The 139,798-nt window shown below is 45.8% G+C and overlaps 3 protein-coding genes and 1 pseudogene across 3 annotated transcripts; all 4 read right to left on the bottom strand.

Moving 5' to 3' along the window:
• Positions 1-1,151: 1,151 nt before the first annotated feature.
• On the bottom strand, positions 1,152-25,289 carry CPT1C (carnitine palmitoyltransferase 1C). Its single transcript, XM_066627739.1, has 18 exons — positions 25,149-25,289; positions 23,866-24,005; positions 22,205-22,376; positions 20,816-20,917; positions 18,706-18,843; positions 16,727-16,804; positions 16,516-16,623; positions 13,155-13,239; positions 11,690-11,885; positions 10,505-10,693; positions 9,165-9,270; positions 8,106-8,222; positions 6,506-6,670; positions 5,313-5,447; positions 3,214-3,366; positions 2,415-2,528; positions 2,142-2,234; positions 1,152-1,250 (listed from the first exon to the last, which is right to left on the bottom strand). The coding sequence occupies exons 1-18, from the start codon at positions 25,287-25,289 to the stop codon at positions 1,152-1,154; spliced, it is 2,331 nt and encodes a 776-aa protein (XP_066483836.1).
• A 28,119-nt stretch (positions 25,290-53,408) lies between these two features.
• LOC136652340 (uncharacterized) lies at positions 53,409-93,412 on the bottom strand. The gene is made up of 5 exons (XM_066629276.1): positions 93,323-93,412; positions 92,477-92,617; positions 55,699-55,784; positions 55,392-55,553; positions 53,409-54,331 (listed from the first exon to the last, which is right to left on the bottom strand). Exons 1-5 carry the CDS (start codon positions 93,410-93,412, stop codon positions 54,103-54,105), a joined length of 708 nt encoding a protein of 235 aa, XP_066485373.1. The 3' UTR covers positions 53,409-54,102.
• On the bottom strand, positions 58,635-58,750 carry LOC136654643 (5S ribosomal RNA; annotated as a pseudogene).
• A 5,430-nt stretch (positions 93,413-98,842) lies between the features above and the next one.
• Positions 98,843-113,762, bottom strand: LOC136651505 (paired box protein Pax-6-like). The gene is made up of 7 exons (XM_066627970.1): positions 113,648-113,762; positions 106,402-106,560; positions 104,480-104,562; positions 104,195-104,349; positions 102,257-102,401; positions 101,986-102,124; positions 98,843-98,928 (listed from the first exon to the last, which is right to left on the bottom strand). Exons 1-7 carry the CDS (start codon positions 113,760-113,762, stop codon positions 98,843-98,845), a joined length of 882 nt encoding a protein of 293 aa, XP_066484067.1.
• Between the last annotated feature and the right edge of the window lie 26,036 nt (positions 113,763-139,798).

Genomic DNA, 139,798 nt, shown 5'->3' with positions numbered 1-139,798 from the left:
CATGCATTTCATTCATAACGTGTTATACATTCCAGGGCCAAATCCTTGCATAGAGAAATGGGCTTTTTAATTTAAATTAAGGCCTACTTCTAACAGCAGAATTGGGGTAGAGAAGCGGTCATCAGAATTTTTGCATTCAAGTATAGAAATGGGTAGTATAGGGGAGGCTAAAGAGGAGGCTATAGGGGAGGGTAAGCTGGCACATTCTGCCATATACATGAATGTACAAACATGGATATTACAGTGCATTCCCAAGGCCGAGGCAACCCTGGTTCACAAACACACAAGAGGTTTTCTCACAAAATTCACCACCCTAGCTGACAAAGGCCACGGATGCTTTGCTTCTGTATGATCGCCCACCCTGTGGTTTTATTTGCATCTGCAAAGCAAAACAGAGAAAGACCAACCTGTTCTCCTGCTTCCCCTAACATCAAACCCCCCCCCAAGGCATTTCGTGTTCTACAAAGCCCTGCAGTGAAGATTACTTTTTTTCTGCATGAAAATTGTTGAGATTATAATTCTGTTATTCCAAAAAATAGAGCAAGGGAAGCATAAAGTTCCTCCCTCAAAACATCACCCACCTCCCCATCTGCAAGGCAACATGAGAAGGGGAATGGCAACCACATAGACAGAAGCCTTCACAGGTGAAGAGCAAGGGAAGAGATGCAGGCCAGCTGCAGTGGGTTGAAGTGGCTGGGTTGTGGCCCAGAAGACTTTCCTAGCAACTAGAGACAGAAGGCTGTGGAAGCACACCTTCAAAATACCCTAGACAGCCCACTACACAAGCCTAGGAGAATTCAAGTTCCAAAATTCTTCTAATCCAGGCTCAAGGCTTGTAATCCAGGCCTTGCATCCACAAGTGTGCCCCAAAAGGAATCCAGGAGATCTGGCCATTATCCGTTCCATTCATAAGACCTACCCGCCATAGTGGAAATATTTGGGAGAGGTGCCATTTGCTTATGGGATTGCGGTGTCCAAACTCCCAAATCCAAGAGTGGGACAGTCATCTTGCCCCTCCATTGTGCTTGTAGAAATCCTCAGGTCCTGCACTACCCTCCCCTCCATATGTCTCTGCAGATCAGAGAACAGAAAAACACACTCAGCGTGTGTCTCAATGGCTGGCTGAACATCCTGCTGGTGCATTTATTCAGTCACTTGCCACCAGTGGGAGAGGAGCTTTTGTCCAGCTGGAACAAGGCCAAGACGTCCAGCATAGCTTTCCGGATGTTTGATCCAAACCGGTGTGCATCCTGTCAAAGAAAGTAGATAGATAAAGATCTAGAAACTTGGCACATTTATAAGTGTACTTCTCTGAGTGGAATAGTTGGAAGCCCCGTAGCCTGATTTAGATCGTATTTTACAAAATAAATTCCAAAAGGTTCTTGTTCTGAGAATCCAAACAAAATCTTGAAATATCCAGGCAGAATTTGTCAGCTCAGTTTCCAGAATCCAGTTTTATGTATGCCTCATAAGTCATCTTTAGATGTTCTAAATCTGGGGATTTAGAACTGCTTGGCGGGCCCCCAGGATCACACCATACTAGTCCGGCCCCATCAATGATGTGCACATGCAGCCACCCTGCACTCAATATTAGTCGCTACAAACAAATGCTGGACTGGGGGAGGGCAGAGCTAAGTGCATTCATCATTGATGGGGTGGGGCTAGTGCAGAAGTCCCTGGGATCTCCATTTGTTCTTCACAGATTTAGCATGCCGGAAGAGGGCTAGAGAGAGTCAGGCTTAGAAAGCAGCTAAAGACCATTACTACACACACATACACTCTACCCCAGCTTCCACCAGGCAGTATCATCTGGACAATGGGCCTCTACACAATCCCAGGCCTCAACAGTGTACAACAAGTAGAGAGCAGGAGCAGCAAAGGTGTACCACCAGCCCCTACAGATGACTCAAGGGAGAAACCAAAGCCACACAAGGCAACAAAAGGTAAAAAGTTAGACAAGAATCATGAACCAGTCCAAACTGGGGGAGAAAGCTTTGCCTTTGCCCAGGACCTGCCCCAGCCTATAATAATGACATGTAGATGTCTAGGTGTGTACCAGACCTCACCTCCTGCCAATTGTCAAGGACTCCTAGCACACTCCCTTGTTCTCCCTCAAGAAATTCAAGAGTTCTGGAACTCACCGTCTCAGGACTGGAGATTTTGCAAGACACGTGAAAGTTGATAATATCTTCACCAAGGATTATGTATGACACTCCATAACCATTATCATCAACCTGTCCAGGGGTGGAGAGAAGGGAAAGAACAGCTGTAGTCAGAACTCCTGACAGCAGAAAAGTGCTCCTAAAGAACCCAGGAGATTTAGCTGTCAGACGCCCACCCCACCCCACAAGCTCTAGGTCATGAAGCCGCCACTCTTCTTTGCCTCAGAAAACCCGAGTCCTGCTCCTACTCACTGGTCCAAATCCACCCCCACAAGAAACATAGTCAGGGTGGTTCTTGAGGTCAAATAACTCAATCTGCTGGATGGGGGTCTGGCTGGTGGAGAGGCGCCATGGCTCAGACAGCACCTGATCAAGAGAAAAAAGCAGACCACAGATGAGACAGAACTCTGCCACCATTGGTGCTCATTCTCCAGTGCTCTTCCCCACAAAAATAGGCCTCTCATGACATATGGAGTGACTTAAAAGTGGGCCAGTGACTCCTCAACATAAATCAATAATTGGTTCAATGTCCACAAACTGTGATCCTAGTTTGTATTAATTACTGTGCATTTAGAGTGAATGGATGACTATCCAAATTAAGTAACACAGCATAAAATATACAATGCTCTCTTTACGGAATCAATGCAGAGTCCCAGCATTCAGTGGTGGGGGGGAGAAGAGATAAGGCATATGGGTGGGATAGAGGTAATGTGGCAGGGTGCTCTCCTTATACAGGCAGGCAGATTCAGGTTCAAATGCCCATTCAGTCCTGAAGCTCAGTGGGTGAAGCTCCAGAAGCTCACTGGGTGATCTCCTTTACTAAAAAGAAAATCCCACGGTGTTCAATAGGGTTTACTCCCAGGAAAGTCTGTATAGGATTACAGCCTTAATCCTCTCATCCTACTCTAACATGACATGGTGTGTCATGTCACTTGTAAAAAAACTGATGGTGTACCCTGAAAATTTTACTGCCTTGTCAGTATATAGTAAGATGAAAAAAAGCTGAACATCACTGAATTTGGACATGCACATATATACACACAGCACATACCTCATGTAGAAAGGGGGAGTCCACGCCAAGATATTTGGAGACCACATAGAGGCAAAAGAGATGCCTGTCAATGCCAGCACCAGTCATGGCTTGCCGATAAAGGTTCTGATGTTTCTCGGCAGCCACACGGAACAGACGTAGCCTTGTGTTATCCTGCGATGAGAAGGATTGGGATGAATAGAAAAGATGTTGCTGGGTCCTCTGCATTCTCTGGACTCACCCTCCAACCCTCCAACCCAGGTTTTCTCCTTCCAAATGAACCCCATCCTCTTTTATCCTCTTTTATCAGTTTCAGTTTCAGCACCTTTATTCATCAGCACCTTTATTGGCATACAATTACAACACATTGAGAACATTCATACATAAAAAGCTAGGGGAAGCCAAAAAGAAAAAAAAAATACATATGCTATCAACATAGCAGACTACAAATGACACCTATAACCCAAGCACTTCAGAGAATCGGGGCACGCTTCAAATTGGTCGCCACAATTTGTGAGATAAATTTAGCTATCTGAGAAACAATGTCAGAATCAGTGGTGGTTAATCCTCTTTTATCAATATCACATACATCTAATCTATTGGAAGGAAGCTGGGCAGCTGAACAGCCGAAATTATGTCACACCATTTAGTATGAATTCTAATCTAAATCTTGAGTTGTTTTCTTTGGTGGCTGTTGATACAAGTTCATAAAAAAAAACAATCTGGTGGTAATGGTACAATGATGAAAATATCAACTTTCATTTCAACAACAGTATTAACTTCAAAACAGCAAGATTCTAGTCCTCGTGGACATAAATAAAACACGTTAGCAGTTAGAAGGCATTGTAAGTGGCAAAGTGTTGCAAACTTAGGTGGGTTTGGGGTGCTCAGAGTTCTTGGTTCTCGAACCCTAAAGCCCTCAAGGCCCTCCTGTTCAGTAGTACTGCCACAACCCTGTATGTGCCAGCGTCTCAGTTCAGGGCTTAATTCTGACCCTCTAAGGCTTAATTCTATCCCTTGCAGGCACTGAGCTCTTTCTCCAATTAAAGCTTCAGTCCTCAAGTTTCTAGACCTCAATGAGTACTTGGTACCTTGCTGAACGGCTAGGCAGGATTCTGAACCTTTGTCCCCAACGGACAATGAAACAACTTAGTAAAACAGATTTTAGTTTATTAAATGCATAAGGTTACATAAGTCAGCAAATGCTAGAGGCATAAACATCTAGGAAACATATCAGCAATAAAATAACAAAGCTAGCTGGCTATCTCTATTAATCCCTATCTCTCACCTGGGTCAGCTTCTTGTAGATCTTTTAGCTCCAGGCTACCTGTGAGGCCACATGCCCATGTTGGACAATGGAGCTCACAGCGTGCAGGATGTTGCACCCAAAACCTATTCCCAAGAAGGACCAGGACACACCCCTTGGGCCTCATTATTATACTTCTTATGCTAATAGTACTGAGGTGACTTCATACTTATTTAGACTGTCCAATCAGAAACTTTTGAGGACAGAACCTTCTTGAAGTGGGCCTGGTTGCTAGCCCTCTTAGTTCTTACCCCTCCCAACTGGAGATCCATAGCTGCATTTCACCAGCTTGATAAGGCGCCATTCTGTCTGCAAAGGTGCTACATTCCAATGGGTTGTAATTGTTATTGTCTGTCCTTTCTGGCCAGCAGAGGAGAGACAACAATCTTTGTGTTTGATTACTCACATTCTTGCTGCTAGGAACTGCTAGCAACTTCTCCGTTACTGACTTAGTTTGGTTCAGGCTCCACATGCTAACCAAGGCCTAACATGTACATATTCACGACACAAAGTGTAAAGAAAGAGGACTTCCAGCACAGTATCTCTTCCCCATGCAATGGCCTCCAAGGTCAACAAATCCACATCATTTAGGCTCTGTCAATTCCTTATCCAAAAGTAGCAAAAATGAAAATTCTGCGAGAAGAAAAGGCAATGGAAGGAGAGGGTGTCCTGGTTTAAGAAAGTATTTAAAAAACAGTTTATGCTAATCTGACCACTTTGCTTAATCCATCCCAGAATTTGGGGCTGAGCCACCACGAGGCTTTCAACCCAGCCGTTTTTCAAAGACCAACCCACACTTGCATCTAGGACTTACGGTCTGCAAAGGATCCATCATGGCCCTGACAAAGTTGCAAGACTCGATGGTGCAAGAACGGACTGTTTCCGTGCGGCCTTCACGAAAGAGGCGTGTCATGGATGCCTCATAGGTGAGGCAGAACTTGCTCTTGTCCTGAAACAGCAGGAGGAAGAAATCCCAGTTAGACAGAAAGGGATCTATAGCGGAGAATGACCAGAGGTTGCCTTTCTACCTAGGGTGGACTGACAATTTTTAACAGAGTGCGTCCATCCCTCACTTTTCTGAAATGCAACTTGACATTGATTAAGAGCCAACTCAGGGCCAGTTTCAGGTTTAAACAGGATCCTCAGAAAGATTACCTCTGGTGGACCCTCTTACAAGGGCAGGCCCCTCTTCCTACAGCATTCTAGTTGGCAGCTGCTGTTATGGATAAATCCCCCCATTTTATTTTTATTCCTGCTTATGCTACTCTGATCTCAAGAGATATTATTTCATACACCAGCATACAAGATAAACGGTACTCCCAGAATCTCTCACTGCACAAGATGTACCAAAGACATTATGAACTCTGACATACAGGCCATGTTTCTAAAGACAAGCCTCAGACTCTTGTTTGTTTGTTTATATTCACTCCCTCCTCTCCTCCATAGTCACACATCCTGGAAGGAAATGATCATCTCTGTGTCTCTAGGATAATGCAGCTTGATAATCCCGTCATGCATCTTTTCATTACATCTATAGTTTGCTCTTCTGAATGCCATCCCAGTAACTTCTGTATATTGTACCGAAACATTGGATTATACCTGTATTTTACATTAATGTATATTTCCCTCATTTTAAGTTGCTAGACATCTTCTGGCACTGGGGTGCTAATCTATAGTTTTAGCTGACATTGGTAGCCCTGTTTATCTGCATCCTGCTTGATTAAGAGAAATTCCCTTCATTCATGCCAAAGTTACCCATTTACACATTAAAAACAAGCACTTCAAGTTACACATTTATCTCCAACTTGGATCTGCCCCTGCCACAAAACCCCTACTGGAGTTATGAGCCAATCTGGCCTCAAAGAGGAACCTCTCTCATCTGGTCATCAGTTGTCACACTGCTAGGGCCACCCAAATCATGAATGCCCTGTGGCTTTAACAGCCTTCCATCTAACTGTGCTCATGGGGCCCTGTCTGTCAATTCCATCCACATGCCAAGTGTCATACCCGAAAATGTGCCAACTGAATAGCGAGTTGGATGAAGCCATCTGGACTGGCACGACATTTCTTGATGAGACCCTTGCCAAACTCCTTGAAGGGGAAGATGTTGAAGTCAATGTCGTTGGCCAGAGCATGGGCCACCCTAAGGGACTGTAGGATCACCTTCTGGCACTGAGAGTAAGAAGGAAGAGCAAGCCATGAGGGCATGGAGAGCACAGCATAGGACACCTAACCATTGACTTAGCGCATTTATTTAGCCGAGTATAACTGCTTCACCTAATTTATTTGAAATTCTTACCTCAACCTAATAAAGTTGATATTGTTGTCCTCACATTATCATCAATGGTTCTTTGCATTTGTACAGTGCATTTTTAACATACTAAGGGCTACACATGTTTTATCTCAATGTTATCCCTACAAAAACCTGGCAAAATGAATCACAGTCCAATCCCAAACAACCTTCCACGGCCAATGCAAATGCAATGCAGCCCCGAGGTCAGGGAACAAACATTCCCTTTCCTTGAGGAGGCCTCCGAGAGTTCAGCCCTTCTCATCTGTAACAATCCATCTCTTCGACACCAGACATTCGGCTTCCAGACCAGCCATTGCCGCCACACCCTACTCCATTGCCTATTTTCACCACCCCACTGCGATTCAATGCACTGGCCTTGAATGGTGAACACATGGTGCTGCTGGCAGAGGACTACAATTCGGCACACAAGCAGTCAGAAGCAGCAGCAGAGGGTGCTCACATAAATTCACCCTCCTGCTCTTCCATGTGCTGTCTGTTGCCATTGATGCTCATCTATCCCTCTCTCTTACTCTGGTAGGCAGAGCAAGTTGAGCATTCCCTTTCTCACTCCCAATCAACCCCTGCTCTTGTTGCTCTGATCTTCTGCCATGTCCAGCTTAGTTGGACAGCCAGCCTGTCTCTCCAAGTGAAACAGAAGCACCTTCTGGAGCCCACCTAGCTGTCCCGATAGTCCTGCCCTCTTCCTCCAGTCTGCAGCAAAGCAAGTGAGGAACTGGGATGCCCTATCACCCCTTCCCCTTGGGGAATGTGTCAATTCTTCCTTGAGAAAGGTGGGGGGGGGAGGTAGTTTGTTGCAAAATTCTTGGATAGGGAATAAAATCTGGAAGTACTGATAACTTTGGGGTGTGTTTGGTTTCATGCCATGATCATCTTGGCAAAAGCTACAAGAAGCAAGCAGTAAGGCCCTCTATACGATTTTCAGACCTCAATAATAGTAATAATAATAATAATAATAATAATAATAATAATAATAATAATAACAACTTTATTTTTACCCCGCCTTTCTCCCCGAAGGGACTCAAGGCGGCTTATAACATATTAAAAACAATTTAAAAACAAATAAAAACATATTAACACATCATAAAAAACAGCAGTCAGAGTAAAAAGAAATAGGTAAAAAGAGCATAGAGCAGCAGCAAGTCATAAAAGAATCAAGAAGTTTGTCCCCCCATCCAGCTCCTCCCACACTTGGCCTACCAACGTAAGTCCATTCTGTCCAATTCCAAAATATCCCAGCTTCTCTTGCACAGATCTCTCTCCCCCTCTCTCTGCCCACATTAACTCTAAACTCACCTCTGCTGGGATTTCCCACTGCAGTTTTTTGGGTGGAGGGATGTTGGTGTCCAGGGTGCCTTTGCAATTCCCATCACTGTCATACCCAAGCTGGAATGCATCTGTGGCGAGGGTGTACTGTGAAGTAAACACATCTAGGTGAAAACTCCATTATCCTGCACCTCTTGGTCTAAATCAGGGGTCAGTAACCATGTTCCACATAGGGTCAGACACTGGGTACATCAATAGTAAGAACGCATGTGTATTCGATATGCATACACAAACCTCTCAATTAGGACATAGAGCTAAGAAAAAGATGGGCACAGTGTGGAGGAACACATGCCAGAAAGGGGACAAAGCTCAAAGGAAGCTTCTGCCCTTGGTCTGCTTACAGTGTAAGCCTTTCAGAAATAGAATTACAAACTTGAATTCTTTTTTAGGACCACCTCAAAAAGATATATCTGGATATATCTTTTTGGGTTTACTGGTCAGATGATTTCAGGGGGCGAACCACAGCCTGCCCATGAGCTGTAGGGTTGTGTACCCTTGGTTTAAGCCAGCACCTTCTATTCTGCTCCCAGAGCATCTAGAAGTCTGCTTTTCTTTAATGCAGCAGGCACAGCCTGCATCACAAGTGACTCAAGTTGAATACAAGCACAGCAACCCACACCCAGCCACGAACATCCAGGGACCCACTTTCCTGGAACCTGATTTCACGGCAGTGGTCGCATTGGCAGTGATCAGCAAACAAGACTTGCACCATCACTGTTTTGCCAAAGTCAGAACATTCCCTCAGAAGCCACTATCTCATCACAAGGTGCCTATGAGATGTTCCCACTGGCCAATACAGAGAACAGGAGAAGGAGCTGTCATGCAAGTAGAGACTTGCACAGCAGCTCTTTCTCCTCCCACCCTCCCCACAAGCCTCTGAGCTTTCTTTGAGGCCACGCATGTCATTGCAGAGGCCTGGGAGAAAGGCAAGGCCCATGGCCCAGCTTGCCTCAAGGTCCAGCACAACCTGGTGCCAGTACTCTTAGTAGACCCCAATCTAGACCCATTCTAGAAGAACTGGACCCTCACCTCCCAGAGATGTCCAACGATGGGTGCATCAGCCCATGAGTGTTCTGCATTGACTCCTGCTTTTCCATTGCGGTAAATGATCAGCGTGAAAGACTTATCATACCATCTGTTACAAACAAGGTATTGTGAAAGACTTCTTATACCTCCACTATGGTACCACACAGATCCCATTCATCACCAAATCTCAAAAGATTCCCAAGTCTTGGTTGGGGGAAGGAAACTAGGGAGATTCATTCATTCAATGTGACCAGGCTAGGGGGCCTGATTGATCCACATAAATTAGGGAGCCAGGCAGAGAATGAAAGTACAGTACTCTAGTAGTGCTCTCAAGTGAAAGAAAGGAGCAGTGGTGGGGTGAAGGCTATGGGGAAAATGAGCTGAGTCACAACACATAGAACCTATTCAATTTCTGTTTTTCTCTTTGGTAAAACAGAGCTAAAGAGAAAGGAATTGGCAAAACTGAAGGGGATGGGGGTGGGAGGTCAGGAAGAGGGTGACTTAAAGAGCTTCTCAGCAAAGTGGAGTCAATTTGGAATGGAACAATCATCACCACCACCAGCACTGCTGCAAAGAAAGGTTGCTGATGAGAGTGAAGATGGGGTTAGATTGAAGCCTGCTGGATGGGGAAAGAGAATCATCAAATGATGCCTGGAAACTCTCCCCGGAGAGATGCTTGGGTGGAAACTGGGGAGCACTCTCTCTTGGACTCAAAGTTTGGGAAGACATCTTAGGGGTGCAAAAGGGAGGGATGGTCCCATGTTTAAAGTACATGAATGTATCAGTGGAGAATGTATAGCCTTTGGTATCAGTGGAGGAACTGTTCCAGGCCCCCTCACTAATGCCGAATTCTGTGGATAACGAAATCCATGGGGTGGCCACTGGCAAACCAGAAGAATCTTCTAGAAGAGTCCGAGAGGCCTTCTGAAAGGCACTTTCTGCTTTTCTGACAAACCGGAAGTGAGTTTCAGAAGCTTCCAGGAGGCCCTCCAGCCATGCGGTTGGCATCTGTGTATAATCAAATCCATGGATGCCAATAAGGAGGGCCCACTGTATACAATGGTACAGAAAAGGCTAAGTTAAACTTGGGAATAAATTCTACACCAAGAAGGAACAAACCCAGGGATAACCCCAGGGAAGATGTGAGGTTCTCTGGTGACCTGGAGACTGTGTGTAGTGGGGAGAGGCATTTTCTTGTGTATCTGAAGACTTGAGCTACCCAGAGCTTGCACGCCCTCTGTGGTGCAGTGGATGGGTTCCCAGAGGTGGGAAGGGTTGGATGTGGTGGGTTTCTCTACCAAAAGACCACAGAGCATTCAGGGCAGACCAAGAGGACAACCCACCTGTCACAGCAACGCCCATGCAACAGAGACTTGCCATAGGCGTCCAGCGCCAGACCTGGATCAGGCCCCTGCAGCCCTTGCTCACTGGTGTCCAGAGTGACAAAGAAGGCTGCTTTCTCCACTATACTCAGTGACTGCAGGTTCTTCCCCGACTGGAAGTAGGTTTGGCGGGCCTGGGCCCAGGGGTCTCTGCAAAGACAGTTAGGTAACAGGAGTTAGGGAGATTTGGCTGCTACGGGGCTGTTGGACTGGACTTGGCTGGGCTAGCAGCAGTGGATTAAAAATTATCTGACTCCAGGGGTAGTTTCTCCTCAGATTAAGAGAGGTGCCCTCCTGATTTCTGCCCTTGGGGCCAGCATTCACAGTTCACACAGGTCTCTTAACAAGAGCAGTAGGGAGAGATGCAGTAGGGGCAATTGGAGCTGCTCAGTGGGCTTCACCAGACCTGTACTTTCAAGCAACAGAGCTACAATCAGCCCACACCAACCAGTCTTTTTTTTAAACACCCATTTTTAAATCCCAATTCAACAGAAAGGAGTCCTTGATTCTTTTTCAAGTTGATTTCTTGGCATAGAACTTTATTTCCTGAGATGCTCCTCTGGGAGAGCACCAAGCTTTGTTCTCCCTCTTAACAGTAAGGGTGATGGGGAGAGATATCAAAAGAGGAGCGAGTATATTTCATGCTCTTCAGTACTGGCAGGTGAAAATGTGGGTTGTGTGAACAAAACAGGTTCTGGGGATTGTTACTGATGCAAGGCCAACCCATTCATGAGGCTGACCAAGACAGTCGCCTGACCAAGACAGGAGACACTGACCTGACTGCCGTTTACCCACTCGCTTTCATAGTTCTCCCTCCTACTCCCTGCACACTGTAGCCGGAACTATCCTGCTTCCTGTTCATCACCCTCTAGCACACATGATGGTTGCCAGTATGTCACATTGCTTTGTTTAAACAAGTTTTAATGCTTCCAGTGCAACTACGCAAAAAATAATGCAATGGGCGCACCAGAAGGGTGGTGCTACTTACATAGCATTCCTCTGTACCATGGTTTCCTTATCCATCCGGGGGCCCGCTTGTGTTTGGCATATATGGGGGCCCACCTGTATTTGGTATTTGGGATCTTGGGTCTGCCCTCTATTAATGGTAGACTGAAGGCTTGGATCAGGACGGGGGCAGTCTCTCACCTTTCACCAGCAGTCATGGCAGGAAGTTTCTCCTCACCAGGCAGAGGCGGCGTGAGGTCATTCAAGATGGACTGGAACTGAGCCTGGAGCTCGCGTGGCTGCAACAGCCTTCCTTTGTGGTACAGCCAGACACGAAACATGCGCCCGGCGTGGTACACAGCAATATGCTTGCTGTCCCGAAGGTGCTGTATTCTATCTGTAGGGTAAGAGAGGAGGGAATAAAAGGCGAAAGGTCTGCGAGGCAGACACAGTGCAGTGGCACTAATCTAGGCCAATCCTGAACATTTCTGGTTTAAAAGATGGTGGGCAGCAGGGGAGGCCTTTTCTGAAGACCATAAAGAGTCATTGCCAGACTCAGTATAGAGTAGAAAGAACAGTCTTCCTCCTCCAAAAAGGGCAGTCCCTTATATCCAGGGCAGCAATGCCACCATTCCAGGGCCAGCACTTTACAAACATATGAAGATGCCTCAGAGTGCAGACAAATCCTGCAAATCCTGGGTTCAAATCCCTCCTCTGTCATGAAGTTCGCAATGTGATCTTAGGCCAGTCACACTGTCCTAGTCTTATTGACTTCTCAGAGGCTATATTCTTATTCACTTGCCTGGAAGTAAGCCCTATTGACTATAATGGGATTTACTTCTGAGTAGGCATGCATAGGATTGGGTTGAGAGTCATTGTGAGGACAAAATGCAAGGGAGAACCTAATGCATTGCCCCGAGCTCCTTGGAGGAAGGGTGGGACAGAAATTTAACTAGACGTTTAGTATTGTCTACAGATTGGTAGAGGTTCCTCAGGGCTTCAGTCAGTTCTACCTGGAGATGCCACTGAACCTGGGACAGATTGTGTGCAAAACACATGATCTAAAACTGAGCTACATCCTCGCCCCGTCCTCCTGCATCACTCTCATCCGGAGTCAAACATGGAACTTTTCTAAGCCTATGAATAGAGATCTCATAAAGAAATATTCCATACAATTAAGGAAGGGCTGAAGTTGGTTCTCAACTGCATATTGGGGAGGGCACCGGGCCGTGGGTTGTGCCTTGTCGTCTTGGGCCACTGTGAGATACAGGAAGCTGGACTAGGTGGGCCTTTGGCCTGATCCAGCAGGGCTCTTCTGGTGCAGATGAAATCAGAGCCTGGCACATATCCAGCACATAAACATATGTGCACTCTGATAGAGACTTTGAACCACTCCAAAGGGTATGTCCATGTCACCAAGGTCTGCTGTACCCCTCCAGAAGCTCCAATTTCTTTTCCCCGCCTTGAACAGATGATTTCCCCCAATTCCTCTGGGCAATAACTAAGTTCCCTTCTCCTTCCTTTAACAGCTGAGATTATGGGGAAAGATATAGAAGAGGGATAATCATCCCCCAAGCGCCTCCGGCACCTCAGATGAAGAGGAATGCAAGTACTTTGGCAATGCTGATGCTGGGAGAGGGAAATAAAGTGTGCAACAACATCCTACCTCCCTTCAGGCCCGGGATACGGGTTGTATTAAATATGCGTTCATACTGAGCCGAGCACATGGGAAGGCAACCTTGGATCATCAACTGAGGATCAGCGAAAGGGGAGAAAGAAAGAGAAAGACAGAAAGAGAAGCAGTCAGAAAGATGCAGTTGCAAAGCTGATATTGGGGGGGGGGGAGATTCCTTAGCGACATCGAGAGCCCCATGCAATTCAGACCCCACATCACTTCGCTCAAAAAGCTGGTGAAGTCTGGGTCAGCTCACAGACAGCAGACAAAGTTCAGAGTGCAAAGTCCAAGACTGCAGGATGCCCCTTATATGCCCCTTTTACTGATCCTTGTCCCTGAAAACTCCCTCTCCGTCTTTGCCTTTGGGAAATGCCTTGTTTCCCAAATGTTCAGAAATGCCCCCACCTCCCACCCTCCAATGCAGGAAATCCTACAAAACTCTTGCTAGAGAGAGGTACTTATGTTATTACTTTTCAGGGTTTCACTCTCGTTTCAGGAACTCAAAAAGTTAAATACCTATGTAAGGAATAGATGGGTCTTGCCTCTACTGCATATGTCGGTAGATGCATGTGTGTGAACACTAAAAGACTATGCAGAACACAACCTGCCACTTCACAGTTGCAGCAAAATTGTGTTTTTTGCAGCATATCTTTAACAAAAACAAAACCCAAACAGATGGCTATGCTACCAGCTGATATACAAAAGGGGATCAGACAAATTCAGGGTGTGAGTAGTGGGGGCAAGTCTGCTACTCACGATGACCATATGATACCTCCTGCTTTGTAGGCAGTGTGCCTTCAAATACCAGGTGTGGGGAAAAGAGGAATATGGCTTCATCTTCTGCTTGGGAGCTTCCCAGCGGCAACTGGTGAGCCACTGTGGGAAACAGGATCCTGGATTAGATGGGCCTCTGGCCCGATCCAGCAGAACTTTTCTCATGTTCACCCCTCCTCCTCCCCTCTCATGTTCACCCATTTTAGAAATGGGCTATGTCAGAAGGCCAGATGCAAGGAAGGGCACCAGGATGAGGTCTCTTGTTATCTGGTGTGCTCCCTGGGGCATTTGTTGGGGCCACTGTGCGATACAGGAAGCTGGACTAGATGGGCCTATGGCCTGATCCAGTGGGGCTGTTCTTATGTTCTTAAGCGGTATAAGCAGTTGGTTGTTAGATGAACAATGCACACCTGTGAAGTCATGACTTTGCACACATGCCCATAACCCACAGCCTGTAGGCAGGAGCAGGAAAATGTGCAAGAGATTCAGAAAGGCTACCAGCCCAGAGAGAGAAAGATTTGTAGAATGTAGCTTACATCTTGGACAGTGGAGTCTTGAGGGTATACCCATGATTCCAGAGCGCAGAATTCAGAAAAACCAGTGGGATCAGTCCCAGGCCACAAAGCCCATCAAGAGACACCATAAAGCAGACTGGTCCTGCAAAAGTTCCCATAAACAGTGGCGGGTGGGGAATTCTTTACAGTGTCCCCATTTCACTTACCCAGGCCCACTCCAGGCAGCCGGGTGGTGTTGAAGAGACGTTCCCACTGACTTGTACATAGTGGGATGCAGGAATAAGGGACCATGCTCTGTTTTGCGGGGGTGGGGTGGACACCCAGGATTTGGTGGGGGGAAAAATACCAAAACAGGGAAGAGTTGTTTTTTTCAAAACACAGTTAACAAACCTAGGTCAGTTAAGGAACATTTTAATTCAATACATAGACAAATGTGTTAAATAATGAAGGAGCTAAATCAGTGGTTCCCAAACTATGCACAGCAGCACCTCAGGGTACCAGAGAACTCACAGGAAGTCCCCTCTTTTCCCAGGTGCCACCATCTTAGATCACATGAGAAGAGGCCGCAGCAAAAAGAAGGGTGCCCATGACCACAATAGGTTTGGGAACCACTGAGCTAAATAATCCAAACTGAGAAAATTCTAGGTCAAAGAGCTTGAAGAAATGAACCACACTGCCTAGTGCCCACAAACGTCCTAGGCTTCAGTAGTGCGCAGAATGACTTGTGCATTGTCTGTACAGCAAGCAAGTGACAGCTGTCCCATTATAACTGCTGAGAGGTGTTTTTTTTAGAGTGTTGGACTTAAGACTGCAGAGGCTGGGCTCAAATCCATGCTCTGACACAAAGGTGGCCTCCAAGTGATCTTGCTCCAGTCACTACCTTCCCAACTAGATCTACATCTAGCTCCAGATCAGAGGCAGTCCTTGGCAAGTTGTCCTCCATGAGCTCCCTTGTATCTCAGTGGTTGGTAGATAATTTGGCTACTGGTTGGTAGACATGAGTGCAGGGGGTGGGGGGCGTTCTCACTGCTACCTCTGGCAACAGCAGCATCCAATCCTCCACAGGTGGCCTGGACAAGCATCAGCTGCTACAGAATGCCTGGACTCTGGCAACTGTTCTGCCCTGCCTACCTTATTAGGTTGTTGTGGAGGAGAAAAGTGGGAACACACACACACACACACACACACACACACCATGAATCAGTACTTTTATTTGTTTTTTCCACATTTTTATACTGTACTGCCTTTCCTCCAAGATGCTCAGGGTGGTGTACATATTTCTCTACCTCCTTTTGTCCTCGCAACAACCCTATGAGGTAGGTGAGGCTAAGAGTTATCCCAAGGTCCCCTAGGAAGTTTCATGGCTGAGTGGGGATTTGAACCTGAATCTTCCAAGTCTAAGTCTAACACCAGAACCACTACACTATCCTGGCTTTCTAGAACTTCATTAGTAGAAGTTTTAATGAAATTTGTACAGTGTTTGGAGCCTAGATCGTGATGACACTTCAGATCCATGCACAAATCGGTTACTGGCCTCTCCATCTGCCAATGTGGTGACGGGGGGGGGGGGTGAACAGACTCAGGAGACCAGGAGTCAAATTCCTGGATGGCCTACAATGCAACCAGCATTTGATCCTGCTCATTTTTTGCTAGCACAGAATTTGTAGAAAATACAATCCTATACTCACTTCCCTGGAAGTAAGCCCCATTGAGTATAATGGGACTTCTGAGCAGACATGAACAGAATTGTGCTGTAAGAGAAAGTAGGAACTTTCTAATATTTAAAAGAGTACAATATATTTAGAGGCCTGTGTGTGGGCAGAGGGGACAAAATAACAGAGGAAAAATTGCAAGCTTCAACTGGAGTGATTTTTAAAAAACTTTCCTTTTTTGCTGGACCTCCATGCTTTACACACACACACACACACACACACACACACACCAAGCTGACAACAACTCCAGACTCCACCTTCTTCTCAACCTGACCATCACTTCCCCATTCAGAGAGCTTTCGCTATCCCAGCTGCTGTACCCTTCCCATCCCAGACTTTGTTCCCACTCACTGGCTTGAGCTCCTCCCGAGTAAGTTTCCTTCGGTACATCAACATGGCATAGACAATATTCCCAGCACGAGCAGCTTGGATGGGAGTGGGGGTGACATATAGGAAATCCTACAAAATGGATGGACAGAAAAAGGAAACAGAGAGATCAGAGGAGCCTGAAAAGAAGCAACCCCCCCCCCAAAGCTATCTTGCCTGACTTTTTGAAACTCACCATTGCATAATAGTTGCTATTTACCATCAGGGGGCCTCGTCCACGGAGATAAACATACTCTTCCCACCAGTCACTCACCTGGAGAGAGAGAGAGAGAATTGAGAAAGGAGGGTCAGCAAGAAATAAATAGCCTACACGCAAAAACCCTACATGCAGCACTGCTTACCAGCATCAGTGGCAGGTTTCTCAGCAAGCTGGGACAAATCCATGCACTGCACCCCTCATGGCAACCCTTGCCAACACTCTAATCATGCACTGAATGCTACCACTGCCACTGTACCAAGAATTTAGGGGTCAGACTGGCCATGTGAGTGATGGGCATGAACCATTGGCCAGTGTCCAAGTTGACCTACCATTGATAACACTCTCCAGCTGTTTGGGGGTCCCAAAGAACCCCCTTTTAGGTTATTAAATCATCAACACAAAAAAATAGTGAAACTCACATTATTAAAAGCCATCATAAACAAAGTCCAAATACCTCATCAGGCCTAATCACATTCAAATGTGACAAACTTACAAAAAAGACTGTGCTCCTCCTGGTTTCCTACTATTAAATCTACATAAGTAACAAATACAGTCTAGCATCAGCTCTACATTTGCTGATCCACAACATAACCCACTTCAACTCCTGTTGGACATAACCCACTTCAGTACAATCTGATTACTAAATCCACAGCTCTCCACAACCCTGTACATAACTAATCAAGCTTACCGTGTTTCCCCAAAAATAAGACCTAGTGTGTTTTTGAGAATTGCTGAAATATAAGACCTACCCCAAAAACAACCCCTAGTTGTGATCAGGGCCCTGATCAGTTGTGATGGGGGGGGGGGGCCTCAGGCCGGGCAGGCGGACAACGTGACCGGAACGCTGCACTCCCGCGCGCCAACTAAAAAGCTCCTGCTGTACTGCCTTGGGCAGAGGACGCTGAGGAGGAGCTGAGGTGGGAAGCAGCAAGCGAGGCAACCCTGCCTACCGGGCTCTAAGGCTCTCCACACCTTCCAGGAAGTAAGTCCCATTAACTATAAAGGGACTGACTTCTGAGTAGGCAGGCAGGCAGGGATCCTCCTGATCGATTAGGGAACACCCTCTCCACACCTTCCAGGGAGTAAGTACCATTAATTATAAAGGGACTGACTTCTGAGTAGACAGGCAGGCACAGATCCTCCTGGGCATTTAAGGGATACCCTCTCCACACCTTCCAGGGAGTAAGTCCCATTAACTATAAAGGGACTGACTTCTGAGTAGACAGGCAGGCACAGATCCTCCTGGGCATTTAAGGGATACCCTCTCCACACCTTCCAGGGAGTAAGTCCCATTAACTATAAAGGGACTGACTTCTGAGTAGACAGGCAGGCACAGATCCTCCTGGGCATTTAAGGGATACCCTCTCCACACCTTCCAGGGAGTAAGTCCCATTAATTATAAAGGGACTGAATTCTGAGTAGACAGGCAGGCACAGATTCTCCTGGGCATTTAAGGGATACCCTCTCCACACCTTCCAGGGAGTAAGTCCCATTAACTATAAAGGGACTGACTTCTGAGTAGGCAGGCAGGCATCTCCCACGCGCACCACCTAGAAAGCGCCTGCAGTGTTGCCTTGGGCAGAGGACGCTGAGGAGAAACTGAGGCAGGAAGCAGCGAGCGAGGCAACCCCGGGCTCTGAGGCTCTCTACACCTTCTAGGGAGGTTAACTATAACTATATAATGGTTATAACCATTAACTATAAAGGGACTGACTTCTGAGTAGACAGGCATCCTCCTGGGTGCTGAGGAGATATTTTTGTGAGGTATATTTTTGTACATGAATGACTGTGGATTGTTGTACATAAAAAAAAAAAGACCTACCCCGAAAATAAGACCTAGTGTGTTTTTTTGAGCAAATTATATCTTTTATTTATATGTGTGTGTGTGTGTGTGTGTGTGTGTGTGTGTGTGCGCGCGTGTGTGTTACCTTTGACCCTTTTTAGAGATGACTTACATAGTTGGTAGCCCACCAAGATTTAATCTTGAGGTACCACTGCAAGCGTGGTCCTAGGGTCCGTTCAAAGTCCCGAGCAAGGGCTGTCATACGCTGGAACTCCACATCTGTCATCAAGGGTCGTACGGACTCGAGATACTAGAAAAGAAAGATGTGTGAGGTCAGGAGACCATGATAGGAGAGACATCTCATTGTTTCAGTTTACTGCCCGGTTTGTCAACATACAGAGAACAGAGGACATCAGTTCCCTCATAGTACCCTGAAAAAAGCACTTGGAGTAAGGGGGTCCTTATAAGGGCAAGCCAGTTTGTGAAAATCTGGAGGAGGAAGTAAAAAAAGAGGCATATTATGTGCCTCCACCCCAGATAGAAATAATGCAGCTTCCAAAGTGTCAGTTAAGAAACTTTTTTTTTTAAATTTGGAGGAAGTGAAAGATTGGAAGGCAGAATTACAAGAATCTGCATACAAAGTTGCCCTTTTCTAGCTTTCTAGTCCCCTGGTGCATCTGTCACCCTAAATATAGGAACTGGTCATGAATTCTTCCAGCTGGTCAAAGTAATCTAACGTTGTTCTTATCTGAATAAATTTCCCTGATATACAAAGATGTCTTCTTCCAAGTCAGACCACTAGCATAGTATTTTCTGCACTTTGGCAGGAACTCTCCAGATTTCAGATAGGGGTCTTACCCAATCCTACCTGGAGACGCCATTGATTGAACTTGGAACCTTCTGCAAGTACAGCTCTATTGCTACAGCTCTATTGCTATAGAGAGTACTCAAACCACAGTTTCTTGGTTCACAGCAAACTGCTGTTTAACAAATTAGGAAGCCTTCTATGTAGCTGGATGTGCAAGGAGAGGAGGGAAGGGAAGCAGGAAGGAGGACATCTTGTTGCCTGCTTCTGATCCACCAAACCACAGATCGCTGGACTGATAATGTAATATCTCATCCAGATTAGCAAAGAACCAAAGTATACCATGTTGTTGTAATGAGGGAAGTCATAAGGAAACTCCAGAAAAGCAAAAAATTATGGCGTGCAAGAATGGCAGAGAGTTAAACGTTGTTCTTTGGTTTCAACCTACCATTTCTATGTCAATAATTGTATGAAGTTTGCAGCAACAAAGTTTATAAAAGAGGAGCACAACAAAAGCTGAGAATAATAATGTGTAAATACAGGTGTGTGCCACTTTGCGATGTACCAGTTTATGCTGGGATCGCATAACCGATGACAACATGTGGTCACATGGTCGTACAGGCCCCACTCCTGAAGCCTCTGAAAGCAATGGGAGCTCTGCTCCCCTCACCTCTGGAGGGTTATCTGAGCCTCCCAGAGGTAGTGCATGTCCATGTGCTGCCTCTGCAAGGCTCAGACTGAGGGAAATTGTGTCTTTTGCGTGATTTCCGGTTTCCTCTGTGAAACTGGAAGTCGAGCAAGAGACACAATTTCCTCAGTCTGAGCTCTGCAGAGGCAGTGAGCAGCCATGTGCTGCCTCTGGGAAGCTCAGACAACCCTCTGGAGGGGAGCAGGGTGGAGCAGCCCCCTCCCTGCGGAGGGACTGGATTGCGTCAAGCACCGCTTGACGACGGGGATCGTGGTTCTGATCCCTGTCATTAAGTGGCGCGCAACTGTATATAATAATGAGGAAACATCTCCTTCACATAGCCCAGGATTCGGATTGCACGAGTATGTATTTGTCTAAGTCTAAAAGAGTATCTAAAAAAAGGCTTTTTAAAAAGCTCTGTTAGCCATTTCAAACAGGCTGAAAGAGGCGATGGTACAAACCTTCCTGGACTATACCACTTCTGTCTCCAATTAGGGAACCATAAATGCTATGGCATGTAAACACACACACACAGAGAGACACACCCATTAACCACCTCCTAGCCCAATGGAAAACTATTATGTCAGAAACAGGACTTGTGCTTCCTCTTCTCCATGGCATGCTAACATTTGTTTTATTTACAGGCAGCAAAGCATAAACATATGCAGTCCTTCCACTTCAGATCCATAGCAGTATACTCCAAGAAGAGGAGCACTACGTATTTTTGTTGCATCCGCCCTCTAGTGGCAATCTAGAGGTATGAAAGATAGGGAACAAAACCGGGCTCACTCTCTGCATGGTATCCTTAATGGCTGGAACAGGCAAGCGAGGCAGTGAAGCTTGGTAGCTGTACAGCATGGGCTTCCTCCCAGCAAAGATTTTCACCAGGGCCTGTGATAGGAGAAAAATGCAGATAGGCATCAAAACAGAACAGTGCTCCTTTCTCCCTTCCATCATTCTTCTTCCCTGGTCTAATTTTCACAGGGGTGGTAAACCTGTGTCTGGGCTGTACCACTTCAGACACCAAGCATGGGGTCACTTGACTCAATGCTGCTTCGTACAAAACATGATCACACACATCAATATATAGAAAACAACATATCAGAGAGAAAGGGTCTAGTCTGGTCTTCTCCCTAACATGCTATTTTTCTACATGCAGGGCTTTATTTGTAATTTTGGGGGAGGGGGAAGCATCTGCATTCTGAAGGATGCAGTTCAGGCACAGGTTTACCACCTCAGCACAAACTAGTCCCCTATGGATAAAGTGTGTGTTTCACTTCTCCATAGCACAATCGGACTTTGATGGGGTTCGGTTCCTCAGTATATATCTGGTTTCCCCACAGCATGCTTTAAGTCACCCCTTCATATGGCCCCATATAGGCATAGCAGATCCACCTCATCTCAATATCTCTATATCTGCTCGATGCCCAAATGACCCTTCCAAGGTTTCAAAAGGGCATTTTAAAACTCAGTTGCATTCCTCCGTGGCATTTAGTCACCACTCACCACTATATGGCTTCTTGACAACCTAACAGCTATTCTTGCAGATCCAGTGCCACAAAGCTATTGTGTAGCACAAGACAGTCCCAACCATCCGTGGTCTTGCTTACCCCATATTACACAACCCATATTTTCAAGCACATTCTGGAACACCTAGCAGGATCGGTAAGTACAGTACAGCCATCATCTGTGGCTCAGATTCACCTCAGTGTAGTTATTCCTTTATTTCTGTATTTATTTAAGAAAATTTATACCCCACCTTTCCAACCACATGAAAATTCAAGGGAATTCTCTGTTCCAAAACATTAGTTTCCCTTTGGCCTAAGCCAGTGTGTGTTGTGATGCCTTAGGGTGTCAGGACACACTCACAGGAGTGCTGCAGATGCCCCCAGTGCCCCCTCCACCTTGGATCTCACAAAATCTCACAAGATTCCCTGAGATCTAAGATGGTGGTACAAGGCTGAGCCTGGAAGAAGAGGCTGTGAGGGCATCACGATCCACGTAAGTTTGGGAACCACTGCCTAAGACTGATTCAGCTCCACGCAGACTCCTGATGGTGAAACCCAAGCCAGCCTCTGTGTGGCCCATCCAGCCCCACCTGCCGCCATCGAGTTCATTCCATGACATGCTCCATTTACCTGCTGTCTTCCCAACAGCACCCTATCCTGCAACACGTACCAGCCAGACCTTGGTGGTGTTGGACATCTTGCCATGCTCCTCATACATCCAGCCATGGTAGCACAGCAACATCTTGAGGATGGTACGCATAGTCAGGATAAGGGCCAACCACAGGCCTGTGGAAAAGGCCAAGGCACTGAGGACATTCTGACCCTGATCAGACAAGTAGTCACTGGGGTCAACATGGTGCAAGGGAGAAGAGTGGAGGAAAACACACAGAGAGACACACACAAAAGAATCCATCTTATTAAGAGAAAAAAATACAGTTTGAAATTTTTCTGAGTCTGATAATCCAGACCTCTAAGAATTTAAAACAAAAACATCCATCCTGCTGTTTCAAGGCAAATACCTCTTATGAGAAGCTCATAAACATGGCAAACTGCACAGCGGTATCCTTCACTAATCATAATTTGGGAATCAGATTAAACTGTCTCTGAACACAGAAAGATCCATGATATTCACAGGGGACAAACCTATGCTCCATAAATTCTTCTAAAGCCATTGCACTAGTATCCAGTGGCAATGTAAGTATATAGGCTCATTAATGAGCCTAACACTGAACAATACAGATGAGGTAAACGAGATGCACGGGGGATCCAGGAAATTACAGGCCAGTCAGTTTAATGTCTGTTCTAGACAAACTAGCAGAAAGCATAATTAACTATAAAATAACTCAAGTTTTGAAGTTTTGAGACAGAATGTCTATTTACTGTCTCCACATTGATAAAACTGCTAGCTCAATCTGCATCACTTACAGTGCAATTCTACACATAGAAGTAAGCCCTTCTGCAGAGGTTCTCAAACTTTGAGGGAGCTTTACTCCCTCAGTAAGTTCTTGCAGGGCTAGGGCAGTGACACGATCCCCAGGATCGCATCACTAAGGGGGGCGAGGGGAGGTGCTTGTACTCACGTTTTGTAGGCAGAGCTGTAGCAGGCTGCAGGAGGTGCGGGAAGCCCTGCGCAGTCCTGCACAGCGCTCCCCGAGGCTTGGAACGTTCGCTAAAAGCAGGCACAAAGCACATCTGGCAAAACGGAAGTGCTCTGCGCCCACTTTTAGCGAACGTTCCAAGTCTCGCGGAGCGCTGTGCAGGGCTCCCCACATCTCCTGCAGCCTGCTGCAGCCCTGCCTTCTTGAAGTAAGTGCAAAGCCCCCCCCCTTCGACCCCCTTAGCGACACGATCCTGGGGATCGCACCCCTGCCCCTGAAAGGGACAGGGGAAGTGTTACACAAACTGGTGGGTTGTGACCCATCAGTTTGAGAACCACTGCCCTACTGTCTTCAATAGAGCTCTCTCTCTGTTAAGTGCAGTAAGGCACGCACCTTTACTGAGCTTTCCATGCTATGCTCCTTATTCTCCTGCAGGGGGTGCAGAGGGATGGTTGTTAACAGTTCAGATTCATTTTTAAGGGAAATGTTCACAGACATGCAATCAAGAAGAGACAGGGCAAATTGTCTCTGTTCTGGATTTAGGTATCATTTTTAAGTCACCTTCTCTAAAAGGGTTCTTAGAGCCCAAACCTAGCCATATCTACTCAGAAGTAAATACCATTTTAGTCAATGGGACTTACTCCCAGTTAAGTGTGGATAGGATTGCAGTCTCAAGTGTCTCCCCACTGATCCATCAGCATCCACCACCCTTTTCCCCTCCCCTTCTTCATACCTGACTGGCAGGTGTTCTTTGATCTTTCCAATCATGCCCATGGAGGGGTCAAGACGAGAGTACTGGGTCACCAGGATGGCAGTAACCATGAACAACCAACTGGAGGGGCTGGCAGGGTACACACCTGTCACAAAACCGTTCTGTGGGAGGGGGTGACAGAAACTGGTGAATGTGAGGGCTGAGAAAATTAAACAGGTTATTTGCTGGGTTGATACATCTGTAGTTTCTAAAGGCATGCTATCCTTTCCAGGGGAAAAAGAAAAACAGCTCATAGAATGAACTTTTGTCCTATTCATATGCAGCGCAATCCTTTGCATGTTTACTTTGAAGAAATTCCCACTGAGTTCAATGGGGCTTACTTCCAGGTTAAGTGTGCTTAGGATTGCAGCCTAACAGCCCAATCCTAACCAGAGACTTGCTGCCAGAGACACATTCTGCCAAAATGCAGCTGCGGTGCAGCATGTGACAAGGCCAATGCATAAGGCCAATGCATATGGCTTGGTTATATAATGTCATCCGGTGAACTCACTGATCACTAGATAAAGAATAAGATTATAGTAGTACCTGAAGCATAATTATGCAAGAACAAAAATACCTTATAAAGCATTACAAGTGTCACTTCCAGTTTCTCCCTGAAACCGGAAGTCACGTGTTTTGAGCCTCAGAGCTTAGTGTGAGCTTGGCAGAGGCTGGAGATGGACGTCCTCTGAGCTCAGCAGCCCCTCTGGAGGCAAGTGGAGCAAAGTTCCCCTCAGCACCAGAGGGGGCGCTTGCGGGGGGTGTGCACTGGGAGGACCCAGACCCAATCTATAGATTAGGCAATCTGTTGGCCTAGGATTCACAGATATGAGAGATCCCTGTAATAAAGTGTCAGAGAGCCCTGACTCCCAGAATCCCCATCTCTGACTTGGCCAAACTATGGTCTTTGCAAAAACCCAAGAATTTCAGCTTTCATTCCTACCACATTCTCAACCAAGAGCCAAGGATTCCTAACGTAGCCAAGGATTCCTTAATTCTTCTTCAACCCATTAGACCAGGGGTCTCCAAACCCCGGTCTGAGGGCCACATCTGGCTCTCGACACCATGATAAGATATATGACGTGGCCCGGGGGCTGAAAAGTTTGGAGATTCCTGCATTAGAGTCTCCTAGTTTATAATTTTAATTCACTGGCAGATTTGTTTTCTCAAGAGTCAGCAGAGGTCTTACCACAGGCTCTTAAGACTTCAGCAAATGTTACCTTTATTTTCAGTTTTTGAGCTGGCATTCACTGCTCCAACCTTACCCGCAACTGATTGAGCCTCTTCTTCCAGGACCGCAGGCCCGAGAGGTACACCTCCTTCAAAGCTGCATGGCTCAGCTGAAGGTCAATGCCTTCTGGAGAGACAGTGAATTGGAACGCCACAGCTTGGTGAGCCTCCGCCATCTTAGGAGGATGCTATCTTGTTAGCTAAGGGAAGACAGACAGAAACATGTTCCATAAGTTCACATATAACTCCCTTTCACTTAGAGTGGAGTTGGGGCTAGAGAGCCAGTACAGGTGGGGTGAGTTAGAACACCAGGAAATAGAAAAGGCAGAAAGGAAAACATTCAAAAAATTAAAGCAGCTAAACCACAAGCTTCCTTCTTTGACTATTAGATCAAAATCTTTCTCTGTCTGGCCAAATTCTACCACACACACTGGAGCCCTCCACAGTTCACTTTTTCTAACCTTGTGTGCAAAATTCATTCCTGTTTCCAGTCACTTCCATTTCCACTTCCAGTTTTAGTAACCTTACTTTTCTAGCCTGACTTATTTAGTTACAATATTTTGTCTCATCTTTCAAGTTGAAACATTTCTCCCTTGGAGAATGGAGTAGAATGGAGTAATGGAGTAGAATAAAACCACAATAACAACCATTTTAAACAACAATTAAAACAGTAAGCAGCCCAAACTCATCAGCAACAAAATCAGTCAAAGGCTGGAATCCTAACCACACTTACCCAAGAGTAACTACCATTAAGTGTTATGGTGTTTACTTCTAAGCAGACATACATATGATGCATAAGAGGTCTGCTAGAATAAAGGAGTACTTACTGCCAGTTTAAAAACTGCTGGGAAGCGTATCCAACAGCTCTCCTTGGGGACGGAATTCCAGTGGTGTGGCACCAGGAAGGGCCCCATCCCTAAAATGTGCAACCCAAGGGTAGCAACGGTAAGCAGTGATGTTGAGCTGAAGGCTCATCATCTAGTTTAGGATTCATGGACTCCCAGGCGCATAAATGGCTGGTCCCTAAGCCCTCCAGGCAGCTGACAGAGGAATGCTGAGAAGAGGCACCCTTCAATTATTCATCTTCCTTTCTCTGACCCATTCTGGCCAGACAAAGAAAGAGGAAGAGTCTTGGAGGATGTCTCCCTCTTGACACTCCCAGAGCATTGAGAGGTGCCCACTGAGATCACTCCACCAGTGAGGCAGAACAGGACTTGGCCAAAAGCCTTCCAAACACTGGCACTGCTGACACAGAACTTGTATCCTTGGCACGTCAGAGAGTAAAACTTGTGAAGCCGATCACAAAACTGAGGCAGGCTGATGTGAGTGAAGGAGGATCTTGAGGTAATCTAGGCCAAGATGGGTGTAGTGTTTTAAAGGTAACTACAGTACCAGCACCTTGAATGGGGTTAGAAACAAAGTGGTAAGCAATGTAAATTGTATAAGGCATTATGCTTTCACTTGGGGGGCACAGTTTTAAACCAGTTGACGTTTCTGAACCATCTTCAAGGGTAGCCCCATGTAATGCATATCACAGTATGCATTAGTCTGAATGCAACTAATAATGCATGCATGACCAAGGTCAGGTCCACCTTTTCTTGGTAGGGTCAGGGATGGAATATTTACAGAATGCTTACCTGGGTCTTTCATCACAAGCAGCTTCAAGACAACTTATAATACACAAATCAATAAGCTTTTAATTAAAACGTACAGTATCACACACAAGAAGAAGAAAACCTACAGTCACCATGTGACTCCAGGTTTTCCAAGTGGACCATAGGCTACCATGACTGGTGGAGGTCCCCAGGAGCTACTGACCCTCAGAACATGCCTAGGTAGGCCTGGCTTCCATGCTGGGGAGCATGGAGCTCATCTTGAGACAAGACTTTTACCTCAGGGAGCCCAGCAGAATGTAATGTAAGGCCTACTACGCAAGCCTCTCATTTGCTGTTTCGGATTCCTCAGCAAGAGGAACTGTTGCTGCCCACAGCTGCAGCAAACCACCTATAGATAATACTTTGCCATCTGGGACTAGAGCAGGGGTGCCCAAACCCCAGCCCGGGGGCCACTTGCGGCCCTCAGGGACTCCCAATGCGGCCCGCGGGGAGCCCCCAGTCTCCAATGAGACTTTGGCCCTCTGGAGACTTGCTTGAGCCCATGCTTGCCCGACGCAAGTGCTCTCAGCATGAGGGTGACTGTTCAACCTTTCACATGAGCTGTGGGATGAGGGCTCCCTCCACTGCTTGTTTTTTCACGACTGGGATGCAGCAAAGGAAAGACTGACCTTGCTTTGTGCAAGGCCTTTTGTAGACCTTGAGCTATTGCAAGACCTTCATTCAGTCATAGAAGTTCCATCTCTAATATATTAATGTATGTAAATTTATTCAAATTTAAAATGTAAATTAATTCTTCCCCCCCCCCTCCCCAGCCCTCAACACAGTGTCGGAGAGATGATGTGGCCCTCCTGCCAAAAAGTTTGGACACCCCTGGACTAGAGGGAAAAAGAAGAACTATACATCATTCTGCATTGGGATTCAGCACTGTATTTAAGTTAAGTAATTTAGGAAGGAGAGACAACCTAAATGTCTCTCGCGGGTGTACATTTGAATGGAAGTATCTCATTCAGATTGTTGTTTCATCCCTGCTAAAGAAACAACAATCTGAATGAGATAATTCAAGTCTCCCACCCACTCACCCCTTGTGGCTGTGGTGGGGCAAGTTCTTGTGTGACTGACAGTTTAATAATCAGTTTAAGGAAGGATTACATTTGACTGTTCTGTTCCATTATTAGCCCAAGGTCAGCAGAGGAACAAAGGGCTTTCCTTTTGTGTTCTGCTCCACTTTACTGGTGCTGTTGCAGCCTCCACCAATGCCTGATTCACTGATGTGGTTTTATTAGCCCCTCGCTCACTTACCATCACCATTCATCGCCTATGCCGGGCTGGTTATAGTCTGCAATTATTATTATGATTGTTAAGAATATTTATAACTGGCTTTTCAACTAAAAAGTTCACAAAGCAGTTTGTAGAAAGAATCAAATAACTAAATGGTTCCCTGTCTCCAAAGGACTCACAATCTCAAAAATGCAGAAGATACACCAGCCAACAGCCACTAAGAGCAGCACCAATTGAAAAAGTGCAGCTTTGCCCAATTAGCTGGATAACTCATGATCAGTTGTAATCCCCCTCTCCCCCCACCTTAAGCTAAGCATCCCTCTGTCCAAAAACCTCTGGAATTCCCCAACAAATATTGGCTTTCGCTAAGAGAATAAAAGGGGGGAAATCAATGCCAAAGGATGGACATTGGCCTTCTGCCCAAAATTTACCACATACCTCCTGCACATTTCTGAAGCCAGATGCATTTGACTGCTATGGTAACAGAGTGTTGCCAAGCAAGAAAGGGGAGCAGAAGGGAGAGCAGGAGATCTGGCAAAGAACACCTGACATAGCAACCAAGACTGTGTAACATTTGAGCAGTCTTAACCCACTCCTCACCTGTAGTTCTCCCACTAGCCTCCCAATAATCATTAGTCATTCTCTTATCACAGGACCCAAAAACCATGGCTGTTAACAATGATTCCAACCACTGGGACCTCACCATCTCCTTCAGAACACCAAGGAATCCTAGATCCCCACTCCTCCTTGCTCTCCATACTAACCTCGAAAGGGCTAACCTGGGTGTGTATGTGTGCGAGTGGGAAATGTCTCACAGATTACCTGTTTACATATCCCAGCTGTAAGCAGACAGTTCCCCATTCCCCAGTCACAGCTACAGTTTTACACAGCACAAAGGTTAGCCTGTGCTGACTTCACTGGCGATGCCAATATGAGGTCACAATATTATGTCTGGAAGGGCAAGTGATTGTAGTATCAAAAGTGTTAAGTAAAGCTTGCAGTCATACAATCCAAGCAATAGGAAGAGGCCTCAAGCTGTCTCCAAGGAGCATGTCCTTTCTCAAGAGATTCCTGCTTCAATGTGGGAGCGTCATTTGACTCAAGGAGGTTCCACCTAGCACATCAGATTTTAATCCACAGCTGTGAGTACGGGCTAGGGACCAGGGGGTTTGCCTCCCTGAAGCTCCCCCCTCCACCACTTTCCATCAGTTTGCTAATATTACTCTCAGGCTCCACTGTTTGGTTCCCAAGACTCTTCACATGGGTGCTGCAAAGAAAAGCTGAAGGCCCCCTAACTGGGTTACACTGACTTGCCCAGATGCCAAAATAGGAGACAACATCTCTAGAAAAGCCTCCCACACAATAAAGAGAATCCAGCTGCTGGGAAAGAAGGCATGTGGCTTCACGACCCCCTTTGCAGCATTGGTAGATTCTCATAAGAATCTTGAGTTCCAGTTCCTTCTTATCATTTTGGACACTCCCGTGTTCTATACGTTATCTTCGTAATCTTTACAACCACCCTGTAAAGTAATAAAGATTTTTATCTCCCATATTTGGGGGGGTATGTGCATGTTGAGGCTGGAGAAATGGTGGGTTGTCCAAAGTTCCCTAATGGAGGGCACAGTGGAGGCAAGATTTGAATGAGTGCCTCTTTTTGGCAAAGAGGAAATTTGAATTGGGGACTTCCAGTAAGATTCGAACAAGGGACTTTCTAGTGTGCGCTCAGTTATGACACCAGTGTCTCTCAACTTTCCAAGAGCCAATAGAATTAGTTTATGGATTGAAGATCTTTCGACCTTAACAACTTTTGAGTGAATGGCTTACAGACAACAATTGCGAACAGATATAGCTGTGGATATTTGGAAGCCTTTCTTAGATGTATACTCATAGAATGAGAAATATGCAATAGTATTGATTGCTTAAATATCTTTATATCCCCCCCACCCCACTATTTTTTTTTGAAACAGATACATTTTAGTTTCTATTTGTATTGATCTCTTGACAACAGATATATCTCAGTGTCTGCAGTTGTGCGTTTTGTTTGAATACATATCGTGTTCTTAAATGTTTTTTTTCTTTCACACCAAATTAATTTTTTTTTAAATTTAAATTTTACAATAGCAATACAACATCTTCCCCCAAGAGTTAAATCTGAAAGCATGCTTCAGGGGGAGGGAGTTAACACTCAGTGAAGTAGCAGGGAACCTTGGAGGGCTCCGAGGGGAACTGCTAAATAGATGTGTTTTCCAAGGACCTCAACAATGAGGTACTCTTCATTGCCAAGAAGAAGGAATGAAGGCTGAGAGCTTGAACGGCAGTTTCAGAGATATTTCCCCGATTGCTCTGTGCTGAATCACATCGTATCCCGGATGCCATCTTCGGAGACGATTCGGACAGCTAAGTACTCTCCCCCCCCCACGGCCTAGATAAAACATGAAAGCGAACAAAGCCTTTAACTGTGAGTAACCAGTTCATTAAAAGGCAATAAAAAGAATTGCAATCAAGAGGTTGGAAGGAGGAAAAGACAACTTTAAGATTATTTACGTTGGCTTGCAGCCACCCAGAGGGGAAAAAGAGCAAATGTGGATTTAAAAAGCCCCTGCTGGAGAAGTTTGTTTTTTTTCTTCTTATTTGTAACAAGGATGATTGGAAGACAAGAGAAAAGGGATCACCCTGTTGGAATGGTATGCATGGAAAAGAAATTAACAATTAATCTTTAAAGTATAGAACAATTTTCACTTTTGTTTTTGCCGCAAAAGGCTTGACTCAGGCCTGAACAATTAAAGGTATACTAACTTAATTTGATAATGTTATTAACTTCAATTGGATTACTGACCCACCCCTTTTGGATATAAAAACTTAAAGACTATCTTTGACAAGAAGGGATGCAAGACAATAAGAATTGGATGACTCTAACTGTGGGAATCGGCTTGATTTGATACTGATAAGAATGATATCAAAAAATTTAAAGGATGTTAGCAAAACCCAGACCTCATTAATGGAGATGTTGTGAGAATTCAGAAATGAACTGAAGCAAAAGGTTGGAAAACTATCTGAACAAATGAGGCAAATAAACTCCTCCCTGACAAACAGACAAACAAAGAAAAGTATGGAGGGGATGGAAAAAAGAATGGACCAAATGTCAGATGAAACTAAAGAATTGGAGATTTTTGTAATGAGACAGGAGATGGAAAAAGCAGCATTTATTATTAGAACTCAGAATTTTCAGGAAGAAAAAAGAGGGAACTCTCAGAGAAAGAGAGCGTGTCCTTTCAAGAAGAATCTTTGGATTAAATTCAAAAAGAATAAAATGGAGAAAACGGAAGAAGAAAAGAGAGGGATCAAGAAATATAAGGGAGTTAAAAGGAAGAAGAAGGAGTGGAAGGAGCAATGGGAGGAGCAAGAAGGAAAATATCAGCAAGACAGAGAACAAAGAAAATACTAAGACAGGAAGGGGAAATGGCTGAATAACAAGTGGAAACTTTTTTTGTAGATATTAATGGATTGAATTCTCCTCAGAAGTGAGGAGTATTCCATTAATTATGTCAAATCAAGTAGATGTAAATGAAAACAAAGTTAGAACACAAATATTAAGATAATTAAAGTGGTATTAAGATAATTAAAGCGGTATCTTCTTTTTTTAAATATTTGATTTGATTTAAGGCATGGGTACAGGGAAAATCACAGATACATATATTCAGGGTAATACAGAGGGAAAAACACTAGGGAATTACAGAACTGCAGCCAATACTGTCTTATTTCTATAATTATCATCTCTTCAATCAATATTTCATAATCGTTTATCTAACCATTCATATAATGGGTTCCACAATCTCTGTATTCTCTCCATCTCGCAGGTATCTTCTAAAGAGAATTTATATAAATTGTTTTATAGATGATATTTAATGCCAGAGGAAGTAGCAAAAGTGTACCCTGGATCATCAAATAATTGTTAGATATGCAAAGAGAATGAGGGAATTCTTTATTGTATGTGGTGGTTATGTGGAAAGTAAAGAAATATTGGAAAATGATATATATTGTTACAAGAGATATTGAATTGTGTAGTACCATTCAAACCAGAAATATTTCTTTTAAATGTGATATCAGAAATTGAAGACCAATATAAGAAACATTTTATTGTACATATCAGTATAGCAGCAAGAATATTTTATGTGCAAAATTTAAAGCCTTTTTATGATTGGATAAATAATTTTAGTTAAACAATAGTGATTGTTTAGTTAAATCATTAATTAGTAAAATGACAAATAGGATAATTTTTGTATCCATGATTTTTTTCCAGTCGTTGTTGATTTCTTCTTTGGATTAAAACATGTTGTAATCTATGGCCAATATCCTCATGTGTAACCTATGTAGTCCCAGCCCTAAGTTTAACCCATTTTCCTTACCTGTATCTGTAATAAATAAATAAACTTTGCACAAAACAAAAAAAATTAAAATGAAAGCACACTTCAATCTTGTACTCAAAAATACTTACAGGTTCACCATCTATCCATCCATCTGCATGGGACACAATCTGGGGTGTGCCTTGAATGAATGATGCCAAGAAGGCAATAAGCTGCAGAAACATTTGAAGGCAGCAGGGATGTTTGCCCTCTTGGGGTATTGTTTATAGTTTGAACATCTTCTTGTTCCCCAACAGACTGGTAAATTCACCTGACTGTAAAGCCAATTTGATTGCCAGAAGCAGGAAATTCAGGGGCTGAGGTGGCTCCTCCCTCTGTAACCCACAGATGAAACCTGATCAACACCCACAGGGTAATAAGAAGTAGGGTCACACACACCCTTTTGCAATTGTGCTCAGGTTCAACATAAGGAGCATATGAAGTTTCACAGATATCTCACCCGCCCACCTTGCTAAACATGGGTATTAAGGACCACGAATCTGGACTGGCCTGAGTAGGTTGCGTAGGGAAAACACCCAGAGAAGTCACATTATGCCTCGTTGCATTTAATGGTTCCACTTTAACACTGTGGCCAACATTGCCGCCACCTACACCCCCTCTTCATTTACTGGAATCATCGCACCTTACCTCTTTAACGTTGCATTTTTCCCTCTGCCGCTATGATATTTTTTATGTCTTTTAATAAACTTCTTGTATTATTACTGTGTCGCCTATCTGGTCTCAGTTTGCTTGGAAGGGAGTGGGTTGCCACAACTTCTGGACCACAGATTCCATTCCGCTAGTGTTTGCTTGTAAGGGACCCCTGGACTTTACGGGTCCCAGTTAATCTGCAACAGACATTGTCCCCCAAGACAACCTCTTTTTGTCTGAACTCCCTTGCTTTGGCTAGTAACAACAAGAACTACCTTTTCCCCAGTTCATTTCCAATTTAAAGGGTGAAACGAAGAGCAGGAACCTGAGTGCCAACCGCTAACTGCTGGGGGCTCTGCCTATCTGGCCCTTCATCATCATCCACCTTTACAAGTGCACAGAAGGGGTTAACTTTTCCCCAATGCTGACCTCCTGCCAAAAATAACTTCCTCCAGTTGCTATTTGCCCCCAAACAGATTGCTCATAGTTAGGAGCCACTTCTAGGAGCAAATAGCAGCACTGGGCCCACCATAGCTCACCATGGCTTCCCCCACCTGCCCCAATGGCACATAGGGTGCCACTGCTACCACTAGAACTGAGGATTCAGGAGTTTGTCTGGTCAGGTGATCCCTCTGATCAGCATGGGTCCTGTTCTTGTGCCCTGACTGGCCGATCCATGACTAGGGTTCAAATTCCCATTCAGCCATGGGTGACCATGGTAGTCTCTGCCTAATTTACTTCAAAGGGTGGGTAGTAGCCTGTGGTTTTTTAGGAGCCACATGGCTCACTGGTTCTGAAGTAGACTATAGGGGAGCCCTCTTTACCCAAGGGTTCGAAACCTGTGGATTTGGCTCACCACAGGTTCCAAACCCACAGCGGAGGGCCTCACCTGATCTCCAAGATGCGACTGGAGCTGGGTCTCCCCAGGCCTCTTAATGCCTTATAAGGCATTAAAAACATAACTTCCAGTTTATCGGAAAAACCAAAAGTCACGTTTTAGACTGTAAGAGTCGGTCTGAGCCCAGCAGAGGCTGCAAGAGGATGTGCGTGGACTCTGCCAGGCTCAGATAATCCTCCAGAGGTGAGGGGAGCAGAGATTCCCAGATGGAGTACACATGGGGGGGTCCCCGCAGACCCGATCCATGGATAAGTGAATTCGTGGATATCGGTTCCCCCCTGTAATTCTAAAAGTGTACTTCTACAAGCAAATATTAGCTGGATTATTTTAATTTTGCTTGGCTAGGCTCCAGACTGAGCAGTGGACCATAATATGCACCAAGTAAAGAAACAAACAAGTATAGAAGCCAGTCCAAGATGGATTCTGACCTGGATCTCTGAGTAGAAGGCAATCCAATAGGGCAGTAGTTCTCAAACTTTTTAACATAGGGACCCACCTAAAAACAAAGTTTCATTTTACCAGCAGCTCAAGCCTCTGTGACTATAATGGTGATTGGGCAGCAATGCTCCCCCCCCCAAGTAACAGATTGTTTAACCCTTGATGTGCATAGCCTAATCTGCTTTGTCAGTTTCGCAATCCACCAAAAATTGGGTCATGATCCACTGGGCAACAGACCCATCGTTTGGGAACCACTGCAATAGGGAGGTCAAATGCCAGTCTCTTAGTGACACCTGCAATCCTCTGCCCCAAAAAACATACACTCTCTCTCTCAATCTCACTCACACACACTAGGTACTCTAGCTCAGTGTTTCTCAAACTGTGGGTCGGGACCCACCAGATGAGTCGTGAACCAATTTCAGATGGGTCCCCATTCATTTCAATATTTTATTTTTAATATATTAGCCTTGATTCTACCATGGTATGTAACTGTATTTGGGGAACTGTACTTTTAACAGACTACTATGTATATGCTTTTAACAACAACAGTCAATGGGGCTTACTTCTGGATACATGTAACCCTAGGACTGTTAAAAATATTCCTGCTTGATGATGTCACTTCTGGTCATGACATCACTTCTGGTGGGTCCCAACACATTCTCATTCTAAAAAGTGGGGCTCTGTGCTAAAAATTTGAGAACCACTGCTCTAGTTCCATTACCACAAAATTTTTGCTAACAAAATTTCTGCTAATTATACCTCCTTGCCTTTTCAAACCTATAGTAGTAACAGATAGTTACATTAATAAAATTGTAAACTAAACCAGCCTTGCTATAAATGTCACTATGTATTCTCACTCCTGAGAGCAATTACAATACATTTGCCCTAGACAGGATGCCAACTCAGCTGTTGCATCTGCTCTCCCAAGATCTCAGCATTTTGGTGAGAAATCACACAAGGAAGGAACTGCTACAGGGAGGCCATTTGGACATTTCTGTGAGTTTTATTTTTTTAATTATTATTATTATTTTATTAATTTATACCCCGCCTTTTTGCCCAACGGGCACACAAGGCGGCTTACAATTTAAAAGTGCAACATGAAAAACAATTTAAAACAATTTACAATAATTAAAGAATCTAAAAACAAACAAACCCCGTGGATTTTCATATAAAAAGCAAGAACGCCAGCCAGCCTGTCAACAATTAAAAGCTTTTTGAAATAAAAAGGTCTTTTCTGTTTTGATTTTGTTTTAATGATTTTCTCTTTTATTTACCCAAAAAGAGGACATGAAAATTGTAAAAATTACCATGAAGATAGAGAAAAAAAAATCACACCAATATGTTGCAGGGCTTTTCTTGCCAGGGTAGCTAACATCACAGATGTCAGCAGACAGAAACACAGAGAGAGTGAATGGAGACAGAAGATCTAAAATGTGCAAAGAAAGGGGCACACAGAGGTTATCATATCTTGCCACCTTGATGAAACACTTAATCAAAGCCAGCTTGTGTAATAGATTCATAGATCTCACGAAGGCTTTCAACCTGGTCAGCAGGGACTGCCTCTTCAAGATTCTCCCCAAGATCGGATGTCCACCCAGGCTCCTCAGCATCATCAGATCTTTCCACAAGGACATGAAGGGCACTATTGTCTTTGATGGCTCCACATCAGACCCCTTTGACATCCGAAGCAGAGTGAAGCAGGGCTGTGTTCTTGCGCCAACCTTGTTTGGGATTTTCTTCGCTGTCCTGCTGAAGCATGCCTTTGGAACTGCATCTATCTCCGGACCAGATCAGACGGAAAGCTCTTCAACCTCTCCAGACTGAGAGCAAAGTCCAAAGTCCAGCTGAAATGTCTACATGACTTCTTCCTTGCTGATGATGCAGCTGTCACCACCCACTCTGCCAAAGATCTTCAGCAGCTCATGGATCATTTTAGCAATACCTGCGAAGACTTTGGACTTACAATCAGCCTGAAGAAAACACAGGTCGTGGTTCAGGGTGTGGACTCACCTCCCTGCGTTACAATCTCTGCACATGAACTGGAGGTTGTCCATGACTTTGTGTACCTTGGCTCAACTATCTCTGACACTCTTTCTCTTGATACCGAGCTAAACAAACGCATCAGTAAGGCAGCTACCACGTTTTCCAGTCTCACAAAGAGTATGGTCCAACAAGAAGCTGATGGAACATACCAAGGTCCAGGCCTACATAGCTTGCGTCTTGAGTACACTTCTGTACTGCAGTAAGTCCTGGACTCTTCGCTCACAACAGGAGAGGAAACTAAATGCTTTCCACATGCACTGCCTCCTCGGTATCCTCAGTATCACCTGGCAGGACAAAGTTCCAAACACCACAGTCCTGGAATGAGCTGGAATCCCTAGCATGTATGCACTGCTGAAACAGAGACGCCTGCATTGGCTTGGTCATGTTGTGAGAAAGGGCAATGGCCAGATCCCAAAGGATCTCCTCTATGGAGAACTCATGAAGGGAAAGCGCCCTACAGGTAGACCACAGCTGCGATACAAGGACATCTGCAAGAGGGATCTGAAGGCCTTAGGAATGGACCTCAACAGGTGGGAAACCCTGGCCTCTGAGCGTCCCACTTGGAGGCAGGCTGTGCAGTATGGCCTCCCCCAGTTTGAAGAGACACTTGCCCAACAGACTGAGGCAAAGAGGCAAAGAAGGAAGGCTTGTAGCCAGGGAGACACCAGGGACAGACTACATTTGCTCCCTGTGTGGAAGGGATTGTCACTCCCAAATTGGCCTTTTCAGCCACATTAGACGCTGTTCCAGAACCACTTTTCAGAGCGCGATACCATCGTCTTCCGAGACTGAAGGATGCCAATGAATGTGTAATAGTTGTTTACATTTTAGCCCCACCTTTCTTTCATCATAAAGCTCAGTTTGGCCCACCTGGGGTTTCTAGGCAGTCTCCCATTCAGGCACTGGCTGGAGCTAGCCCAGTTGAACTTCAGCAAGGTGACTTCATCAAGGGGCTGGTTAAAGTAAATAATTGGACTGGAGAGAAATGGATAAAAATCTCATCTCAGTCACATAGCTCACCAGATGCCTTTGGGCCAGCCACTGTCTCTCAGCCTAACCTACATCACAGGGTTATAATGTGGATAAAATGGGAAGCGGGAACTCATGTATACTGTCCCAAGGTCCTAGGACAAAGGGAGGGATATAAATGCAATAGATGCAATGTCTCTGTAAAATCCCAGTATTTAGGGTATGGAATAGAATGCCAGGAGCCTCAGCACCCAGCTCCACCCCACCAGCACCATTCCACCTCTCCCTGCTATAAGCTATGAGATTCATTCCAGAAAACGCTGGAGTTTAGGCAGCCAATCCAACAGCTTTAATTCTCCAGATCCCACTGAAAAAATGGAAACTATTCAAAGCATGGGCTGAGTTGTGTTATATTCTAGAATCTAGAAGATGATGGATGGTCACAGCACAGGATGTTTGCAGACCCCCAAAGTAGGCACAATAGAGCACAGCTATGAATTCCTAAAGCACAGTGATCATGGGAATGTTGTGAGTCTCAGCAAAGACCAAGAATAGCTTCAAAGCCCTACAAAGCATTAGAAAAGTCTGATCAAGCTGGTTTCAGGAGGATGCACCTCAGCAAATGCACAGCCATGAAATCACCGTGATTATACAGTGTCTGCTACCTGAACAACAGGGTGTGAACTCAGGTTTCTTGGCCAGATCCCAATTAGGCAAAAGTTGACACTCTCTGACCTGGTTCCCTTCCAACTCTGGTTACACAACCTTATTGTTGTCAGATGTTGAGCTACAGCGTCACAAGATGGAAACTGCCACATAACCTAAATCTAGAAGACACGCATCTCAGGTCTCAGAAGCTTCCCCAAAAGAACGGAAATGCAGAGCTGCTACAGCCCAATCCTACTACCCACCACCAGAGCCAATGCAGTGGTGCCAAAATGATATGCACTGCATCCTACGGTTGGCATGTAATCAAGTAGCTTGGAGGAGGTAAATGAAAACATTTTGCAGTTATCTTCTGATAGGCTGCCTGATTATCAATGGGTCTCCTCAGACATATACCACCTATTTTGGAGTAGCTGAATAAAGCTGAAAATCTATAAGGGGAGGTTAAAGGGGCGGGGAGATTTTAAAAAGAGGGGATAAGATCTAGAGTGCACCATTGCCTCCAGACCCACCCCCTCCCACCCCAGAAATGCCCCTGGTCCTCTGATTTACTCCCCACCCATGGTTCACTCCTGCCTTAGCAGTGCCAGGGACTCCAAGGAAGCCACTGTCACCTGGCCACTGCCATCCACTGTTTGTGTCAGTGGCCCAGCTGTGTAGAATGGCAGGTCATGTTTTGTGACTGCCATAAACCACAACACACTGTCAGTCCATGTGTTCCAGCGGCACAGTGGCTCAATGGGAGTAGGCTGTGAAACTACTCACCTGGTATAAGATTCTGCAGGCAAGTACTGCCAAAGGTGGAAGGGGAAAGCTTTCGCATTTTCTGCCCACTGAATCAGGCCCAAGGAGTCTGACTTGATCTGGAGAGTGAGCATAAGGGGTAGCAAGAGCCACAAAAAGAATAAGCAACAATCCTGCACAGCTGGGAGCTGTGACATGAACACAGCTTTGAGGAGGAAAGAACTCTTGGTTTTCTCAGTGGCAAGTAAAAGCAGAAAAAAGAAATTAAACACTTTTGAAAGGGTCAAGCAGTTAATGGGCATCAGTTACCGAGGTTATGATTCCCAAGGCATCATGGGGGGACAAACCTTATTGGAAGCTTGTTGTAGCACAGTCTGTCTCTTGATGGGAATCTTTCAGAAAGCACATTCGTCCCTCAGTCCTGCAATCAATTGCTTCATACTGAAGAAGTGTATATGTTCTATACTCATGACACTACTGCGGCCAGGTGATGCCAACTTTGTAATAAAGCCTGACTATCTAGAGGGGATCAGAATATTGTGGTCCCAGCACTAGAATCTAAAATTGGCTATCTGTGGTTTCGATGGCATACTAGCCAGGCCAGCTTTTGTCACACAAACGGTAGGAGAGGGTGTCATCTCGGTCAATGAGCGACACACACATTCCCAGTCTCTCCACAGCAATGAGGAACCAAGCTATGTAGGTGAAATGTCAAACCAAGATTTCACAAGCACAGCAGATTCAAAAAAACACCCGTAGAAGTGATGACTGGTAGGGGATGCAGGTAATGTATCTCCTTACAGCAGTGATGTACCATGGAGGGGACAGATAATTAAGCAGAATGAACATCAGTGATCATTGCCATTTTGGGGAGAGTGTGGTACATTTTTTTTTTCAAATGAGAAGTATAACTGAGCAGTTTTTTTTCCCCCCACACAAGCACATTTTGCTTGCAACCATATATAGGAAATGTGAAATATTTATTTAGAACTATTTAAAGTACATTGTTATGGCTGCAGACAAAATCTCTAAGAAAACCAAATTAAATCCGTGTGCTTTCCTTTCCTTTGCAAGCCATTTGGTTTCCTGTGTCTCCAGCCAGGACTTGCTTTTAGCTTTGCCTTATCTGCCTAAATGGACTGGTTTGGCCTGTTAGCAGAAAGCAGCCAGAGCATATTCTACAGGGGCTGCTGTCCATAAACAACTGGTGCTGATTCATCCTAGACATCAAGGGCCAATACCATTGCTGAAGATGATATAGGTACTTGCAGTACAGTGAGAAGACCTCAAACTGAGCTGCTGCCTTTAAATTGATTCTGAGTTGTTGTATTGCACTATATTATTGCCTTGAGCACAATTTGGCAAGTGGAAAGGAAAAAAAAAACACGTATGAGCAAAATTAATTTCGCTTACAGTTTTCTATTTTGTCCTGTTACTCCATATGAGAAGAGAAGCACGTCTGGTGCTCCTTCCCCCAGGGTAGGCAAAAGCCACTCTCAGCAGTCTGGGAGTGCCTCTCCCTCTCCACATGCTGCAGAAGCAGGAGGAAGTGATAATTTACAACAAAGGAACATTATTGAGGGTGTCAACCCCTTTGTTAACAGTAGATCAAGGCACTTGGTTGGCTACAGAATTCATGCCAAGTTACAGGTACCTCATTCTCCTAATTCCAGCAGCTCATTTCTATTTAACACATAGCCATCCTGTGCCTTTTTTCTCCTATAAGTACCTCTATACCACTTGTGCAATTCCAAATTAGTATAGTTATCATGCTAAACTAGGCATGCCCAAACCCCAGCCTGGGAGCCACGTGCGGCCCTCGGGGACTCCCAATCTGGCCTGTAGGGAGCCCCTAGTCTCCAGTGAGCCTCTGGCCCTCCAGGGACTTGCTGCAGCCCACAATGCCAACTGCTCTCTGCGTGAGGGCAACTGTTCGACATCTCGCATGAGCTGGGGTACGAGGGCTCCCTCCACTACTTGCTGTTTCATGTCTGTGATGCAGCATGGCAGTGAAGAAAAGGCTGGCCTTGCTTTGTGCAAGGCCTTGAGCTACTGCAATCATTCACTGGAACTTCATTCATATAAGTGCCATCTCTAATATATTCATTTATGTAAATTTATTCAAATTTTAAATGTAAATTGATTTTTTTTTCCCAGCCCCCGACACAGTATCAGAGAGATGATATGGCCCTCCTGCCAAAATGTTTGGACACCCCTGTGCTAAACCAAAAGGAGCAGGACATGAAACAGCTTATTGTAGCACAGTCTGTCTCTTGAGGGGAATCTTTCAGAAAGCACATTCATCCCTCAGTCCTGCAATCAATTGCTTCATACTGCACAGTGCATATGTTCTATATTCATGAAGCTACTGTGACCAGGTGATGCCAACTTTATTATAGAGCCTGACTATGCAGAGGCGATCGGAATGTTGCAGTTCCAGCACAAGAATCTGGAGTTGGCTATCTGAGGTTTCGATGGCACACTAGCCAGGCCAGCTTTTGTCACACAAACGGTAGGAAGGGTCATCTTGTCCAATGAGTGACACACAACCTATTTTCTCTGACGTTTTCAATCTCTCCATAGAAATGAGAAGCCAAGCTATGTAAGTGAAATGTCAAACCACAGCAGCAAGATTTCACAAGCTCTTCCTGCCCTGCCCCAGGGCTCAAGTTATTATCACAAAGAAGAAGAGCGACACTGAGCGAGAGGAATAACCTTGATAGAAAATAGGTATGATACAGAGAACTGAGAAGCCCACCTGCTCCAACTACAAGATGACGTTATAGCCACTAAGAGAATCCAAGAATTCCGATACCATATCCTGGTTCTCTCAACACTGCTAACCACCCAATAATCATTCCTACAGCTCAAAGAAGCCCAATAACCCTGGCTGCCAGACTCACTTAATCCATGCTAGGAAACCTCTTCCCACAAGGTCTGTATCTATTATCCATCTCATTAGAACAATCCTAAATCACTAATTTAGAGCCCAATCCTATTTCCACCATGCTTTAGCACACCCCTATTTTGGTGGAGTAAGGAGGGAAAAGGGGTGGGGAGGTTTCAAAAAGGGGATAAAATTCCGTGTGTGTGACTTCCAACAGATCTAACCCCCCCCTCCCCTGGTTCCTCCCCCATAAAATGTCCAATGTTTGCTTGTTCCATTAAAACTGCCCTGTACCACCCCAGATGGTGTCCTAGGTCTGATTTCAGTCAACACTAACCAATTTTTCTTTTTCTGAGCAACCATGAGGACTAGAAACTTTTCTGAAGTGAGATTCTTATTATCATGTCCAGTGACTGATTCTATCATAGACGGTACCTTCCTGACGCCTTCCCTCTTTTTTGAGTATTCAACGTGAGAGAGCAAATGCCTTTGCAAGAGTACAGAAGATTGAAAAAGGGGATGTGGAATATTACTTTGGCTCTAGGGGTGACCTTTTACCAACAGTGAAATCCACTAGAGCCATAGCATGCTGCTATGTGCATTTTCCCCTCTCATTTCTGAAACAGTCAAAAGACAAGCATTTCTCCTTCACCATACCGTATCTAAAATGAAAGGAAAAACTGAAAGTTGACTAGAAAACTGAGCAAGGAGAAATGCTTCATGATTAGAACAAAAAATTGGCTTGGAACAGATGCCTTCCCAAGTTCACTTTCCTTCCCAGCAAGCCAACTTTATCTGTTGTTTTGGTGGAGTCAGAGCTAGCTGGTGCTAGAACTTTGAGACTCACCTAGTGAGATGGACATTCTGATATGAAGTAGATAGGTTCTGTGAACTGAAAACCTTCTCCCTTAATTTCATTGTAAAAATCAAGAAGCATACTGTACTTCCTTTGAATAATCTGCATATAAGCCTCCCAGTCTTGATTTCCATCTTCCCAGCCAAGGAATTGAAAAAAAAAATGAACGGAAGGACACAGGCACGTTTCCAAAGAGAAAGCACAAAGGAAACCAAGATAGTGGCAGGGATTAAAGATACTGAACTGTGGAAAGCAGCAGTCCAGGCAATGCTGCCAGACTCCATCTCCTACCTAGAGAACTCGTGAGTCTGCAAAAAGCTACCTCTGTCTATTCCCAGAAAACCCCAACCCTGTTTCCACCAACAACATAGATCCATCATACTGCAGTAACTTTCCACAAAATTCAGAAGCCCTAAATTTTGCCTCTTTTTACAAAACCCAGCCCAGAACTACAGCTGGTGAAATTGATCCCAACTTATTCCTTCTATACCTTGACTCATTATGGAACTCAGGCCCCATTCCTCCTGTGCCTCTTCCAGAGAGTTCCTGATTGCAGCCCTACTTGATCTTAACCCCCACAGCCTACACTCATCTTTGACCCTTTGACTAAGAAGCTAATTCCCAGGTGATTCTCCAAGGAAACACATAGCCTCACCTCAGATTCCACAGAATTCTCCACAGCTACAGGCAGTACCATCAACGCTTCCCGAACCTCCTTCAGCCCAAGCCTATCTCCTATCTATGAAGGAGGTTGAATCTCTTCACAGCTGATGGAAGCCCTCACCTGTTTCTGAAAGCCTCCTGGAGGGAATGTGCTCTCAAACTCCTTTCACCCATCAAAACAAGTTGGACTGGTTTCCCTTTGGCAGGGCTCATACTCCTGGATGATACCTACTCAAAACACACCCTGGATATGCAAAGAGTGAGGAAGCCCTCTGGATACTCAAGACAGAAACATATGGATCAGAAAAACAGAGGGGGGGGGAGAACCACTTCTTAGGGCAACAGAAAGGAGTCCCACACACTTCCTGGCCATCACAAACTTCAAAGCTATGTTTGTTTTTATCTTGGAACAAATGACCTCAATTCCAATCCCTTGCCTCACATCCACAAAACAATTTTCTGCTTTGTGCTGAACAAGTCTATAATAATCGCCTCTTCCAGATCCACAATCAAAACCATTAATAACACCCATTGATCAGACTATCTGAGTTACAATGTCTGTGTTCTCTGTTAAGAGCATCTCTCTCTCTCTCTCTCTCTCTCTCTCTCACACACACACACACACACACACACACACGCTATATAGCAGTGGTTCCCAAACTTATTGCTGCCATGATGCCCTTCACGCTCACTGAAATCCCGTGTGCAATTCTTGCACATTTGCACAAGTTTTTGACCTGATCAGGCAGGAAGAAGAGGCCATGCGACATCTCGGTGAGCCGCAATGCATGGGGAGTCGCAATGCACTTTTGGGGGACCTCTGCTATATCGTATTTAATGTTCTGTTCTGAATTTGAGTCTCATTCTGGACAGGGAGGGGCTGTAGCTCAATGGAGGAGCACCTGACGCACATGCAAAGGTCCCAGGTTCAAGCCCTGACATTGCCAAGTAGGGCAGAGGACAAATTCCTATCTGAAACCCTGAAATGTTACTATCAACCAGCACTGAAAATACTGAGCTAGACTAACCAATGATCTGACTCAATATAAGACAACTTCCTATGTTTCTAACTCAGCGTAAGAGCCAGTTATGCTTACTCATGGGGCTCACAAGTCTCAGCTTGCAAGTCATTAGTTCCTACTTTGCTTGGCAAAGCATAACATTAAGTGCTGAATGCTTTGAGAATGAGAAGTTCAGCAATAGTGATGTACAAGCGTATAACTTCCAGCTGTGATGACCTGCTAGCTAGGCTACCCAGAAGTGTATGTTTTAAAGTTAATTTTTCAAAACGTCTTTGGTGCAGCATGCCGCTAGAGCTCATGGAAATACCTTCACTCGTGAAGCTGGTTCACTACCATACCATGAACCTCTTGTTTGTTTATCAAAAGCTGATAAATACCCCTCTGGCTGAGGAAAGCAGATGCTACAATGGATCTGTTGCCCAACTTTTTAAAAAAAAAATGAAAAGCAATCACAGAAGGCTGCAAAGTGACAGGACAAGATGGGGCATTTCACTCTTTCCCTTGGTGGCTGTTTTACTGCTCGACATTGCCTGTTCCCACACACCCATGTCATGAATATGTACAGTTTAGGCCTAGGTTAGCATGTGAAGCCTGAACCAAACTAAGTCAGTAACGGAGAAGTGGCTAGCAGTTCCACTAGCACTAGTGGAACCAGTAGAACTAGTGGTTCTAGTTCCACTAGAACTGAATCCATTAGAACTGCAAGAATGTAAGTAAACAAACGAAAAGATTGTTGTCTCTCCTTTGCTGGCCAGAAAGGACAGACAACAAGAACCCTTGTTACAACCCATTGGAATGTTTAACACCTCAGTAGACTGAGGAGCGCCTGACCAAGCGGAATGGAATGCAGCTATGGATCTCTAGTTGGGAGGGGTAAGAACTAGAAGGGCTAGCAAGGAGGCCAACTTTAAGAAGGTTCTATCCTCAAAAGTTTCTGATTGGATAGTCTAAATAAGTATGAAGTCACCTCAGTACTATTAGCATAAGAAGTATAATAATGAGTGCCCCAAGGGGTGTGGCTGGTTCTTCTTGGGCAGAGGTTTGGGGTGCACATCCTGTACGGTGGGAGCCCCATTGTCCAACATGGGCATCTGGCCTCACAGGTAGCCTGGAGCTAAAAGATCCACAAGAGAAGCTGACCCAGGTGAGAGGGATTAATAGAGATAGCCAGCTAACTTTATTATTTTATTGCTGATATGTTTCCTAGATGTTTATGCCTCTAGCATTTGCTGCCTTATGTAACTTTATGTAACCTTATGTACTTAATAAACTAAAATCTCTTTTACTAAGTTGTTTCATTGTCTGTTGGGGACAAAGGTTCAGAATCCTGCCTAGCCGTTCAGCAAGCTACCAAGTGCTCATTGAGGTCTAGTAACTTGAGAACTGAAGCTTTAATTGGAGAAAGAGCTCAGTGCCTGCAAGGGATAGAGTTAAGCCTAGAGGGTCTCAGTGTCCCTGGACTGAGGCACTGGCACATACAGGGTGGTGGCAGTACTACTGGACAGGGGGGCCTTGAGGGCTTTAGGGTTTGAGAACCAAGAACTCCAAGCACCCCAAACCCTCCTAAGTTTGCAACAACCCACTCACATTCTTTTACATTTCTGATGAAAATTGTTTAAGGGTATAATTCTAACCAACTTTCCAGTAGTGAGATAAGGGTAATGCAGCTCCAAGGTAATGCAGCTCCAGCACTACCTTCAGGTGGCCTCCATGACTGACACCCAACTGAATGATACAGCACAAGCCCCATGGGCTATGTCAGTGCTGGAAAGCTGGTTAGGATGCGGGCCTAATATTTATGTCCTTTAGAACTGTCTATTTCACACAAGTTAAGAGCGTAACAGCAGAAGTGGACTCTTTGTATCCTTACTATATCTAAAAGACTTATACAGGTTGGGCATCCCTTATCCAAAGTGCTTGGGACCAGAAGTGTTTGGGATATCAGATTTTTCCATATTTCAGAATTCTTGCATATACATAATGAAATATTGGGGATGAGGCCCAAGTCTAAACACAAAATTCATTTAGGTTTCATATACCCCTTACACACAGAGCCTGAAGGTAATTTTATACAATATTTTTTAATAATTTTGTGCGTAAAACAAGGTTTATGCATGAAACACAGTCTGTGATTTTATTTCTTTAGGCAAAAAAGTAAAAAAAAAAAAAAAGCCATTTTTTGGGTGCTCAAAATAGTTCTGTATTTTGGAATTCCAGATAAGGGATACTCAACATGTACTACAATATAGTAGTAAGTGCCCCCCTACCATTACTCGATGGACTGAACACCCTTTGACCTTATCAACATTTGAACATATGGCATGAAGACGGCAACTATGGATAGATATACTTTTGGACATTTGGAAGCCCTTCTTAGACATTTATGTAAAGATTGCTTAATGGTTATGCATTCCAATTATATAATATTATGTATTTTTTTTCCTTTTTTCCCCTTGTTTTGTCTCTTTTTCTGGATTTTATGTTACAAATTAGAGGTGTATGTTTTTGTTACAAACACAAGGTGTATGTTTTTACATACCATAAGACAGAGGTATGTAGAGGTGTATGCTTTTGTTAAAAACATTTTGGTGTTTGATATCCAAATAAAAACACGGAACACAGAATTTTGGTGTTTAAGATATTTCCAGAAATAGATTACTTTCCTAGTTAGAAATAATACTGTAGCGTTATCTGCTGACACTATATCACCTACCTAGTACCATTTTAAATCATTTCAAATTCATAAAAATGAGAACTTGGAATAAAAACACATAACACCACTATCAGCCTTTTCATTTTTTTCAAATCACAAAATCTGCAAAAAAACCCCAACAACTTTCAAACACCTCTACTTATGACTGTTAAAATCAAAGAAACAATTAAGGCTGCTCCCTTATATACACTTTCCTGGGATTAAGCCCCATAAAAAATTAAAAATGGGATTTTCTTCTGAGTAGACATGCCTAGAATTGCCCCATAGGGATCTGATCTTGTGAACACTTCAACATTCTTGTGCCTTTTTGGTTGTATTTTCTAAAATCAAAATTGCAGCAATGTGAGGAGAAAGGAATAAAGATATGAAGACACACATACACATACCTTCTCCCTATGCGTCCTGTTTTTTTATGGGGCCCTGACATTATACAATAGCAGCCTGAAAGGGCAGATATCCAAGCCATACTACAGAAGTCCCTACTTTCTTTCAGTCCCAGAGGCTGCACTTGCAAGACACAGCTCCCCACGCTTGGGAACAGTTTGGGGGAAGGTTGTGGGTGGTGTAAGAAAGGGGTTGTCTGCTTTCCTTCCAGGCACTGGATCCACCACAAGACAGGTAAAACTACAGTATTAGAGGTGCCTACTGAACAAAGTCATTTGCCTACCCTATCACAACCTTTCCTCCTAACTCTACCCAGTCTGACAGTCACCCTTGTGCCAAGAGAACATTGATTCCCCCTACCGCTTGTCGTCTATAAATAAATGCAGCAGTGCCCGTAGGGAGTAGTGGCTGACCACACAGAGGCCAACCCTCTCTCCCTCCTGCTGCCCAAACACTTCACGCCCCCAGCCATGCCTTCAGCGGCCACGTACCTGTTCTACCCACGTACCTGTTCTACCGGCAAATCCTGGAAGAGAGCTCATTGGAACCCTCTGTATGGGTCAGGCAGCCAACTCTGCAGGGTGAAAGAAAAACACCCCATCAGCAAACCAAGAAGCAGCCCTGCCTTGAGCTCACACTCAGGGGGCACTCCTGCCCTGAAGAGCTTAGCTCTCAGCAACTCCCCTTACACTCCCCACTCACGGAATCTGAAATCCTGACCCCTCACCTGAGCACCACCACTGATCCCAAGAGGTGGCCCCCGACATCCAGACAAGCAGCTTCTTAATTACAAAAGGGTCACCTTGTTTCTCCTTCCCTAGAGCCCCCCAGTCTTGGCTCCCAGCCCCCCTTTCTCTCAGCCTCCCTCTCACCCAGCAGGCCCCACTGCACAGCCTGCAGTCTTGGCTCCCAGGCTACCGCCCCCCCATAGACCAGCCCATGCACACACACCCTCCCAGGCATCCTCCCAGCTCAGGAAGGCACTCACCTTGCTGCTTTGGGGGTGACCCCCCACCAAGAGCATCCTGATCCACAGGGAAAGCCAGGCCATGCTGCACCACTCCAGGGCTGGAAAGCAGGCCTTCCCACACTTGGGGGGTCACCAGCAGCATCCCTTCTCCCTCCTCCTCTCCCAGTTCTTTCCCCGCAGTTCCTCTTTCTCTCTCGGTGCCCTCCCCTTTTCTGTCGCCGGGGTGGGTCTTCCCCCTCCCCCTCGCCCCTGTTCACCCGCAGTAAGCCCTCCTTTCCTCGCCTCCCCCTCGCTCAGCATCTCTCCCCATCCCCCTCGCCATGCCGGCTCCAGCTGCACAAGGAGTTTCCCATCAGCCCTTGCGCCGCTTGGTACCTTCCTTACCGTTGCTGGCGCCGCCTGGGCATCTCCCAGCCAGGTGGGCGCCCTTTCCGCGGTCCAGCCCCGCTTGGATGCCACGCCAGAGTCCTCCCGCCCAACCAGAGGACAGGATCCACCACGCAAAAGGCAGAGTAGGGGAGTGTTTGGGAAGAGTTTGGGGTTCTTCCGTCTAGAATTAAAGTTGCCTGGGGGCGAACATGATCGAGTCAGCATTCCTAACCTCATTTTCCTGGGAGTAAGTTCCATTGAACACGCAATAGGACTTACTTCTGAGTAGACCTGGTTCGGATTGTGCCCTGAGACATTCATTATGCAGGGGGTGGATAGAAGGACGTGCTCTTTTCCTTTCCACACAATACCAGACACTGACCCCCACCCCTGGGGACACCCCCCCACCAGACCCCCTACTGAAATGGAGTGCCTGGAGAGTTCGAACTTGCAAAAGGAGATGTTAACCGGTGGAACTCCTTGCTACTTAGTATGGGGGAAGACATTATGAAGGAGATGAGTAGAGGGATGTTCTTTTCCCTCTCACACAGCACCAGAATCAGGGGACAGCCACTGAAATGGAGTGTCTGGAGAGTTAGGACCAGCAAAAGGAAATGTCAGTCCTCAGTGGAACTTCTTGCCACATGGTATGGGGGAAGACATTAGGCAGGGGATGAGTAGAGGGATGTTCTTTTCCATCTCACATGACACAAGAACCAGGGGACAGCTGCTGAAATGGAGTGTTGGGAGAGTTAGGACAGACAAAAGGAAATGTTAATCGGTGGAACTCATTGCCACATGGTATGGGGGAAGACACTGTGCAGGGGATGGATAGAGGGATGTTCTTGTCCCTCTTACAGGACATCAGAACCAAAGCACAGCCACTGAAATGGAGTGTTAGGACAGACAAAAGAAAATATTTATCGACCCAGCTTGTGATTACATAGTTGGTGGAATGACTTGCCGCAAGATGTGGTGATGGCATCTGGCCTGGATGCCTTTAAAAGGGGATTGGACAAATTTCTTGAGGAAAAGTCCATGACGGGCTGCAAGCCGTGATGGGTATGTGCAACCTCCTGGTTTTGGAAGTAGAATGCCAGGTGCAAGGGAAAGGCAACAGGATGCAGGTCTCTTATTGTCTTGTGTGCTCCCTGAGGCATCTGGTGGGCCACTGTGAGATCCAGGAAGCTGGATTAAATGGGCCTTTGGCCTGATTTAGCAGGGCTGTTCTTATGCTATTATGAATACAATGTAGATTAGGACTAGTTACATAAAGTATGTTTCCCAGTTTTCCAGAACTCCTTTTCAAACTGGGTATTAAACTGAGAAAAAAGGCAGGAACAGAGATAAATGTGTTTTAACATGCCATTTGAAGAATTCTGTGGAACTCCAAAGCTTGCTGACTACCAGATGCTATCAGAGTTAGCCCCTAAGGATGGTATCATCCTCCTTTGGCTGTGGGTGTCTTCCTGGATCAATGTGACTGTCTGTGATTTCTGTGTCTTTATCAGAGACAGTCACTGTTTTCTGTTACTTGTCCTTAGTAAAACATTGACCTTGTTTTTGGTTTATGGGGGTGCCTTGTTACAATTTTGGTTCTGAAATGCTGGAGTTGGTTCACGATCTCTAGCAGACAAATCCCTGCAGCAGAATAATGCATCTTGTCTTTATTTTTCATGTTTTTATACCACCCTTCCTCCAATGAGCTCAGGGTGGTATATATGGTTCCTCCCTGCTTATGTCCTCACAACAACCCTGTGAGGTGGGTGAGGCTGAGAGATAATGACTGGCCCAAGGTCACCCAGGAAGCTTCATGGCTGAGTGGGGATTTGGATCTGGATCAGTAGCGTATCTGGAGAAGGGCAAAATGGTAAATACTGCAGGCACCGCAACAAACTGTGTTTGTGGCCTGTCCCACTAGCCGCCAGAGCCATTCCAAGCAGTGACAACCACACAGGAGACACCATTTGGTTTGGTGAGTGCCTGCACATTGCCGTCACTGCCCAGAGCAGCTCTGATGGCTAGTGGAGGGGCCACTTGCACCATTTGTTGCAGCACCTGGAGTACTTACCATTTTGTCCCCCCCTCTAGCTACACTACTAACCTGAATCAGGTCTATCACCAGACCCACTACACCATGCTGGCTCTCTTTACTGCATAAGTATGGGTTTGTTATACACAGAAAGACACTCTGTGTATACTCAGAGACACTTTTTGTGTGCATTACTACATGTCAGGGCTTAGTCTGGCTCAGATGAACCCCTGGGTCTCACTTCTAGAAGTTCTGACATCCTAACTTCTCTATCCCAATAAACTTGTCCTCAATCCCAGAAAACAGGAGCCGTTCTGAGGGGCCTCCCACACTATTGAACCCCAGCTTACTAGAACATATCTACATTCCTATGAACCCAGGAGACCTGCCTCACAGTTCTACTGCTGTGTGTGTCTCTCTTTGAAGAGAATGGGGCATCATAACCTTCTCTAACCTATTAAAAGCCATGAAATTTTAAGTGCATGCCAAATATACTTTATATTTGGCATGCACTTAAAATGTGCTTAACCAAACAAGATGGGAAGAAGATCCCTGAGGGAGGAAGTTCCGTCAGGAATGGAAGTGGGTATGACACCAGTGCCCAGAACACCCTGGGTAGGTCTGAGTTCCTTATGTCTACTACGAAGTGTCCTCCAAACATCATGATTACAATGGCAAGAGACTACAAGCTCAATCCTATGCATGTCTACTCAGAAGTAAATCCCATTCTAGTCAATGGGGTTTACTCTCAGGAAAGTGTAGATAGGATTGTAGATAACCTTGTAGATTGTAGATAGAAGTGTAGATAGCCTACACCATTTAATGCATCTGCTGAAGTTCCACAATCTTGCCTTTTTGCTTCTGCATGTCGCATTTGGATGGGAAATTAAGTGATGAGGAAAGTCTGAAGACAGTAGTCATTTGGGCTAGACATGAAAAGAGTTTGGCTTTCTGGATCATTTTCAACTTAAGAGGGTATTGGACAAAAGCATAGGAAGAGGGCGTTACTGAGTCCAGTATTTGGCTTATCTAGATCAGTGACATTAACCCTGGTAACAACTTTTAGATTGGTTTCAGAAAGGGTTTGTCCTCATCCTTAGCTAGCATTGAACCTGAGACCTTCTGCATACAAAGCAAATACTGTTCCTCTGAGCTACAGCCTCTCTCAAAGAAATACCTTTCTTATACTGAGACTGAAACCTGGTCCACTTGGCTGATAGCCAGGAATTCTAATCACTGACCCATACGGGAAGGAACTGGAAACAATGGTTCACACTCTTTCCACTGAGGTCAGCAATGGGCTTAAATGAGAGGAAGGTTGACATAGGCTGCAATTCTAGGTATACTTACTAGGAAGCCTCATGGAAATACAGTATATGGGACTGAGAAGTAAACATGCTTAGAATTGGACTGTTCACTAGGAAAAACAACAATTGTTGACTCTGCGCTTGCAGGTTTTCATATCACTGCCAGGTGCTTTAAGTGTAAAAAAAAAATCTTATTTCGGTGCTGGAGATGGGATTAGATCTCTCCCGGAAGTGTGATTCAAAGGAACAATCATGCAGAGTCTCATCCTGAACAAGCACCCTTTCCCACCACTTTTCCATATTGGCAATTTTGAAGTTGAAAGCATCTCTTAATCCCTGTTGGTTCCTCTCCTCCATCAGGTTCACTCAGCAAATATGGCTCTATGAGCAGGAGCTGCAATTCCTGTCATAGTGGCTGTGCAACTGAGCTATGAATAAGGAGTCCTCTGGTTCAAATGTTGCCTCTGCCCCCCCCCCCAACCTACCAGTTGGTCTTTGGCAAGCCTCAGCCTCCGTATTCTCCATCTGCAATATGGGGATAATAATACTTACCCGTACAGGACTGTTGTAAAGGTTACAGCAAGATAATGCACATGAAGTGCATTGCACATTCAGAGAGAACTTTATTGTTGTTGTTGTTGTTGTTGTTGTTGTGATTCTATTAAATTTTATTAATTTATTAATATTAGTGAACAGGTGATGCTGCCTGAACTCTAAAACAGATGAGGTAAAAGGGGAAGAGGGAAATTGGTGATGTGCTAATGATGATCTAGGAATGTGAAAATAATGAATGGAGCTCAAGCTGCTTGTAACTGTGTTGATCCACAAAAATGATGCATAAAGAACATTTCCATGGTTGTCCAATACTCGGCCAACTAGTGGTTTACTGCAAGCACTGATAACAATAGCCCTGCACTACGGCAAGCTTTTGAATTGAATTGTATCGATCTGTCTTCATGGACAGCTGTTTTGTATTAATAGTAGTGGAATTAGCAGTGCAGGTTCAGAATATGTCTTTTGCGCTCAAAGCTTGCTGGTGTTCAGCAGGCAAACCGAGGTATACAAGAACTCAATCCATAATTATGTCTTTGAACAGAACACCCAAGGCTTGAGAAGGCACCTTATTAGCAACTCACCCAGCCAGTCAGATATACAAATTCATCTCTTGCAAGCCCCGGCTCATGCCTTTTTACCATGACAGCAACATTGATCAGTGGTGAGTCAGAGGTGCAACAAGTAGCCTGGCTTCTCTAGGAGAGGTGTGACTTTGAAAGAAAGTTGGGGCTGGGCCAAAATACATCCATTCCCAGCTCCTTCTTTTCCTACGCGTGCAACTACTTCATCAGAGACATCAAATTAGACACACTCCAGATTCATTGATGTCTTTACTTACAATTCTTACAACCTTCTCACGAACACATCCATGTGAACAAATGAAGGAAAGAATTCCACAAGCCATGGAATGCCCTGAAAGTCTCTTGGATTCTACCCCAGAGACTCGCCTACCCTGTCTGCCCTGTCTCAAGTTTGCAAGGTCCATTTATCCTTTGCGGAGGAGCTCTTTCCATAATGCTGAGATGTTCCAGGTTCTTTCTGGAGATTCTTTAATCCCTTTTCAATTGACTTCCCAAACTCCTAGTGTCCGCATTCTACATTCCAGCAATGTGCTGCTGGCCCAGTACACTATCAGTTCAACCACTATCAACACAATTCCACTGTATAAGAATAGCTGGGGGCAGTGCAGAGCAGTGGGTGATCAATCCCATCCTAATGACTGTTGACAGATGTCCACTCTTGACATCTACATCCTTAACAACTTTGTGCAAATACCAATTGCCCAGGTATGAATCAGGATGGGAGACATTAAATGCTGTAACTGGAAGAAACCCCACTTCCCCACTTCTACCCCCCCACTGTCCATTCTTGCCAAGGAAGTCTCTGTAAGTTCTCATTGCTGTTTTTGAAGCAGAGCCTCCAAGCACTAGGGGGAGGGTGAGTCACAAGTCTGTCTTCCAGGTCCTTGTGGATGCCTGGAGCCTGGTTCTTATCGCCCATTGATCTCTCAACACCACAGCGTCTCTTAGGTGGGAGTGGACACACCATGCCCAACTGCCCGACGTCTTCGGCGACCATAGCCCATGGGATCTGTTGTGCCCTTGTTGTTCTTGTGGGATTCATCCTTCTGGTTGTTGCTCCCATAACGGTATAGGAGACTGGCAAGGTTCTGGATCTGGCAGGTGCCAAGGTGACATCCACGCATGGGGGGCGAGGCCAGGAGGTACCGGGGAAGACGACGCACTGGAACAAAGCTGTGGGTAGAAAATAGACTGTGAAGGATTCTGAAGTCTCAGAGAGGACTGCTGAGATTAGAGCACAAGGGACAGAGAAACAACTCCAGATTGTGTCTGGAAGAAAATGAAGGCCAATCCCTGGAGTTGAGGATGGTAGTGGTATTGTCCCAGAACCAGAGGCTGTGTTCATTGAGTTCTCTTTTGAACAAACTAAGTTGCATTATCTCAAAGTTGCATTGCCCTTATGTCAGTGCTGGAAGGTTAGTTAGGATTGCAACCTTAGATTAATCCACTAAACCCCTTTTTAACTGACCAACAAGCACCTCCAATTAACTGGGAAATACGCTTTTTAATATTAATTAAGAAGGCAATGCCTTTTCAAAGATTACATGTGCTACAACACAAGCACCATAAAAAAAAGCTTTTTATCCAAAATGGTTGTTTTTGCCATCGGTCAATGACTATACATACTACTGTATTCGTATTCATAGATTAATCAATTGATGTAGAATGACAGATGTGATTACAGTACAATCCTAAGCATGCATATTCAGAAGTGAATTCCATTGTTTTCAATGGGGCTTGTGCCAAGCAAAGAGTGTATAGATTGCAGTCTTGGTCAATGGTTAACTAAGATGTCTTTAATCAGGTGACAGCCCTAGTCCAGTAATTCTGTACCAGTCCAGGTAAGCTTCCTACTCCAGAGATTCTATGCCAGTCCAATGGGGGCCTCAGACACGCAGTAGTCCCAGTTCTGGCCCGGCACCCACAGCTGCTATTTCATTGAGAAAAACAAGCAGGCAAGGGCCACATGACATACTTAGCAGGAGTACGCTGGCACTTATTAGGAACAAATCATTTCATCGCCACATCCAAAAAAGCTCCACTTGCAAAGTTTGTGTCTAAAAGCAATTAGAAGTCACCAAAGCTCTACAAGAGGATAGATGATTATTAGATCTAGTGGGGCCGGACTGGCCTGAGCTGAGTAAAGACATCAAAGAGATCCAAGGGAGACACCAGATTCTGACACCATCACTCCACTCCCAGACCACCATCTCTCTCCCACAATGCCACTCACCTCTCAATCAAGTTGAGCTGGTTTCTTGATCCTTCCAACTGTGCCCATCTGGCAGGTCTGTCCCCTGCTTCTGGTCCAGACTCCTGAGGAGCTCTGTCATTAGTGCCTCCATGGAGTTTCTGCAGCTGTTTGAAGAAGGAAACCACAGGAGGAGGCTGCCGCCTGCAGGAGAATGGGAAAAAGGGAGAAAGCAGTTAAAACCTCGAGGAGAATGCCATACAGTTGCATCATTTTTTCTTTGAACTACTGGCCTTCATCACTGTTCCACCCTGAATCTTCCCCAGCCCTTCTGCATCCATGTACTCACCTGTCTGGCATGCCCCAGGGCTGACATGAGGATGTCATCAGCAAACAGAGCATCACAAGGAGACCTCTTGAATCCATGGTTGTGACCTGAGAAGGAAGAGACAAAGGTTTGTCTCAGACAGAGCCCATCCCAGCTTAATTCTGGAAATTTCAAGGTCAAGGCTCAGCACATGTCATAAATAGAGTGCCTGAGAACATGTGCAGAGTGTCTTTTCCTTGCTATTGATAACCACAACCCTCTTTGCACGACTTGGATTAGAAGATTCTGGTGTGTCTGTGTGATTTCAGCTCCAGCAAGTGACACCTTTCCCTTTCGTCCTCTTAAGTTCAGTCCCAGTCTTACTCTGCCATAAGCATTTAGGTGTCATGGACTTTTGACGCTGGAGTTAGAACTGGCCATTTGCTACTCAAAGACAATTTATGCTCCTTCTCTGCCCAAAGACCCCAATGGAATAGTATCTTGCCATAGCAGTTTATGGCCCGCTCCATCCTGCCACATCACAATTTTTACCCATAAAGTCCAGCTCACAAAAGTCTGTAGTGACAGCCATCTGACAAACCACTAAGCCCTCTCCCAGAGAACCCAGGTGTCCTGGAGAGATGGAGACACTAACCTGATACTTCAAGGAGTCTCTTCCAGGTCTGATCTGGCCCCTTCTTCTTCTTCGCAAGTGACTCTATCCAGCAAGACCTGAGTGTTTGTGTGAAACTGGCATGAGAGTGTGGCTTATATCTCACTAGGCAGGAGGCGGAGCCCTGGAGGGAAGTTGGAAAGTCTTCACCACCAGACAGGATGGGGGTGCGTCCTCCTCCCTGCTTGTTTGACCGTATCCTTTCCCAACCCCCACCCCACTCTTGGCGGCCTTTCATGCTTGCTGTTATGCACACGTATCCACCCTGACTCATAATGAACCCAGGCATCCTGTCTGATGCAACCGGGAGCCTTTTCCTTGCATTCCTCTCTTTGGCATGCACCTGCCTCCCATACAGCTCCCTGACACCCGTGCCTCAAGTCCAGCCTCCCTGACATTCCCACTTCTCCCCCACTTTGACATAGGAGCATCCTGCTGTCTCTCATCTCTCCCCCCCCCCCCATTTCCAGTCCAGCCTTTTCTGCAAGTTCATAGGAGTCCTAAAAGATGCTTTTGCCTCAGGATGGGGAGGTACCAACTAACGGGGAGGGGGAACCTGACTGGGTGGTTGGATTTGTTTTGCTTTCATGTCACATGCCAGAACAAAGCTTGGGTGGGGGAGAGCAGTACACCTTAGCTGAATAGAACGCTTTGGCATTGGTCTATCCCTGGGCCCACCCAAAAACCACTGGGCTCCACCACAAGGCCTGCTTTGATCTCTGGGGCTCTGTCCCAGGTCCTGCTCAGGTACTAACATTTTTAAAAGCACATTTTTGTTCCACCCTTCCACCAGTGAGCTCAGCACGGCATACAAAGGTTTATCCCTTTTCATCCTCACAGCAGCCCCAAGACTGGTACACAGCCATCATATGAACTTCATGACTGAGCAGGGTTGATTCTCCTCTATGAGAATAATATTTAGTATTTGCAGTGCTTTTAAGCATTACAAGGAGTTCAAGGAGCTTCACAGGAATTATCTTGCTGCTGTACGGACAGTCACCCTACCCCCACATTGCAACTAAGGCAGAGTGACTTGCCAAAGGACACCTTGTGAGTTAGTGGTGGAGACATGATTTGAGCCTTGATTCAAATCAAGATTTGAGAGTGAGGATAATGTTGCGGTTTGGGAGCTGGACTTAGACCTAGAAGATCCAGGTTCAAATCCCTGCTGAGCCACGAAGCTTCCTGGGTGACTTTGGACCAGTCGCTATCTCTTAGCCTCACCTAACTCACAGGGTTGTTGTGAGAACAAAAGGAGGGGAAGAACTATGTATACCACCCTGAGCTCCTTGGAGGAAGGGTGGTACAAAAATGTGACAAATAAAAAAATAAAATAAACCTGGGAAGTTCTGATCAATAGCTCAGTTCTGAAGTTGTGGTATGCTATACCAGCTCTCTTTAGTTAAGCCAAACACTTCGTCTGCCACATGACACTGGTTCTATCCATTATACCACCAGTGCTGTTTAACCAGTGGTGCTATATGATTCACAGTATGATTGGTGGTACTTGGTACCAGTTCCATGGGGACCGCATGATACTGCTCTGCCTGACCTGACACTGCTTGAAGTGGGGTGACAGTGCACTGGTAGCAAGATACGGCTGTACGGTGGCCTGACCCTTCAAAAGAGGTGCAAGTCGTACAAGAAAAGTGTAGAGCACAGGAGAGATCAGGGGGTATCAGCAACTGGGGAAGTCTCTTCCTTGCTGCAGGAACAACTATGGGGAAAACTGCCCATGCCAGAGAAAAAGTGGGACTTTTGGGGGGGGGGGGTCACAAAATCTTGCATAACACCAGAGTATATTTCAGGAGTTGGCATTCTTAGATACTCCCCTCTATCCCACTTTGCTTATTTTTATATGACCATCAGAGCAGGTCTTAGTGCACAAGGATCCCAACAGAGTTAGGGTAACCAGTAAAGTAAGTCTGAGGCTTATTGGAGTAAGCCCCATTTTACACAATGGGACTTACTTCTGAGTAGAGAAGAATAGGATTGTGATGTGGGAAGGGGCAGGTCAGACAGGACTACAGTATTAGAAACACTCAAGGCAGGGTATCCCTAGTTTCATTTTTGAAACTTTTGCTTCCAGTATGCTCTACAGCTTTTTTAATAAAAAGATAGAAAAGGAGCAAGAGAGAAGAAGCTGGAACTATAGACTGTCTGGAAGCTACAGCGTCCCACTGGGATGCCCTGTACTTAATCTCAGATGTGCTGGGGTGGACTGGGATTATTCCATAGGGAAATGCACTCAGCACATGCTCACTAGCATGGTTGGCAACCTTCAGTCTCGAAAGACTATGGTATAAGCCTACAGCACCCAGTATTCCCAGGCAGTCTCCCATCCAAGTACTAACCAGGCCTGACCCTGCTTAGCTTCCAAGATCAGACGAGATCGGGCACGTGCAGGGTAACAATACAAACATTTCAGTCTCTTGCCCTGGCCTTAGGATTAGGCTTGACTAAGCCCTGATCATGCTCAAGAAAAAGATGTTAATTAGATTCATTAAAAACATGCACAAGTTAGTCTCCCAACTGAGTAGATAACATGTGCTCCACTCACACCCCCACCCACCCAGCATTAATTGTCCTCAGAGGACCCAGGAGTTTTGGCTAGAATATTTGCATCCCTTCATGTAACTCACTAGCCCACACTCCTGTTGCAGTGAATCAGAGTCCTGGGCAGGTTCACTTGACTTCTCAAAAGGTCACACATTTGTTTACCTTGATGTACACCTGGACCTATAATGTGTGAATGAGACAAGAGCCTGTTTAGAAGCATGTATCATATAGATATGTGCATCTGAGAGCCGGGATAGGTTGCAGCTCTCTGCCAAGTATGCGCTCAGCTGGCAAACTCAGCTTTGATGCCATATAACTTGCAAAATGGGTTTGAGAGATTGATAGTATATTAAAAAACTGGAAGCCAGCTCGCAAAGCTAGCTTTGTGGGATACAGTGGACCAACATCATCCTCCTGGTGCAGGGGAGGGGGAAGCATAGAAGAGATTGTTTTTCATTCTGTCCTTGGATGTTTATGATTTTCCTCAGCAGCTGGAAGAAGCCGGAAAAAATAAGCATGGCGTTTCTGCGTCCCTGACGATGGAACAATGGGGGTGGGGGCAGAAGGAGGTGTCAAGAAGGAAACAGCTGGTGCTCAGGGTAGGTGGAGGGGGAGCAGGTGTCGGGGAAAGACCAAATGAGGAAAGTTTGGTATTGGGGCAAGGGTCTAGCTTACCTTTCAGAGGGAGCCCATGGAGTCCCTCTTCTCTCCAGCCATGGGTAGAGAAGGGGTGGCTAGCCCCAAGGGGAGTTAGCACTTTTTGTCAAGAGGCTAAGTGCTTGAGCATGGGAGGGAGATGGGAAACGATAGGGTAATGGAGAATAGCTGGAGGTGGGCCAATGGGCCTGAGAGTGTTGTTTATGAAGTGGTACATGACTAGGGGACACAATGCACCTCTTGCATCTCACGAATAGGCCCACTATGTCATAAAGAAGTAAATAAACCCGTGGGAAACAGATTGGGGTGGCAGAGGAAGGTGATTTACTGGATCTCTCCAAGTACGCAACTGCCTGGGTTCAAGCCCTGGGAGAAAAATAAGGAGTTCCCCTTCATAACTGGAACCTCTACTTTCACGTTCATTAAGGAGCAGGTGTAGATCCAGACATTATTGTTGAGACATACAAAATTATGCACGGGAAGGACAGAGTGGATAGAGAGATGCTCTTTACACCAGAACCAGGGGACATCCATTAAAATTGAGTGTTGGGAGAGTTAGGACAGACGAAAGAAAATATTTCTTTACTCAGCGTGTGGTTGGTCTCTGGAACTCCTTGCCACAGGATGTGGTGACGGCATCTGGCCTGGATGCCTTTAAATGGGGATTGGACACATTTCTGGAGGAAAAATACGGGTTATAAGCCATGATGTGTATGTGCAAACTCCTGATTTTAGAAATGGGCTATGTCAGATGCAAGGGAGGGCACCAGGATGCAGGTCTCTTGTTATCAGGTGTGCTCCCTGGGGCAATTGTTGGGGCCACTGTGAGATACAGGAAGCTGGACTAGATGGGCCTATGGCCTGATCCAGTGAGGCTGTTCTTAAGGACACAACAGCCTGCCCTCTCCTTCCCCACCATGCTCTGCTGTCCTCTTGGAGACGAAAGGCAAGGAAAGCAGATGAGAGAGACACTACTCTTTTCCTAGTGTTGTCAATTACTCAGGATGGGCCTGGAATCTTCAAGAATCGGCATTAATCTCCAGCAGACTTCTGAAAGCCATCCTGAAGATTTTAATAGATCCTCCAGAATTGCCAACATCCTGTTTGGGGGGGGGGGATATCCATGAATAGGTTCAGTCAGATTTGGCAACTGTACTCCTCCCTGTGTGAGACAAAGAACCATGTCTCCCTCCCTGGTGTCTGGCGGACCTTGCCAGGAGCAGACACAAAGTGACTGGTAAAAAAAGCACATATTAATGTCTTTGATTTGCATAACACTGGACAACAAATTTTTACGAAGGTCATGCCCCCAGGATTAGTTATTTCTTATAGATTTTGAGGTGCTAAACACAAGTATGACCAAAAAAATGCAAAATTGGTTACAGTTTGTGAGAGATCCTCAAAAGATAGTTCAATAGACATGCCCTGGTAAATGCCCACATCTTTCCCACCACCTATGTATGCAATATGTTTAGTGTTTCCTATACTAGAGCCAAACACTAAATATGTTTAGTGTTTCCTATACTAGAGCCAATATTTCATGGTCATGTTCGTGTTCAGCACATTGACATGAGTAAAGGTTAGCTATTTTTATTTCAGAGGCAAATTGTGTGTTGTCCAGCGTTAATCAGCAAACAGCTTGCGTAAGATGTACATTTAGAGCCCAATCCTATGCATGTCTACTCAGAAGTAAGTCCCATAATAGTTAGTGTATCTTACTCCCAGGTAAGTGGATAGGATTGCAGCCTAAATTGCCCAGATTTGAGGAATTGGAGTATGGCAACCCTAGCCCTGCACAAATGGCAACTGGGATTATTATTATTATGTAGAACGGAGTTGAGAGGAGCACCTCAAAATTGAAACAAAGCTGCAGGGGGACAAATCCTCAGGTGGGTGCACAAGAATGAAAAATTATTATAATGCAATCTACCCAATGCGATAATAATGGAAAATTATTATAACATGAGCTGGCAAATTTTCTTCTTCAGGACACTGGAAATCAGTGGCAGAAAGGTAAACATTAAAAAACATCTGTTTATTTAAAATATTTGCATCCGGCCTTTCCTCTCTCCAAGGAAGTCACTCGGAATCAATGTGAAATGCTAAAACAAATCAATGAATGAGTTTCATTTTAGAAATATAAATACTGGCCGGTCCACTCTTTTTTTAAACGGATTATTAACTGATAGTCCAGGAGGCTATGGGAAGTTAATGGCTCTGAAGTATTCTGAACTGGGAAGCCAGTCAGCTTGTAAGATGACTCATTCTCCTCACAACAGGGTGTGTGTGGGGGAATGTGTGTGTTTAAGTAACAAAAGAAGCAGCTTAAGACAGGCCACTGGAGTGAGGCAAAGGGCTGGTTCAGATTATCCTTTAAACCAGGGGTGCCCAAACCCTGACCCTGGAACCATTTGCGGCCCTTGAGGACGCCCAATCCGGCCCTCAGGGAGCCCCCAGTCTCCAATGAGCCTGGATTTGCTGGAGCCCTGTGCTGACCTGATGCAACTGCTCTCAGCATGATGGCCAACTGTTCAACCTCTCGCATGAGCTGTGGGACGAGGGCTCCCTCCACTCCTTGCTGTTTTCGCATCTGTGATGCAGCAGCAAAGGAAAGGCTGGCCTTGCTTTGTGCAAGGCCTTTTAGAGGCCTTGAGCTATTGCAAGACCTTCATTCATTCATATAAGTTCCATCTCTAATATATTCGTTTATGTAAAGTTATTCAAATTTGACATGTAAATTAATTCTTTTTTTCCTGCCCCCCCCCCCCGATGCATTGTCAGAGAGATGATGTGGCCCTCCTGCCAAAAAGTTTGGACACCCCTGCTTTAAACCAATGGTTTCCAAACTTAGCTTGGTTGTGGTGCCCTTCGTTCACAGTGCCCTGTCTTGGCAGTGCTGCACTGTGGGAGAACGAAATGGCTACCAGCACTCATTTTCATGTGACTGCGTGAGAATTGCACGTGATCTCAGCCTAGCTAAGATGGCTAGAGAACGGGAGAGTTGGGAAAAAGAGGCCACCATGGACATCCCATGGCGCCCCTGTGAGTTCACCATGAGCCCTGGTGCACAGTTTGGGAAATGCTACTTTAAACATACAACTAGCCCCACAGAGTAAAATACATTCATCCTCTTAAAAGAGGGGTACCTACCCACCACTTTCCTTTCCTCCACCCTTCCTCTTCTGCTCTGTCCCCCAATCAAGGAAGAGGGGGAGGAGGATGAGGAGGAGCAGTGGAGGTGAGTGGATGGGTGGAGGTGGGTTCCCCCACCATTTTGCTGCCTGCCTCATTGAGCTTCATGGATGGGCCACTGCTGAAAGTAGTTTAACAGCACATTACTCCCTCAAGCAATTAGGTGGAAATGGCCCAAATTCTCATGGACACAAGGGAGAGGCCATAATATATATGCTTCATGAACACGCGCAGCTTTTATTGCATGGGGCTGGGTGCCTATGTAAAGTATCATCCAAATCAGCCCAGAGAGAAAACCACAAACTGAATGAAGACGCTAAGAGAGAAATTGGGTAGGCCTGCACCACAGAACTACTCACAGCTCAGGGAAGAAGGGACGTGCGATGTGGGGGTGGCAGGTGAGGCAGAACCAGCCCATTTTAGTATATGGAAAAGCAGCCCTGCCTTTCCATATACTAAAAAAAGAGAGAGAGAGAGAGAGAGAGAGAGAGAAAGCAGCCCACTTTCTCAGGTGTAAGGAGAGCCTCCTCAGGTGTAAGCGGGTGGGGCAACTGCAGTGTTTTTCCATGGACTACAATGGGGTGGTCCTGCCTCACCTGCCGCCCCCACAACACATGTCCCTGCAGGGAAGTGGGGAGCATGTGAAACACTATGCGTAACAATAGGAATGAAAAAATAAGGTATGATGATACATTGTAAAAATTGTGTGCACGTAATTGGTTTTCTAAAGTCCAGCTTGAAGTTTTAACCTAATTCTACCTTTAAAAAAAAACACAAAAGTTCTGTTAACCTTTGGTCTTGGGATTTGGCCAAAAGACTGAGTCAACCATAAATGAGAAAGAAGGGTTTGATTCAGGAAAGAGGGGTGGCCAATGTGTTTGGGGAGGCTGCCTTGCCTTCTCCCACACTGCTCCGTGCGCACCGACACCTCGACCCAGCACATGAGCCATAGTGACACGTTGCACTCCAGCGAACAGAGAGGAAGCAGTGCGCCCTTGTCGCATCCTCCATTTAGAAAGCACCTGCATGTTTTGTCAGTGGTGGTGTTGTCGTGGCTATTTCCAGAGCCTGGGACCTTGTCTATATTTGTGTTGCTTCTGCGCGTCCCTTGAACTTTAGAAAGGCATGTTTGGATAGACAAAGGAGCGGAAACGGATGAGGAAACTAAAGGAACGCATCAGGGGAGGGCTAATTGTATTGAGGGCAACTTCTCGTAACTGGGGGATTCTTCAAATATTCCAGCAAGGCAATATATGAATCTGGGGGAAGTGGCAAAGGGGGCTTTTTGCACAGGTTACAGACGCATATTCCCTAAATAGTCATTTCTTTTAATCTGTCTTATCCCAAATTGATCTAATTAAATGGTAAACATGTGATATGAGCTCACATGTGCTTTGACTTTAATTCCATTGAAAGCAGCCACATTAGCCCTCCCACAGCAGATTGGAACTATGGTGTGAAGGAAAGAGGGAGTTTAAACCTCTGTCCCTACCAATCTGATGCAGATCAGGTTAACCTTCTCATCCCATAACAGCAGTTTGCTGGGGACTAAAAGCCCACTCCAGTCAACCAGAACCAGAGAATGGGAAAGAATTTTAAAACATGTTAAAGTAGCTTGATTGGATGCGAGGAAATCTTTTTCTCACTTTTTAAAAAATTGTCCTTTCTGACATTTATTAAAGTTCAAATTCTGTTGCAAAACTAACTGCACATTCTTATACAAGTTTAACTCAGAAGTCAGTCCCATTTTGTTCAATTGAGCTTACTCCCAAGTAAGTGTGTTTAGGATTGCAGCCTAAATATTGGGTTCTTTAAAATGGATCTTCCTATTGTAAGTAGTAATAATAATAATAATAATAATAACAGGTATTTATATACCACCTTTCTTGGTCTTTATTCAAGACTTTATTCAAGGTGGTTTACATAGGCAGGCTTATCCAAATCCCTTATTAAATAGGGATTTTTACAATTGAAAGAAGGTTCTCTCTTTCAAGAACCACTACATTCAGGTGTTTCAATCCGATCTGGCTTCACATTCTGGCCTCCATCCTCCCACGCTCAGAGCAGATGGAATAGCTCAGCTTCAGCTTGTCAGCTGCTTCAAGGTCGCACGGTGCCGGTGGCCTCGAACTGGCGACCTTGTGGATGTTATCTTCAGGCAGATGGAGGCTCTACCCTCTAGACCAGTAGTGCTGCAGTGTTCAGTCACAGCCGAAACCTAAGTGACTTTATTCAGTAGTAGGTCCCATTGTAGTCAGTGGGGTTTATTCCCAGGTAAGTGTGCACAGGATTGCAGTGTTAGTGAGACTGATAGATTAAACACATTGAAAAGATACCCTCAAATGAACTGGACAGCATACAAAAAAAATGTTAATTGTTTGGAATTAAAAAGCTATAGAAAGCCGTGTAGAAAATGGAATTTACTGCCAAAAAAAAAAAAACTCCAAATGCCCAATGAATTTTGGTATGTGCCTTCTTCAACGGCTTGGTGATTCCCAAGTTCCCGCAAGGGATAGATGTGACAGCAGCTCTTTCAGGCAAAGGCTAAAGGAGAAATGAAGGAAAGATTATAGTGTAGGCTCTGGAGGGAATATTATTATTAATAAAAATATTTATATACCACTTTTCAGTAAAAGTCTGCAAAGCAGTTTACATAGCAAAATAAATGCTAAGATGGATCTCTGTCGCAGAGGGCTCACAATCTGAAAAAGACTCAAAAGAGACACCAGCAAATAGTCATTGGAAGGGACGCTATGCTGGGGTGAATAGCCAGTGAAAAATAGTGGGTTTTGTTGGCTAAATATAAGAGAATCACCACCTCAAAAGGTGTCTCTTAACCCAGCTAGCAGGGTATATCTTGGAGATAAGGAAGGGTGCGGACCGAGGCAGCACCAGAGGGAACGTGAGAGGTGAGCCCCCAGACAAATAGTTTGCCCCTCGCTCATTCAATTGCTAAATCAAAACCCGGACATTAAAATAAACTTGAAATCCTTACAGCGCTTACTTAATAGTTAACTCCATCAAAATCAATATGAGGCACTTTAGAGAAAACCTGTTTAGGATGGAAGCATTAACAGGGCTGCTGCTGCCTGAGGCTGCCCCCCATAAGTGGTGAAGTGCCAGTCTCTGCGCCCTCAACACTCTAGCCCAGGGGTATCCAAACATTTTGGCAGAAGGGCCACATCATCTCTCTGACACTGTGTCTGGGGCCTGGGGGGGGGGGAATTAATTTACATTTAAAATTTGAATAAATTTACATAAATGAATTTATTAGAGATGGAATTTGTATGAATGCATGAAGGTCTCGCAGTAGCTCAAGGCCTATAAAAGGCCTTGCACAAAGCAAGGCGAGCCTTTCCTTCGCTGCCACTGCTGCATCACAGATGTGAAACAGCAAGTAGTGGAAGGAGCTCTCATCCCACAGCTCAGGTGAGAGATTAAACAGTCGTCCTCATGCTAAGAGCAGTTGCGTTGGGCCAGCACAGGCTCCAGCAAGTCCCAGAGGGCCAGAGGCTCATTGGAGACTGGGGACTCCTTGCGGGCCAGTTTGGGAGCCCCTGAGGGCCGCAAGTGGGCCCCGGGCTGGGGTTTGGGCACCCCTGCCTAGCCTACCACTGCCCTTTCCTCCACACTTCCACTTTCTTCCTTTTCTGATTCAGAGAGGAGGAAGAGAAAGTGAGTAGGTGGTCCGAATTGGCGCCCCCCCCTTCTAGTCAATTGCTTTCGTTGGCTTCATGGGTGGGCTGGCCCAAAGCATTAATTTATTATATACAAGCAGGTCCCCGTATCTGCAGGGATTCCATTCTGCCCCCCCCCGAAGATAAGGGGGGACACTATATAAATAGGGCCTATTACCTGTTTTACTGTAGTAGGGTTTGCAGCTCAGGTGCTTCTTTCTTTACATTCTTGCTTAACTGAAGAACCGAATGCATAGGCAACAAGCCTGCATGCTACAGAGAGACTCACAGGAAGCAGGAACTGTTTGCAGAGGGGACAGGGAGGGGACAGGATCCCCCAGATCTGCGGGTAAGTGAAACCACGGATACCGGATCCGCAGATACAGGGGCCCGCTTGTACTGTTATTTCCCTTTCAGAAATTGAACGTGTTGGACAAAGCCCATCAAGCTCCCAAAATGCAATTTGCCCCTTTCTTGCCCCCTCCATATTTTCTTTCCTGCTGCAGTCACTAGGTGCAGAGGAAGGGGGGGTGAAATGAAGGTGGGGATGCAAAACTGGTTGCCTGCAGGCTGCTGTGGCTGATCGTTAGCGTCACGTTCCCGATTTCTTTTTCTGCTCACTAGACAGTTACATCTTCCTGTGACACTTCCCAGAACAAGGGGGGAAGCCGGTCACAACATCTCAGGTCAGCCATCTCTCATGGATAAACATTTATTCTTAGTGCAAAACCCAGATCCTGAGTCACAGGATGCAAACAGGCATGTAGGTATTGCACGGACAGTCTCTACTCAGATCAACATGAGATAAGGAAGCTTTTTCCTTGCGAAGGAAGTCTTAAGGGGGGGGGGACCCAGAGTTGCATATTTTGAGTATTGTGCTGAGAAGGAGCATTGGATGTTTACCGCAAGAGCTGCTGAGGAAAACTCAGGTCAAAAGGCGTTCCATGTTCTTGAGTTGTGCTGCTTGAACCAACCTATGATTTTTATTGAATTGATTTGGTGACATCCACACAGAAATACATGGGTTTGAGACTGTATCCAACTGCTTTTTGAAGTTGGCTAAAACTTAACCTCCACATTCAGAGACTGTCATTCAAGGCTGACCCAACTCTTGGTGTCTGAGGGCCTGATTCAGAGCCTGGCATGCCGGCTTACTGCTGGCACACACAGACTTACCATATACCCATGAGCCCTTACTGTGAGCCCATGCTGGCCCGGCTCTGGTGCTGAGCCCCCATTCCACCGCCCAGTGCTCACCTGGACTACTGGGAGGTGGAGAGGTGAGTGGGGGCATGGGGGGGGAGATGTTCCAGGGTGTTGGAGGTGGGGGCCCGGGCAGGAAGAGGGAAAGAATGAAGCATGGCAGGAGGAGGGAGCAGGGCGGGAGGGGGGCAGGACCAGTTGGATGCCGCAGTAGCCATTTTGGCACCGTGGCAGCCTCGTGTGCCATGCAGTTCAGGACTGGGCTGTGAAGCAGTGTGCCAAATGCTTCCCCCTGTTACCTGGTGATGGACCAGTCTTTCCTCCTCCCACTCTCTGGTTTGGAAAAGGAAGAATGGAATGGGGTGGAAGAGAAAGTGTGGAGGAGAGCATGGGATACGCTCTAGCCTTCCACTCTCCTCACCTCCACACTTCCTCCTCTGCTTCTTCCCTTTCTTCCAGTCCAAAGATTGAGGGGTAGCAGTGAAAGTGAACAGGCAAGCACAGGTGACCAATTCTTACTGATTATTTGCCTGGACTCGGTTTGAGGCAGAGAAAGTGCGTTACCAGCACTTTCCCAAACCACTCAATTCTCACTACTGTTTTGGCTTTTGCGTAAGTGGGGAATATCCTGGATTTTAGGAATCCCTTTGTGGATCAGACTGGAAGGTTTCTAAAGTGGCCGCTCTCCATCTAGCTTTCCCTGCCTTGGTGATGGCAGTGGAGACCTATCAAATCTCCAAATGCTCCAGACTAACATATGGGAGAGGAAAGGAGAATATATAATAACAACATATGAGGAGAATAAAAAGGAACATAAACTGTGGCAAAAGAAATGTAAGAAGTTGATACAGGAGGCCAAGAGAGACTATGAGGAACAGATGGCCCGCAGCATTAAGGGGAATAATAAAAGCTTCTTCAGATATGTTAGAAGCAGGAAACCCGCCAGAGAAGCAGTTGGCCCTCTAGATGGTGAGGGAGGGAAAGGAGAGATAAAAGGAGACTTAGAGATGGCAGAGAAATTGAATGAGTTCTTTGCATCTGTCTTCACGGCAGAAGACCTCGGGCAGATACCACTGCCTGAACAGCCCCTCCTGACCAAGGAATTAAGTCAGATAGAGGTTAAAAGAGAAGATGTTTCAGACCTCATTGATAAATTAAAGATCAATAAGTCACCAGGCCCTGATGGCATCCACCCAAGAGTTATTAAGGAATTGAAGAATGAAGTTGCTGATCTCTTGACTAAAATATGGAACTTGTCCCTCAAAACGGCCACAGTGCCAGAGGATTGGAGGACAGCAAATGTCACACTGATTTTTAAAAAGGGAAGGAGGGGGGACCTGGGAAACTATAGGCCGGTCAGCCTAACATCTATACTGAGTAAGATGGTGGAATGCCTCATCAAAGACAGAATCTCAAAACACATAGACGAACAAGCCTTGCTGAGGGAGAATCAGCATGGCTTTTGTAAGGGTAAGTCTTGCTTCACAAACCTTTTAGAATTCTTTGAAAAGGTCAACAGGCATGTGGATGCGGGAGAACCCGTGGACATTATATATCTGGACTTTCAGAAAGTGTTCGACATGGTCCCTCACCAAAGGCTACTGAAAAAAGTCCACAGTCAGGGAATTAGAGGGCAGGTCGTCTCCTGGACTAAGAACTGGTTGAAGACCAGGAAACAGAGAGTGGGTGTCAATGGGCAATTTTCACAGTGGAAAGAGGTGAATAGCGGTGTGCCCCAAGGATCTGTCCTGGGACCGGTGCTCTTCAACCTCATAAATGACCTGGAGACTGGTGAGCAGTGAGGTGGCTAAGTTTGCAGACGACACCAAGCTTTTCCGAGTGGTGAAGACCAAAAGCAATTGTGAGGAGCTCCAGAAGGATCTCTCCAAACTGGCAGAATGGGCAGCAAAATGTCAGGTGTGTTTCAATGTAAGTAAGTGTAAAGTCATGCACATTGGGGCAAAAAATCAAACTTCACATATAGGCTAATGGGTTCTGAGCTGTCTGTGACAGATGAGGAGAGAGATCTTGGGGTGGTGGTGGACAGGTCGATGAAAGTGTCGACCCAATGTATGGCGGCAGTGAAGAAGGCCAATTCTATGCTTGGGATCATTAGAAAAGGTATTGACGCCTCCTCCTTTTTGACATCTCAAAAAGGATATAGTGGAAATGGAAAAGGTGCAAAAGAGAGCGACTAAGATGATTACTGGGCTGGGGCACCTTCCTTATGAGGAAAGGCTACGGCGTTTGGGCCTCTTTAGCCTAGAAAAGAGACGCCTGAGGGGGGACATGATTGAGACATACAAAATTATGCAGGGGAAGGATAAAGTGGATAGAGAGATGCTCTTTACACTCTCACATAACACCAGAACCAGGGGACATTCACTAAAATTGAGTGTTGGGAGAGTTAGGACAGACGAAAGAAAATATTTCTTTACTCAGCGTGTGGTTGGTCTGTGGAACTCCTTGCCACAGGATGTGGTGACGGCATCTGGCCTGGATGCCTTTAAAAGGGGATTGAACAAGTTTCTGGAGGAAAAATTCATTATGGGTTACAAGCCATGATGTGTATGTGCAACCTCCTGATTTTAGAAATGGGCTATGTCAGAATGCCAGATGCAAGGGAGGGCACCAGATGCAGGTCTCTTGTTATCTGGTGTGCTCCCTGGGGCATTTGGTGGGCCGCTGTGAGATACAGGAAGCTGGAGCAGATGGGCCTATGGCCTGATCCAGTGGGGCTGTTCTTATGTTCTTATGTAAAGAATAAGGGATGGGAGGGCTAACCGCTAAGGCTTGTACCAGTTTCCCTTGGTCCATTTTTCCCAGGCATGCTTTCTTCCACCACATTTGCTCTTGCCAAATGAGGATGAAGTCAACTGATTCAGAGCTTGGAGCAATGCTTCTGCCATGGAGGTTGACCGACAAATATGGTCGTCCACCACACATCAGCTTCTTCGCCTCAGAAATCCCCACCACAAATGTTGGCTTGGACCACTTCTTATATGATCTGAGTGGTGTGGTTGCCGTTCTGCCTGGGCGCATGCAGAATCAGTATCTTGAAATGTGGAGACGGTACATGAGCAGTTTGTGGTGTGTTCACTTTAATCCGAAGCATATTTATTCAGCTCTCTCACCAATTTCAATGGGTTTTGTTTTCATTGTTTGTGTACTTAGGAGGGACACAGTCTTAAAAGACCTTGGACAGCAGAGAAAGCCTAACCTCTGCCCATTGTCCTAGCACCAACAGTGAAGCTATTCATGAGGGTGATTTTGGGAAATAAACACACCTGGATTATTTCGGGAAATCAACCCAACTTTTTGCCCTTAGACTGTTTATAGCTGGAAAGGAAGGACAGACAATATCCCTACCCACCCACCGACCCCCGGCCACTGCTTCTGCTTGGCCTGGAAAGTCCCTTTGTAACAGGGATAAACGGAGAAATGACAGTTTCTGTTTCTCAGGAAAATGATGGGGAAATACTATGAGATGGTTTGTTTGGAAAGCAAGTTACTGATTTTATTTAACAGGTTACAAATATGAAATTAATTCTACAGCTTCAACAATAACTGGGGCGCAATAGGACAGTTCCACATCCAGGATTGTTCACTGTCAGGATTTCACTCTAATTTTCAGGATTTTGGCCCCCTTCTTATGATCTGAACCTTCAGGCAAAGCAACGAAAACTCAGGATAAGGGAAGGTTGTGTCTTCCTGAGCTTCCCCATCATTCTAAACAAGAGGGGAAAGGTGCACAAATCTTTTTAGCTTGACCTTTTCTAACATGCTCCAATTAGAGCTGTCCAATGAATTTGGCCCCTTGACCCCCTAGGATTAGATACAATCTTCTTGTGAGGCACCACTATATCCAACTAGGCCTGATCTAATAGTCACCATTCCTTGAGTTCCTACACTCCAGCCCAGCGTCTCTCAAACCGTGGGTCAGGACCCACTAGGTGAATCACGAGCCAATTTCAGGTGGGTCGCCATTCATTTCATTGTGTATTTTTAATATAGTAGACTGGATGCTATCATGGTATGTGACTGCATTTGGGAAAATGTTACAGATCTGTACTTTTAACGGGCTACTATGCATATGATTTTAACAATGATGTTCAATGGACTTACTCTCAAGTAAGTGAGATGTTTGGGGAATTTTTTTAAAAACAGATCAGTAGCCGCTTAGGAAGGTTAGGAGGGTTCTTCTTTATTTTAAATAAATTTTAAGCTTATACTTATTGTAAACTTTTAATTTACTTAATTTGATTTTGTCTTATGGGGGGGTGTTAAAAATTTTCCAACTTGATGATGTCACTTCCAGCCATGATATCACTACCAGGTTAATGACACCAATTCCAGTGGCCCCCCACAGATAGTTATTCTAAAAAGTGGGTCCCAGTGCTTAAAGGTTTGAGAACCACTGCTCTAGCCTTTGCTAACTCAGGGGTGGCCAAACATGTTTAATGTAAGAGCCACATACAATAAAGAGAGAGAGCTTCAGTATTTAAGAAGCATTTAACTTGCACTGGAACAGGCAGGCCATTTGGCCTGGGCTGTATCCAGCGCAAGTTTGGGGCTGACTGTAATTCTGCCTAGCACAAGGGGAATCGCTTCCCTTTACCCTCTTGTAGCTGGTGTGGATCCAAGTAGGCCCACTGGGGTCCAGGGAGCAGTGGTGTAGTGAGTAAAAGATTTCCTTACCTCTCTGCTGCTGCCTGGGTCCCTTCTGGCCTGTGGAATGCCAAAGCCCTGCTGCATCCTGGATAGAGTGGACAGTAAAACCGGGATCTGATTGCTGATGAATGGGCTTGTCCACATGGTTTTGCTCTAAAGTAAACTCTGGGACTTGACACCATCTGGGTCTTAGGAATGCCCGTGTTCCTTAATGGTGAGCAGATGTCTCTCACCTAGAGATATTGCCTGGAATGTTCTGAATCGAGACACCATTCAGTGTTTAAGGTAACACATACCACAATATACAGGTTCCAATCTAACTTTCCAGCACTGATGCAGCTGTGCCAATGGGGTGTGTGCTGCATCCTGTGGTGGAGGGAGGCAGTCATGGAGACCTCCTCAAGGTAAGAAAACATTTGTTCCCTTACTTCAGGGCTGCATTGTGACAGCAACGGCCCTGGAAAATTGGATAGAATGGGGCCCACACACATCTCCAGCTAAGGAGAGCAGCTTGTATGTATGCATGCGCATGTCTGTGTGAAAGAAACTGCACATTTACTGTTCACCTTTGGGGTGCAGGATTTCTTTCTGGAGATTTGACAGTATGCGATCTGTCTCTGGCCTGTAGGATATAGCACAGGCCGCTAGCCTCCATGCCCTATATTTGCTCACAAATGTACAACTTGTATATTTGTAAACAAATATTGTATCAAATTGTGCATTCTATGTACAACTGGTATATTTGTCACTTGTATATTTGTCACTCTCACTCTGTGTATTTGCAACAAACCAAAAATTATAAAGGCGTCATAAGTTTCCAGTGACTTTTCTTCCAAAGGAAGTCAAAACCCAGGTGGCGCTGCTCCCAAAGCGTCTTGCCAGCAAGAAAAGAAACACGAGTATAGAACAATACCATATGTAAAGAAACCCAGGCCCGTAGCCAGGATTCTAGAGGTGGGGGGGCAACTATTTTTTCAAGGGGGGCAATGATGTCAGGTATCTATACTGGTGGGCAAAATGAAAGGATAAGTATGGAGAAAAATCAAATACCCGTTAACTCCCCTAAACTTCATGAAGAGAAAATAATGTGGGTATTTTTTTGAAAGATGCATTCTGCATCTGTAAAGCTATCTAACAATAATTTGCATAGAATAAATGCATCTCTGCATGCAATGTCAAATGTATTGCCTGCATAGAAATAACATACAACATATCCTTTCATTTACACACCAGTGCAATACACAGGCCTGCAACCCTGCAAAAGTAAAACGTATCACTGTGATGCAAGTAGTATTTACTTCTATTGAAAGTGTATATTTAACACCTATCTAGCGCCTATCTAGCACCTATATAACACCTATATAACGCCTATCTAGCACCTATATAGTGCCTATCTAACACCTATAGAATGTCTATCTAGTGCCTATGCAACACCTATATAGCGCCTATGCAACACCTATCTAGCACCTATCTAGCGCCTATCTAGCGCCTATCTAACAGCTACATAATGCCTATCTAGTGCCTATGCAACACCTATCTAGCACCTATCTAGCGCCTAGCTAACACCTATCTAGCACCTATCTAGCACCTATATAATGCCTATCTAGCACCTATTTAGCACCTAACACTTATATAGCGCCTATCTAACACCTGTATAATGCCTATCTAGCACCTATATAATAATACATAATAATACAGGCATTTATATACCGCCTTTCTTGGTCGTCAGATTTCTCCTCAGACTTTAATTCAAGGCTTTTTACATAGGCAGGCTGTTCTAAATCCCCGTAGGTATTTTTACAATTGAAGAAAGGTTCTATCTTTCAAGAACCGCACAACATTTCAGATGGATCTTTTATGGTCTGTTATCACTTTCTGGCATCCATATTCCTCCCACGCAGGCTGACAAGCATCTCCTTCATCTCTCCAAGAGCAGGTGGAAGAACTCGGCTGGGCTTGTCAGCTGTTTCAAGGTCTCGCCATTCATGCTGCCGGTGGCCTCGAACTGGCGACCTTCAGATGTTATCTTCAGGCAAACGAGACTCAACCCTCTAGACCAGACCTCCCCCTATATAGTGCCGATCTAGCACCTAACACCTATATAATGCCTAACTAGCACCTATCTAACACCTATATAATGCCTATATAGCACCTATCTAACACCTAGATAATGCCTAGTGCCTATGCAGCACCTATCTAGCACCTATCTACTGCCTATATAGCACCTATCTAACACCTATATAATGCCTATTTAGTGCCTATGCAACACCTATCTAGCACCTAACACCTATATAACACCTATCTAGCAACCATATAGTGCCTATCTAGCACCTATCTAACACCTATATAATGCCTATATAGCACCTATATAGTGCCTATCTAGCACCTAACACCTATATAATGCCTATCTACTGCCTATGCAATGCACCTATGTAACACCTATCTCGCACCTATCTAGCGCCTATCTAGCACCTATCTAACACCTATATAACGCCTATCTAATACCTATATAGCACCTAGTTAACATCTATATAGCGCCTGTGTAGCACCTATCTATCACTTATATAACATCTATATAGCGCCTATCTAGCAACTATGTAACATTTGTCAATGACACATTGCTGATGCATTGATACATATTAAAATAAAATTTATTTACTTTACATAAAAGCAAGAGGAAAGATATGCTAGTCAAATACAGTAATGCCATTGGAACACTAGTTTTATTTACCATATTCATTACTTTTAAAAAGCAAAGTACAGAAGATTTGAATTTACTGAAATTACATGGCTGAGCTGAATTCTCCCAGCTTTCTGAGAGCTGAATCTCCTTAGAACCAGGGGTGGATCCAGTGCCTGTATTTGGGAGGGGGGCCATGAGCACTACCTTCAGAGCCCAGGTCAACCAGGCAGGTAGCTGGTAACCAATCTGGGCTTATCGCTTCTGTCAACATTTGCTGGGCAGGCAGACCTCGGTCTGGACTCCCACCTGGACTTGGAGCCCAGGTCTACTTGCGTGGGTACACCTGGGCTCCTGCTTGAGCTTATCGCCTCTGTGGCCATTTGCTGGGTGGGTAGACCTGGGCTCCCGCCTGGACTTGGAGCCCAGGTTTACCTGCTGTGTAGACCTGGGCTCCTGCTTGAGCTTTTCTGTGGACATTTGCAGGGCAGGCAGACCTGGGTCTGGGCTCCCACCTGGACTTGGAGGCCAGGTCTACCTGCTTGGGTAGACCTGGGCTCCTGATTGAGCTTACTGCCTATATAAGAGCCCTGCTGAATCAGGCCAAAGGCCCATCTAGTCCAGCTTCCTTTATCTCACAGTGGCCAACCAAATGCTTCAGGGAGCACAAGAGACAGCAAGACACAACCTGCATCCTGGTGTCCTCTCCTGCATTTTGGGAGCAACTTGTATACCCCCTGGATCCCTTTAAGCACGCCATGGGTTAAGAACCCTGCTGTAAATTAATAACAATAAAAGTGAGTCTACACTATTCTTGGATTGCTCAGTTTTTCTTGGAGATGCATCCTTCCCCCCCCCCCCACCCACACACACACAGATGCAGTGGCACCAAAAAGGCTACCACTGTATCCTGCAGGGGAATACTCATGGGTAAGGATACATTTGTTCCCTTACCCAGGGGTAAGGCTCTGCAGCTCAGGGGGAGGGGTCTACTTGGACCAGCAGTTATGCCCAGGGAAGAGCAAGTGGATATAAGAAGCACCTTGCTGGATCAGACCCCCAGATTATCAGTGCTGTGGCACCCAATGTGGCATCAAGCAGTAGGCAGGGTGCACCATAGGGGACCTAAGACTGGCCCATCTGTGAGGCCAACTGAACCTGTCACATCAGGCAGCAGACTGGAAGGGGCGCTCTTCTCTGTCCACTTTCTTACCTCCACTCTCCCTAGATTGGAAAAGTAAGAGGGGAACAGAAAGGAAGAAGAAATGTGAAGGGGAAGAGGAGCTGAGGCTGGCACATCACTGAGTAAGACTGAGTAGCAACACCCCAACCTGAGGAGCCTGGCCTCTGCCCCCTTAAGGGGCGGGGGCAGGGGGAAGCAGCGATGCAATCCCCAGGATCATGTCGCTAACAGGCTTGCAGGAACTGGGATATACTCACCAGTCTCTGCAGCAGCCTTCCCGGGGTGTGGGGAGCCCTGTGCGAGAACCTGCAGGGCTCCCCAGATGCTTTGAAGTGAAAGTAGAGTGATCACGCTCTACCTCTGAAGTGGAGCACGATCGCTCTGCTTTCACTTCAAAGCTGCTGGGAAGCCCTGCAGGTTCTCGCACAGGGCTCCCCGCACCCCGGGAAGGCTGCTGCAGGGACTGGTGAGTATATCCCAGTCCCTGCAGCCCCCCTGAGCAGCGTGATCCTGGGGATCGCGTCTCTGCCTTGCCCTCCCCCCCCCCGCAAAGACTTAGTGGCTCTCAAACTCTCCCAGAGAGTTTGAGAACCACTGCCTTAGGAGGAAATATTCACTGCATTTATTTTCTAACCATTATTATTATTTTTTTAAATTATCATTATTAATTTCATGCTATGACTATTACTATCTCTCAGCCTCACCTACCTCACAGGGTTGTTGTGAGGACAAAAGAAGGGAGGAACCATGCACACTACCCTGAGCTCGTTAGAGGAAGGGTGATATAATTATGTCAAAATATTGATTGACTGATTGATTGGATGATTGATTTTGTTGTATGGGGTGTGTCAAAAATTTATGGGCCCTGGACATCACATGACTTAGCTATGCCACTGTTTGTTAGTACTGAATGACCTTTTTTTCCCCAGAAAGAGAGTGATAAATTCCAACCCATCCCAAGAAATTTGAATGCATTTCCTAGAAATGGCCCCTGTGTGGCAACACACACAAGAGAAAACAAATAATGCATGGAAGGAGAAAGCTGCCTCAGTTCAAGCTGAGACTGTTGTTGTTACGACCCAGCCCTGCAGATTTGGCCCAATGGTCCAGGAAGTCCGGCATTCTGTGTTTCACGGTGACTAACCAGAGGCCTCTGGGAAACCCACCTAGAGAGCATGAAAGCAATCATTCTGTTGTTGCTCCCAGTACACAGACTCTGAACACGGAGGTTCTGTATAACCACCATGAGTAATAGCTCTGTGAAGATGGATGGAAGCCAAGCATAATTTAGCCAGAGTTCACTCTGCTCAGCTCTGGAATCTGTAAAGTCAACCCCAAATTGTTTTTCAATGCCAAAGTTCAAAAACATGAATCATTGTATTTTATCACCTGAAAAATACAATAGCGGGCGGGGGGGCAGCATTTGGTGCAGCAGCGTAGCTAGTACCACTGGCACCCGGGCTGGACGACTCTCATTGCCCCACCCTTGGCTGCTAAAAGTCATCCGTAGACCTGACCTCCATCTTGAGATCCCCTGCAGGAGGCCAGGTCTACCCAGCATTTAAAGGGATAGGCACACTGGCACTATCATAAGAGAGGCATCCAGGGTAGACCACCCCCTCCTGCCCCACCTTTGGTATGCTACAGATCTGGTGTACTGTCTTAGTGCTGGGAGGTTTGGGGGCCAGCACTATATACAATGGCACAATGTGACTCCTTTACAGGCCAAGAGACTGGCAGCCCAAGCCTATGCATGTCGACTCAGAAGTAAGCCCCATTAGAGTCAATGGGGCTTTACTCCCAGGAAAGAGTGGATAGGATTGAGCTGATAGTGCCAGGACAGTAATGTGCATGTGCTCAGGGGACAAAACTGAATTTAGGGTGAGCAGATGCCACAGAGATATAGAGGTCCCGGTCCTATGGTTGGCAACCTTCAGTCTCAAAAGACTATGGTATAAGCCTACAGCACCCAGTATTCCCAGGCGGTCTCCCATCCAAGTACTAACCAGGCCTGACTCTGCTTAGCTTCCAAGATCAGACGAGATTGGGCATGTGCAAGGTAACAGCCTGTCCTATACCACCTGTGTAAATGAGGAAGTTTTAGCAGATGTAGCTTTTCTCACCTTTGCAGAACGATGACATGACAAATTCTACCTGCCCAAGTTATTTTTTTCCTATGTAGCCTCAGGACAATGGGCTGCTAACCTGATAGCATAGGACAACTGCTCGTAAAATGGTTGCAAGACTGTGGCCTGTGGTGCTTAAGTGAAAACAGCTACATGCACAAGAGCAATCTGGTTCAGAGTAGGGCAACTGGAGCCTACCGTGGAGGAGACTATGGTGAGCCTTGAGGCTACAGCTTGGGATGGAACAACAGACAGGCCTTGAAGAAAGTGGGATGTATGCCCTACTTTAAAACAGAGAAAAATCAAGAGCCAAATATGTGGTAAGGGCATGAGCATCTTTAGATCCCTGTGACCACTGACCGTTTCTCTCCAGTGATTTCCCCAAACATCAGTAGTCTCAAAGCCCTCCCTGCTGGTAAGTCCCACACATTTGTATTGGACTGAATATAAGAGCCCTACTGGATCGGACAAGGACATTTCACAATGTGATGAATCAGATTCTCCCAGTCGCGCACACACACACACACACACACCACAATCAGGGCAAGAAGGAAATAGCCTTCCCTGCTGTTGACCCCAAGTAGCTGGCATCCAGTGTCACACTGCCACTGAACATGGAGGCCTTGCAGTTATCATGGCTCATAAACTTGCCTCAACAGACCTATCTGTTGTGACCATGTCTAATCCACTTTTAAGTCAGTGGCCATGACTGCATCTTGTGCAGTGAATTCCAAGGATTAAAGAGGCACCTTTTTCAGTGGTGTCCTCTGATATTTAGCAGGGCAAGAGAAACTGTCCCTCTTCACCCCCAGCATGGGGTCTTTTCCATTGGCTGTTGCTAGTATCTCCTTTTAGACTGAAAAAAACTAAGGGGGACAGAGAATCATTTCTTTAGCTATGTAAACCACTTTGTGAACTACTTCTTGTTGCAAAGCACTATGGGCTATGTCAGATGCAAGGGAGGGCACCAGGATGCAAGTCTCTTGTTATCTGGTGTGTTCCCTGGGGCATCTGGTAGGCCGCTGAGAGATACAGGAAGCTGGACTAGATGGGCCTATGGCCTGATCCAGTGGGGCTGTTCTTATGTTCACTATATAAATAATCCTAATAATAATAATAGATTAAAGCAGTGGTACTCAAACTTTTCTGCCTAGTGGCTCCCTTGACTCCCGTGGCTGTTGGCCATGACTCCCCATCATGTTCCTGAGGGCTGGAAGTGACATCATTAAACAGGAAGTGACCAGAAATATTAACTATATTAAATATAATATATTTATTATGATATAATATTAAATATATATATAACTATATTTATATTAATTATATTAATCATATCATTAATTAAATGCAGAACTTAAAAATATATTATTAATACACAGCAATATACATGCTTTATAAATGATCAGCTGCTGGTCACTGTTGGAGACAGGATGCTGGAGTAGGTAGATTTTGTCTGGTCTAGGAAGACTCATTTTTTAAAACTTTGTAAGCATACCAATAGAATTGTTTTATCAAATGAACTTTGTGAACAACCAGTTTGACCAACATTACACACACACACACCCCTGTGAACCCCAATCCAACTAGTCATTTCTCCCATTCTCCTTGGATAGGATTGAACCCTTTATTAATTTAATGAAATGAAATTTTTCCAGCAGCTGGTGGGGAAAACAAAAATAGATCATGAAAATATGTCAGAGCTGATAAGGGTTTGGTTAGGAAGCTGATTTGTCTTCTATACTAGGAGATGCACAGCTCAAGCCTATGCATGTCTACTCAGAAGTAAGTCCCATTAGAGTCAATGGGGCTTACTCCCAGGAAAGTGTGGATAGGATTGGGCTGGCAATCACTTCATCAATGGCTGATAAGTATTCCCTTCAAACAGCAAGATTCATCACTTTAAAAATACAGCCTTTCCTCTTCAGTCAAACAACAAGATTAATAAATCACTTTAAAAACAGTACCCTTTTCTTGCTCCTGGCCAAGTAAAGTGTGTGCTTCCCTCTTCCCCCCCCCCTTTGCCAACTGCATGGAAACAACTAGGGGTCTGCACTAGACCCCTAGTGACTGGTAAAATAGGAAGCGTTTTATTTGGGGAGGGGGAGGAAAGCGGGAAGGTTTGGAGATCGAAAGGGGAGAGTGGAAGAGGGAAGGGGTTGAAAAGAGAGATTTCACTTTGATGAGAAGCAATCCCAGGCTGGGAACTAGGAACCAACCAGACAAGGATCAGCGAGGGTTAAGGACTGCAAGCTGAGCATGCTCGGTACTTGCCAGATGGGGGTTGGAGTGGAAGAGCTTTGGAAACAACATGCATCAAATACAGAAGGCGGCAGCCTCGGAGTGGAGGGAGAAGAGGGCGGGGCGGCGACAGCCACTCTCGCAGCTGAGCAACTCCCGTTTCTTCTGCTTTAAAAAAAGCGCAGACGACGGGCAGAAGACGGGCTTGTATTCTGCCCAGGGGTGTGACTATCGCTGCGAGAGGACATCCCATGCCTCCCCTTTGAGTTCCTGGCGCCTCCCTAAAGAGCCACGTGCACAGTTTGAATAACACTGGATTAAAAATTTATTGGGCAGGGAGGTACTTTGTCCATCATCCAATCTTCTGCCAATTTCATTGTGTGATCAGTGAGAAAGACAGTTCTTCAAATCCAATCCCTCCACACCAAGCATAATTTTCTAAATCTCTATTATACCCATCTCATTTGTCCTAAATGTAACCGTTAACCCCTGCCTGCCCCTTCCTCCAACCCACCCTCTTCTTCCTCCAATAAGCCCTGTTTTATGCCCGGTTGCCTGCATTTCTCCTACACCTTCTCTAGTGCCCCCTTCCCACTCACCTCCAGTGCAGATTGTGCCCTCCCAGTTTCCCAACTTTTTTAGCCCCTAAACCAGAGTTTGTGTGCTGCAAATAATCCAAATCCAAACCATACTGGGTTAGAAGAGAACTTTTTTTTAATTTTGCAAACTGATACATCTTCAAAAAACTGTATGTGAAGACACGAAGAAAGGGTTCCCTTCCACCACATGGGGAAAGCAGAGGCCAGGCTAGTCGTAGAAGCAGCTGTTCTCACTGAGCAGAATGTGTGATCTGCTTTCAGTGCTGGTTGAAGGAAAGCAGGTTTTGTAGGTTGCTTCTGTCCTGGGTGTGAAAGTCCTCCAAGATGCCAGGAGAAGAGACCTGGAACAATCGTATACCTCAGCACCACCCTTCCTTCCATCCTCTGTACCAGTGGAAACTACAGTTAGCACTGGTACAAGGGTTGGGAGAGAGAGAGGAGGGGAGTTTTGCATGCCATCATCCTTTCACACAGCACATGGGAAGAGATGTCCATCCAAGGATAATTATCTGTAGGAATTTTAACCAAGGAGACAAAATGCAGGATTAGAAAAGCCTGGGTTATGTGGGGAAAGGTTAGAAAGATTTGTTGTGGTGAGGCACTTTGCAAAGATGATGGAATTGGCAGAGGAACTGCAGACAACCAGTCTCTAAACAGCAGCCTGCATTCTAGGATACTGGGCTTCACCTAACTTGATGGTTAGATAGATACCACATTCAATTCTTGTGTGTGGTGTAAACTTGTACTCTCTTATTAGGAAAGCAAGCGGGTTTGAGCACGAGCGAACAGTTCTGACTGTGAACAGTCCCAAAGGGCAGTGAACTTTATAAAGAACTTGACCACAGATCTTGGGTGGGAACACTAGAGAGGAAGCCCACAGTTTCTCTAGAGAGAACTGAGATTCTCTTTGCCACAAGTACAAGGCATTTGTTTCCCAAAGCCAATCAGTTGTTATTTCGAGAGGGTTCTGGGTGAGCAAGATACGGGTGCAGGGGGAAATCAGGGGTGCCTCCGATAAGCAGCCCTTTTTGCTTTCTCCAAAAGATCTCACACTGAAATTTAAACTTCTACAAAAGTTGAAGGGGGGGAAGGGAAGGTGCATAGGGCTTGCAGAAGCATTCTTGCAGATCTGTTATGCAAAGCAGACATTCTTACTCTCTAGATTTTTTTTTTTTTTATAACCTGCCACTTGACTGTGAACACCAGATGTTTCCTTGAGGGCCACTAATGGCCCCATCAGGCTAGTCTTTAGATTTTTAAAATCCACTGTGCCATTTTGCAAAGAGGGGGTTGTAAAGGGACAGTTTATTTGGCCAGAGAAAGAAAGCAGTTCTACATTTATTTTTTAGTCCTGGGATATGAAAGGAGATATGCTACTGTTGCTCCTTTGGGGCTCGCAATTGTCCACTTATTTTGCTAAAAAACAAAATGTCAGCCCCAGCTTTTGAGCACACTATGCAGCTTATCCTTCAAACATAAAGTGCTCATAAAATAACCAAACCCCATCAACATTTAAAAAGAACCACCAATCAGAGTATAGCAAATGCCAGCATAAAAAGCAAGATTTTAAAAGCCAACAAGATACTTTTGGATCAAATGCTGTTAAATGCCCAGGCAAAAAGAATCATTTTTTACGTGGCACCCAAAAGCTAATAAGATAGATGCTTGATGAAAAGATGGGGCTCCATCACTTCTCACCCTGGTAGCCACCTATCAGGGCTAACCCATCCAGGTGACCGACTGAGGTTGCAATCCTATCCACACTTACAGGTGAGTAAGCCCCATTGACTATACTAGGGCTTACGTCTGAGCAGACATGCACAGGATTGGGCTCTCAGGTGGTTATCTCAAACAATAGGCCACCTCCATCTGGCCCCACTCCTCCACTGCTCTTCTTCTTACCTGAATTGGAACAGGAAGAAGAGAATAGAGTGGAAGAAAAAGTCTGGAGCAGAAGATAGTTGAGAGCTAGAGTGGAACCTCTCTCCTCTCCTCCAAACTTCCTCTTCTGCACCATCCTCCTCCCTTCCTTTTCCAGCCCAGGAAATGGAGAAGCTGGAACATCAGCAGGGTGAAGGTGCAACAGCATTTGGAGGTCTTGGGTTCTTTTAGCTCAAGATGAAGGTAGGGCAGGGCCTTCATTGAAGATTTATGCACCTGCTTGTTCACTACCTGCCCAACCTGTGTAATTATTTTTTACATAATAAACACCTTATAAACCTCTAGCCATTCCGCCACAAAAGACACTGGACATGCAGATCTGACCTACAACTTTCCACTGCTTAGAAAAGAAAATGAGGCAGTGTATTGAGACAAATCACTGGCACCCATTAATTGGTAGCTCTTCCTCCAACAAAGCATTGTTCCAGCATAAGAGAAGCAAGACTTTTCTTCCCATAGCCCCTTTTCTCCAAACCAGCCATGGAAGAAATTGGTCCTTTTCTCTCATGCAGCCTTTACAGTCTCCCAGTGGGCTAGCACTGCTCCTATAATCCTTTGAAAGGTCTTGGAATTTCCCCTCCACTGTAGGCTCAGCTTAATTCATTCCTTTGGCTTCTATCTTTAGATTGTCACTGTGTGACCCATTCATTTCTATAGTGCATGCACAGGTGGGTGGGTGAGTGCCTTTCTTAAGGACAATACTGGGGTGCATCACTCATGGCCACAGTCAGAAAAACTTGACATCTTTGTCTGATGAGAAAAGAGATCCCAGACTTGGAGTTATGCCAAAAATGCTATGGGACCAGGATACTAAAACTCAAACATCCTTTGCGGAGGTGGGGGGGGGGGAGGGAAGAGAAGGAAAACAACAGGTTTCTACAAAGCGGTCTTCCTGAAACCAGAAGAATTTCCTGCCAACTCAAGCAGTGGCCCAAGATGTCCAACTCAATACTCCACAACAGGAGAGGATAAAACATGTCTATTGTTTTAACGCAATTCATACCCCATCTTGCTACCCTGTGCCCAAGTCAGCTTTAACAAGGGCTGTCACCCAATTAAAGAAATTGATTGTATAATCCGTCGGATTAAGAGATATGCAGTGCACTCCTAAGCATGTTTACTCAAAAGTAAACCCCACTGAATTAAATGAGACTCATGTTCTAGAAAGTATGCTTTGAACTTCAGCCTAAATTGGCATATGACAGAATAAGGGGGGGGGGGAAGAGCACTATTTTTAGATAAACATATGCACAGCCTTCTACTGAGTAAAAGCACTGATCCATCTAGGTGAACACTGCCTACAGTAACTGGCAGTTGCTCTTTAGGTTTTCATACATGTGTTTTTAGCTTTCCTACCTTTAGATGCCAGGAACTGAACCCCAGACCTTCTGCTTGCAAGCCATGTGCTCTACCACCCAGCTCCGTCCCCTCCACAGATGAGAGGCATAAAAGTCATAACAATCATCACACTGCAGCCCATTCCTATGCCATGTCTACTCCCAAGTTAAGTCCCACTGTGTTCATTGGGCCTTGCTCCCTGGAAAGTGTATTTATTGCAGCCTAAAAGCTGGGAGGATGCATCTTCTCTCATCCAGGAGCCAGACGGAATGCATCAATCTGCCTAAAGGATACTTGTCTTGTGCACGTTTCTCAATTCATTTAAAATTTCAGTGCCCAACTAATAGGAGCATTTTTTTTTTGTAGCCGATCAAAATTGTTTTCAAACTGATTAATTGGTTTGATGAAATGTTACAACCCTGCTTATAACACGCCAGCGCAAGAAACAGGACACACACAACTCATTACACTAGCTCTGTGCTCTCTTAGGCACAGAGCTGTTGGGTGTTCTCCCACACAGGTTGCGTTTTTGCCCACGGCCCTGCCCTGCGGCTGAACAGCCTGGTACTAAGTCATCCCCAGGAGACTAGCTTTTCTGAGAAGCAAATCTCCCTCCTCAGCAGAGTGACCTGAACAGCTCTCATGTACAGAGTCCTTGGTTGACCCCAGGATGCTTGCACATGCAAGACCAAAATAAAATCTTCCCCTTCCCACACCTATAATGAGAAAGTAAAGGTTACATTGGCACAAACACATAGTCCAGTTTTGGGGGTGTTTTTTTAAATGGCTGTCTGCCTTCTTCCCCACATAAAAAAACGGTCGCACATGTACACCAATAGCATCTGAGAGAGACACAAAGGCTTGCCTTTAGTGAGCTTGTGGTCAAGGTGAGATATGAAAGAAACTTCTCGGCTCAGATTCTCGCTGCTTCACTACATCAGCTTTATGAGTGAAAAATACAGTGCGAGCACACTGTCTTGAGACACACAGATCCCAGGAACAGGTCTGCACTGGCTCCCTCTGTGAGATCTCTAGATTCAGCATCACCTGTTAGGCTGACTGGGAATGAGATACAATTTCCATTACAACAGTGCATCCCAAACAGTGTCCTTGTGCCACACACCATTACTGCTGGGAGAGATTTCTGTCCTAAGTGTTTAGGGCAGCTAATGTAACTGCAAGGGTTACAATAAAAGCCAGACATACAGATAGACCCATGAAACAGAAAAGCAGGAGAACAAGGAAAAACAGATGTTTAAAATCCCACCCAAATCCCTTCTTGCACACACCTTCTTGCAAACTTTTGGCACTACACCTTAGTCCTCTTTCCTAGTACAACAGTGCAATCCTATGTATGTCTACTCAGAAGTAAGCCCCATTGAATTTACTGGGACTTACTTCCAGGTAAGCATGTACAGAATTGTAACTGGAGCAGCCATTGCATATGCTTCTCCTGTTCATCCTTGCTTCCAACTCCTTTCCTTATCTCTGTTGTCTCCCTTTTATCAAGATTGTATGCGTCTTGGGGCAAGGACTTGTCCTTTCCCTCTATATAAAAGTGCCATGCACATGGATGACAATGTATAGGGTTATCAGATACAAAGTAGGGCAGAGTGCCTATACTTTTAACCATTGTATAGAGGGAATTTTGGCAGGCGCAGTTTTTTAAACCCTTCCATGTTGAGCTGCACCTGCCTAAATTCCCTCTTCTATACAGTGGTTAAAGGTATAGGCACTCTGCCCCTAACAATGTACAAATAATAAGAAAAGGGATTTGAACCAAGGCTGGCCATATCATGAAGCAGAATGCAGTAACTGCCTCGGCCAGCAAATTTTGGGCTCCGTTAAATGATGGCAAATTACAAGTTACAAATGGTAATCCTTTTTTCTACTGTAGGGGAAGAAAGGGCACCATTTGAAATCATCCACCTCAGGTGGAATGCTGCCTTGGGACAACACTGATCTTAACAGAGTTTTTTTTTGGTAGTGGTACCCTGGGTGGTTTATCTCCCTCTTTACCTGGGTTCCATTGTCAACTGAAGACTTCTCTTTTGCTTCTGCTGTACTTATTTAGCATTGTCTTTTCATGAATCATTGGTTGGCTGTTTTAAATCTGCTACTTTGCTTTGGATTTGACATTTAAAAAAAAAAATCTGTGTTCCAAATTCTTTTTAATTTGGAAAGCTACCTTATGCAGTCCATTTTTTTTTTGTATTGGAAAAGTGGGATGCAATTTCAAAATAAATTATTTTTATAAGATTACACAGGCACGGGTCAGCTATCTCTTCAGATTATGTCAGCTATTCCCAGTTGATCCAGCAGAAAGCAAGAGGCAGCCAGTACAATTTTTGTACAAAAATTATTAGGTGTATAAAAATTTGTATCCCACCTTTCTTCTCCTTCTAGAGCCATGCAAGACAGCTCACAATTAAAACTGTAAAAACCATTTAGAAAAAAAAAACCCCAACAACATTCTAATGTCAAGAGAACAATATCTCCCCAAATTATTATTACTGCTATATTTTATTCCACCCTTCTTCCAGGTTCCCACAGGCACTGCGATGCGGGGGAATACAATTGCTTAGCTGTCCTTTCTCCCTGCTTTATGGCTTCCCGAGCTTATTTTTAGCAGCATAGACAAGATATAGCCAAGATTCCAAAGCACTGTAAAAACATGTCCCCTAACGGCTCATGCTTGCCTTGAGAGGGCCAAAATAGACATGACACAGGAAATCCAAGAATGGAATGCGGGTATAATAGAAGGGGAGGGATTTAGATCGACAGGAGGGGAACGGCTTAAAATGGGTTTATTCTACTTTTTCATTCAGATGTTTTACCTTCTGTATGTTTCACTTCTGTGTTGTACACAGTTTTGAGTACCAAAAAAGCAGCATATGCATCTTTTAAATAAATGGATAAAACCTGCCCCTTGCGGATGTTTTAATGTTTTGTTTTTTTTCAGAATCACATCGGTTATTATTGCTCCCAAGAACTTTTTTGCCCTGATACCATCTGCTGGATTTGAGGGGAACACAATATGGGTTTGTATAATGGATGTTTGTTTTTTGTTAAACCAAAATAAAAAGTCCATATGTATAAAGTAGTCTTCTGGAGTGAATTCTATTCCCAGTTAGTAGATTACAAGGGTGCAAAGTGTCCGTTTTCATTAAGAAATCTGAATTATGTGGGAGGTAGGAGTCTGAATAGTTTACAAGGAGCTGGAGAGAAGGAGCAAGGATGAGTGGGGAAATGGAACAGAGACTATCAGTGCAGTCATATGCTTGTCTACTCAGAAGTAAGCACCAACAAATTTAATGGAGCTTACTCTTAGGCAAGTGTGCATAAGACTGTAGCTTTAATTTACTGAACTCCTTGGGAGGGTATAGAAGCAAGCAGTGTTGGTGCATCTTGAAGATCTACATACTCTGTATTCCTATGTCAGAATAATCTGGTCTAACAAGAGATTCCTTAATCTATCTGCATGTCACTAGACAGATTTCTGTGTTGGTTATAAAAGAATAAGGGCCTGTCCAAACTATTAAAAGAACATGATGTTCTTACCATGACATTTGCAGTAACCTTGATCTAGTGCCAACCACACAATATCAGTTTCCCATACAATCATAATTATAATTACTACTACATTTTCTCCCACTCTTCCTCCAAGGAGCTGTACAAGGTTCTCAACCACCACCCACTCCCATATCCAACTACTACATCACACCAGTTCCCATATAATGGACAGTTAAAAGTTAGTGGTGGTAACAGCAACACTTGTATTGGTTACTTTCTCAGTTCCTCCTTTTTTTGGTTGGTTTTTCAATAAAGGGAACCACGGGCAGGGAAGAGGCCAATACAAGTTCAAAAGACCTAAACTTGTAAGAAAGGTTAGGGGCATGCAAAGATGAGCTGGAGGACAAAATAGATGTGATTCAGGGAATCCACTTTGACCCACAGTCAAAGTGTCCAACTCAAAGAGCCAGGATGGCGTAGTGGTTTGAGAGTTAGACCTGGAAGATCAAAGTTCAAATCCCTGCTCAGTCAAGAAGCTTCCTGGGTGACCTGGGGCCAGTCACTATCTCTCAGCCTCACCAACCTCACAGGGTTATTGTGACAAAAGGAGGAAGGAATTATGCACCCACCTTGCAGCTCTTGGGAAGAAGTGTGGTATAAAAACGTGAAAAAGACACAAAAACCGTTTTTTAAGCCTTAAAGTAGCTGTGCAAGGTGGAGGGGACCCTGATTTTTACTGGACCAGCAGCACTGAGGAAGGTTAAACCCTTTTCCCCTGTGACATTGTCCTCCAAAGCTGCTAGTCGCACTGGGGAAAATAAATAACGGTATCTGTATTGTTCCTGCATTTTTTCCTCCACTCAGGCAAATAGCAACTGGGGGTGTGTGTTGTGTGTGACAGAGATTTAGATCAGAAAAATAATGTGGGGGGAGGGAGGGAAAGGGTTCAACCTCCCCAAGGGCTATTGCTCCAATTACCAAAAAACGTACCTCCTGCAGCAGTCTAAACTAAATTAACAAAATGACATCAGGTCATAGATCTCCTATGTTACATTTGTTGTGACCCACAGGGACTCACAAAGGCACACATTATAGCCAGGTTTTCTTGTGTGTTTTTGTGCCAAAGCAAGAGATAGCTTTCTCTCTTTCTAGGATCTTGCATAGCTTTGCTAGCTGATGAACAGGCATTTCCTTATTCGCCACCAATGGCCCATCATGCAAATCTTTATCTAAAAACTCCACAGAAAGAAGTACCCTCAACAACTTCTGCCCTACATGGTAAGGGCTGAAAGGAAATAACTGAGCAGTTTAGTTTGCTCAAACCTCTTTGGAAATTTTGGAGCTGGACAGCAAAAAGCAGATCATTGGCATCAACGCTTGGGGGCTGATGCTTCCTGTCTGCTTTCAGCTGGCTCTACGTGTATACTGTATTACAATGGTTCTCATACATTTAGCACCAGGACCCACTTTTTAGAATGAGAATCTGTCAGGACCCACCAGAAGTGATGTCATGACCAGAAGTGACATCATCAAGCAGGATAATTTTTAACAATCCTAGGTTGCAATCCTACCCACATTTACTATCATTGTTAAAAGAATACACGTAGTAGTTTGTTTAGAGTACAGGTCTGCAACATTTCCCCAAGTGCAGTCACATATCATGGTAGCATCAAGTCTAATATGTTAAAATAAAATATTGAAATGAATGGGGACCCACCTGAAATTGGCTTGCAACCCACCTAGTGGGTCCTGACTCTCGGTTTGAGAAACACTGCTGTATTACAAACACACTACAAGTCACTATGAGTGCTCCCTTTTTGCAAGAGACTTCTTGCTGTTTGGTGTGAAGTGGGAACTAAGGGAACAGTTCATTTTTTTAAAAATTAGGATCTCTCTAGCAGGGCTCAGAGCAAGGGGCACAAAAAATAAAACCCAATCATGGAATTCTGTAAACTTCAGCTGCAACATGGTATATTTCTCAAACATCTGAAAGCACTTGGGGGGGGAGAAAGCATTAGTCTGTTTAGTGCTTTGTCTATATCAGATTTTCAAATCCCCGTGCTTCATCTATATCAGATTTTCATTTCTCAGATTGTGAGTTGGGACCCGATTTCTGCTGGGTCCCACAGAGCCTCCAATGAAAACAGGGGTGATGGAAAGATCAAATGACTCACTGCCTCAAAAGCCCAGAGGCAATTCAAAAATCAGATAGCTGCTAACTGCCCTGCAAACAGCTGAGCTCCTGCAGTTTGCAAGCTTCTATAAATATAGCGAAATAAATGTTTGAACATCTTTTTTTCTGGTGTCCCCCCCCCCAATTCATCAATGACAGGTAGTGGGGGCAGGTGAAGACTGGGTTACGTAACTAAACCCCTCAAGCCTGAAGGCTATTCATTAGGGTTGCCTCATTAGAAAAAATGGATCAGGATCTTTGAAAATAAAATAATATTTGTAAGTAAATAAATAAAAATATTATTTCTTTCTAGATCACTTTTTTAAAAAAATCTAGTAAAACTAGGTGGGTCCCAATAGAGGGCCATTTTAAAAAGTGGGTCCCGGAGCTAAAAAGTTTGAGAACCACTACCCTATACATGCCAAAAGTTCCAGAACCTGTAGATACTAGTAAAAGTAGTTAGATCTGGTATACTGTACAAGGAAAGGAACCTGGTCTATGTACAAATATGTACAGTTGGATAGTATATTAAAATGCAAACTCATACTCATTATGAGAAAAATATGATCCATACTATTTAACAGATCTCATACAGACAATGGAATGATTGCCCCTTCTCTAGTGTGAGAAAGAGCTATCCTGATTAGAAAGCTGTCCTTATACTGAATCAATCCGACAGTCCATCCAGATTAGGCTAGTCAACACAGGTTAGCAGAGGTTCTCCAAAGTTCCAGACAGGAATTTTCTCTGCCCCTAGATGAAGATGTCAGAGGTTGAACCTGGGACCTTCTGCGTGCAAAAATGGGCTCAAGGACAGAACACATGGCCCTTTCCCAATCTTTTAGTCACTTGCAGGGCACTTATAATCATGGAATCTCCTCAGAATGGTAAAAGGAAGTCTGGTGTTCTATAATAGGGTCACTACCCTGTTGTGTTCTTTTTCCTGGCCTGGCCCTAGTGCCTTTTTACCTATAGCCCAACAACATAAATTTAGTGACCATTATGTTTCCTAGCATGGAGGTAAATGGTAGGGAAAGTGACACCTGCCAAGTTTTTGTCTGTCATGCTGCTGCTACAAGCAGAGGACCAAGGTCAGTGAAAAAGGTGGCAACCCAACCCACAAGTCACTTCAGTAATTCTGCAGTGGAGACCCACTCAGGAAAAGTCTGACCCTACACCAAGGGTGTTTTTCCCTAACATTCTGCAACAACAGAAGCCCTTTCAGCATCCAGCTGTTTCCTCTTCCTTGTATTACCCTTTGCTCATTCCCTGCCCTGGGACAGGATTTTTTTTTTTGCTGCTCATAGGAAGGGGCCACTCCCAGGTTCTCTGGAATTGGGATTAGCCTAAGAAAGAGATGCAGGAGGCAGGACTTGTGGACATCTAGGAGCAAGAAGCAGTCTATTGAGGTGAGAGGAACTGGGATGAACTGGGAAAAGGGATGAAGTCTTAATGGGGGAATTTAGAGCTGGAGTTTCTGGGTTCTCTAAGAAAGAAGCAGGATCTAGCACACTGGCCTTCAACCAGAGCTAGTGCAGTCGTTCCCAAACTGTGAGCCATGGAAACCAGCCAGGGGAGCAGTGGAATCCTCACAAAAAACCAGCCACCCTAAACAATGTACAGGATTGTAGCTCTAATGGGGACCCATGGTCAAGGGAGCGGTCCCTTGGACCCATGGGGCCCAGTAGGTCAAGGGAGCGGTCAGTCAAAAAAGTTTGGGAACTACTGGTCTGGTGCACTGAGTCACACACTGGGGCGGCCGAGATCAGTCACACCAAAGGCATCACCGCTATGTCGGATTCTTCTCTCTCTCAACAGAAAGACAGGGAGAGACCAGATATAATGGTGGAGTGAGCAACTTTTCCGGAGATCATTGCGCAGAAAACGGAATGGCACCAATGGCAGCATCTTCTTTACACAGACTGGGCAAAAGCTGCACCATCCAAAATTCCCTCCGCTCAGCTCTGCAAAAGGTACAACAGGTACTCTGCCCCCTCTTTTGCACAGCTGATCACAGAGAAAGAAAGAGGGAGAGATCCCCATATAGGGTCAGAAGTTGAAATCAAGTAGCCTAGCGAGCTGGAAAGAAATGGGATCCAGTAGATTTCACAGCCAGCACGCATGTTGACTAGAAGACTGCTTTCTTGGGGGGGGGGGGATCTGACCTGCAGAGGAAGTTGCATGAGATTGCAGCCCCTGACCACAGTGGGGATCTGTGCAGAAGATGCACGGTCTTGGGCTGCAACCCCCAGAACTCGATGCGTCCTACTTGGGAGTAAACACGCACAGGATAGGAATGGGAAGGGACAGCTGGGACCCCGTGGGAATCAGAGCAGGGGGAAAGCAAGCAGCCCCAGTCTCCCCTCCCCACCCCGCCCTCTTCCCCCTGGATCTTACCCTCTGTGCCTCTTGCCTTCTGGTGAGCATCAGCAGCAGGGTGTCAAGGCTCAGCCCTTTAAAATGCGCTCCCCCCTCCCCTGCCCTCCACCCCACCCCAGCCTGTGGGGTGTGGCGGGAAGCTCTGTCCTGCAGGGCTTCCTGTTGGGGGGGAAGTGAGCTCAGAACCCACTGATGAAAGCTCCCGCTCCAGCTTATAAACAGGAAACAGCAGCTTGGGGGGGGGGAGGCTGTGATGGGTACTTGGGGGGTCAAGGGCAGGGCGGGTTAAACACTGCCCTGGACAAAATGTTTCTCGAAGGGGGCACAGGGAAGAACCCAGGAGTCCTGGCTGGCTGAGACACTTCTGTGCTGTAGATCCCAGGCATCCTGGTTCCCAGAATTCACACAGACACGTGTATGGCTGTTTTGTCCCCCATTCCCACTTTGACCCAAATAGTAAGGGAAAAGAAAAACAGCCTAGTGCCTGACAGCCCAATCCAAGGCATGTCTACTCAGAAGTAAGCCTCATTAGAGTCAGTGGGGCATACTCCCAGGAAAGGAGGATAGGATTGGGCTGTACCAAAATCTAATTTATTGTGGCATGCCAAGATAGACATGAAGCTGTATTGTAAATTAAATGAAACCAGCATTTCTCAACATTTGCCCCCTGCTGTACCACTTCGCACGGTCCACTTATTGGAAGTACCACCACAAGAAACTGGCAATGATGTCATTGCCAGTTACTTCTGGACTGGGAGACCAGACACAACACCAGAAAGAGGCTTGGGGCAGATGGGGGGGGGGGCTTTTTCGAGCACTGAAAACTGCATGCTGGAGCTCTGCCCACCAAGCTAAGGCTCCTACAGCTGCTTGATGTGTTGCATTGCTGGTCTTGCTGCCAGGGGGCGGAAGTCTCAGGGTCCCACGAGTACCACTGGACACCTCAAGTACCATTGGTGGTACAAGCACCACTGGTTGAAAAACACTGAAGTAAACAGTTTAGTCAGGCCATTCTCAACCCTGACACACGCTGACAAATGGGGCAGACACGTAGGTATGTAGCTAAGGCTACCCCAACTGCAGTCCCATCTCTCCCTGTCTTGTTCTTCTTCCCTGCCAGAAAAGCAGTGCTTTGGGTGCAAATGGTGAACTTTTAGGACTGACTTAGGGGGTTAGTTTCCTTCTCCTGCAAGTAATTGTAGCCACTTCTTGGCCAGGCATGTGACTGCAGTGTCATGGGAGAAAGGACATTGTGAACCTGGCTGTACACAAACAGCCAGCAGCAATCCAATGAAGTCTAGAAGTTTCTCCCATGAGATTTGTGGCTGCAGTTCGCCCCTCCCCCAGTCACTGTGATCATGGGAATTGTTAGTACAGCAGAATCTGTGCACAGTCTGCTGCATCAGGCTGGTTCACACATACTGTGTATGTGCATATCACAATGGTCTGTGCATGATTACTGTGTGCCTGATGACTGGCCGCCGAATGCATGAACGGATTCCATTGAAAAGCTGCAAGAAGAGGTACGAGTGTTCTATGAGTGTTCTATCTGTGGAATTCTATCTACAATGGCCTATTCTCACAAGCACGTCATCATATTGCTACAGAGAAATGGTTGGCAACCTTCAGTCTCGAAAGACTATGGTATAAGCCTACAGCACCCAGTATTCCCAGGCAGTCTCCCATCCAAGTCCTAACCAGGCCTGACCCTGCTTAGCTTCTGAGATCAGATGAAATCAGCTACAGAGAGGGGCTGGAGAAAGTCCCTTGTTCAGTCTTTGGCATCGCCAACAAGGGCTGGGAAAGACCCCTGCCTGAAACTCCTGAAAGCCTTTGCCAGTCAGAATATACAAAACTGACTTAGATAGACCAATAAACCGAATCAGTCTAGAGGCTACTGTATATTAGCTGGCTTCATATGTCATGAATGATGTTGCACTTCATATAATGAACATGCATGTGGCAACTAAGCTACACAGATCTCCATATGGACACGTGTGAACGCACACACAAGCACATGTGCACCGAGTTTGGTTATAGATACCAAATGTATATTTGTGTGCCTGACACATATAGAGTGGGAAGGATGGAGGGATGGAACTTGCGTTGTAATGAACTTCCAAGCTTTATGTGGAGTCTCCATCATTCTCGGGGGTGACTTCTGAATGCAGTCTATTGACCAAAATTATGACATGGGAAGCATTCTTGGAGGAGAGCCAGATGCCCTTTTAAAAAATCATGCTTTGCAGCAGGTTCCCTGGAGCTTGGCACATGTTCTCCCACAGTCCCTTGTCCCTATTCCCAAGGATGCCTGCACACATTCCTCCTATAATGCTGTGTTGTTTCTTCAGCCTCTCATCCTAAGGGGCACTTGCAGAAGGCAGCCATCATTGCGGCAACTCTCCAGGAAAGAAAATTGTTCCTTAAAACCCTTTACTGAGCTCTTAAAGAGATTGGCAGATTTTTTCCCATAATCCTTTGCTCTAGAAGAGTGCACTTACAGGGACACTTTCCCCAACATCCTTTGTATAGGCTCCAAGCGGAGTTGGTACTCAGACCCTGCTCCCCTTCCCCCAGCTTGGCACACACTCAAAACACACACATCAAGTGGCCCCACACCCTTGGCCAACTGCCTCCAACCACTTCCTTCTTGCAGGTGCTCCAATCTCAGGAGGGTGTGGTATTTTGTGGTTCTCACAACTTACTGTTGGGAGGGGGGTCTGTGAATAAACAGGAACTAAGAATAGAGTCGACCATGTGAATAAAGATTTAGCAAACGGAACCAAGTTATCTTTTGCGGAAAACTGGCTCAGTGTTACCAAGGGACATTCTGGGGTCAGGCTGAGTGCCCAAGACTTGGGAATATATTGCTGCTGCTACTATTATCACTTTCCCTGGGTCCATTTTTTAGGAATGCCACCTTTTCTGGAAAGGCTTCTTCTGAGTCTTTAACATGTTTGCATGTGGCAAAAAATCAATAGGTGAAGCTTTCCCTCTAACTGCAACATGAAAAACTTCATCTATTACATTTCTGCCTGTTTGTTTGACACTTAACAATCTAGTAAGTGGCAGCCTTATAGTGCAAAAGTAATGGGGATTGAATGGGGACACACACAACACACACACAACCGCATCAACCAACTCCCATAGGCTCTTATCCACATTTTTTTTGGGGGGGGGGGGTCTGAATCCCAGGGTTATCGATGGAGACTGGGAAGGATGGTTATGTAACTTTTGTGCCCCCAGTACAAGTCAATGGAATACTTTAAATTTGTGGATACAAGTTCACATAAATAAGCCTTGGAGGAAATTCTTATGACTGCAACACTTAGTGGAGTAATCAATTAATTAAAATCAATTTAAAATGCTTTCAGAGCTTTTTGATCCACTAAAAAAGTGTCCCCAGGGAAAACTTTTTATTTTTAAAACTATTTTTAATACAAGTACTTATTAAAAAATCAAACACTGAAATCCTATGCACACTTTCCTGGGAGTAAGCATCACTGAAGAAAATGGGACTTACTTCTAAGTAGAAAGCATAGGATTGTGCTAAAATAAAATAAAAATAAAATAAAATAGAAAGCATAGGATTGTGCAGGTGGCAAGTGCCATCTTAAAAGAGAGACTTCTTTCTGAGTGTGAGAGGAGGGGAATGCCTCTTTTAAGATGGGTGACTGTTGGAACATATGCAGGCACTGTATAAAACAAAACATTTACATTTTTCAAACCCTTTTCTCATATTTAAATTTCAGCAGATTTAATGAATTGATTAATCACAAGAACGTGTATGATTAAATTGAGAAAGTTCTTGAACTTGCCTTAGTAAGCCTTAACAATTCTGTGCCCTCTTGCAACAGTGTTAGGTAGAAGGCTCTGAAGACCTGATCCTCTAGCCCAGTGTTTTTCAACCAGTGGTATGAGTACCACTGGTGGTACTTGAGGTAGCGTCCGGTGGTACATGCAGGACCCCTGACCCCTACCATCCGGCAGTGAGATCAGCAATATAACATGATAAGCAGGAGGAGGAGGCTGGACTGGATGGGTAGATCTCCAGCATGCGCTTTTCTTGTGCTCAAAAAAAAGCCCTCCTATCCTCCCTGAGCCTCTTACTTGTGTTTGTCGCATTGTGTCTCGTCTCCCAATCCGGAAGTTTACTGGCAATGACATTATCACCAGTAACTTCTGCTGGCACTTTCAATAGGTGGACCATGCAGAGTGGTTTGGCAGGGGACAAACATTGAGAAACGCTGCTAGAGGCTTATGTGTACAAGTTGCTGTAGTCCATGTCTTCACTCACTGCACCCAGTTTAGAATCAAACCCCCAGCATCAAAAGCCCAACCTTTTGGCAACAGTGGCCAGCATGCATGTCTCTTCCCATGATCTCCTCAAGCCTTCTGTTTCCATTGGTGTTCCTGCACAGGTAGAACAGCTGCAGCTCTGAAACCGGCTGCCTCCACCTCTATTCTGCACCTGCAAAAAAGTTTGCAGCCAGGATACAAGTGAAGTATATACACATGCATTTGTCTTGCATAAGTTCATTATTTGTTTTTCTTTTGCACCCAATTGTAGTCTAATGTTCATGAATTTAAACATTTGGGTTGGATTCTGCAACCCCTCAGCCATGCCAGAAATGCACAGAATACACTAGCCTAGAACACCTTGCCATTTTCACATGCCTAGAGCCATGAACCTTACACCGCCCTCTCTCTGCTTTTCAGCACCCCAAACCACAGGCCCCGCTGCTTTTCCTTCCCACACGCTCAAGGAAAAACCACAAAAAGGGGGGTGAGAGGCTGTTTGCTGAGCAAAATACACAGCTGAAAACAGCAGAACCCTAGAAATGGGTGTATAGATAAACATATTGATGAACAATGTGGCATGGGAGGGAAGCAAGAGTGAGAGGTGTAATCGCGCTATGCAACAGACGGGCCTGCAGAGCTTCACAATAAAAGCTATAATCACGCTTTGTGCGGTTTCAGAAGCAGGGATATTGTTTTACTTCATTTTATGGAGCTTTATAACTCTACCTGTTACATGCTCTTATTGCAGCTCTTCGCCTCTGTTCTGTCATGTTCTTAATTGTACATTTATTTATTTATACATATATAGCTGCTTCGAGGGTGTTTTCTTTTGCTCACTGTGCTTTACCCACCTTTTCTCCTGCAATATCTACCCAGCAACCACCATATCACCACCCCACGCCCCTTTCTTTGGCGGTGGTGTCACGTTCCCCACCATCTCCCCTTGAATTATCTGGCTATACTATATCAACACTGCACATTCCCACACAGTGCTATTTGCACAGGTCCTTTATTAACACACGTGAAAACACAGTTTGAGCCTATGAGTAGTGTGTGCATGTGTGTGTGGTCAGGGGGGCCGTTTTGTGTAGGTCAGAGGTTACTAGCCCTCTGGGGTTCGTGTGAAACCCAGCTAAGTAAATTCCATGCAGGGAACAAAAATAGGTGAGCTAAAGTGAGGCAGAGTGATCAAGGTGATCTGTATCGAGTAGTTAAGGGGCCATCTTGCAAGGGGAAGAGCAACTGAACACCACACACCCAGGAAGTAATACTAGCATCCTCCCCGAACTGCAGGACAAGGGCCCCAGAGGCCACGTACAAATACCATCTTAGCCCATGATGCCATAGGACAAAAAAAGGGACTGCTTTGTGCTTTCTTCCCTAGAATTCTTTGCACCAATTTTCAAATGGCAATGATATTTTTTCCCCCCACAGTCCTTTGCAACAGCTCTAATTTTCATCACATAATCCTTCACAGGTTTAGTTTCTTGCTTTCTGCCAATCCTTTCTGCAGGAATCCAATATGGTTGCCACTTTTCTTTTTTCCTCCCAGTATTTGCTTCAGCTTCCAAGATTCTCCCTTTGTGCCTTTTACTCCCCCGTTGTCATTTTATCAGCTCCCCAAAGAGGTTTAAGTTCTTTTCTTTTTTCCTCCTATAGTCTTTTGTGCTGGCTCCCCAAGGAAATTGACCTTCTTTTTTCTTTCCAGGATACTTCCAGGAGCTTTTTCAGTTCTCACTGCCCAATTTAGGAGCATGAGGGGTAGGGGCAAGGAGAAAAAGGAGAAAGTCACAGGATGAGATGTAGAACAGGAAAGGGACAGACAACAGAGGGATTGTTCCCCTTCCCCCATGGCGCAAAGGTGCAAACACTGAGGGAAGGAGAAAGCTCGGTATCAACACAGACATGGTTGCCTAACATAGATACACAAAGTTGAGGAAGGCTGGCAAGCTCTTCCTCTCTACCATTCCCTCCCCCAGATATTGTGACCCGTTGCATTTTTCCCCTGTGGAGAAAAGCCCCTTCCTTTCCATTCATCTCCCTCTTCCTATCGGACTTCCATTTCCCCTTCCTCTTCTTCCCTCACTGCAGTCTTGGCCAATACTGGGCAAGATCAGGATCCCCCCCAGGGACTTGTACTGGAACTGATACTCCTGGAGAAATTAGCCCTAGAGAAAGAGGGAGAGAGAGAGAGAAAGTTGTCAGGAAGTGATATAGGTTGCAAAAAAACACATAGAAGTCAACATTCCGCAAATAAATACATTGCAAGCAAATTGCAAAACATGTACAGGAAAAAAATATGAGCACATTGGCTCCAATACTTCATTCAAGTCACAGAATTTCATGAGGAGAGGGGTGTTAGGGGCACAATTCTTAGACCCTTCTCCAAGTCTGCCCCAGAATGCTTCCCTAAATATGGAGAAGGCAATGCAGCAGCAAATTCATTCACCAAGGTGAAGGAAGGAACATGGGCCTCATCACATAATCCTTCACTAGTATTTTTCTCTCTCATACACACAATCCTTTCCACAGGAATCCAATATGACCTCCAAGGGCCTGACAGAAATTACAAACTGCTCTCTCATTCCCAAAGCCCAGTGGTTCCCAAACTTTTTCGATTGGCAGCTCACTTGACCTATTAGGCCATTGCTGTGGCTCTCCAATAGGGCTACAATCCGACACATTACATAGGGCTTTTCACGAGGATTGTGCAGCTCCCCTGGCTAATTTCTGCAGATCCCCGGGGAGCCACAGTACACAGTTTGGGAACCACTCTCAAAGCCAATCAGCTACCCCTGTCTCCATGTTAATGATGATTTGAAAAGAAGGGCAAATTCATCTGCTGCCTGAATCAGCAGCTGGAAAGAAGCTAGAATGCCCCTTACCAAACAGCTTGAACATCCACAGGAGCAGATCCGTACAATTCAAAAGTCATCTGATTCTCAGAATATCTTTCTTTAGCTTGCTTTCTTTTTCCTAAAACTTTTAAGTTCACCTGAGGACTCTTTCAGGCTGAACAATAAGCAAGGGGGAAAGGGGGACGGGCTGGGGAAAGAAAACAATGCTGCCCCCAAAGTTGCTCTTTTGGGATGCAATTTTTATCAGGACCACAGTGGGAAAGGGTTCAATATGCTGAGGCCCCAAATCTGATTCTCACTCCCCCATCACAGCTGCTATTAATTTTTTAAATATTTAAAATCAAAAATACAGAGCGATCAAATTACATGTTCATCAAACTGAAGTGTCTCCTAAATGACTGCTCACCAGATGTGCTAGAGGGAGTTTCTAATTTTTTACTTTTAGCGATTTCTAAGCCTTCTTAATGTAATTTGTCAAAAATGTTGATATTTTATGTTGAACTGTAAATGTTTTATTAGTAATTTATTATCTTAACTCCGTTTTTGATAAATGGGATTAGGACTAATTATGTTTGCTTTTATGATTTCTCTATCTATGCCTAATAAAGGTTCATTCATTCATTCATTCATTCATTCATTCATATTCATCATAAGTCTGGCCCCAACATGCCCATCAAACTCAAACTGAGGGTCAACAAGCACTTCTATAGCCTACTCTCAGGGCAGGCATGGAAATCTACACCAAAACTGGAATAAATTATGCAAACAGACTCAAAGTGTAGCTGATTTTCATCTTTTATCCACTAGCCTGACTCTTAGGACTCTTTTGCAGCATTTGAAATTTGTTGTTTCCTTCCCTGGGCTGAAAAGTGCCTCGTGGTCTCTCGAAAGGAAGAGACTGAGCCACACTGTGGTAACTGAAAACGCTGCTAAGTGCAGAAGTATAAAGAGTGAAAAAAATTCAGCAGCGGTGCATGTTTTAAATTGAAGCTGTCAACAAATGTTTAATGTTTGCTCCGCAATCATGAGGTATTGGAACTTTATATTGCAAAAAACACACACACACAATTCATTTCTTTCTCAGCTGAGATTTCTAGAAATGCACATTAGAGACTATGGCTGCAATCCTAACCACACCTTCCTGAGAGTAAGCCCCACTGAATAAAATAGGACTTACTTCTGAGTAGACCTGGTTAGGATTGTGCCCTAGCTTCCATGTTTCGCTGTGGAACCACTAAGGCAGGTTTCCAGATTTCCTTGTGGCTCTTTATACGCTTAGTACAAAGAACCACACTTAGAGCGCGATCCTGTGGTCCGCAGCGCGACTGCGCGCCACGGACCACAGTTGCAAACATGCCGTAAGGCACATTTGCGGGGCTTACCGCTGGGCTCCCGCCAGAGCTAGCCCAGCACCGGCCAGAGCTGGGCTGGCATGTGGCGGGCGCCCGGGTTCCACGGCTCAGTGGCTTCCCGGACCACCGGGCTGCAGAATGGGAGGTGGGGACATGGCCAGGGGCATGGGGGAGGCATGTCAGGGGGAGGGGGAGAGGCGGACCCGCAGAGCTGAGCTCTGTAGGATCCAAAGTGCTCGGGCAGGGCTGCTCGCCCTACACAAGCACCTTTACTTTAGCGACAACCTTTTGGTCGCCGCTAAAGTGACTAGCCCCATTGCAGGGCTGCTTCCCTTACTCGGGGGAAGGGGACAAACATCCCCTTCTCCCGAGGAGCCTCCCATGGGAGCGTGGGAGGTTCAGGATCCGGCGGGAGCCCGCCATGGAGCTGCCGGACCTGGGTGCCGTGGGCAGCTCAGGATTGGGCTGTTAGTTTGCAACAGGGATGCACACTCGAGTCGTGATGACTCGAGTGGTGAAAATGCTGATTTTTCGCAACTCATGTCAACTCAAGTCACAGACATCACTTTTGTGTAAGACTGTGACTCAGTTTTGTATGTGCACAAATGCTTACTTTTTCCGCTGTGCCTGAATCGTCTCCCATAATGACTTCCAACTCGAGTCAAAATGACTCTATAAACAGTTCAGGTTGTGTTGCAAAGGCTGCCTGTTATGACTTGCGTTGAGTCAGGAGGTCAGTGACTCATAACTCATGGCTCAGACACAGTGACCCCAGCACATCCCTGGTTTGTACACTGAGTACAAAGTACCACCCTTAGTATTTCAGAGACCTTTCCCTTCCCAAAGCAATTTCACAGTCTAGGCTGCTCACTTTGCTACATCTCCTGCCCACCCACGTGTCTTGGTTGCTGTGAATTCTGCTTTGACCCCCTCCCCCAGGTGCCATACTCCCACCCCCTTCCTCATCCCTGAGTGAGGCCCTCCCCTTCTTAATCACCCGCTACCCTTTCATTACCAGTAGAGGCCCCATTGCTGGAGCTCAGGTTGTGAGAGGGAAGCTGGGAGGGCGTATATGAGTCATAGCTTCGCACTGATGAGCTGCTGGGAAGCATGCAGGAATAAGACGATGTCTGGCTGGCAACCGGGGCTACTGCCTGCTGTTCAGAGCAAGTGGGATGCGGCAGAGAAAAAGAAAAGGTGAGGTTAATGAAGTCAGAGGATTGGCGTCAGTCTTCCTGATTCCCACCTGGGTATGCTTAATATTTGCTCATCCCTTTTAAGCTCACCTGGATAGGGAGGCTGTTGGCCATGGAGAAGGTGGGTAAAGGTGGAAGGGCACCATAGTTGTTGCTGAGGGCACTTTCCGTACGGCCCAACATAGTGCCTGGAGAAAGAGAAGCAACAGGTAACAACACAGGATGGTAACAAAGTCTGCCACTTAACTAAAGAAATTTAAAGAGTAATCCTATCCTGCGCTGGAACAGGCAAGCCAATAGGCTTGAGCTGTATCTAGTGCAGGATAGGGGCCCAAAGCGGCTCAGCCAGAAGCAAGGGGAAACTTTACCTCCAGGTAAGGAGGATATCCTATGGGTATCCTCAGACTTACGCCACCTCCTGAAGTGGCACAAGTCTAAGGAGAGAGAAGCAGCTTGAAGCTGCTCCAAACCCCCCGGGAATGGGGGTTGGGATCCCAGCCCTGCCTCCCACTCCCCACCCACCCGCCCCTGGGACACCCACCGCCCACCCTCCCCTTGCCCAGGAATGCCTCCTCTCTGCTTCTCCCCACCTCCTCCACGCCCACCCCAGAGCCTGGCGTCGGCCCAGCCGGGCTGAAGCAAGGCTCGCTGCAGAAGCCACCATGGAGGCTGGATTCAGCCTCCATGTGCCGGCACACCTCTGTGTGCCAGCGTGGCTTACTTCACAGCACATTTGCGACCCTCCTGGGCCGGCGCAAGGAATTTGCATCGGCCCAAGTGAAGGGCAGGATTGAGCCCTTAGATGGCCAATTGTATATCTTTAAGTCTGTAATGAGTCATAGCCTCCTAGCTACTCAATTCCATTTGCTTAAACAGGCTTACCAGTTACAACAACCATTCTGAAGCAAAAAGCACACTTAGGGCGCAATCCTAACCCCTTATGTCAGTGCTTTCCAGCACTGACTTAAGGGCAGTGCAGCTCTGAGGTAAGGGAACAATCATTCCCTTTCATTGAGGAGGCCTTCGTGAGTGACACCCAACTGCAGGATGCAGCACATGTCCCATTGGCACCGCAATGCCAGTACTGGAAAGCAGTGACATAAGGGGTTAGAATTGCGCCCTTCCTTGATATTTCAGTGAGGTCCACACATATCACACCAGGCAATATCTTAGAACAGGGGTCTCTAAACTTTTCGGCCAAAGGGCCACATCGAATATCTGGCATGGTGTCGAGGGCCGGAAAAAAAATTAAATATACAATTTAAATGAATACATTAGAGATGGAACTTAGATGAATGACTGAAATGAATGAATAAATGGGCTCAAATGTCCAGGATTTCTCCAAGCACCAACACTGCCCAAGAAATAAAGCGCACACACTTAAATGGACCCCCATTTCCCCACCCCACAAGGACAACTCTGGTTGTGTTTGGTCAACTGGGCCAGAGGCTCTCAGGGGATCAGAGGCTGGCCGCGGGCCGGAAAGAGGCGCTCCGTGAGCCGCATCTGGTCCCCGGGCCAGGGTTTGGAGACCCCTGTCTTAGAAGAAGCATCCCATACCCTCCCAGACATGAAAAAAGAGGGAATGCCTTTCTGAAGATGAAACCAATCATCAACATTTTTAAAAAAGTAAACGCTTGTATTAAAAATAATTAATATTGAGACAGCGTATTGCCCCATTCATCTGGGACACTTTTTTAAAAGTCAATGAGAAGTTTTGAAAATAGATTCATTTCAACAATGAATCCCACCAATTATCTTTGCATTTGGTTTTTATATTATGTTTGTTAGAGATTTTTCTCTTCTTAACTGTTTGGAGTTTATTGTATAAAGAAAACAGGATGGAAATTATTAAAATAATAAAAGGAATGCTGTAGCCCTAGTAGGAACCAGAGGATGGAAAGGGCTGAGACAGAGTCAACAGCTAGGAGCCCTCTGTGCTGTATAGGACCAGGCTGAACAGGACCTCTTTGATGGAATAGGGGACGGTAACTGTTGAGTGAACTGGGAACATGTGACTTACTTGACCCTGTAGGCTGTGGGAGGGACTGGTAGACAGTACTGCCCCCAGTACCAAAGCTGCTGCCTATGGTCAGGTGCCCCCCAGGACCTCCAGCTTGGCGCCTCTGATTCCGCAGTTTCTCCTCCCGACGCCACTTAGCTCGGCGGTTGGAGAACCAGACCTGAAGGGACAATTAAATGGAAGCAATTGCCTACAAGTGCAGCAGAAGAAGGACTGAAGGTGTTAGGTTATCTTCCCCCATTCTTCTCTAAACTTCTCTCTATCCTCATCATGTGGTTTCCTCATCTTACCTGGATCCGGGCCTCTGGGAGGTCAATTTTGGCTGCCAGGCGTTCACGGGCAAAGACGTCAGGATAGTGAGTGCGCTCAAACTCTGCAGAAACAGTTAAGGGACGGCATCAATATTATGGGCACGTTCCTCTTTTTTTCTATTATTCATAACTCTTGGTGAGGTGGCACTCTGTCTTCCGCACCCTGACAAAAACCTTTGGTATGCTGTCTCCCCTATATTGCCATGTTTGTATTCCTTATCAAGCCAAGAAAACTTATTTGAAAGAAACCTGTTCTTGCACATCCTTCTGCTGGACACGCACCACTGTTGACTGACTAGTAGAGGGCAGTAGTACTGCATTCTCTGCCTTGCTCACAGCTGCCATTCAATGGAATTGGAGGATACTGCATCTTCTATGCCAAGACATGCTTCTACTGCAGTGGTTCTCACATTTTTAGCACTGGGACCCACTTTTCAGAATAAGAAGCTGTCAGGACCCACTGGAAGTGATATCATGACCGGAAGTAACATCATCAGGCAGGAAAATGTTTAACAGTCCTAGTTTGCAATGCTACCCACACTTTCCCAGGGATAAATCCCATTTACTATCGTTGTTTAAAGCATATACAGAGTAGCCTGTTAAAAGTACAGATCTGTATCATTTCTCCAATGTAGTCACATGCCATGGTAGCATCAAGTCTAATATATTAAAAATAAAATATTGAAATGAATGGGGACCCACCTGGAATTGGCTCGCAACCCCCACAATTTAACAAACACTGTTCTACTGAAATCCTCTATTACTGCAGCCACTGTGCCTAGTGTCTCCCTCTTATTCTCCACTCCTGCCCTGACAGATTCTTCCTCCTTTCACCTGGCTCAGTGGAGCCATGTTGCACAGACTGGGAAGATTGCACAGACTGCACAGACTGGGAAAACGGCAGATCCGTTTCAATGTAAGTAAGCGTAACGATGGGCCTTTGGCCTGATCCAGCAGGGCTCTTCTTATGTTCTTATGAAACATGAGAACTGGAAGCAGGAAGTGCTGCAGATCCTGTACCCAACAGAAAGTACTACTGTATTTACAAGTGACAAGGGCAGATGCAGAGAAAGGAGGGTGAAGGAAACTGCTATGCATCTTGGCTGCAGTACTGCTTAGGTCCACCAGATGGCCATGTGTCTCCATGTCCTGCTCTCCTGTCCCTCTTAAATAGGGCATCTTGGCAAAAGATTATCAACTTTTTCCAAACATTCTGTCACTATCAACAGTGTACCCCACAGCATGTACAGAATGATTTCTCCTTGTGAAAGGAACCAAGTTCTCTCTCTCTCTCTCTCTCTCTCTCTCTCTCTCTGTTTAAATCCAGATCTATGTGGGTTTATTTTGAATGTATTACACTGATATCCCATCTTTCTTCCATGCTGGAACTCACAGTGGCATGCATGGTGTTTTTACCAGTGTTCCTTTTGATCTGTGCAACCACACAGACGGAACTCAAGCCCCATACAGCTTCCCAGTTGGCACTCCAGAGCAGTTCACGGAGCGTTCTGGAACTGCCCCCAGGCAGCTCTGTTAGGGCTTCACCCACTCCCCTCGAAGACTAGAGGGAACACTGGTTCCTATATTGTCTCCCAACCAGGCACTGACCAAATCCAGACATGTTTAGCTTTAGTAAGGTGGCTGCATTGTATGCCCTGACTATACCCTAAATATCCAAACTGAAGGATAGTTCAGCTGTCTAAAAACATCAAGCCATAACAGAAGAGACTGAAAGAAATTCAAAAGGTACAGTTTGATCTGGCAACACACACTCTTGGGGGGGGGGGGCTTGAAATCCTTCCACTTTTGTTACTGATCAAAAAGATGACATTCTAGCTAGTCAGCAACTTGGCCCCAGCAACACAGCCACATCCCGGTGCCCACCTCCATCCCTTTCTCACCTTTCTCCAATGCCTCTATTTGCTCCTGGGTAAAGGATGTCCTGTTCCTTTGCAATTTCCGCTTCAGCTGCAAACGGATTTGGGACTCATCTAAGTCTTGGCTGCTTGTGCCTTGTGAGTGCTCAGCATCCAGCCCACTCTCCAATTGCTGGCAGCTGTCTGGGATTGGGATGGGGAGCAAACATGTGAAACAAGAAGGACCCTCTCATACTCATCTTTATTCATTAAAATCAATCACCATAGTTTCTGGATCTATGATTATTACCTTGCTTTGTACACACAACAACCTAGTGAAGGGGGTCACTATTATTTCCATTTTACAGTTATGGGCACTGAGGTTAAGCAACAGCAACTTAGCCATGGGACTCCATGCCTGAACACACCTTTGAACCCTGCTCTCCCAAGGCCACATCCAGTATTCTGTGGCTCAGACATAGCAATTTACCACTTAGTGGGTGCAGAGAGACTGAAGAATTATCCTCCTGCCAAATTTCCCATCTCATCCTCCTCATGTTCATCTCCATCACCTCCTCCCTAACCCCTATGTCTTATTTTCCTCACCTTCCCTTTGCCACATGCACATCCCGCTAGTGGCTATACTGTGGCTCCTTCACCTTCCAAGACAGAAAATCACAGTGATCCTACATGCTTATATGACCTGATAAAGCTTTCTTCAACCAGTATATTATTACTGCCTGATAGCAGCCAGTCACATAGCGATCTTTCCCAGATCTACCTAGAGATGCTAAGGATTAAATCTGGGAGCTTCTGCATGCAAAGCAAATCACTGAGCTATGGCTCCATCTCCCCTAGTTTCCACTGTCCTTATTTACCAGGAACAGCCCCTATTTTCCAGTGCCTATCGTTGTTAATGCATTTTTCTTTGGGAAAATATTTATTTTATTTTTCACATGTTGCTTAGAAGTTTAAGCTCTGAGTGGGGAGGAGGTTGTTGGCGTGGGGGATGGCAGATGCACCTTGACTATAGCACACACATATGTAAACGAACAAAGAAGGTCCCCAAATGCCACTGCTGCCAATGTAACCACCTAAACAGACAGCAGATGTTTCTGGATGCATTAGAACTGCAGCTATGCTATAATAAGAAGCAGAACCAGATCCATTATGAGATTCAGGGCCCAATCCTATTCACCTTTCCAGTGCTAATTGCAGCCACAAGGTAAAGGAACAAATATTCCTTTATGTTAAGAAGGCCTCCATGACTGCCTACCCACCTCAGGATGCAACACACGCCCCCATTGGCACAGCTGCATCAGCGCTGGAAAGGTGGATAGGATTGGGTCCTCAATGTTCTATTAAAAATAGCCCAATGTATTTTAAAGAAGGAAGCTGGTATGACAAGTTTGGTTTTAATGTATAGCAGGCAAAAAAAAAAAAAAAAATCCAGTACTGTAATATGTGGTGGGATCTGCCATGATTCATTGATCCATGCTGTGAGAATAAAAAGCTACAAGAGTGCCCTCTCCCCATTTTCACCTGGGAAACAGAGGGAATGTGCTGTTCAAACTCACAGAAGGGGGCGGATGAAATGTGCAGAAAAGACAGATAATAGAGTGAAAGAAATGTACTTCCAGGAAGGTGATAATTTGATATTCTCTCTCTCTCTCTCTCTCTCTCTCTCTCTCTCTCTCTCTCTCTCTCTCTTTCCCACCCCCCTCTCAAATTCTGAGCCAAGAGCAAACAATTTAAGTATAGTGCTGCTTAAACAACATTAAAAAAAATAATGCCAGTGCCCAGGATTGACTGGAAGGCATGATCCCTGACCCTGGAAAACCAGCCCCATAAATGCAGATGAGTGAGATCTGGCTGGGATGGTCCAGAGGTAAAGGAATGGGATGCTCTATTTATTCCCAAAAGCATTCCCCTCCTTCTAGTTTGGAGGGGGAGATGAACTACTCCCAGCAAATATATCACATGGGATAGCTCCAAGGCCCAAATCAGGTTTCTAAAACCTAGGCACCTCAGCTAAGACTACAGTTTTCAGTTCCAGATGATCTTGGGCTATGTTTGAAAAAAATCTGGCAAGGAAGCTTCTGGATTGTGAAAAAAACAACCCTAGAAAACAGATACTAACTCTCTCCATGGCATACTCTATATTGGTACTCCTTGCACTCAAGCAGATCTCCCTCCTTCCCACCGCCCTCATAAATCTCTGCCTTCCCCTCTCCTGCATGCAGCCCACCAGCACTGATCCTTACCTTTTGTGACAGCCCTGAGCTACAGTTAGAAGGCTATGGGGTTACACAATATGGCTGAACTTGGGAGGAATCAGGGATGAGACTTGGGGTTTCATTAATAGTCCCCTATCTCTCTTCCACGAACACAGCTCCCCCGAATGAAAACAAAGGATAGGAATCAAAGTCTATGAAAATCAAATGCTGCCATTGTGCAAATGAACCAAACTTAGATGAGCCACATTTGCAAACTTGATTCCAGTTGCAGAAGGTGAGATTTCAGTTCTTGAAAGCAGGCATCAGTGGAAACTCTTGATGTCCGTAGGACTTACAGCCTGCATTTTTAGCTCTGGTTATACTGGCCACCCAGGGCCAACCTTAGGAGCTGCGGGGTTCAATGTAAAACGTTTTTTGGTGGGGCAGCCCCACAGGAGCCCTGCTCATGGGATGAGGGGCAGCTGTGGGCACCCAGCAGCGGCATCATAGCCAACTGCTGGGGGGGTGGCATTTTCAAGCCAATCAGACCCAGGGGTTGGTGGGAGGGGGACCATCTGATGGCAAGGCTCCTCTCATCATGCTCTCCTCATGACGCCTCAGCATGGAAGATTCTATGCTGGAGCTTTGGCTACAGAGCGAGCTGCCAGCTGCAGCTGAGGGCGCTCTGCTTGCCACCCCAGTGCACGACTCCTCCAGGCGCAGGGCCCAATTTGGTCAAATTCCCCTAAGGCTGGCCCTGTGCCCACTCAGAGACTATTCCCAAGACCAAACTTAAACACTAACCCCCCCCCCCCCCGCAATCTTCCAGGCCTTTACGTCTTCCTGGCTGACTGCCTGGTGTTAGTTCACAGTGACAACCATTTATTAATAGTTTATATAGAGTTAATGAATGATTAATTAGCAAGTGTTGAGAAATTGTTCACCCATCGCTGCGCACTCAAGGTGTAGGCTTTTGCTCCTGATGCACTCAGAGGATGGGGGGAATAGGACGGCCTGGAGTGCTCCCCCCCCAGCATGGCCTGAGGCCTACAGGTTGAAGAGTAGGAGGGGGGACACAAATCAGGAGCTGGGACTCCTGGGTTCTCTGGGTAAGGAGGAGGGTGGCCAACCTTGACTGAAGCTATTCCTGGAGATTTCCCCCCCCCCCCAATATGGTGTAATGATGGAAATTCCTGGAGGCCCTGTTACAATCTCCAGGATTGCTTTCAGTAGCCATCTGAAGATTGATCCTGATTCCTGGAGACTCCAGGACAAACCTGGAGGGCTGGCAACCTAGAAGGGAGATGGGCTGAGCTGATTCGACAGAAGAGTTTGGGTAGAAGAGTTGGGGCAGGCAGCATCTGGAGTCTCCGCGAAGTTCTAATGTGTGAGGCTGTGGGGAAAAAATGCTCCTGTGATGGTAGTGAGTCACACAGAACAGGAGCAGGAGGAAAGGGCTGGTTACTGTTATGGGTTGGGGACAACGACACCAGGGTTCTCTGGGAGAGAAACAATGGGTGGGTGGCAACTGGAGATTTGGGGAGCCCACAAGCTTTTTAACCTTTTATCCCAGGGGAGCTGTGGTCTGAACAGTGACCTTTCTTTGCTTCTGCGAAGCCAGGCACTCGGATCTCCGCAGGCGACGCGAAGCCACGACATCAGCCACAGTGCCCTAATGCGAGGTGACACTGCCAGCTCTCTCCTCCCCCCTCCCCGAATCCTTTGCAGCCCCTGAAGCAATGAGATCCAAAAGGCCCCCTCGGTGAAGAGTGTCTCTGCTTGGCCCTGGCCCAGACGTAGTGTTGTCAGGATGCCTCCCCCCCACAAGCCTGCCTGCCTGCCCGCCCAACCCCCAGCCCAGCTCTCTCTCCCCACATCCCCATCAGCTCCATTTTGCTGAGAGATCTTTGCAGAATGCAAAGGGAAGAAACACACTTGCATAAGCCCAGAGGGGAAATGGGGGGGGGGGGGAGAGGTTGAGGAGAGAAGGGAAGTGTGGGGAGGGGGGAGACCATGCACAGTATCTAAAAACAGCACAGATGGAGAGAGAAAGAGAAGCGGCACGCAAGATGTCTAGACAACAGCACCAGCCAGGCCCATCTTGCTGAATGGGTGTCATACAACAGAACCCAGAATTCCAAGAACGGGAGGGAGGAGGAAGCTAGTGGCCCAAGGGGAAACGGTAGTGGTGTGAGTAGGAGGCACCTGACCCAGGCATAACCTGGGAGGCCCAGCATAATAGTATCATCGCAGCTTCTGATCAGATCTGTTTCTGCAGGCTAATACAGTAGCATCTTCAGCCACCTTTTTGAATGGTAGCAGCCGGCAGAGCTTCTTGTTGTCATTTGCACCACAGTAGAGCAGCAAGCAACAGGAGCAATCTATCTGAGCAATAAGAACTGGAAATTCAGTAGCAGCACCCTTAAAGGTATTTCGGACCCACCCCCAGATTTTACCAATCACTTTTACCAATCAGATTTTACCAATCACAAAAAGCTGATTCCTTTTCTATACTGCTGAAAGGAAGGAAGGAGGAAGGAAGGAAGGAAAGTTATGTGGTAATAAGAATTAGATGAGGAGCAAGGCTCACCTGGTTGTAGAAATGACTAGTACTTAATTCACCAGATAGCAATAAACTGTGGAAGCAGGTTTTGGGGGCTCTAGATAGAGGTTGTTTACTTGTCACACTCTATGTGGGAATGCCTCAGTGCAAGACGTATCACAACGGATCACATTTGCTTTAGCAGTAGAAGAAAGGGAATCTCTTTCAAAGCCACTTCAGGTCAATGAATTCTGCTGCCCAACAACAGCAGGGGGTGAATGTCCAAGTGGGATAAGAAGTGGTTCAGCGAGGAGTCCAGAGCTCCTGCCTTCTGCTTTCAAGCATCTCTACAATCATGAGGACTAGAAACATGCTTTGTAAATAAACACAAAAAGAGAGAACTTTAAGAGTCCTATGGGGCATACTTTGATTAGCTCCTGCGACAGTGGAGGATTTGAGATGCTGTTGGAACAGTTCCAACAGATCTGCTTGTCATTTGCACACTCTAAAAATTAACTGTGTGATTCTGTGCACAAAAACCCCCAAATCATATGAACACCATAGTATAATATGCTTTCCATTGCAAAGGAAAGGGTTGAGGTTGATTTCTGCTAGCCTGTTAAAAAAAAATCCACTTCCATCGTCCACGATATATAACTGAAGATTCTGGGGGAGGTTTCTAAAAGATGGCATTCAGAAGCTATTCATGTCTGCTCTGTTTAGCTATAAGGGGAAAGATTGTGAAGAGTGAATGTGAGGCTGATCTAATCTTTACACACCTGACACACAAGCCGTACTGATTGGCTTCCAGCTCACTTGAATGGGGAAAAGACCATCTGGCTCCTTAGAATGCTCCTCACACAGTTTTTGAAAAGGCAGAAGTGCGGCATTTCTGGATTTGCAATATTGGCACAAGGTAAGGGATGAAACAGTGGCATTGGGTGGTATCTAAGGTTGTGCCACCCCTACAGACAGTCCAACAACAAATGTCAGCCCATGAAACTGCCATCCTCACCTGCCGATATCAGGAATGAAGGACTGCTGTTATTAAGCATCCATACAGCAGACTCCACATCTGTAAAATGGGTATAATTCAAGCACAGAGGAAAGCTAAGCCTGACAATGAGGCAGGTGATGGCAAGTCAGACCCTGTGGTCACCACACATGCCATTCTGCTGCCCCATTCACCACTCTTCCTACAGAGATCACCCAAGAAGTGAACAGGTTATCTTGTGAGCTTCCCCAGAGAAGCTACCAGAAGGAAATGCTTCTGCTTGCTCCCCACAGACTGGAGATGCCAATGAATGATAAGAGAGTGTCCTGGTTCAGACCCAAATGTGACCAAAAGCGTCCTTAGCTCATGTTCCTCCTCTTTCTCCCTCCCCTTACCTTCTCTGTTTCCATCTGGAGCTAAGACATTTCAGTCTTGGTTTATTTAAGTCACAGCTGTGTGACTCATTCAAAGCTGGGAGCTGTGGTTTAAACTGGGGTTGATAAACCAGGATTTAAATTGGCTTTGACACCCTAGATTGTGAACCATGGCTAAACCACTGTCCCTATCTTTGAATGAGCCACAGAGCCGTAGTTTAAACAAACCAAGATCAAAACAAACCAGGAATACAAGCTGAGGAGGTAAGTATGGAGAGGCAGTGTGTGAGCTCAGTGTGGGTCACATTTAGGACCTGAAAAAACTATGGTTCATTAGTCATCTGAACTGGTCCACAATGCCCAGTAAAAGAGGTAAACAGAGTTTGGAAGTCAAAGCTTGAAAAATTCAAAGATGCCTATTGTTCCTGGAATCAACAATTAATAGAAGACTTACAGCACAATCCCATGCATGTTTACTCCACTGTGTTCAATGGGACTAACTCCCAGGAAGGTGTGCAAAGGATTGCAGAGAAAGCAGCAGACAGCTGGTCTTCTCAGTCCAGTCAACACCTTCACTGGCAAGGGGCATGGAAGACACATATTTCCCTTGAATACTTTTTGAGTTTCTCTAAGGAGCTAGCTACAATTTACATGCAAAGGCATACAACAGAGTCCAGAAAAGCACAACTGGAGTCCAAAAGCAGGAAACACGAACATACACTCCATTGCTCCTCCACTCTAAATTCCTCTCCTAAATGCCCTGAAAGTTACTTTTCTTATAAAAGTAGTTGTCGTTGTCACTGGAGTTCTGTTATACACATTTGAGTATTGCATGTGGCTAGTCCCTAAGAAGGCCCGCCTGATACTCTAAAGCAGTGATTTTCAACCTTTTTCATCTCACGGCACACTGGGAGGGTGCTAAAACGGTCAAGGCACACCACCCATTTTTTGACAACTGACAAGGCACACTGCGCTGCCAGTGGGGGGCTCACATTCCCCAATGGTCCTACTAATAAATGACCCTCTCCCACATTCCTGCAGCACACCCGGGAACCATTCACGGCACATCAATGTGCCGCAGCACTTTGGTTGAAAATGACTGCTCTAAAGATCTGTTGGTAAAAGGATGGCAGGACAGGGCAATATGCATGTGTGAATATCATACCAGGGTTGGGTGGTCCCGCCACCAAACTGTCTTGATACCACTCCTGGCGACTGCCCCATGCGCTGTTCTGGATGTTCAGCATTCTGCTCTTCTCATACATGCCATCCACCCCCATGGAATGGAGCTGGAGACCAGAGGGGTAGTTAGAAGGGAAGTGGGGCTGGTGGACAGAGGCCCCCCACCTAAAGGGTTGCAAGTTGCAGGGCACACGCCCTGCCCCAGAGAAACCTGAAAGACACAACAAAAGAGAAACAATGAATCAACAGATGTTCAGTGCAAACAAAACTTGCACACACCCTCTGGGGTAGGAAGTCAAATATTTGAAGCTCATCCCCTCCTCTTAAGGAGCAGTGATTTGTTCAACTCTCTAAACATACACAGGCTTCTACCATCCTTACTCCCCTCAATGCTCAGATCAGCCCTGTGAGACAGGTCTCTATTATGCCCATTTTACAGACAAAGAACTGAGGTAGAAAGAGAGTGATTCACCCAAGGAGAGACATTTGAATCTGAACTACCAGGTTCTATTTCAACAATACTGGGTCATGCCAGCTGCACTGAGAAGCAGCAGTTCCTTTTCATGCTGCAACATTCTGGCAAGTAACCCTGGATGCACTTCTTGCCTCTATGAAGAATATTTAATCACAAGCCAGTGTATTGTGTAGGGTTCAATGGAAAGAGTCAGATTCGATTCCTACACAGCCATGAAAACCCACTAAGTGACACTGGGCCAGTCCTCTCAACCTAATCTACCTTACAGTGTTGTTGTAGGGCTAGAAAGGGTGTGGGCGAGGGCAGGCCTGGCTGGGGTGAGTGCCAGCAGGTACACTGCTCACCTGCAGAAGCTCGATGTTCCGGAAGTTCTGGGGTGATGTAATGATGTGATCATATTATTCCCAGCTATTGTATTGCTTTAAATGCGAAAAGCCTACCTCTGAATAGCCTCCGTTTGGCAATCTTTGGCCCACTCCAGGCCCAGTCACTTCATGTTCTCGCTGCCACATGGCAAAAGCACGATTGTCAGTGTGAGCATGAGGTAGCTGGGTCCAGTGCAGGCTGAAGATTGCTGAATGCAGACTTGGGCAGTGTGGTGTCACTGTTCTTGAGAGTGACACCTGGGCTGGCCTGCACCACCTGCACTCCTGGAGTGACACGACTGAGTCCTGGCTCCATGTTGCTGAGGCAAAGTCCTGCATTGGGTCCCCGTGGTGTGTTGGGCTCCAATATCATCCTTCCTCTCAGCTGACAGGCAGCATGCAGTGAGTGGCAATAGCTCCCTCTACCCTTGAGGAGCATCTGATACAGGTTCTGCAGTGATGCAAACATCTTTGCGGGATGCTCACACTAGTAGGCGGCGTGGGGGTGCTGGGCCCAATGGCAGTGTGAGTCTCTTGGCCAAATCACAACACTTCTGTCTCCAGGACTATGGAGTTTAGAGGTCAGTCTTGGTCAGCGCCCAACCTGGCCAACTCCTGATGACTAACGGCCCAATATTTATAGGGCAGTGTCCAAATGCTCATCCTGGCAGCATAAGGCAATAAACCATTCCATGTACCCTGGTCACTGCTGCAAGAGGCTGGGTCCACACGCCAGCAGACCAAGGATGCCCACTGGCACAGGTAAGTTAGTGCTGAGGGTTGGAGGGAGGAGTGAGAGGAAAGGGGGGGGGAGAGATGGAGAGGAGAGGAAGGCAAACCAGTGCCAGGAAGGGGGTGGTATTGGCAGCAGTAGCACCTGCCGATATCCTAACCCCCTTCCTGGCCTTGATCCCCCACCCAGGTCTTTGTGAACTTGGTTGGCAACCTTCAGTCTGGAAAGACTATGGTATAAGCCTACAGCACCCGGTATTCCCAAGCGGTCTCCCATCCAAGTACTGACCAGGCCTGACCCTGCTTAGCTTCCGAGATAAGACAAGATTGGGCGTGTGCGGGGTAACAGTTGCTGCTTTGTGAACTTGTGCCAGCAATATAGCTGGAGCAGGTCCATGTATACCCAGCAGGCGGCACGAGTTTAACATGGGGCAAAGGAACAAAGGTTCCCATCCTTCTGACAGGATTCAGCAGGTGCCACACTGAAGCAGCTGCACTGCCACACAAGGAGTAGGACTGGGCTGTATACATGCTCCAGAAACTTACACTATTTCAACTTCTGCAGCCTTCCAAGTTGATCTCAGTTCTTGAGATGAAAAGAAACAATATCTTGCCATGAAAGCCAAAAGTCTCCATAAGGGCTGAAAGAGACCTTAGGGTACATTCTCAAGGCATGGACTGAGAGCAAATGATACAGCCCTCTTTCTGATGTTAGGTTTGAGTTCCACTGTGAAAGGAGGCAGATAACTGTACTAAATACAGTACTAGGGCATTTGTGTCTTGGGCGACTGTGTCCTGGTCAAATGCATTCTGGTTGCCCCTGGATATTCTGGTTTTTGTTTGTTTTTGCATAACTTGTTATTATCCCACCATTGCATTTCAAAAATAAAAAGTTCATCTAATAAAAATATACATATATTGGCACACAAATTTCCAGGACGCAAAAAGAACAGATGCAAATGCCCAGTACTGGGGTGCGCTTCGCCAGGACACGTTTGTCCAGGATGCAATGCTCTTATCTACTACTAAATACACACATCAGGAAAGGAGAAAAAAACAACAACCGTGCACCCTCTTGTGCCAGTAAAGGATCTTGGGCTGGAGCTGAGAATAGATGGTGGGTCTCCATTGCTTTGAATTAGGCTAAGAAAAGAACTCTCTTGTTCCCTTCCCCATTTCCACTCCCCTTTTTGTGCATGGCTGCTGCAATGCAATACTCAGGAAGGCCTTGCCCTGGACTATGCTGTGTGCCTATGTTAATGCCACGCACCATGCCAGAGAGATACTCCACCGCAGGGACCTGCTGTTCTCTGGACATGTCAAGGGCTGCTTGCCGTGTCCTTGAAAGCAGTGGCTGCAGCTGTAGATGGGGGGGTGAGTAGGGAAACGGCCTGGTCTTTTGGCCTACTCCTCCATCCCCCAGCATCTGGCAGGAAATCTTTCTATGGACCTTGCAAGCATGACATCTTTGGTTTTGCTAATCCTCAATATGCCAGTCAAGAGCTCTCCAGTTGTTCTAGCATGGAAACCTTCCCCCTTTTGGGCAGCCGTCAGTTTCAGTTCCCTATTTGCCCAGATTTGCCCCATTCGCAGCTCAATAGGATAAAGCAAAAAGGCAGAAAGATCAGCACACAGGGTGGAAGACAAGAGAGAGAGAGAGAGAGAGAGAGAGAGAGAGAGAGAGAGAGATAGGAAATGGAAACTGGCAATATATACTGTTGGATAAAATTGAGGTAAGGGGATTAGTAAGAAAGACCAGGCAGGCAGGCAGGCAGGCAGAAGTTGCATGAAGATGGATAGATGAAGTTCTTTTGTGATCATGAATGCAAAGGACAGGGATATGTTGCATTGATGTGGTGACACTGCTTCCTGCCTTGGGCCCTTCCTGCACTTATGGATAGAGAATCCCTCTGCACTTACGGATAGAGGTAACTAACAATTTGGCATCAAGCATGTAAAATCTTAATTGTTCTGCTGTGAGATTTTAAAACCTGAGTTTGTGCCTATGTTTTATTTACTCTTTGGTTTTTCAGGTTTGACACTGGTAAATATTCAAGCCACAGTTCAGGAATGACACATTGTGGCACTGGCACCATTCAAATGTAGTGAAAGTTCTGAACAGGGACCTATCCCTCCTCTTTGGCTTCCTGCTCCCAGCCAAAGCTGGGAGCAAGAACAGAAAACAAGCCAGCACCTGGGAGGAAGAATGGGTAAGGGTCAATGGGGTGGAACGCTGGAGGTCTAGGCTGTGAAGTCACACAATGGGACAACAGAAGCAATGCTTTGATCCAGCATGACAGTTAAGCTGAAGCGCTATGGAAAGCTGCAAAACCAGTTTGACCAGCACTGGTGGTCCTGGCCCTCTACCCTGGGGCCATGGCATGAAATGTCACTCCCCCAACCAGAAGTAATTGCAGCAGTGTCATCACGACACTGCAGTTACTTCCGATGTTATTGCACCTCTCTGAAGGCCTACCTCTTCTCCCCCCCTTCTAGGCCTCCTCCCTTCTTCCTCCCTCAGAGTGGCGCAGTCCAGAACTGCGCTGATAGTAGCTGCAAGTTCACAGCCACGTAATTCTGTAATTCTGCTCTCCTCTGCTGTCCACCCCCTTCTTCTGCTTTAAAAAAAGGTGAAGTGGCTTTGCTTTTGATCTTTTTTTTCAAGGGATACAGGTGAGCGGCGCTCAGAGCAGCTGCCCGCCTCTATTCCTTTACAACAAAAGGCAAGAAAGGTGGGCACCGCTGCAGGGGCAACAGCACAAGGGAATGGATAGTGGCATGGTGCCGCCCCCTCAAGCGGGGTATTTGCAACCCTTGACCCTCCCCCAGGTACACCAGTGTTGGCCAGAGACCACAGTGGAAGTGATTGCAGCTTCGTGCAAATACCTCCAACTAGCAACTGTATACAGCCTGAGACTCACCACAAAACTATTCACTTTTAACATTTTGATCTTAAGTTTTTACCAGGAAAGCATCCAAGCGGACTTATTCCATCCCTCTTTCCTCTTACAACGGCCCTGATTTCCACCCAATCCTTTTGGTTTTACCTCCACTAAGTAATGGAGGTATCTCTATCAATTCTAGGGACCGCTAAACCCAAAATTCCCACCATTATTTTATTACATTTGTATCCTAGGCTTTCTGTAGGAAATTCAGAGTAGCATATAAGTTTCTTCATTCAGCCACCCAATTTTATCTTCACAACAACCCTGCAAGGTAGGTTAGACCGAGGCATAGGGCCCAATCCTATTCAACTTTGAAACACTGATGCAGTAATGCTACACTGGCTTTCAGCAACAGCTTTTTGTGGAATAGACGTTCTTACTTCTCTAACAGCACAATTCTAGGTGTGTCTACTCAGAAGTTCCACTGAGTTTAATGCAGCCAAATAAGCTGTGGATAACCTCCACACACTAGCATGGCTATGCCATCTGGCACCCGGGTGCAAAGTTTTTTTTAACATCTCCCCCGCCACACACACACACACACCTCAGAAGGCCTTCGAAAGGCCACAGAAAGGCACTTCCATTTTTTTTCGGCAAAAAATGGAAGTGCCTTTCTGTGGCCTCCAGGAGGCCTTCTGAGGGTTGGGAAAGCAGCGTACGGCTTTCCTGAGTTTCAGAAGGCCATTTTTTGCCTTGGGTTTGCCATTGGGGGTGTGAGTTGGCACCCTCACAGCATGGTGCCCAGGGCAATTGACCCCTCAGCCCCCTTAGCTATGCCACTGCCTCCACCTTTAGTAAGGGTGCCAAGGCTTGACTTGGAAATATGGTCTGAAGCGGCCTAGTCTGCTATGACATTTCCAAGTCAAGCTTTGGCACCCTTGCTAAACCATATGATTTGTCTGTTCAGGCCTCAGAATTCTCTTAAGGCGCAGAGAGAAATAGTAAGGAGCCCCCTCAAGGGCATCCCGTCTCATTTCAGATAGCAAACAGACAGCTTCCCAGGCATGGGTCTTTCCCAGTCCTGCCTGGAGATGGCAGGGAATGAATCTGTGCCCTTCCTCACAAAAAGCAGCTGCTCTACCACTAAGGTACTACAGCCCCATCCACCAACACCACAAACCACTGACCAACAAATACCTCACAGCAACACACCTCATTACACATGGCAACGTAATAAACAGCATGCTTCTGGCCATGGCCAATGCATGACCCTGATAAGTAATTTACTTTCAAACAGCACTTTCTTTATACACAGAGGTTTGCTCCTTGATAGTTTTGCACTTGTGGCCAAGCTAAACATGTTTGCTCCTTGCCTGTGGGCAGAGAGTTCAACATCTGATGCCAGAACAGTGCACACAGGAGGTTACACGGAAACAGTTTCACGCTGACTTGTTTTAAACCTTCTCACCTGAAGCCTTAGGCATGTGTTTTTCTAAATCAACCCCAGGGCTACCTTTATAAGAAATTGTAAGCAAACATACATTAACAGAGAGCAGATTCACGAAATCTTGCTGCCTGAGGAGAGCATGAAAATGGCAGCTGCCATCAGTGAAATAACTGACATTTTGTCACCCGTTAACGGTGTCCAAAACCTACTGCCTGAGGCAGCTTTTTCGAGTGACTTTGTGGCAGAGCCAAACCAGCAGAGTTAGCATGTGGGGAAAAAGAGCAAGAGCAAGGATTGGAACCCCCTCAGCAGGCTACAAACAGGCAATGCAGGGTAGAGACCAAAAACCCTCCAGATGCCCAGTGACACACAGGTCCGATCATGTACATAACATACCTCATAACAGAGGTACATCAGTACCCTTGATGGCACATCAAGCAATGCATTCAAACAGAACAATACGTTGCAGCATATGTAGCAATACAGCATCCTTCTGACCAACTCATATCAAACACATGCGGCCACAATAAACACACACACACACACACACACACACACACACACACACTAAGATCATAGTTGTGCAGAAAGTAGTATGTCATCACAGGACTTGTCTCCATCATACAGATAGGAGAAAATGCACTCATTCAAATTCTTCTGCTGACACAGGAGCCTTTTCCCCTATTGAAAATGGCAACCTCAGCCACAGAAACCCCAAATTAAAGATCTCCTCAGCCTTGAGGCTCCCTTGCAGGCCTTGGACAAAGGGGGCACAACTAGATGTACAACACAACATCCTTGATGAGGTTCTCCTTTTTTCAACTTAACAGTACCAACACAGGTGAAGGACTGCAAATTTTATTGGGACTGCAATGTTAGGGGATGCTCTTCTGCATGAACTCTCTTCCATGTATCATTTTCTCAATGATATTGCCAGAGGCAGGTTGGTGGGGGCTGTGGAGCAAAGCCCTGCACTGGACCCTCCCCTTACTTTCTGATGGCACACTGGGCACTACCACTGCAACCAGTACCGAGGGTTCAAGGGTTGGCCAGCTCAGGTAAGCCTGCTGAACAGTGTGGGCCCTTGCCCAATGTCTGACCTTACTGACCCTCAATGACCCTCCTGATATGGGGCAAATACCAACTCACAGTGATTTCAGTTGGAAAAATGGCACCAGAGGAAAGGATTAATAATAATAATAATAATAATAATAATAATAATAATAATAATAATAATAATAATAATAATAACAACTTTATTTCTACCCCGCCTTTCTCCCTGAAGGGACTCAAGGCGGCTTACAACATATTAAAAACAATTTAAAAAACAAATAAAAACATATTAACACATACAAAAAACAGCAGTCAGAGTAAAAAAAAAATAGGTAAAAAGAGCATAGAGCAGCAGCAAGTCATAAAAGCCACTTCTCCTTATGTTGTGGCCCTGATCTGATCCACCATTACAGCTGCAACTAACTTTATAAAAAATTGGCAATTCTAATAATGGAGTAGATAATCTTTCAGAGCACACGGAGCTTGGCCCTTATAAATCAGTGGCATTTTATTTGGGTTATGAGACTCTCAACATGGAATCTGCTTACTGTGTTATCTTATTTCTTTATGAAACTTGCAACTGGAGAATATCAAATGACAATAATAAAAGACAACAGATCAGTATGGATACATGAGCATAAATTAATTTAAAGAAAGCTCTGTATTAAGGAGAAGGAGGACAGAAGAAAAATTAAATTCAAATTAACAGAAAGTAAATTTTCCCTGCTGCAATTTGAGCTGCGTTGAGTCAGGCAAATTTGCTTTCATTCCTATCTGAAGCATTTTTAAATTATGCATTTAAAAAAAAGACTGCTGGAAGAAAACAAAAGCCACTGGAAAGCTTCATATGCAGAAAAAAAAATTGATGAATAAATGTGAAACATCATTACACAAACACTACTCAAACAGCGGCCAGTACACACCAACAGCCCAATCCTATGCTTGTCTACTCAGAAGTAAGCCCCATTGTATTTAGTGGGACTTACTCCAAGGGAAATGTGTATAGGATTGCAGCCCTAATAATATTAAGAGTGAAATACACCTCTGTACAGACAGTATCGCAAAGCTCACTGAGGCCAGCAACAAAATTACAGAGAAGCACCACCACACATATACAACAGCAGGACAATTCACAATAGATTGCAAGAAAAGTGCAAATTCCAAACCAAAAAGACAATGAATTTAAAAGGGGAGAATATGATGGAGAGGAACATCCATGAAAAAGGCAACTGGAAGGTCACTCAACACCAGGATTATAACTAAACAGAGAAGGGACCAGGACAGAAAATCCTGCTTACTCTGTAAAATCCATCCTCCTGCTCATACCCACTGGAAAAACAGATCTGATTTCTGAAACAGATCTTTCAGATCTTCCCCTCCCAAATTTCTTGGTATGTCTTTTTTTCTCTACATGCATCTTATATTTCTCCATCATTAACATTTCCAAATGGTTAAAAACTAATCAAACCGAATAATCATGCCAATGTCTTGTTTTTATATTACTTAAGAAAAAGAAATATTTTTTTTTAAAGGTTTTGAACGAGACCATTGAAAGCACAGATACAGGTTGCAATCCTAAGCACGTTTACCAGGGAGTTAACTGCATTTAACAAAATGGGACTTACTTCTGAGTAAACATGTATAGGCTTGTGCGGTCAGTAACTTTGCTCAACTGTAAAAGCAAGACAAGCCGACATTGTTCATACACAATTTAAGAAAGGAGAAGCCAGCCAGAGAGAGAGAGAGAGAGAGAGAGAGAGAGAGAGAGAGAGAGAGAGAGAGAGTTTTACTACAATATTTTCTTCCCCCAAATCTTTCATCCTTAGTATGCCTCTTCCTCCCCTACCTACCAAAATTAAAACACCCAGTACTACACTTCCTCAAAAGAATTCAAACATTGATTTAGGGGTCAAAACTGACCATCCAAGAACTGGCATTTGATCACTAAAATGTAACTGTTTGCTCCCCCCACCATCCAACAACAAATTCTATATCCTATCTCAAACCGGTTCCGATCAATCATTTAGTGTTATGCTTTTGCTTGGATTTAATCCACTTTTCTCTACAGTTTGATTTCCGGCACCATATTTTTAACAATGGTATGCTGTCAAAATGTTGTGGCAGTCTTGCAGTTACAATTAGCCATTCATCTAATTAGACCCTGCCTCACTCAACTGTGGTGTCCTACGCTCTGCCTATCCACCCACCTATCCACCCTCGCTGATCATGTAAGTATGAAAACATGGTCTCCCTTATGGAAAGATGAGGAGAGTGTCTTGGTGGGTGCCGGGGACTTTGATAAGGAAACGTGTTGGGCCACCAAATAATGGGGAATCCTGCCATGCACTGGCCACACCCATCCAGGCATAGGCCACACCCCACATGAACCATCCAAACTTCACTCACAACAACACAAAATGATACAAAAACAATGTGTAACAGTAACCTGAAAACATCAATGCACTCAACATCACACATTCATAGGTTTACCAAGCTCTGAGAATGTTCAAATCAAGTCACAAACCCTCAAAATTTCTTTGTTAAATATGCCTGCTTTCCAACATTAGTTGGACTCCTATCCAGCTACAGGCTGGGCTCAGACTTCTTGACTTAAGAGTGCAATCCTACCCAACTTTCCAGCACTGGCATAGCTGTGCCAGTGGGGCATGTGCTGCATCCTGCAATTGGGGGGCAGTCACAGAGGCCTCCTCAAGGTAAGGTTTGTTCCCTCACCTTGGAGTTGCATTGCCCTTACCTCGGTGCTGGGAAGTTGGTTAGGACTGCGCCCTTAAAGAGGGACCTATATCATATACCATTATTGAAATCACACTTTCACCCCTTCTCTGCTATCTAAATTATCTGAAGTCCAATATCACAGGAGCTGAATCAGTTCTATAAAATCCAGTAACATATATTCAAAGAAGCAGAATTTAGGCTGAGTGTAGGAAGTGTTTTGGTCCTGAATTTGTTCTCTTCATGGGGCAGACCATGCACTAAAGTCCACATAGCCAATCCTTCTACAAATATAAATAACTCACACCCATCGTCAATGTACCAAATGGGTTGAAAGCACCCAACAATGAAGCGCTGTTTCAGCTAAGCACGTACAGACCTCCCATCTGCACTTGAATAGGAGACCACCGAGAGCTCCATGTAAGCCGAGCTGCCATTAGCCTATCTATAAATAAAAGCAACATGTACATCTCAAGCATGCACTCAAAACTGAGGCATCCTTATAATTCTCTTGCATTCAAGCATGCAACATGTGCACACACTACTGTATAGCACCCATCACCTACAAGTCCGCTGCTGATGTTATATAAACGCACACATAAAATATCTACCCCACTCCTTCACACGCAAACACACAAAAATTGCATCAGTCTCTCGCCCACACACATGTAAACGCACAGTATCCATCACAGGACCAACCATTCAAGAGCCACACAACCACTGCACACAGGTATATTGCATTCTCAGAAATACGCCACATCTATGGAAAACACACACACGTCCCTTTTGTCACACAAACGTACAAACATACATGAAAATGCCTCTCAACACACCTATCTTCCATGGATACCCTTACAAAATAATTGGGATTTTTAAATGGCTTTCTGGGTTTCCTGTCTTCTTCTTCTTCTTCTTCTTTCTGCCCTCAACCCAGAGAAGCCTCCTGATGGAGGCAACACAAAGCCCCATTCACCTCCTATCCCCAGCCCAGGCAACCCCACTCTTCCCTCCTCAATTGAGACAGCAATCATGCTGCATATGAGAAACTCAACCACAAGAGTCCGCAGTGGCAAGGGAAAATGTAGCTCCCAGACTCATAAACACACACCCAAAAATGGCTTCCCTGCTTATCCAACAGAACCATAACATGGGAGCAAGAACCTTCCAAAACTAAAATGAGGAAATTAGGAGGTAAAGAATAGGATCTGCATTGTGGCCAATGATTATGGAGAAGGGGAAGGTTTGATAGAGTATAACTTACGCTTAGGAGAATCACAGAATAGCAAAATTTTGATAAAAACAGAGTACGGGATTTGAGATTATATAACACCCCATCTCCATAAATGTATATCCCCCCGATCGATGGTTGGCAGTCTTTCCCCCAAGCCCACCATCCACTCTCTCAGTATTGGATATGGAAATCCTTTGGTTTCTTCCTTGCCTTCCTGGCAAGAACAGCTGCAGCTATTGAATCTGTTCCCACATTCAAATCCATTATCAATTTCCAGATGTTTGGCTCTACAACATCTCTTTCCACTACAAACCATCTGCCTTTCTCCCAAAATTCTTCTGTAGGGTTTTTACCAATATTCGACTCCTATGCCCAGAAATATTTTCTATTTTATACACAGTCTTAACTAGCATCATCATTATCGTCATTACCTGGAATCCTCTGCTTCTGAAAACTGCAACAGATCAGAACTGAAGTTGGCAAGAAGACAGAACTGGATTATAAACAATTGGTGTCTGACAACATCTGGGGCAGGACTGGTTATTAGTTATGTACCAAGTTGGTTCGGTCCATCTGCAGTGAAACAACAAATTCATTAATTGGGGAGGGCATTGCGGGAAGCATAATTGTCAAAGGCTCTGATCCTGTGCAGTTAGTTTGCTGAAATTCCACAAATAAGTGGGATTTAGGAAGCCTAACTATTGCAAAATTGCATATTGGCATATTACACTAAACCCAACTTGGGGCATTCATCCTGGAAGAAAGAGGGAAATCAGAATGCAAGCGAACCCAAGTTAAACTCTTCAAAGTTGCCCTGTGGTGCAAGAATCAATGGGGGCTCCGTATCATTTGTGCCAAATGGTGAGGAAAGCAGCTCCCACATAATAGCCATTTGACCTGCCATTCTTGCCCCCTGCAACCAACCACCTTTCCCCACATTAGCCACCAATGTCCCATTCCAAGTACCTACCTGTTTAGTAGAAGCCAAGAAATCTTGGGGGAGTAGTTTCTCTGGTCTTTTGTTTATCAGCCACCCAGTTTTAATTCTACCCCACCCAACTGTGCTACCTGGGGTGTCCCTGGCTTTGGGGTTTTTTCCCCAAGTACTTGAGTGCTCCCTTCAAACCTCCTTTGATACCTGAGTTCTACTCTCCCTTTGACTAAGCAATACCCATCATTCTTAACAGGTGCTGTTCTCGTCCCTTTTCTCAACAGTGCCTGGGCTCTATCCCAGTCCCATGCCACCCTCAATACCCAATACTTTGGGCAGCTTCCCCAGTCCACTCCCTACCCTTGCATCTTACCACATGCTTTCCACAAATGCCCATCCTTTGTGCCCTTGTTCATTGTTTCTCCTTTCTTGCTCTTTGGAGACCTTGCCCTCCACCCCGTGCCCGCTATCTCTCCGTACCCACTCTACTTGGTCTCCCGACTACAGATTTGATGCTCCCTTGTCCCCCGCTGTGCCTGCTGCCCATATACCCACACACTTGGGTTTTGGTGCTGTGAGTGGCTCTTGAGCGGGCGTTGTACAGGAATAAATATCATTCCTGGGCACAGTGATTGGGGGGGGAGGCTGGGATGCGCTGGGGGGGGAACGCAATGCTGCTGTGACATTTGTGCTAAGTTGTCGTGTCAGATTTGAACTTAATTCCCTCCAATGGATCGGGGGTGGGGGGTGGGGAGAAGAGCAGAGAGAGAAGTCCCCAGCTATACGACCATGCGTCGTTGCTTACAGAAATCATAGAGAAGGAGCCTGTCATAGCCGGTCAGGGCTACAGGGGATGGCAAGGATGGGGAGGGGGGAAATGGGAGAGACGGCACACAGAGAGGCGTGAGCTGAACCTTGTAGTCAAAGGCTGCAGGCATGGAAAAATGAGAAGCCGGGAATCTGCAGGGATGGAAAAATGAGAAGCCAGGAATCTCGGCTCTATCAACCTCTGCCTCTAACCCCGGAGTCTAGATTCACAGGCTCCTCTCATTCTAGCCAAATAGGCCCCAGAGAATCCATTCTCCCTGAACACCGAGGCATGATAGCTCTGCATTCCTCTGACTCAAACCCTGCAGGCCCTTGGTTCCCAAACCATGTGCCATGGCACCCCAGGACACTGCAGCGAACACTCAGGGGCACCACAGCATAGTTTAAATTTCAAAGTGAAACATGGCACTGAACGTGTAGGAGTGCTGTGAAAAAAATTACTGGGAACTGTAGGGGCACTGTGAATGGAGAAAGTTTGGGATCTCTGCCAAAGTCCCAATCTCTCTTCCAGAGGAACCAGAAATCTTGATTCCCAGCCTCCCACATAAGCACCATGCCCATTTTTATTTCGGAGAATAAAGTACAGCATATCCTCACCTTACATTGTCAATAGGTTCTTGGAAACAACAATTTAGGTGAAACAACTTTTAACAGAACCAATTTTACCATAGGCAGGCTTAATAACTCTCTCTCTCAAGCAGTAGGCTCACCGAGCACTTTCTTATCACTCCAATAAGCACTGTTACGCTGACAAAGTGATGGAAGTGGGTTGTGGGCCCAGTGCAACCCAGAAGCTTCCAACAGCTTTACAATGTGCAGCCGCCGAGGATGCAGAGGTCAGAAGATTGAGAACCACTGGCCAACTTTAAAACAGAACAATGTTGAGTGAAACAACTTTAAGTTGTTTAAGGGCACAATCCTAACCCCTTATGTCAGTGCTTTCCAGCACTGACATAAGGGCAGTGCAGCTCCGAGGTAAGGGAACAAACATTCCCTTACTTTGAGGAGGCCTCCGTGAGTGACACCCAAGTGCAGGATGCAGCACATGTCCTACTGGCATCGCTATGCCAGTGCTGGAAAGCACTGACATAAGGGGTTAGGATTGCGCCCTAAGTAACTTAGTACCCAATCCTATGCAGTGCGTGCCAGCTCACCGTCGGCACACACTGTCGCAAACGTGCCATAAGGCATATGTGCGGCCCTCAGCGCCAGTGGAGCACCAGTGCTGGCCCAGTGCTGGTTGGTGCTAGGCTAGTGCCAGTGGAGTACCGGAGCTCCGCCACTCGGTGGTTGCATAGACCACCAGGCAGCAGAGAGGTAGGTAGGGGCATGGGGGAGGTGGGGGTGAGGTGTTCCAGGGCAGGGAGAGGGCAGGGAAAGGGCGGGGAGGAGGCATACTGGGAGGAGGGAGTGGGGCATGAGGGAGGTGGGATCAGTGGAGGTTTGCTTCACCGAATCCTGAGCCTCTTTGTCAGGCCACCCACCTGACACAGAGGCTCTTAATTCTACGCGGATGCTTGGGTCACCATAGAATCGAGTAACCTCATTGCAGGGCTACTTGCCTTATCTGGGGAAGGGGACTAAAGTCTCCTTCTCCCAATGAGGCAGCAGTGGCTGCCTGGGATGCACTGGATGCAGCAGAGGCCAATTTCAGTGCCGCCGCAGCTCAGAATTGGGCTGCCCAACAGCAACTTTAAATCCTTTACATGAGGGCTTGTTATACCTCAAACTACACTAGGCTGAATCACAACCAGGAGTGCTGGCTGGTCATCCCATCTTTCCAACCAGAAATCACTAGGCCCCATTCCCAATCCAAGGCTAGGAACAGAAGATATAACTCTGATGCACCTTAGGAGACTGCTGAAACTAACCAGATTTGATCAGAAGCCAGAGATATGAGGCCAGCTCAAGAAAGCCAAAAGGCAGGTACTGTAGGATGGGACAGGATCAGCTAACTCGAGGGGCAGAAACTGCAGACTGGACAGTGACCATCAAAACCTACTAGTGTGAAACAGCAAGAATATGTGGGGGGGGGGCAGTAGATCAGGGATGTGTGGTGCGAGGGCGAGGAGGCTTTTCTTACACCTGAGAAAGCTCTCCTTACACCTGCTTTCTCAGGTGTAAGCAGGGGGGGGGGCAGCTGCAGTGCTTTTCCATGGACTAGGATAGGATGGTTCTGGCTCACCTGCCACCCCCACACCTCACATCCCTGCAGTAGAGGAGAACTGAACAGCTTGACGGAACAAAAGGAAGCCAGCAAGATGCGAGTGTTGTTCTAGGGATGGTCCTTCCAAAAGAGAGAGTAGTGGAAGCAGTTTGAACAAGAGATTGAGGGCCCAATCCTATCTGTATTTCCAGCTCTGATGCAGACATGCCAATGGGGAGTGTGCTGCATCCTGCTGCGGAGTAGCAGTCATGGAGGCTTCTTCAAGGTAAGGGAACGTTTGTTCCCTTATCTGGGGGCTGCATTGCAGCTGCATCAGTGCTGGAAAGTTGGATAGGATTGGGCCCTTAATCAGTCCAATAATAATAATAATAATAATAATAATAATAATAATAATAATAATAATAATAATAATAACAACAACAACAACTTTATTTTAACCCTGCCTTTCTCCCCGAAGGGACTCAAGATGGCTTACAACAGGTTAAAACAGATTAAAAACAAATTAATTTAAAACAAATAAAAAACATATTAACACATATCATAAAAACAGCAGTCTGACATAAAATAGTTAGGTAAAAAAGAGCATAGAGCAGCAGCAAATCATAAGAATCAGGCCTGTAAAAAATATTAAAAGATGTTAAAAAGATGTTAAAAAAGGCCGAGAACTCAGAAGGCTTGTTTAAACAGAAGCGTCTTCAGGCCTCACCGAAAAGTCTCAAGAGAGGGTGCCATTCTTAAGTCAAGGGGAAGGGAGTTCCATAGTGTTGGTGCCACTACTGAGAAGGCCCTATTTCTTGCTGCCACCCCATGTACCTCCCTAGGCGGCGGCACTTGCAAAAAGTCCTTCTCTGATGACCTAAGAGGACGAGCCAGATTGTACGGGAGTCGGCGATCTCTAAGATACCCTGGTCCAGAGCAGTATAGGGCTTGTATAGACCAGCAGTATAGACCAATGGGTCAGAGAGAGGGGGAAATCAGGCAGGAGAATTTGCATCAGCAGTCTGTGAATGCGGGAACAGGCAGGACTTGTAATCAGATCAGGACCAAACACCTTGGAGGAAGGAGGAGAACAGTATGGATATGAGCAGCATATGGGCAGTCAAGCAAGGCAGACCAACTTGAGAAAGAAAACTAGTAGGACAGTGAAACTTGGCTAGGACTAATCAGTCCAAGGGAGAAAATAAAAAGAGGAAAAGCACATAGGTGAGTGGCATTGGGTCAGCCCTAAATAGCATCAAAGCCAGCAGACCAGCAGCAATGGGTTAAGACCACACAGCCCATAAGCAAGAACAATTAGGCAGAGGATCTAGCCAAGGCCAGAGAAAGAAAAGCAGGCATAATGATGACATTGGGTCAAGACCAAGTGACCTAGGAGAGAGAAGAAGCAATCACGTCCAATTCTGTTCGCTCCAGTGGAAGCAACATTATAGGCTCAAGACCGGAATGGTTCGCATGAGAAAAGGCAGAAAGATCCAGGGCTTTCAGGTCAAGGCAAAGTGGCGAGAGAGGATGAGAAAAGATGGCGGTCTCAGGTCGGGGGGGGGTCAAATGGTTGGGCTCTTTGGGCAGAAGACACTGTCAGCTAATGATAAGAATTGGGGAGCAAAATATTGGGGTTCTTTGAAATGCAAAGGGGCCCAGTGGTGAGAGCTTCACTGGGAGCCGCTTTGCAGAGAGTGGGAGGTCTGTCCACGTGGCCAGGGGAGGGGGGGAGCTAAGTACAAATTTCTGTTGCTGAGACATGCCGTCAATTAAAAATGCAAAGCAGATTGACTCATGTGTGAAGGGGGCCTGGGGGGAGTCAGGGACTGTCAGGCCCAATCTATCTGCCCGGCGACACACAATCTGGGGAGGGTGGCGGCATGGCAAAGGGGTGGGCGATGCCTGGAGGGGATGGATTGTTGAGGAGGTAAAGAGCATATCGTCCCTCACTACTGTATCCCTCCCCTCCAGAAAACAAACACCATCAACCTCCAAATCTGCCAGTGCCTGGACCCCCCAAGGCCCATATATTTTCTTTGCTCACCCAGTTATGGATTAGAACCACTTCCACTGCTGCCTGATCAACACCCACACCTTGATCAACAAAATTCACCATCCTAAAGTCCAGCCCGTCCCCACACGGCATAGAGAGCCCCCCTCACCCCCCCTGCCTCAGTGCCATGTCCTTCCCTGCCCTCCTTTGCCCACACACCCACCCCCCTCAGCCCCATCACTTTCGATTATCTCCCGCCAGTGACAGGGCCCTGATTTCGTTAATTGCAACTTTAAGGTGGTTCCATTTAAGTTCTGTCTCCCCCCCCCCCCAAACTCTGCCAAATGCTTCTCAAGGCTGCCCCAGAAATAGCAGTTTTAAGGGGGTAGGGTAGAATAAGATTCTTTGCCACATCCCTTGAGGCCAGACAGAAAAGGAATTTCAACAGCAACCAGTATTTCATAGGCCCAGATGCAGTGTGTTTTAGTTGCATGAAAATGGGAGTCTGATTAGACCTCTAAGTGAGTGTTTGCGTATGCATGAGAGAGAGAGAGAGAGAGAGAGAGAGAATTTGGATGAACAAGGGCCACAAGCAGGAAGAGAAGGGCCAAACAAGCTTCACTGAGAGTTCAGTAGCAAATACAGCTGGAAATATCTCCCCCCTGCCCCCTCACATCTCCCCACGTCAGGCAAGCCTCCAAGCAGAGGCCAACGCGAGGTGGCACCCATTGCTTGCTGTCACGCGGCTCAAGCCTTCCCCCAAACCCAGATCCCCGGCACGTGTCACTTCGATGTGAGGCAGGGGCTGGGCGAGGGCGATCCAGCGCGGCGGAGCGAGCGGTCTCTTCCCTCCCCCCCACTGCCTCTCAGGGTCCTGGGGGGGGGGGTTCCAGGCATATCCAATCAAAGAGATTGGAAAACGCTCTTCTCTCCTCAGCACCCATCAGGAGGTTCTCCCCACAGCTATTCTATGCCCCTCTAACTTGACAATCACCTCCCTACCCAATGGTTTCCCTAAAAATAAGCCCCTATTCTGCCATCCCCACAACCCCCCAAAACCCACCTTCAGTCAAGCCTCCCTCTTAACTCAGGTGGTTCTCAGCTTTGTTTCCTTCCCCTTCTCTGCCACTGCCACTCAGATGTAAGCAAACTCCTTCCATAATCTGTCCCCATACTTCAGTGCTATTAGTGGTGTTGCACTTAGACCTGGAAAATCCAGCTTCAAATCCCCACTCAGCCATGAAGCTTTCTGGGTGACCTTGAGCCAGTCACTGTCTCTCAGCCTAACCTACCTCACAGGGTTGTTGTGAGGATAAAAGGAGGGAAGGAAGCATGTATACCGCCTTGAGTGGCCTTGACCAACATTTTTCAGGTATCTTACTCTGCCTCTGCACACTGAGGCCTCCTCCGTCTCATCCCCACTAAGTAGCTCCCCACAAATGTTCTGGCTTTGTCTAACTTGTGTTCCAGACAACCTAGTTTCTTCTCCTCCATCACATACACAAACACAGGCAGACTGGTGCTCCCCAGGCACCTCCATGGCCCAAAAATGCCACGCCTGCCCTGTGGGCCATAGCTTGTCCCGCCTGGGGCCGACCCAGAAAAATGCAGCTGAAGGCAGGAGCGCATCAGGGAGAAGGGAAGTATATCTTTCCTGCCTGGAGCGGATGCTGTCAGCTGGTGTTCCATCCCTTAGGAAAGCTTGGCAGGAACATGCCAGATGGTGTCCCCACTCTCCACAGGGATGGAACCGGACTGGAGAACCAGATGGGGAGGAAGGGGCTGGCAGCAAGGTGGGAGTGATAAAGACATTTAAGAGAAGAAGTCAAGAGATGAGTGGAAAGGTATGCTGGAGTGGGGGAGGGGGAATCAGAAATTGGGGTTGAAGGGAAATCAAATAGAGGCAGGGAGGGGGACAATGCCATGACTGCCTTTGCTCTTTACCTTTGTCCTGAGCAAGAAGGGGCGGTCAAGTACACAGTTTACATGCATAATTCAATCCCTGGCATCTCAGGTGGTAGCAGGTCTAAAGAGAGGGAAGCGGGGGGGGGGGCGGCAAAATCCCCAGGGCTTGGGCTTCCAAAAGATTTGGGCTATGACAAAACAAACTATACCATATAAATCAAAATTTATTACAAAATAAATCTGGGTACCTAAATATCCAGAGCTGTGTCTACAGCCTTAATATCTACAGCTTTAATCCACTTCCAATGCACTTCTATTACCCCAATGCATTTAGAAAGGAGGCCCCCAGACATCTTGCCCTGGGCCCAATGCCAGCTCTTAGTGGCCCTGGGTGGCAGAGCTGGAAAAGACCTCTGCTGTGCTGATATCTTGGAAAGCCACTCTCAGCTGGAACAGACCGTACTGGACTAGGTGGGACAATGATCTGCAGTGGCCTCTCTTATGAATAAGTGCTGGCCTACAAAGCAGACTTTTACTGAGTCTGCCTATTGGGCCATCTCAGTCAGTATTACAGCACACTGACTGGCAGCAGCTCTTCAGGGTCACAGACAGACAGGTCTCTCCCATGCCTGCCCAGAGTTGCTAGAGATTGCACCAGAGATATCTTGCATACAAAGCAAAGAGAGGAAGCCAGTAGTCTGGTGGTTATCTCCAGGGTGCAGAGCTCCCTGACCTGTGGATGATTCAAGAAAGGTAAATACTGTACTTTGGAGTGGCTTGTCCTTTTAAGGAGCTGTTGATTGAGGATAACCACCCTCTGGGCCAACAACCTCTGAATTAACCCATGGCTCAGAATGCATCCACTCTTTGTGCATCCCAAGCTGCTGTGAGTCCCAATGAATCTGGAATGGGGAGAGTAACCCCAAAGCCAGATTATTGGCCAGAATAAAGGGGACAGAACTTGCATCTCAGATACAGAGTCACCCTCTGAAAATATACATTGTTCTCAGTCAAATTGTGACCAGAAGATAAAAAAATTAACCACAGGGGATAGCTATCATGCCCAGCTTGTGAGTGTCCCCACAAGCATCTAGATGACTACTGTCAGAGACAGATTGCTTTGGGAGGAGAACTGCTGCCTGCAGGGCTGAAGGGGGGGGGGGAGAATACAAGAAGGTCTAGAAGCCAAGACCCCTAAAGGAACTAGGCTGTATTTTTTGATGGCTGCAGAGGGAAGCTGGACTATAGGTACATACTTCCAGAGGGGTAGCTAACGAGCTGTATAAATCTGCTCCAGTAAAAATAAATCTCATCTGATTTTACACAGACAAATCTCTGCTTTTACATGACAAACTCAGCAAACAGAAGGGGGGGGGAAGCAAAGGTGGTGCTAAGCTGACACCTTGTGGGAACAACTGGCACTACTTGTATATGGCATAGTTGAGAGATATGCCACTAGCCATCCCAGAGGCGTAGCTGTGTGAGTTTGAAGCAGGACAAACAACTAAAGGGTCTTATGGCATAAAGGTTAAATAATTCTGCCATAAGCTTTTGCAGGCCAGAATCCACTTCATCGAGTGCTAAAATAAACTGGTTAGTCTTTAAGGAGCTACAAGTTTTTTTGTTGTTTCTGCCACTGACTGGGCGCAGTGGAAGGAATAGGAGCAGAACAGCTCAAGACATGCTGGAGTGGGGTGTAGAAGACAAGCAATAACTTGAGCTACTCATGGCTTCTAAAACCCTAACCTCATATCCAGTTTAGAAAATTAAGAATCATGCTTTAAGGATGCTAACTTACTGCTCGGGATGTGTTGGCACCTATCATCTGCTCTATACACATATTTGCAGAAATGCACACTGTGTACCTCAAAGGGTGTTGCTAAATTATTTGTTCTGCAAACAGCTGTTTGGAAGGGAACATGTGGCTGTTGAAATATCAGCCAAGGATGCCTCTGACTGAAATGCGGTGCATTTTTCCTCTCCCCGCCCCATCCCTCCTAACCTGATAAATCAATAACATTTCTAAGAGGTGCTTTGAATCAGAAGCAAAACAAAATCTTTTTCCAGTCTCCTTTCTCTGACCCATTTCTACCAACAAATGTCCAAAATAGCCTAACGGGGTGGAAAGGAGAACTTTGAAGTTTTCCACCTCCTCCACAACACCATCATCTTCTGTATGTCCAGATGCGTGTCCCCAAAAAGTGTGAATAGATCTGCACCAATGTATATGGGACAGAAGCCAATAGAAGCCAATACATGGGGAAGAGCTGATGGAAGTGCAAGTGTGTTTTTGACAGTTACAGCAAAATGGCTACACACCTCTTTGGTCAAACTGATATGACTTTCCAAAACATATTATTCATACTAAAACAGAAGAGAGAAGAAGAAGATGATGATGATGATGATGATGATGACGACAACAACAACAACAACAACAACAACAACAACTAGATATTTATATACCGCCTTTCTGGTCATTGGATTACTCCTCTGACTTTATTCAAGGCGGTTTACATACACAGGCATTTCTAAATCCCTCAAGGGGATTTTTACAATCATAAAGGTTCTCTCTTTCAAGAACCAACAACATTTCAGAATGGATCTTCTTGGTTTGGTCTCACTTCTGGCCTCCAGTTCTCCCACACAGGCTGACAAGCAGCTCCATCTCCCACATGGAGAGCAGCCAAGACGCTTCTTGCTCACACCAAGAGCAGGTGGAATCACTCAGCTGGTCTTTGTCAGCTGCTTCAAGGTCTTGACATTCTCAGCCGTTCAGAGAGCTGCCGGTGTCCTTGAACTGGCGTCCTCAAACTGGCGACCTTCTGATGTTATCTTTGGGCTAACTGAGGCTCTACCCTCTAGACCAGACCTCCTGCCCGGCAGGACCAGACCAGATGGCAGTAGTATAGGGACTCTGTGTGTGTGTGTGTGTGTGTGTGTGTGTGTGTGTGTGTGTGTGTGTGTGTGCATTGTCTGAAAGCAACAGGTAAAATCCAGGTGTTTTGACATCTTAAGCATACTTCCATAGAGATATAAAATTTTCAGAAATGTTGAAGCCATGGAGGAAAAAATGGGAAATTATGAGAAATAAATGTATGCAATTTTTTAAAAAATCCGCATTGATTTCCTAATTTACAGGCAATCCTAGGCATTACTAAGAAGTAGGTCCTTCTGTGTTAAATGAAACTATAGGATTGTAGCCTTAAGAACACAAAATGCATTATGTGTACTTAGTGTATAAAATTGTTATGTTTGATATATTTATGAAATTTAAAACAATGTCTCTGCTTTATTGGCACAATAATTACAAATATAGCTAGTATTAGAGTCAGAGAAGCAAACCGCTGCAAAGGGACCTAAACTTCTTAGTTTTAGCCAGTTTTAGCCAGCTGTAAAAATAGGGAAAAAATAACTGAAAATAGAAGTGATCGATTTTGTTGTAAACAAAAGATTTTTAAAAAAAATTATCTGGACTTAAAAACAGGTTCTCTTCATATTGGATAGTGCTAGGATGAGCCAGAAACAATGCAGACACCTGCAACACCTGTTTATCAGAAACAATTGTATATGAATGGTCACACCATGTACGCAATGAGCAATCATTCTGTCAAACTGATTATAAATTGGGGGGGACGGGGACATGACTTAAAATCTCCCTCTAGTTGAACTGAACACAGTGTTGAAGGCTATCAATAAATCTTGATATGTGTTTCCAAATACAAACCAGTTTCTTTCACATGCTGCAGAGATGGAAGAATCTCAAACTGGTGAGAGGAGCTTGAGTTATACTTCCCTGCAATAGACAGGAATTGTAATTGCCTAATAGTTTAGATCAGGGGTCTCCAAACCCCGGCCTGGGGTTCAGATGGGGCCTGCAACAAGCCTCTATCTGACCCACGGCAAGCCTCTGGTCTCCTGCAAGCCTCTGGCTCGCTCAACTGAACGTGACCAGAGCTGTGCTCCAGTCAGGGCCTAGGAGATAATTTGTACCTGGGCCCAGGGTCCAAAGGGGGGCCCTGAAGCCAACGGAGGGGGCCCAGATATTTCCTGGGTTCTTATATACTCAGACTTGTTGCCTGCACCAGATGCTGGGGACACTACTGATGCCACATGGGTTGGTAGACCTGGGCTCGAAAGACTTTTCCAGCTGTCTCTACCCTCCCCCTACCCTGTTTCGCCCCTCCCTGCCCCTATTCTGCTTGCCCGTCACCACCCTCCCCCACTCTGTTCCACCTCTCCCTCTTTGCAAAGAGGCCCAGTAGAAACTTTGTGCCCCCTGATAAAATTCCTCTCAGAGGCCCTGGCTCTAGTTGCATCTGGAGGGTGTTCTGAGGGCCAGAGAGGCCATGCGCCTCCCCTCAGAATGCTGCCTAAAGGCCTAAAAACATCACTTTGTGGTTTTCCTGAAAAACCAGATGTTTTGGGGTTGTCTGAAGGCCTTGGCTTTCTGAGACTTTCTAATGTATTTATTTAAATTATATATTTAAAATGTATTTATTTTTCTGGCCCTCGACTCCATGCCAGATATTTGTTGTGACCCTCTGGCCTAAAAGTTTAGAGACCCCTGCTTTAGATCAGTGCTTCTTAAACTATCTGTTGTGGCCAACCAGCAAGTTTTTCTCCCAATGTGCTGTGGACCTGTACCATATTTGTGCCATTTTATTACTATTGTTTCTTTTGTGGAAATTCAGTGCAAACCAACAGACCCCCTACCACCACTGAGTAGCACCGCTACAGAGGGTCTCACACAGTTATTGGAAAGCATTTAAGGAATAAAGGGAATGTGCAACAATATTTTAAAAATATTCCCCGCCCCCCTGGGCCCAATCCGCCATCCATCCCTCACTCCCCCCCCCCCGGTTTTGCTCCCTCCCTGCCTTCCCCCCACCTTCCCTCCATTCTGAGAGGCATCCGCACCACCTGGTGGGGAAACTTACTACTTGGCGTATCTGGCTTGTGTCCTTCCAGTGCTGAGGCCCAGTACCGAATGAAACTAGCCTCTCTGCCAGCATAGAGGGCTCCCCACTGGTGCCGGAGTACCTTACAGCACTTATTACAACACCCAGCACCAGCGCTGGTGCTGGAGCACCAGCGCTGGCAGCATAGGATTGGGCTGTCAGTGTCCCTCCCTTTCACTTTTCCTAGGTTCTGACAGGTTGCTGTTTCCTTCTGGCCTGCTTAAGCCCACAGGATCACTTTGTTGGGCTCCCTTTGGTAGCCCCATCCATAGAGGTGGTGTTCTTCTTGCCTTCCATTTCAGTTTCCTCTTGCTTTCGTGCAACAAGCTGGTGTTATTGGGGTGGAAAAGCCTTCCCACCTACTGCTGCCTCATGCCAAATGTCACCCTGGACTTCTGCATCAGGTCATTGAGCAATTGGAAGGAAGCCCAGTCTGCTTTTTCTTCTCTTGGCAGCATGCTCCAGCCACATGAGTTTTAGGGTCGCATGAAAACACACAGGCCTCCATATACCCTTGGAGCCCTCCACCTCCATGTTCCCACCACAACTGCCTGCTCCACCTTGGCAAGGAAGAGAAAAGACAAGTCCCACCATGGACATAGCTAGCATTCCTCTTCCTTTTAGCCTGGCTAAACTATTGGGATAGAGAGAACTTGATAACACTGAAGTCTTGCTTTGGTAGACCCTCCTGCTAGCTTGCCTGTCAGTCTGCAAGGTAAATCCTGGACCCAGACTTGGTTATTTCAACTCCTCCATTTTTCATGGTTCGGTGGGTCTCTCTGTCTGATTCTCAGGTGCAACCCTGACTGTTAGGCAGGTAGAGGCAGTCACCTCAGGGAGCATATTATGGTTCTAACCTTGGGTAAATTCCATTAATATCTTCTGTGTTTTGGGGGGGAGGATTTGCTATTTATATTTTCAGTCTCTTTTGACTGAAAGATTTGCTATTTATATTTTCAGTCTCAGCCAAAAAACTTCACAACCTCTTCTGGTTTTCATCTTCAATATGTAGGTGGTAATCTGGTGAAACTTCATTCCTCTCTTCACTCCAGCAAGCCAGGGGCAGCCCCAGATCTTTTGGCACCTGAAGAGACATGCCAAATGCTGACCCCTTTTCTGGGTGATGTGCCATTTTCTGCTACTCCCATTCCCTAGTCTGAAGAAGGAAGAGGACTAAAGGAATGGAAAAGGAAGTGTGGAGGAGAGTGGTGGGCTAGAACCCTCTTCTTTTTCCAATCCAGGAAGTGGGAGGAGCACCAACGGAGGCAAAGTGGGTGGGTGGGTGCGTGGGTGGGGGCCCCCTGCCAATCTGCTACTTGAGGCAACTGCTTCAGTCAGCCTTATGAATGGGCCAGCCCTAACAAAAGCTCAAGGTATTTTGGAGCTTGTGGTCCTTTGTCCCCTATGTTTTGTACACCATTACATCCTATTCCTACCTCCCCAGGCCCATGCTGGAAGCAGCATTTATGAAGTTTGGTTCCAATCTCTTATTTTTTGGTTCCAACCAGGAGTATCAGATGTGACTCAAAGTGGGCACTTCCAGTCGTAGCACCAGCCAATCACCCTTTCCCCGTTCTCAACCACATGCAACATTCTTTCCAAACAACATGATATAGATATGTTTTGGGGAACAGATTGACCTCCCCCCGTTTTTTACCCTTCCTGTTTCTGTTGTGGTTTGTTCCATTTGGGCATGTGCTGCTTAGTGAAACAGTTGCACTAGCAGCAGTTTATATTAGGGATGCCAAACTCATTTCACAGAGGGTCAAAATTAGCATTCATGGTGCCTGCTGAGGGTTGGAAGTGATGTCATTCAGCAGAAAGTGACATCATTAAGTAGATGATGGCCAGAAATGAGCACTTTGTTCTCACATAAACCCATTCACTGCAAATGATAGAAGAGAAAATGTGCAGATCTTGTTCATATTTTCAAGATATGAGAGAGCCCAATTATCATGCTGGGATAGCCCAATTATAATGGGGGGCACATAAATTGCTTCCGGGGAGAACGCATTTGGCCCACGGGCCTAATGTTTGATAAACCTGGTTTATATCTTCGGTCATTGCACTGCTGTGCCACTAGTTTTTAAAAAGTCAGATTTTTCTGCATTAATTAATGTGATGACTTTGAGTGCAAGGAAAACAATGGGGGACAACTGGCCACTGAGGCTGTGTGAACCCCACTCCTATAAAGCGTGGACCACAACTAAATGTGTCATCCAAAGTCTCCCACATTTTCTGCGTCCTGCTTCTTATTAAAGAACTGAGGCAGCCTCAACTTCTCCTTCTCTCCCCTCCTGGCAGTCTTTGCCCCAGTGGAACAATTCAGGCCACGATGTGTATGTGCAACCTTCTGATTTTAGAAATGGGCTATGTCAGATGCAAGGGAGGGCACCAGGATGCAGGTCTCTTGTTATCTGGTATGCTCCCTGGGACATTTCGTGGGCTG

This window comes from Tiliqua scincoides, chromosome 5 (genome assembly GCF_035046505.1).
Source record: "Tiliqua scincoides isolate rTilSci1 chromosome 5, rTilSci1.hap2, whole genome shotgun sequence".
Lineage (NCBI taxonomy): Eukaryota > Metazoa > Chordata > Lepidosauria > Squamata > Scincidae > Tiliqua > Tiliqua scincoides.
Note: the sequence above shows the minus strand (reverse complement) of the source record. Positions and strands in the feature narration are given on the sequence as shown.

Excerpts from the sequence above, each read along its gene's own strand:
- CPT1C (XM_066627739.1), bottom strand. The coding sequence starts at position 25,289 with ATGGCGGAGGCTCACCAAGCTGTGGCGTTCCAATTCACTGTCTCTCCA. Across the intron at positions 22,377-23,865 it reads AAAGAACACCTGCCAGTCAG|TGACTACTTGTCTGATCAGG; the intron begins GTATGAAGAAGG and ends TGTTGACCCCAG. Across the intron at positions 20,918-22,204 it reads ACACCACCAAGGTCTGGCTG|GCCCTGGTGAAAATCTTTGC; the intron begins GTACGTGTTGCA and ends CTCCTATCACAG.
- LOC136652340 (XM_066629276.1), bottom strand. The coding sequence starts at position 93,412 with ATGGTACTTGAGGTGTCCAGTGGTACTCGTGGGACCCTGAGACTTCCG. Across the intron at positions 92,618-93,322 it reads ATGCAACACATCAAGCAGCT|GAAGCCCTGCAGGACAGAGC; the intron begins GTAGGAGCCTTA and ends CCCCCCCAACAG. Across the intron at positions 54,332-55,391 it reads CAGCTCAACTTGATTGAGAG|CTTTGTTCCAGTGCGTCGTC; the intron begins GTGAGTGGCATT and ends TTCTACCCACAG.
- LOC136651505 (XM_066627970.1), bottom strand. The coding sequence starts at position 113,762 with ATGGGGGTGGATGGCATGTATGAGAAGAGCAGAATGCTGAACATCCAG. Across the intron at positions 104,350-104,479 it reads TCCCAGAGGCCCGGATCCAG|GTCTGGTTCTCCAACCGCCG; the intron begins GTAAGATGAGGA and ends TTGTCCCTTCAG. Across the intron at positions 102,402-104,194 it reads TCCCTCCCACAGCCTACAGG|ACTTTGTTACCATCCTGTGT; the intron begins GTCAAGTAAGTC and ends GTTAAGTGGCAG.